The 144,179-nt window shown below is 36.9% G+C and overlaps 5 protein-coding genes across 8 annotated transcripts; 3 read left to right on the top strand and 2 right to left on the bottom strand.

The window, feature by feature from the left end:
• Positions 1-39,193: 39,193 nt before the first annotated feature.
• On the bottom strand, positions 39,194-45,265 carry LOC128019673 (uncharacterized). The gene is made up of 16 exons (XM_052605779.1): positions 45,079-45,265; positions 44,518-44,656; positions 44,353-44,433; positions 43,895-44,266; positions 43,634-43,729; positions 43,319-43,548; positions 42,937-43,115; positions 42,758-42,845; positions 42,280-42,627; positions 42,051-42,168; positions 41,664-41,755; positions 41,467-41,581; positions 41,248-41,337; positions 40,632-40,793; positions 40,159-40,338; positions 39,194-40,067 (listed from the first exon to the last, which is right to left on the bottom strand). Exons 1-16 carry the CDS (start codon positions 45,139-45,141, stop codon positions 39,862-39,864), a joined length of 2,559 nt encoding a protein of 852 aa, XP_052461739.1. The 5' UTR covers positions 45,142-45,265; the 3' UTR covers positions 39,194-39,861.
• A 14,553-nt stretch (positions 45,266-59,818) lies between these two features.
• Positions 59,819-61,775, top strand: LOC128019672 (C-X-C chemokine receptor type 4). The gene is made up of 2 exons (XM_052605778.1): positions 59,819-59,910; positions 60,188-61,775. Exons 1-2 carry the CDS (start codon positions 59,896-59,898, stop codon positions 61,232-61,234), a joined length of 1,062 nt encoding a protein of 353 aa, XP_052461738.1. The 5' UTR covers positions 59,819-59,895; the 3' UTR covers positions 61,235-61,775.
• A 2,086-nt stretch (positions 61,776-63,861) lies between these two features.
• Positions 63,862-92,889, top strand: LOC128019670 (aspartate--tRNA ligase, cytoplasmic-like). Its single transcript, XM_052605776.1, has 18 exons — positions 63,862-64,039; positions 66,100-66,202; positions 66,796-66,825; positions 67,767-67,824; positions 68,512-68,604; positions 73,147-73,249; positions 76,444-76,546; positions 76,967-77,047; positions 79,798-79,857; positions 84,427-84,538; positions 87,615-87,749; positions 88,821-88,968; positions 89,491-89,637; positions 89,744-89,786; positions 90,329-90,409; positions 90,503-90,614; positions 92,183-92,254; positions 92,556-92,889. Exons 1-18 carry the CDS (start codon positions 64,017-64,019, stop codon positions 92,645-92,647), a joined length of 1,596 nt encoding a protein of 531 aa, XP_052461736.1. The 5' UTR covers positions 63,862-64,016; the 3' UTR covers positions 92,648-92,889.
• Positions 92,890-93,003: 114 nt separating this feature from the next.
• Positions 93,004-99,209, bottom strand: LOC128019671 (protein lifeguard 1-like). Of its 3 annotated transcripts, XM_052605777.1 has the most exons (5): positions 99,121-99,203; positions 98,593-98,834; positions 96,852-96,901; positions 95,027-95,080; positions 93,004-94,056 (listed from the first exon to the last, which is right to left on the bottom strand). In XM_052605777.1, exons 2-5 carry the CDS (start codon positions 98,822-98,824, stop codon positions 93,907-93,909), a joined length of 486 nt encoding a protein of 161 aa, XP_052461737.1. In that variant the 5' UTR covers positions 98,825-98,834; positions 99,121-99,203; the 3' UTR covers positions 93,004-93,906. The 3 variants fall into 3 exon arrangements, 1 of the variants encoding a protein (XP_052461737.1); XR_008185234.1 differs by lacking the exons at positions 93,004-94,056; positions 95,027-95,080 and adding an exon at positions 96,368-96,646 and having other exon boundaries at positions 96,737-96,901; positions 99,121-99,209; XR_008185233.1 differs by lacking the exons at positions 96,852-96,901; positions 98,593-98,834; positions 99,121-99,203 and adding an exon at positions 95,989-96,324.
• Positions 99,210-100,821: 1,612 nt separating this feature from the next.
• LOC128019669 (mannose-1-phosphate guanyltransferase alpha-A) lies at positions 100,822-107,854 on the top strand. Of its 2 annotated transcripts, XM_052605774.1 has the most exons (13): positions 100,822-101,114; positions 101,575-101,672; positions 102,035-102,138; positions 102,262-102,454; positions 102,601-102,660; positions 102,744-102,874; positions 103,019-103,033; positions 104,168-104,302; positions 104,430-104,527; positions 104,927-104,973; positions 106,850-106,942; positions 107,054-107,222; positions 107,302-107,854. In XM_052605774.1, the coding sequence occupies exons 1-13, from the start codon at positions 101,075-101,077 to the stop codon at positions 107,400-107,402; spliced, it is 1,284 nt and encodes a 427-aa protein (XP_052461734.1). In that variant the 5' UTR covers positions 100,822-101,074; the 3' UTR covers positions 107,403-107,854. The 2 variants fall into 2 exon arrangements, with proteins under 2 accessions (XP_052461734.1, XP_052461735.1); XM_052605775.1 differs by lacking the exon at positions 103,019-103,033 and having other exon boundaries at positions 100,823-101,114.
• The last annotated feature ends 36,325 nt before the right edge of the window (positions 107,855-144,179 follow it).

The raw sequence follows: 144,179 nt of genomic DNA, 5'->3' as shown, positions 1-144,179 counted from the left end.
TTATTCATTGAGGATCTGTCGATACCAACCCCCATCTCCCCCAAACACACAAAGACTGGCCAGTAACAGTATTCTCTGCCCTTTAATGCAAAATTTAAAATGTAGAGTCTCCTGATAGGTGGATCTCAAAATCTTGGGTGAAAAAGGATGCATCTAAACAAACTAAATGGCTTTATGCTTTGTGGATATTTCGAGAACAGTTGTATAATATCATTTGTAAGAATTACTTTACTGAAGGCCAGCACAGGGACACAGTTTAATCTAAAGGTCAGAAATTGAACAACACACTGACAGCTGGCTCTTCAAAGCTTGTGTTTTTGACTAAGATCAACTGAAAAGAACAAAGAAAGTGGTTGTATTTTCCATCGGAACATTATGCATTTCAAAGCTGGGTGAATAGAAACTTGCAAAAACAGTTTAAATTAACAGGTCAATGACATAAAAGTGTCCACTAATAAAGAACACAAGGCTAGTTCTCAGAAATCTGCTCTCTGTATTCATATGGTTTCAAAAGACTTTTAGCTTCTGTCAATAAAAGTTTAAATTTAGTGACTCTAAAAATGCAAAGTGGTGTACATTAAACCAACAACTGGTGTACAACAACCAGGTGTACATGCAGCCATGTACAACAACAATATTTTCTAAAATGCAATTTATAAACTAGAATTTTAATTATCTTTAACCTTTATCTAATTAAATTATAAATAAATATTTATTATATTTTCATTGACCAATGTAATTGTATTTTGTAAATATAAACATGCTGATTTGATGGCAAATCATTGATTCTTGTACAAAATGTCCCAACTTATCTGAAGAAAACAGTAAAAATAATAATAATAATAATAATAATCCTTACATCTTAAATATATGTGATTCTTAATTGTTAAAAAAAAAAAAAAAAAAAAAACGCACTTTGTAAAAAGTATTTACAATTATATTGTCTTGTATGTTGTTGATGTTTCTTGAGCAGCAAATCAGCATATTAGAATGATGTAATACATTTGTCATAAATTTGTAATTCCTCTAGTTCTGTATGTGTTTACCCTTGCCATAAGAGTGCATAAACAAAAAGTTAAATTAGTTTTGCTTGTAAGGCCACCTGCTGTGAAAAACACCCCATGGTCCTGTCTCATCATTTTGGCATTTATATGACACTAAAGAGGCATTCAGGACCACATCAGACATTTGTGGTAAAATTGTAGCATTTCACACTGTTTCTGTCAGGAGTCATTTCCTCGATTCCTTCGTGTTTCGTTTCGTGTTTCGACAGTCATAAATTCTCAGGCAGGGCCATCCATCATTCTTCTCAGCAGCACGTTGATGGAACCTGTCTTGGATGGGCTGTTTTGCAAACTATCTATATTTAACCAGTATGAGGTAAATATTTAGTGAGTGGTGTGACGGTATGCCCCTAGAAAGCAGTGAAGTCGCTACAGGCGAAAGATGAGACAGGGAGCTGTCAGAACACATGGCCGGACAGAGCTCAAGATGATCTTGAGGTGGAGCATGATGCTCGAGACACTGGGACACTTCACGAGGGTTAGGCAATGAAGACAAATACCTCTGCTGGAGCAAATCCTACCTTGTCACCTACCACAGCATGGCTCAGGATTATTCTACTCCAGAGTCATTTGAAAATCACAAAGCAAAGGCTCTGAGCTCTGCCACAGCACTGATCTTCAATGGAAGTTCTTCAATAGAAAACTCTTTTACAATATTAAACTAAAGATGTTTTTGGTGCAAACCCAAATCTGGATGATATTAGCATTTGGTTTTATTTAGCTAATGTGAAGCATAGGCATAGAACACAACATTTTTCAAAACCAATGACTTCAAAATGAATAACGACCGTAATGTCAAACAAAATTAACTGATTTAACATTACATTGATTTCTGTTGCTGTTCATTTGTTTGTTCGACTGATCATCCATCAACTATAATGCAATATTTTGAAGGAACATATCTACATGTGTGTAAAGCAGTTATCAATGAAAATGCATTTTGTGTGTTTTCCATTTAAAATTGAATAGAATATTTTGTGTGTCTCTGAATACAAACTTATCAATAATAACATTAAACTACGATGTATCATTGTCACTGGCATGATCCAGTCACTGAACTTCTGTTAATTCACCACCAGAGGTCATCATCCACAACACAGACTCTCACACTACACAGTACACCCTGGACTATATTTCCCATGCTCCATTGCACCAATCACATTCACCTGAAAACAATCACAAACGCACACACACACAACACAATCATCAGATATGCTTTATAAGCATTGGACTTCCTTTAACACACTGCGAGTATTGTTCTGCACATATCCCTCCCCTAGCAATACCAAGCCATTCCATGTGAAAGTGACATGATGTGACGGAGTGACTGTGACGGGGCGGAACCAAAAATGAGGAAGATTAGTTCCGTAAACCATATATCGCAAACACTGCCGCTTCCGGGAACGCCGACGAACCCAAATCGGCGTGTTATTGGGAACAGGTGTCTTGTGAGCGTGACGATCACTGATTGGGCAATTCGGGGAAGAGGAGACACATAAATAGGGCATCAGAAACACAGGAAGTGTTGGTGATTCCCAGTAGTTATTGTGGGTGCAACGGAGCGGAGGAGAGAGTTGGAGGGAGAGAGAGAGTGTATGTGTACTGTTGAGCTTGGGCAAAGAGAGATACACACACAGGGCTGAGTATACGAATATCTTTATTGGAGCATTGTTTTCAGATGCATTGTGTGATGTGAAGTTAACACACATTGAAGATCTGCTAGGATTGCAGGAAGGAGATCGTGCTGCCAGTTGTGTCGGATGTCGGTTATCTGGAAGAGAAGTGGAAAGATCCAGTGTTAATGAAAGTGTGAGTACACTGAAATATTCATTGAGTCAACAGTAATTTTGCAAGTGTGGAATATCCATATACCTCTTGTGAGTTGCGACCAGTGTGAGCGGCCCCACCGTAATAGGATTGGTGGGTGAGCCGGAACTAGCGAAAAAGGAGTCTGGTGCCTTGTCGTGGCTGTGACGTTTCCTCTGGCCGTCTGCTGTATCGGTGCCCCCAACGTCCAGGAACTAATCCCCGGTCCTATGTGGTTTTGACCCTAATTCACTGTGAGTGTGTGGAGTGCAGTGGGTGAGTCATTTTCTTTGCTGTGTGTACACTTGAAGTCTGCAGTGTCGTGCTGTGTCATGTCGTCAGTAATCACCCTCTAGGCTGGGAGAGAAAACCCTGTGGAGAAGAACGTGCACCGGTGTTGTGGGGCGACCGTCTTTTATATACATGCCCGCTCGTGGCTTTGGACTCCTACTCCGCCGAGTGGTGACGTGTCAACAATAGCAAGTAAGGAACAGTGTGCATATTGTGGGGGACGATGACTGAGAGAAGTGTTGGCTGCTATATGAACATCCAGCTGTGTAGCCCTTGTGTATGAATACCTGTTTGTGGAGCGCTTTCAGAGGTTCGCCCCTGTCTAGATCTCTGGTCCGTTGTCTGGAAGAGAGGAGAGGGAAGCGTTCGAGTCATTCCTGAGGTACATACCCGGTGGCACAAATCTACTTGAAGTAACCCAGTGTGGTGGCACCAGCTGAGGCCGTGGAAGGCCCAACGTGCAGCAACTTCAATCTGTACTTCTATCCACTCTTGGTCAAATTCGAGAGGTGGTGTGTCTTTCTCCATATATTCACTGAAGCTAAGTAAATTCGAGAAGGAACTCTGTCTGTCTGTTACCAGTCCTACAGGTCTGAGCTTGAGGCTCTGAGTCGTCGTGGGAGAGTTTCCACGGTTGGAGGTGACCGTGTTGAGTGTTGGTCTGGGAAGTCTGCCCCTGTGAATAAGACCACAGTTGTCGTGACCTATACACCTTCTCTAGACTCCAGAGCTGAAAAGGGCTAAAGCCTGACGTCCACCTCTTCGAGGGTCTGTGAGTTGTATCCATTCAGTATTGTCATTGTATACCCACCTGCATGCCCAGAGCAAAGCTCCAGTTGCCCCTGTATACCCCTCTGTATGCCTAAAGCTAAGAGCCAGCGTATTGCCCTTGTATACTTACCTGTATGCCCAGAGTCAAGCTCTAGTTGCCCTTGTATACTCACCTGTACGTCCAAAGTAAAGACCCAGTTGTCCATCTGCATACCTACCTGTACGCCCCGAGTGAAATACCATTGTATCGCCCTTGCATACTCACCTGCAAACTCCATCCGTAGGGTTAAGAAGTTAAGTTAAGGATTGTGTATCTTTCTTGCATACTTACCTATACACCGAAGGCCAAGACCCCAATATATTCACCTGCATACTTACCTGTGGACCTTTCAGGCGTTTCCAACCGCGGACCCAGAATCTCGTGGCGAACGGCGTCAGGTACACACCTCACCCAATTCATCAGAATTACTTACCCTCTTTACTCTGCGTGCAGGGACTGGAAGGGCCCCACCGACGGTTCTCCTGCAGGAGAAACAGAAAGGCACTACTGAGAAAAACCCTGTTGAGCCACGTTACATTTTGATTAATTTGATATACATGAACCTTTTTTGTGTGTGTGTGTGTGTGGGGGGGGGGGGGGTGATAAAATTAGCAATTCAGCCAACTTAAACATACTAATTTTTTTTTTATTTTCACAACATCTTAAAGTCACATAACTGAACTAAAACTGTTCACACATGTGAAATGTGAAATGTTTTTCACACACCTCTATCTGTCTATATAATCAGAATATAATGCATGTTATCACAAGGTCGCAAGAGCCCTGTTAATTAGACACTGAACAGTGATTTATTTAACACCTGCCACACATTACGCTGACTATAAGAATGACTAGAAATAAACTGGAACAACAGGCATCAGAGATGTGTTCTCACCTCTCATGAGGAGGTAATTCTCTGTGCTATTTTAAAATATTAACATAGTTCAGGTTGTTCTTATATCTCATGGTATAAAATCTCCCACTAAAATTGGAAAGGGTCGTCTCTTCAATTCAATTATGTATTGTATTGGCAGTCCTGTTGTTTTGAGAAACTTTATTTGCTGAGACGTTTTTTTTTCTTAACACTTCAAATTTAATTTGGAAAACAGAAGTGTGATATGATGTGTGAAAGATGGCTGACAAGTCGACAATAGGGGGGGGGGGGGGGGTTGGGTTTGTGTCAAAGCGAAGCGTATCAGTGCCTATTTGGCAATATTGCTATGTTTAACATAAGCAAGTTTGTAATAGCCCTACTTTATTGTTTTTCATTGAGAATAATAATCATCCCACAATTATTTTTAAGCATTCATTTAATTCAAAGAAAGTGAAATGTGTCATTTTTAATGTCACTGAATATATATATATATATATATATATATATATATATATATATATATATATATTAGGGGTGTAACGAAACGCGTATTCGTATTGAACCGTTTGGTACGAGGCTTTCGGTTTGGTACGCGGTACGCATTATGTATACCAAACGGTTCGTTGAACTAATTAATTAAATTTAAAAAAAAAAGATAAATATAATGATATGCGTTCAACAAGGTAGCCCAATAACCCAAACGACGTAACAGGCAACACCCCTGACACCCCCGAAGAAGAAAAAACACCAACTTATGTTTATGTTAGGCTACTCAGTCAGGCGCTCGCTCACTCAGTACGCGCTGAAGGCTCGTTGCAAAATGGCCAATGCGTTTAACAAACCAGAAATAGAAGATCCTCCAATAACCAACAGGTCTGGTGTTTGGGTGCACTTTGGATTCCCTGTAAGCTATAATGGTGATGGCAAGAGAGTGGTGGATAAAAAAACATCGGTATGTCGCATCCGCTACATGACAATAGGGTACACCAGCGGGAATTCAAAAAAAAAAAAAAAAAAAACACCAGCGGGAATACTTGAAATTCATTCAACTCATTTACGCCGACATCACCTTAGTGTGTCAGTATCTGGGAAAAGACGAAAAAAAGGAGAAACATACACGCAACAAACTATCCCCGCAGCATTTAGACCGACATTTCCAACTGATTCAAACAGGGTAAAAGACATCACCGCGGCGATCGGTAGGCTTCATTTACGTTATAGCCGCGGATATGAGACCTTACTATTTACCATTCATTCTGTCATCGCCATTATAGCCTACAGGGAATCCAAAGTGCACTCAAACACCAGACCTGTTGGTTATTGGAGGATCTTCTATTTCTGGTCTGTTAAATGCATTAGACATTTTGCAACGAGCCTTCATCGTATACTGAATGAGCGAGCGCCTTATGGGCCGTTCACATATCGTGCCTAAAAACGTGTGGAAAACGCTAGTCACGCCGCTTTCTCCTCCTTTCCAAAGCGCTCATGAGGTGTCTGTCTTTGCTAAGCAACAATGGCATGCTCTCTCCATGAGACGCGGAAATTTCAGCAAAGGATAAACGGATTTGCAGCTCTAAAAATCGCTTGCAGTTGCTCTGCTACTAAATTTATTTCAAAATTGCAATCCATATACAACTATGATCAGCTGTTCCTTCATCTTGGCTGAGCTTTCAACGTTGTTACGGGAAAGGATGAAGCTGATTGGTTAGTTCTTGTCACATGACCCGCGGTGCGCTTGCAGCATTCTGAAAAGTTGAGATGTTTTTAAATTTTGCTGTATCTAAAACGTACCGAACCGAACCGTGACATCAGTGTATCGTATCGAACCGAACCGTGAATTTTGTGAACCGTTACACCCCTAATATATATATATATATATATATATGTGTGTGTGTGTGTGTGTGTGTGTGTGTAAATATCTAACATTAAAGTGGCCCTATTATGCTATTTGAAATGTTCATAATTTTGCCGAACAGAGACAGACAGTACCAGGACCAGTTTCAATAAGAAGGTTCAACAAAATCTGAGTTGACTAACCCTGAAATGGGAAATTCCAGTTTCAGAAGAGCTGAACTGAGTTAGTTCAATCGTCTCAAACATTATGATCAATGGAGCCCTGAAATTATGATTCACCATGGTAACAGCACCCGACAAAAATACTTAATTAACTTTAACTTTATTTAACTTTAATTCTAAATCAATGTTATAATATCAAAGATAAAAAGTGGCAGAATGGTAAATTAAATTATGGTAAAAAGTACTATTAATTTTCATGGTATCCTACAGGCAAAAGAAAAAAGCAGCTAAACATAAAGTATAAAAACATAATTCAATCAAGGTAAAGCTTTTAGCACAAAAGGTTCATGAGTGTAGGCTACATGACTTTAGAAGCATCTGACATATTAAATAAATATAATTCAGTGTCTATTTCAGTGCACTGCAGCTTTTCCACATAGTTTAATGCTCTTTTCACATAATTAAATGTTCTTTAATACAAAGTCATGAAAGTAAATAAAATAAATAAATGATAATAAATAAATAAAAGACAATAAATAAAAGAAAGAAATTAGATCATTTTAAACTGGTATACTTCTGGAAAGTTCAAGGATCCATTAAGTGAATGCGTAGTAATATGTTCAAACCAGCACTAATGCAGAGAAAACACAGATAATTTGATCAATCAATCCATCCTTTATCATGACTTCAAATACAACAGACATTCTATACAGGTGCTGGTCATATAATTAGAATATCATCAAAATGTTGATTCAAAGTCCATTCAAAAAGTGAAACTTGTATATTATATTCATTCATTACAAACAGACTGATATATTTCAAATGTTTATTTCATTTCATTTTGATGATTATAACTGACAACTAAGGATAATCCCAAATTCAGTATCTCAGAAAATTAGAATATTGTGAAAAGGTTCACAAGTGAAGACACCTGGTGCCACACTCTAATTAGATAACAAATTCAAAACACCTGCAAAGAGCTTTAAATGGTCTCTCTGTCTAGTTCTGTAGGCTACACAATCATGGGGAAGATTGCTGACTTGACAGTTGTCCAAAAATAGGCTGGCTGTTCACAGAGCTCTGTGTCCAAGCACATTAATAGAGAGGCGAAGGGAAAGGAAAAGATGTGGTATAAAAATGTTTACAAGCAATAGGGGTAATTGCACCCAGGAGAGGATTGTGAAATAATACCCTTTTAACCCTCTCAAGGCAGGCGTTGCAGATTTGCAACAGTAAAGTAACTGAAAACCTTATTACTAAAAACTTTACTAAAGGTTACTAAAGTTACTAAGTTACTAAAACTTAATTTGAGTCTGAGAGGGTTAAAAATGTGGGGGAGATCCACAAAGAGTGGACTGCAGCTGGAGTCAGTGCTTCAAGAACCACTACACACAGACGAATGCAAGACATGGGTTTCAGCTGTCGCAATCCTTGTGTCAAGCCACTCTTGAACAACAGACAGCGTCAGACAGCGTCAGACAGCATCAGACAGCATCAGACAGCGTCATTTAATAATATACTGATGACACATATATTATATAATATATTGTAAAATATGCAAATGATTGCCGCTTTCAATATATTGAAATATATTGGAAAAAATAAATATATATAAGAATATATGCCTAATATATTACATGATATTTTCCAATATACTGCAATATATTTTTGTTTCGTAAGGGGGTGTTGGTTCACTGTGTTTTCTGAGGTCCAAGGTCAACACAGCCGTATACCAGGAAGTTTTAGAGCACTTAATGCTTCTAAATTATCAATCCTATCAATCCTCTAACTGTAAATTTTCATGGCATATACTGAAACACTTTACAAAACATTATTGTTTTCACAAGAAGGTCTCAATGCAAGATGCAAGAGTAAACATACAGCTGTTACACATAGCCTAATTTCAGAGGGCACTATAAAACAAATAATTCAAGTTAATCAATAGAGCCATGAATTGGGGACATGACCATACCACATTGTCACTTGAATTTCTATTCTTGCTGACATTTTCATGCAGTCTGAACAATGGATCCAAAAATTTTGAAATGAGGAATAATTTAATTATAAAACTCGAGGCATTTACCCGTTCAACTTTTAAAAAATAGAGCATTAATATGTCATTGGCAGATGTTCTTCCAACTTCAAAGTTGATGGTAAGCAAACTACTCTTAAGCTGCTTTTACACTTGCAGCGACGTTGTTTTTGCAAAGTCTCTGCTTTGTTATTCATTTGCATAAATTGAAGGTTTTAACTTTGTCGCATTGCTGGACATGCCCCATCCATCACCAACGGCTACTGTCGCACTGTTAGTCAGAAATTGCCAGCTCTCCATTGAAATGTATTTCATTTATTTCAATGGAGAGCTGACAATTTCTGGCGACAGCCAGCAATAGTTAGCGACAGCTGTCGTTGGTGACCGGATGTTATGGTGTGTCCAGCAACACAACAAAGTTCAGAATATGCAAATGAAGAGCAAACGAGGAGCAACTTTCTGGAGCGACAACTAATAGGAAAGAAGATGGTAGAGCTCATTTGATCATTCTCCTTTCAGCACCGTGGATAAACATATGCAATGGAAGAAAAAAGGCTCTATTTCTCATTCATATTTGTTTGTATGCATTTAATTTAGATTTATATTATATTTTGTCTTTTGCATTCAAAATGATTGTACTTGGCAGCAAGAAACCGGATTCACACAAAAGTCGCTGCCAGTTTGAATGGGGCTTTAAGTGATATTCATTTCAGAAATTAAAATGGTAAAAATTACCAGTTCAAGTCATTTTAAATGGGCTTATTTCTTGCATTGGGAATTTAAAACATCTTTGCTAGCAAATTATGAGGTCATGGTACTGTTATTTAGTGTCACCATTGTTTTTTAGTTGTAAGTGCATTTGATGGAGAGCAGTTTCCTTTGAGCTTTCCCTTATCCCCTTAAACTGTAGATTTTTTTTTGCACTTAAATTCCCTTGTTGTGATTTCTGGGAATTTTTGCATATTACCTAAACCAGCGGTTCTCAATTGCAGTCCTTATGGAATTGAGAACCACATTAGGACCTAGACTTTATACGCCCCAAATAAAAAATAAAAATAAAAACATTCAGCTTGACCCACTTGGAGAGTCTGAGATCAAGAAGAAAAAGTGTTTGGAAACAGCAAGGTATTTAATTCACCACAATCTGATGTAGTGTTTTTGGGAAGTTGTGTATGATCGTTGTGTATGATGGTTTAGAAAGGAAATTCCAGTTTCACACTGGGTGTGTGAAAGTCAGCCTCACACACTTCAGATGGATACTACACCATGTGGTGTGTTCGCTTTGAAGGTGATTAACATAGCGCATATGAAATGTCCATTGAAATAGGAGCATTTGGGTTTAATTTGATTTTCTTTAAACGATTTACAGTTTGCAGAACATATTCTGCAAAATACCAACATTGACTTCTCCAGTGCGCCACAAGACATTTTAAAACCATGAATGTTACTGACATGCTTTTTGCTGTGCATCACATTCATTAGTGTTTAGAAGATTTGACCTTAAAAAATAAAAATAATACCCTATCCCTGTATAGTAAACTTTATTTATTTATATATTTATTCAAACTTGTGTAGAATCGCATAACTGTTGATAATGTTGCTAATACAGTGTGTATGTGTGTGTATATATATATATATATATATATATATATATATATATATATATATATATATATATATATATATATATATATATATAATTTATTGATTAGTTTATTTTCTCATTATTATTATTTTTACAGATTTCCTGTGACGACTGTTGGCAGTGATTCCATGTGGGTTGTGTTAATAATCCATCCACAGAAAAATAATACAAATGTTTTTCTTGCAATAAGTCAAATTGAATTTTGAAGCCATTGTCTTTGTAGTCTTTTTTTGTAAATTATTATACCTGCTGGAAAATGTGTCTCTGAAAACAAGTGTTAGGTTTATTGCACTCATAAAATTAAGTGACATTTAAAAACATCATGATAGACATTGTATTTCAAATAGGCCTGGGCTAGAGACTTATGCATAGAAACCAAAGCCTCAAATATTGTGCTGTTATCAGTTGTAAGTTGGGGAAACCTCGCTGCTCAGATCCATTTTCATGTTTCGGAGAAAAGATGATACATTTTTAACCATTTTGCTTCCCGTACATCCAGTTGTGCTTCATGAATATATTAGTTCTAATATTACATATGGTAACTCAGCAACTACACAAGACATGTTGTATGATTGCATACAGAGAAACAGACATTCTGAGGGAAACTGAATTGCCTGCTACACCGGAGAGCTGTTCTGACTTACTAATGTTAGTACAGATACCAATGTTTCAAAACTTGTAATACTGAGATAATAAATTTTAAAACACAAACCAACACATTCTCACCTGTGAAAGGTTATCCCGTTTTTTTGTTTTTACAACCATCGGCTGCAAAGGATTGCAGCAGAATCTTTGAATCTTCATTGATTATTCACCATATGAAGTCAAGTTGACCGTTAAAGATGGCAGATGTGTCTACATGCTTGGTGCAGACAAATGGGGCATCTACCTATACATATCTATGGTTGTCACTATGATGATCGCGTCAATGCCAAGCTTCAGACGCGCCCTTCATCAAGCGTTGATGAAGACGCCCCGTGTGAATGTACCATTATGAATCCTGCATGGTGCATTGAACTTTCAGAGATTGGATAAGCCGTTGTCAATGAAATGATGAGAAAGACACAGCAAAATGTTGTCATTATACAGCTGTAGTATCTTAGTAAACATTAATTTTAACCACTGATTCTTCACAGACTCATCCTTTGGTAGTGAAAATAAACCAAATTTACTTCCACAGTGAAGAGCACAGTGTCTTCTCAAGATTAAGTTATCCAAATGAATGAGTTACAGCATTTACAACTTTATTTATGTTGCACTTTCAGCTTTACAACTTTGCAGACTGTTTACATTCACATACAGCTACATCATACACTGCATGAAATGTAATTTTCAAAAGTCCATAATAGGGGCACTTCACAGACCAAAGTAAGCACTACAGATCCTGAGTGTTATTTACAAATATATTGTAAAATGTGTGATAACACTGTTTATTAATCAGTGGGAACATTTCCTCACCATGGCATCCCTATACTGGTGATACTACATGCTAAAACAAACAAAATGGCCTGTCAACACCAACTCTATTAGTACTATTAGAAGTAAAAAAAAAAACTCAAACTCAAGAGTCATTGGTTTAAATCAGCCTGATGAATCCTTTTGAATTAACTCGAAACTAACTGAATCCACAATGGCCTACCCAATGTAACAATATGACAATAAAAATAAAAATAAATTAAATTAAATAAATAAAAGAAAACAAAGTTTGTTTTCAAACTCATATTTCACAATAAATAAATAATAAAAAAAAAAAAATATATATATATATATATATATATATATATATATATATATATATATATATATATATATATATATATATATATATATATATATATATATATATATATATAACTTTTGGTCGATCTCAAGATTGATTCTACCTCGCTAGGTGGTTTCTAGAATAATAAATAAATAAATTGAGAAACACTTCTCTAAAAACAGCCAGAGTCAAGATTCTGAACACTTCAGAAAGATTGCGAGTTTCCTTTAGGCATAAATCATAAATTGTCTATACTACATATATATGTTTAAAAAGACAAAAGGGATCATAATGGCCAAATGGAAACTGGTCAAAAGACAGAACAACCAGTCTTATGCAGAAACATTCTAGCTTCTGAACTGTGTCTTTACACACTAACTTTTCTCATATCTCACAATATTTGTTTTGTGTTTGTCCTGTCAATTTGTTCTCTTTAAACATTTTTGGAGTCACTGCTTCCCTTGACACCTCAGAGAAAATGCTCCTGCTGCATATAGCACAGACCAGTGCTGTCTCCATTTATCTCTATCAATAGTTACAGTGATAATGGACTTGCAGAGAACAAGAGAACAAGCTTCATTCCAAGGGCAGTTATTGGAAATCACTCAAACAGACAAACTAGCAGGTATCATCAACATTCCACTCTGTAAAAATTATACAGGCACATTATAGTGATCCACAGACACATGAAAGCTGTAGGCTTCTCGTGAATGGAGAATCAGAGCGGTTTAGGATATGATCACTGCACTAAACTTGGTTGTTCATTAGAGACAGACACTTTACAATCTAAAAAAGTTACAATAAAAGACAATGCTTCAGCAGTCTTTTAAATTCCCCACAGGCAAGGCAAAGTAGAGGCAAAAATGTACTATGGACCTTGACAACAATCCAGTAGGCCTAATGGAGCATACACTCTAAATAACAAATATATTCTCTGCTAAGTGTATTTCTACTTGCCTAGCAATGCTTAGAGAGGAAAAAAAGTAAAATAAAATTATTAAAATAATTATTCACTCAGACACAATGCCAACATTTAACTTTGTAACCTCATTTATCTTGTGAATTGTGTGAGGTTCAGCGCCACATAAGGAGGGGCTGATTCACTGATTTAACACTTGGAAGGTGGTGACACACCAAAGCTACACTCTCTTCCACTCACACTCGCACGCCCACACACACAGACACACACATTTACTTAGCTTTCTAAATGGGGATATTTCAATAGACATCTTTTGCTTTTACATAGCATTCAGCTAGTAATAAATACCCACACTCTTACCTTGGCAAAACTTTCTACATTTTTTTAATTAAATTGCCTTTCTTTTTTTTTTCTTTTTTTTTTTATAGGTTTATATATTTTATCTAGTTTTACAAATTAGGATGTCCCCAAAATTAGGTTTAATCAGATTCTATACATTTAAGGCGGTTGTACTCCAGATGAGAATGGCAGCAGCATCATGGACAACTCACAGGTATCACACACTGGAGCATCACGTTTAGTTCACGACAGCAGTCCAAAACCTTTAATCTAATTAACAAACAGGCAAAAGTTCAAAAGTAGTGCTGATGGGTTTGAAGTTTGTGGGGTTTTTAAATTTATTTTTCTATTTTTATTTAATGATTTGTGATTTAATGGAAAACTAAATGAGTGGGGCTGTGTGGTTCGGCAAGATTTTGAACAGCCTCCTGAGCTGTAGCCGTTGACAGACAAAGAGTGGTGCACACTCATAAAAAACAATGTGTTCGAATTTTAAAGATGTAGCATATGTTGTGCTGCAATTCTCATCCAGTGTGCAACCCCATTTACAAATGTAAAAGTGATGTAACTGTGCCTCATTCAATAATTTCCTGTTCACAAAGACGTTAACTATAACTTTAAAGTCTTAAAGCTGCGATAGGGAACTTTTGACGCTCTAGCGGTTAATAAACAGAACTGCTTGCATCTTGCGGAAGAACATCGTAGCCGGAACTACTTCTCTCTGTTTATGTCAATGAAGAATCACAAAGGTACTGGGTTACTCCGCCGCGGTACCCCGAAGCAATCTAAAATAGTCAGAATATAAACACTTATTATAGGTGCACCCTAGTGATTCAGGACAGGCTAAAAACACGGTTTGGAAAATGTATTCATGGTGTACTCGCTTATTATGTTCATTTTTCTACATTTTGAACACAAACAAAGTTACGGACCGCAGCTCTGACTGGTTGTTTTTTACCGGGAGCGATGGAGTTTCTGCAAATGGCAATAGGACCACTGGGAGGAGCCAGAGGAGCTTGATTTTTTTCACAGATTATCTGTCTCATATTCTACTGTCAGGACATAATGACAGGTTTAATAAATATGTAAAAAATATTTTTTTACAAAAGTTCCCTACAGCACCCTGATCATTTTAATTCTATGAGAATAGAAAGTCCACATCACCTGGTTGTCCTCATCACCTTGATGACCATCGGCACAAGACCACGGCAACCAGACAAGTCCTCTAAACAATCTAATGTGTGTTGCAGCCTGGAATTAAACCATGCCATGCTGGTTTTGTCTGGCCTGAGGAGAACTGGTCCCCAAACTGACCCTGGTTTCTCACAAGGTATTTTTCTCCATTTCTGTCACCAGTGGAGTTTTGGTTCCTTGCCACTGTTGCCTTTGCCTTGCTTAGTTAGGGACACTTGACTGATTGCACAGACATTATTGTAAGAGAGCTGAATTAGATGATGACATCACCGAATCATCAATGAGCTGACAAAAAAATGACTCTTTGTTGTTGTCCTCTTGCATTATTGGCAAACTATTTTCCTGTTTGACACTGTAAAGCTGCTCTGACACAAACAGTTTTGTATAAAGCACTTTATAAATAAAGGAGACTTGACTTGATGCAACAACTATAATTATAACGACTGAATCATCTGAATCACTTTCAGAACTAAATTCTGCAAAAAAAAAAAGAAAAAAAAGCATCCTCTCAATTTCATTTATTTACAGCAAATATGTGTAAATATCATTATGAGCATAAAAAGATGTAACAGTTGAGACATAAACTGAATAAGTTCCACAGACTTTTGACAAACAAAAATAGTCCACGAACAAAGGTGGGGTCAATATCAAAAGTAGCAGTCAGAATGTGTGGTGCGGCCAGCAGCCGCTTTAAGTACTGCATTGCGTCTCATCCTCATTGGCTGAATCAGAGTTCTTGCTGTGAGATGTAACTCCACTCCACCACCATGGAATTCCTAGACATTACTGGAGGGACACATTACATGTGGTTTGTCACTGCAAAGACAATCAGCTGTCTATCCTTCCTCCCAATAGCACTATCTTAGGCGTCTTAACAGACATTGCAGATTACTGCTGAGGCCACATCTGCAGTCATGCCTCCCTGCAGCAGGACTATGGCATGTTCACGCAGATGATCAGGAACCCTGGACATCTTTCTTCTCTCGAGTCAGTAGAAAGGTCTCTTTTATGTCCTAAGCTACTGTAACTGTGACATTCATAGCCTACCACCTGTAAACTGTAAGTGCCTTAAGGACTGTCCTACTGGTACATGTCCAATAATTGTTTGTGATTCATTGAATAAGCATGGGAAACACCCCTTTCTAATAAAGACTTGAAAAGCTGATTTGGATTTTACAAACTTATCATTCAAATACAGTATCTGTTAAAAAAAGGGAAGTTTCTTTTTTTTTTTTTTTTTTTTTCAGCTGAATGATAAAAACATGGAAAGCCAATCAGATTTCAAAAGACTTTAAATCGTTTGAGCATGTAAAACAACAGACAGCTGGCACTATAATAAACAGAACAATATCGTCCATTGGTGTGGACACACTTGGTGTAAACAGGAGATTTTTAATTTGTAGAATTGCTAATTCTGTAATCTCTCCTTTTATGTAAATCAAAGATTACAGTAAAACAACTGTCAGCAGCATGATTTTGAAAAAAAAAAAAAAATAAGATCACAATGACTAGAAGTTGGCAATATTGTACCATAAAGCTTTTTTGAAACCAAATAAATCACCTAAAATTAAGAGTGTCATTCATAATATGTACAAATGAATCCTAATTCATTCATTATTAGGTGGCATATACGCTTTAATATGTGACACAGAGTATATTTTTAAATCTTAATTTCAGCTGTTTTCCGTGAGAAACTGTGCATGAGTGTAAGGTGCACTACCATTATGCCCAAATTACAAACAACAGAGGCGAGATAACTGACAGCTCCAACACAAACACAAACACCACAGGAGCTGGCTCATATACAGCCAAACTGGAAAACATGCATTCAAGAATACATAATCCTGTTTGATTTCTTTTAATATCTGTTTTTAACTTGGAGAAGTAGACACAAAATGCAGCCAACAGAATTTAACTTAACATTTTGATTTGTTAGCACACTAAAATGTATATGTGCAGGATTTCTGATTCCAGTCCAGTAGAAAACCATCGACCACCAGGAAAAATACAGCAGAACATGAGATGATATCACCAGCCACAGGAAAAGTGCAGCAAACACAAATGTTGCTCCGCTGGCATCCTATATTTGATCCCCCAGGGTGGAAACAGTCACAGAGGTAGTAAAAAATGTGGGAAAAGTGAGAAAAAGAATCCAACACCCTGGAGCAAGTCAGGAAAAACACCAATAACTAACATCACAAGTTGAATAATGAAACGGCATCATTTCTTTTGCTGTCTTTTATTACACAAGGAGGATGTTCTTTGGACCCATCTATCACACTTCTGTCTGTGTTTGAGCACTCTAGTGTGCACTTTTATAAAGAGCTTGAGTTTTTCCAGACAGAGTGAGAGGCTGTCAGTATAGCCATAGCCAAAGGATGCACTCTGGAGCGTGACAGGCTGACTAGGTGCTCTGAATTGTTGACAAGGAAAACGTTGTTTGCTTCTGGTATTGGACAGCATCAAATAAATGGAAGTATTTTGCGGCAGAGTAGAATTTTCGAGGCTGTCCGAATCAGGTGGATGAATGTGGTATGACTGAGGGACACTCAGCATACTACCCTTGGGTGGTGCACAATGTTCTCTTGTGACATTTTAAATGATACACACACTGAAACATTCGGACACTTATTGTTTCTTCACAGTCACTTTGAATGGCAAGAAATTTGCATTTTGTATTAGTTAAAAAAATTAAAGATGGGTCTTTTTGTTTGTTTGTTTCATGCTGTTTATTGAGCTTAAATGTATAGTTAACTCATGCAAGAAGATATTCAGCGAAATGTCTCTGTTTGTCACTGGGCTGTACACTTTCTAAATTATTGTACTTCTATAGTTAATTTAAATCAGCTCATATTCAGTGAATTATATGAGTATAATGTCAAGAATGTGAAGGTCTAATTGCAGGAAAAAAATGAATTTCTTTGATCTTAAACATACCTTTCATCAACAGGCACTGAAATTAAACACACTACCTTTAATGCAAGTTGATATTCTGCCATCTAGTGGCACAAGCATTATTTTAGTTGTTTAAAATGCCTCCAATAATCTCTCTAGACATAAATAAATATCACCGGAGGAGGTCCGGCTTTGAATTGATATTTTAATCTGATTAAATCCTTTAAAACCAAATTTATCCCACAGTATAAAAAACCCTAACCTCCATTATAATGAGAGGACAGTTAGAAAACGTGTTGCTCCCATAGACCTAAACATACTGAATGCTGGAGAGCAAATAATGAACTTTTGGGTTTTTATGTTTAAATTTACTCTCACCCCATCCACAGATTTCCCTTCACGTTGTTAAAAATGCCATTCTTAACTCAGTGTAATTCCAGTGTCTTATGTACCACTGTGTGCTAGTTAGAGTCTCAAATCACTCTGCTGGTCTGGAGCAGAGAAATGTAAATTCCAAACCTAATGCATGGTGGCACCTTCGTCTCTCCATCGAGGTGTGATTTACCCCATGTGAAAGCATCCTGACAGCCTCCTCCATCATCGCACCTCTGTGACCAAATATATAGGATGCTCAAATCTCCTGGTCCCCGACTCGTTCATTCTTTCCATCCCTCCATCCACAGGTGAAGCGGAAGACTGTATCACTCAGTCCTCTTGAGAATTACAGCCCTGAGAAGCAGAGGCAAACAAGCCCACTGGGACGTGTGTGTGTGTGTCTATAGAATATGTGTTTATGTTTGTTAGATCCTGGTGTTCATTAACTAGCATGGACTTCGAGCGTGAAATAGCACCTAACGCTGCTTTTAATTTAGATGAGATGTGCAAACACATCCAGGGCAAGTGGCACGTAGTTATTGCAGCTACACTGAAACATTTATTATTTTAGCAGATGCTTTTATCCACGTCAACTTGAAATAAAGCAGAGAGCATGAAAATGTAACGAAAGAGAGAAAACTAAAGCCAAAAGTATGGGTGCTATAGATATTACAGTTAATTTAAGAGTCTATCAATATGCCTTTTTAAGCAATTAGATCAATGCAATTCGGTAATGAAGTGCTCCAGATTGCATGAAATCCACTGACTCATGCTTGCCGCTATATAAATGCTGGGTAAAATACTGCAAGCATACTTAAGTATTTTCCTCGCCAATTCAAATTGCCTTTTGAAAACTTCTATTGAACCCTTTGTGAAGGGGGTGGAGCTGTTGATTTTATTTCAATACTGTGGATTTTTATTGCATCAATGAGCACAGAGCTGCAAATTACAAGTGACATGCATCTGCTGGTTTAACCAGGGGGGCAAAAATTATTACAGCTATTTATTCATTATAAAGTCTTTACTGCTAACATCAACTATAATTTCACAAAGTTTTGTTGTTTATACGTTTCTTTAAAAACATGTTTTGTCAAAAATACACAGATGTTTTGAATGTCTGTCAATAGACAAATTCTGGAAGGCAATCAATGTTTGGTGTCTGTGTTACAATGCCAGAATATACATATAACTAAAAAAAAAAAAAAACACAATGAAACAGACAGTTTTGCTTGTGGATATTTACTTTTTCATTACTATGTGGCTCAAACAAGATTTGATGTCACTATCCTGACATATTTGACAAATCCAGAAATGATTTCATCCTCAAAAACTACCACGGTTCCTGGCATATTAATAAATAATAAAGCTTGCATCAAAGTCAGTCTATGTGATTAAAACTTATCATTTTTTTGTCCAGCCAATGGAAAACAGGAGAGATTTCAAGGAGCCTATTTTGGAAACAGTCTTTATAGAGAAATCTAATAGCCATGAGCAAAGCAATAGGCACAAGTACAGCTGAAACTTCATACTACATCCATAAAATATATTGCAGACAACAAAGAACCAGCAAACAGCAGCACATCTCTACTCCTGAGATAAGATGATCCCTCTACCTTAGTGCAAGAATCCCGCCTGGGTAAAACTTCAACAGCTTCTACTGCCGTCATTAAAAGATTTTGCCTTGAAATTAATCCTCAAATTAAGATTACTGTGGCTCTGCTGGGGGGCTTAGATAACTCTATTAACAAAAGTAGAACATCTGATCAAGGTAATTACGCACTGTTAATTATGGTTCCTAATCACACCGCTAATTATGGGCACCCTTGCTGGTTCAATATTAAAATCAAATTGTGCTGCCTTGAAGGTGTTTCAATTTGTTTGGTGAATCTCCATCTAAAGTTGTTTTCCAGCACACTCAGCAATTCACCTAGTGAGGAAGAGAAAGGTGAGAGGAAATAAAAGTACAGAAGGCCGATTTTCATTATCTTGCTACTGTTGTCTAATGTGCATCATTTTACTTTCTGAGGAATCCTTGAATGTGTTGCCAGGCAACACGCACATGGTATGGGGCACATGCAGAGGTTCACTAGTTTGCCGTATATAATAATCTGAACAAGCTGAGCAGTCAACAGTGTGTGACACTTTCAGTACATGAAAAAATGTGGTGCTTTTAAATCGCTTCACTGTTAAACATGGATGTGGCTGCTAGATGGTCTTTCAGGAAGTATAATAAAATAATATAAAAATAAGTAAATCCTGTCATCATTTATTCCTCTTCGTGTTGTTCCCAACCCAGATTTTTCTTCTGCTGAACACAAAAGGACATATTTTGAAGTATTGTGCTGGTTGCTCTTTTTCCCCATGCAATTATTCCCCATGAGGATTGGGGGCTTTAAACAGGATGTAAAAGTCCCATAGAAATGGGCCATATGACGTGTTTGAAGCCATACAACAGGCTTGTGTGAAGAACAGACCCAAACTCCAGTCATTATTTCCCTGCTAGAAACCGGATCATTGAGTGAGGGAGCTGAACTTGAGAACAAGTCAGTCAGACTTGAGAATGAATCATATGAAACACAATGTGAACTGAATCAACCAAATCACCGAAATGATCAGATTCAAATAATGATATGCTCACAATAGAACTTGTTTCATGCATTAAGGAGGTGGATGGGTGGATGTCATTACTTGTAACTTTTTGAAGCTTGAAAATAAATCCTGGTTCACTGTAAATGCATAAAGAAAATAATAATTTATAAAAAAATATGCAGCACTGTTTAATAGACACTGCTGGTTTTTGAAGAATACATCAGTACTTTTATTCAGCAAGGACATATTTAATTGATCAAAAGTGACAGCAAAGACATTCATATTGTTACAAAGATCATCCTGGAAATGATGTACCTTTAAACTATTATTTCATCAAAACAATTATCCACAAAAATATAAAGCAGCCTAACCATTTACAACACTGATAGTAAATGTTTCTTGAGCACCAAATCAGCATATTACAATGATTTATCAAAGATCATGTGACTGGGGTAATAACTGCTGAAAATTCAACTTTACCATCACATTAATGAATTACATTTTAAAATACATTGAAATAGTAAACTGTTATTTTAAATTGAAATAACGTTTCACAATATTAATGTTTTTTTTACTGAATTTGTATTATTTTGAATAAATGCAGCCTGGCTGAGCAAAAGAGATCAAGAACATTAAAATAATAATAATAATAATAATAATAATAATAATAATAATAATAATAATAATAATAATAATAATAATAATAATAATAGTACAGATCCCTAACTTTTGAACAGAATCAAACAAACTTCAAATGATCAAAGATCACTCCACATGCTGCAAATGTGAAAAATGTTGTGTGAAAGCAAAATGACAAAATTACATTTCATGCACAATACACCCACGGTCTTGAATTATGAATCATATTTGAATTGTACAAGAATCACAATAGGATATAGAGAGCACAAATGTTTCCTCGTAAAAATTCAGTAAGAAATTCAGCTCAACCCTAAAGCGTCACACTCAGTTAAACAGCTGAAGTAGAAGAGAGACTGAAGGATGAACATAATGTTCAGCTTTTAACCACGTTCCACAAGGACTGACTCAAAGAGAGCTCAATTGTCTGCCATTTGCCTACATTTCCAAATGAACAGAGTTTTGTAAAAATTTGGCAGAGAGTCAAAGCGATGCATGGGGGTTAACGAACGCTCGTCTCTGAGAGCTCCCTGTTCACGCTGAGTGGCGACAATCTGGACACATCTCATCCGTCACTCTCTCGGGTAAGAAATGAACCAGCCTGGGACACTAGCAGATTGCTGGAAGCTGTCCAAATTAATTATAAGGCCTCTCAGAATAGAGAGAGCTGACTAGCCTCTGTGCATCTCTCCCTGTGGCAGGGACAATCGCTCTTGAAGTCGGCAGACACATTTATCGAATGATCTCAAGTAACAGAAGTGCTGCATTGCATGATTTATAGAAGATCATTTCAGATCTTACCTGCTGAATTTGTAAACATCATCAGTCAGTCCTTTCCAGGCTAACAAATAGCTGCCATTTAAAAATATGACAGACTATTAGCATAGAGGCATAGGCTAATACTGTGGATCATAGCCTGGAGAGAAGTGTGTAATCTGACTGTAATTGATGAAGTGGACTTGTCGAAGGTGTTTAAGTCTGTAACTGTCAATGGAACTGCAGACACCAACCTTAGTAAGGATAGACAGCTAATTTAATTTGATGCGAATTGCAATGAGGCTGTGAGGATTACAGGTTCAGTCTGTTCAATGAGCTGTACTGTTGTGTATCTTGGTGTAAGCAAACAAACATAAAACATAACAAATGTTCCAGTTGTTAAAAACTCTGGTTGGTAAAAACTGTTTGCAGAGCAGGGGGTTCAACTCGTCAAGACAATGAATGTTAAATAAAAGCCTGGACTGATGCATGCCATTCTTTGTATATGCTGCTCTGAGTCTTGTGAGTTTCTCTGCAAAGCGACACAAGCCATGTGAGCTGCAAGGAACTGCAGCTGAACATTGCTGAAGCAATTCAGGACAGATGAAAAGTAATTGACTCAGGAGCTAGAAATCAGACACAGTGGAGAAGGAGTTATCATTCTGAATACTGAGCAGCTTATGTGATTGACATCTAACAACAAAGAAAACAAAGCCCAAAGCACAGAGGGTTTCATCAGCAAGTGTGGAAACATCCAAATTGCTACAGACAGCTAGGATGTCTGCAGGTGAAAATGAGTTGGACATTGTGGTCCTCTCTTGGGACGTAACTCCCCCAAAAGAGAACTCCAGACAGAAGATAAATTCTTATCTGTGTGCATTTAATTTCTCTAGAGTCATCACATACAAAATAAAACAACAAAAACAGCAAAACAAACAAATGAAAGTGACTGATTCTGAAGGTTCTCTTCATAAGGGTTTCAAAAAGTTGGCCTACTTCTATTGCATTGATCAGCATGTAACAGATGTCAGGTCTTTTAATCATGATAACTCATATCTGGCCAATTTAGCTCTTCAAACAAGTTAGCTGATTTAATTAAAATATCTGGATTGTCACTTGTTTCTGTTAGTTTGGACTTTGTTTGCCTAATTTGGTTCTTTGACATAGTTTCTGTCTCCCCTCTGATTACATTAGTTCGTTCACCTGTGTCTTGTTATTATGTACAGGTATTATAACTGTATATATTTTGCATCATAAAAGCAATTAGAGATTTTGAGATTAGAGATTTTGAGATTAGAGATTTTCTCTTGCGATGCATCAAAGCTGCCACATAAAAGCTCACTGTTCGCATTAATACACAACTCTGAGAACCTGTATTGAATGTGCAGTTGATATCAACATGCAATGATGGCAGCAGTTACAATCTTCCACTGCTAATAAATCTCTGGTTAAGGTTAAGTCAGGCAAGTGTGTCAACGCAAGCAGGATGCATGCTTGATCTCTCCTGATGGAGTCTGGAGGAAATTAATGGAATTTTTACTTTGCAGAAACCACTCTACTGGAATTGTTTAAGGGAAACAATACACTGTTTTTTTATGATCATTCATAGTAAATTATGCAGTCTGTATGTTAAAATTACAGTATGTCTATGCTTAGTAAGTGTATTTTCTCACAGACTATCATCCATATTGTGTCAAGAACTAGTCATGTACATAAAACAGATTGTTTTGCTCAGTAAGCTGCCGACACAACCACAAAGAGACTTTGCATAGGGAGCGGAGAGAAAGCACTGATTTCTTGCATGCAGTTATAGAATTGGTCAGTTTCACCCTGGGCAGTGTTTACACCTCTCTTAACTGACATAGGAAAGAGGCTTATTAAAAGTAAGGAAACACTTAAAAGTGTTGTTTGTTTTTTTATGTGTGTGTTTTAACAAAACAGAGGACAATCAATGAATGGCATCTCCATGGCAGTGTCTGGTCATTACATTTGTACATATCAAAGATCGGCAAGGAAATAAGTTTCGGGTTTTCTACTATTATTATCATGCACATGCAAGTACACAATTATTCTACATCATTTAGATAAACTGTACTGACCTCTTGGGGTTCTAAGTGGGTCAAGAGGTAATGACCACTTATTTGAAAATTTCCAAATGTTGAAACAGTTGACTCAGCATTTCCTCAAACAATGAGGTAAATAAGATGTCAGCTCTGTGACAGAGGTCTCAGATCTGCCCGGCACACACCAGAGGGATTGTGGGAAAACACGGCCTCCATACACCTCTCCACATTCATCTGTCCTAGAGCAAATTGGCTGCCACCAGGGTTTGGCAAGGATCATCCCGCTGTAAATGAAGACAGAGCCAACATAAACGGGCCTGTCAATTTGGCCCCAGCATCTTGGGACCTTCCAGTCCCCAGACCTGCCCGCTCCAATCCTCACCACTATTAAAAGATTCGCAATTCAACTAAGGCCAAGGGAAATATTTAACCAGAGTGCATTTTTTTTTATGCTAGTATATAAAAATTAACCCCCAAATCATCTAGGGCCAAAGATGAGAAAGTTAAAGCCGTTTTACAGAAGTGGAAGCAGCAATGCACATTGCCTGGGAAACAGAGTGGTTTGTTTATTAGAAGAGTAGTGTGGGTCGACATACCTGTCAGTGCATTTTCCATCTCACTCAGATTAATGTTCCGCATGTGTGCCTGCATCTTCATCATTTTATTCTGCATTTAGCAGATTTATAGCTGTTTGCAAACACAAACAAAGAGCTATTTGATTTTCACAGTGAAGAAATGGTTGTCATCTCAAGTACTGATATAAAGAGTGCTGTAATAATTGAAGTGCTTTGTAGGCTTTGACTAAATAAACCACAAAGGGTACTGGCCGTTGAACATGCTGGCAGCAAGGGAACAATCTTCTATTCCCTTTGATTAAATCCATTACCCGACAAACCACCTGGACCAGTTGAGATCAATGGTTTAATCCAAATGCTAATTGTTCCTCTCTGTAAACACACATGTTAATAATTACGGCGGCGAGGTGTCATTAGATTCCTGTAAGGCATCTCAAGGGATCCGACTCCAAATTAGAAAGCTTTGTCTCAATTATGGGCATTTAAACAGGGGGTGTTCAAGATAAGGTGAAATAAAAATAACTCCAAAAATATAAAGACAAACTGCATAATATCAGTGGGTAATGTTTCAACAATCCTCTGAAAAGCCTGCCTCCCACAATGTTTAATTTTCATAACTGCGGGTAAAATGGTTTCACAGTCTCTGCGGATAATTTCCCATGCTTTTGTTTAAAATCTAATACGGTGTAAAATTACCTCCGGTACATTCATTTTTCCCCAATCCTGCCTGATAAATCGTGCCATTTGAGACGAGCAGAAACAGGTGGCTTTTAAACTGCAGCTTGCCTGAGATGACTAGTGCAAGTCATTTCCATTTTGAGAGGTTTCTTTATTGCTCTCAGTTTTGTTACATCTGTTTCCTGCCATGCTCCTTCACCTTTCCTTATGTTTCTTTGCAACATCAGCTTGTTCAATTTGTATTCCTAAATTACCGAGCGTACCATCACTGGCTTATGACTTTCTGAGGACTGCTACACACCTGCAGCCAAGCACAACATCTCATGCAGCGCAGCTAATTGTTTCATCTGCACTCAGTGGCGTTAAGATGTTACCCTGTTTCATGTTTGTTCACCTCTTTAACACTGAGCTCTAATTGTACTTCCGAATTAAGAGCACTCGAGAACATTTAGACAACAGTATAAATTACTCTCTGAAAGCCTTAATGTTTGTTTTTCCTGATTTACGCAAATGAAGCTCATCCGTCACAATTAAACTAACCAACAAAGAGGCAGGACTCACTGACAAGATGCTCAGTCTTCCAAATAAGATGGTATTTATGCTCTCCATTAAACTGATGGAGAATTTACGGAGCTCCAAAAGTGACAAAAAAGGGGGGTCTTATCACATATTTCATTACTAGTTGAAGTTGGTGACCATGTTGACAAGCTGTTTGCTTTGAGTTCTGTGTGAGCTGTGCGTCATATCGATACACTGTTGACAACAGAGGTACACTTCTTACCCCACTTCAGGGGCTCCATAGGAATCAAGACTGAAAATCTTTCAACCTTCAATTCAATTCAATTCAAGTTTATTTGTATAGCGCTTTTTACAAAACAAATCGTTACAAAGCAACTTTACAGAAAATGATGTTTCTACAATATTTAGTAGTAGCTAGTAGTTTGTGCACATTTGACAGGATTTTAGAAAAAATAAAAATAATAATAATAATACAAGACGTAGTCAGCTAGACGATGAACTATCAATATTATTAATTAAGTTATTATATGATTCAGTCACACATTTAGCTATAATTGTTAGTTCTGTTTGTTGATTCAGGGTTAGCATCATCTGGGGTCCTCTGAGGGGTCAGCATCATCTCTTCTCAGGTTTTCTGGATCCAGACTGGAGCTTGTGTTAATCCTAGTTACCACGGGATGTGAATCTCGTGGCGAAACATAGAAACAAAATACAGACATCATTAGCATAGCTGCTGATCCAACAAAGTAAAATTAGTTTAACCCAAGCTAATGAATAAAAATGCACCTTTGATCACCTTTGAACCTTCCTAAACCTTCAGTGCCAACAGAAAGTAACAGGGAGTACCTGTCTAAGTCTAATGTTAATAACTCTATTACATATCTAGCAGACTGACAGTAATTTCCAAAATAGTGTAACATGAGGAAACGATTCACCTGGCAATCATATGGCACTGTAATGTTTGACTAATTTTAGTAAGCAAATTAATTTAGACAGTTCAAAAGCTAATTCACTGAGTCTCCAGAATATCACCCTCTCCACTAGATGGCACCTACATCAAAGGAAAACAATGCTTGGCCTTTTGCCCTCAAAGGCTCTCACTTCTGTCACCGTACTTAAAATGAGCAAAGTACGCTGATATTGATTCAATGCAGTTCCGTTTTAATAGCTACATTGTTTTTACACAAGTTTTACTAACTGCATAGTACATGGCTGCCTATTGCATAATGTACAACAACCGTGTCTCTGAAGTAAATAAACAAACAAATACATTTAAAAAAAACACCACAAAACAGCATTAATAGGAAGTGCTCTAGATTATTCAGATAACAGCTGTTCAAAAGTTATACCATGAAGAATGTGCTAATCTGAAAAAAAAAAGGAAACTGAAAAAAAGAACACTGCAAAGTACTCATTGTTCTACCTTGCAACAGGAAGTGGTTTTAATCAACAGACCAAATCAAACTTGATCTCATCTCTGTCTGTATGTGAAACTCACTTGTAGTAACTTAAAACCCCCTAAAACTTCCTAAAAGATCACCATATCAAAGCTCACTTTTGGTTTCGACATGCCCACTAACAAAGGCGTGTTGTTCCACCACACTCCGGAGTAATAACAGAAAACAAAAATGTTTTAAAAATTCATTATTTTGTCATTCATTATTTAGAGGCAGCATCAGCATGATTGATTTGCAGGCTTTTGCTGCCTTTTTTCTGCCTAATTAGCCCACTGGGCACTCGGGTACAATAATACAAGCCATCTTTTGTTTCCTGTGGCAGCCTTTACTCTGGGACCCATATCCACGCACACATGGGAATACTGCTTGTCACTAGAGAGCAGCTCCCCATCATGGCTGTAGGGCAGGAGTGGAGCCGCCCAGCAGAACCTCCACCGTCCCTCTTACTGATTTATGATCTGGAGAGCAACAACAAAACAAGAAGGAGGCCCAATTATTCTTCAGAAAGAAACTGGGGAAAGTGTGTTAGCCTTGTCTGGAGGAGAAGTGGGCGTGGGAGAGAGGAAGATGAGAGTGGTCCTACACAAGAGGTTAATTCTCAACCAAGACCCAGCCATCTCTAACTAAAGTCTTGGAGTAACATATTTAGACCAAAAGTTGCTTTTGATCTGCACTTTCAGTTTTAAGTCAATAGCAAACACTTACAGTTTATCTGCTTATTATCAGTGGGTCTAAAAGTAAAGCTTTACATGTGTACATTCTTGCAGTGCTTGCAGTATAAGAAAGCTGCATATGAAATTTTAGACGCCCTGAGCATCTGAACACCCAGCGGAGAGAGCATACAACCGCTTAAAGGAAGGAAAAAGAGAGCAGTCTTCACATGAAACACTGTGATTCATCAAACTTTGATTAAAGCATGGCTATATGCCATCTCTAATATCACTCAACTAGACTGATCACAGACAACCCAGTCTCATATAAAAACGTACCCTGACTACGTTGGTCCAAAGTGCAAAACGTAGAGGGGTTACAATAATGGCCCTTGAATTGTATAACTGTTACGTTTTTTTTGCCAATTCTTTTCCTATTGTTTAGCGTCCAAGTCACGTGACTTTCAAGATTCCGACCGTGAGAACAAAAAAACATGGCGGACATTTCTCATTTTTAGTGAAAAAAATCAATATTTTGAGTTAGTCTCTGCATAAAAATAAGTTTTGATTACATTTCTAGCGAGAAATATATATTTTATTTTCAGAATATTCACTCAGTGAATGTACATAATCACTCGCTTGTTCGTTGTTGCGAAGATTTTTCTGATTTCGCCAGAATAACGTGAAACTGCAACGTTTTGGTTGCTATGGACGCTGCTATCGCCTAGCATAGCTGTGGCCCCAGATTCCACATACTCTTCCTTGCGATTTCGCTCCGTCTGACAGATCAAACCCCTGCCCACTATATGCGTTTCTTCCGAGCGGCAACCTCACGCTCTCTCTCGTGAAGCCAATAAAGAAGTGACTAAAACTGCAATTCATCGACCGGCCGCTTGAGGCTAGTTGCAGAAGGGAGTCATTCCCATAGACTCCTCGTGTTAAAATGCCCAACTTTACAGCAGAAAAAAACGTTTACGGCCTGGTTCAAAAAATGATTTTGGTCTACATTGCTAATTTTGCCCTTCATGACAACTGTGAGGGGGGTGATTTTTTTTATAACTCATCCGTTTAAATTATATTAAGCCTTAAAGTTCTGCATAATTAAGGGCGTGGCCACTTGAGTGACAGGTGGATTGCCGCTGCTGACAATGCCGTCGCGATAGGTGGGCGTGGCTTCAGCAATCAGCTCCCGCCTTTTTGCCCATTTTCGATTATCCGGGAGAGTCACGCGGTGACGCGCTGCCAAGATGGCAACGGCCCGCTCTGCACACTTTAGGCTTCAAAACCGAGGAGTCTATGGGTGACGTCACGGACACTACGTCCATATTTTTTTACAGTCTATGGTTTCGTCTGAGGTGGCAGCGGGAGAAACTAATGTTGACAAAGTGACGAGTTACAAAAAAGAAGTACTTTTTTTAGTTTGGAATCATTGTTAGTCCAAGAATATGGACTGGCGTGTTATTTGTGGTATTACTCCTCGAGCATAATATTTCAATAAATATCCAGGCAGTGTTCCACTGATGTGATGACGTTTCTTATGACATATTCAGTGATGCCACCACGTGTCTGGTCTTAGTAATAACCACTGATCTATATTAAAGATCAGTGGTAATAACTTATTTCTGGTGTATTATCAAGTTTTTCTCTGCATGGAGGTGAATAAATTTTATTTATATTATTTGAAGTATGCAATATCTATCTATCTATCATCTATGTGTGAAGGAGAGAGATGATCTGTCAAGCTTTTGTAAAAACAGCATGTGTTCTCTGGTTGCAACAAAGTGGGAGTCTTTCAGGCTTTTGAATTTTAATTTTTTTAATATACTGTAAACAACATACACATAGCTTATGGAACAAAACAATGGGATTGAACATTTCCTTAATTTGTGGTGTTCTCCTCCGTCACCCACTGTGGCGGCCAAGTTTCCCCACTGTAATAAAAAGAGATTGTTATTAATTTAGGTCTTTACATCAGCCATGAATTAAATTCAAAACAAACATGACAAGGTTAAGGGCAATGAGGAACAGCAAGCCACCCCTTCATTCAGTAGGTTTATAAACTTACAGTAACCTGATAACAGTAAATTCCCTGCCTATGGTAATATTTTGGTTAAGGTTTGAATATGCATTACCTACGGTGTAGCCGGTTATTTGAAATCATATACCTCTGCTCTGAAGGTATCCATTGTAAAAGACCTCTGCAATTTGCTGCACAATATTAGTCTTGAAAATTTGGTCATGAAAGACCTCCCCTTTTGCTCAGAATAAATTGGTTCTTATGTTCAACATATGTCTTTCAATTATGGCAGTCAGGTTTATCTGCCTTAAAGGTCCCATGGCATGGATTATTTCATTGACTGACATGCTTGCATGTGAAATAGCCAGCATTAGATGTGCAACTCTCTCGAAGAGTGCCCAAGGACACTTCGACACACTGAGCCACAGCCACCCACAAATACAAACTAAGGATATTACTTTAAGTTTTGAAGTGCTAAGAATTAGGTTATTCCAATCAAAACTATGATAAATTGTACATACCAGAGTGAACAGGGCTCCCATTCCACCAACTTCATTTGGATCCCCTGAAAAAACATCAAAGTTATGTGGTTAAGGGGTTTCCAGTTGGGGTGCTGCAATTCCACTGAGTACATCTAAGACTTTTAATTATTGTAAAGCTAACCTTCTGCATTTTGCAGCGGATCACCCTCTTCACTGGGTAGTAAGGTTCCCCTTCTAGGATACCATGGTTACATTCTAAAAGAGCAAAAAAAGTACATGAGTTTGACCTCATACATCTTCATCAATTAATTAAAAAAATATTTTGACAGGCAACACATGGTATATTTATGACTTACGTACATCTGGCTAGGGTAAAATAATCACTTTATTAGAAATCTGATTTGAAATGGTGAAATGTAAATCTAGGAAAGCTTAATAACCTTTGGGTGATTTTTTCCCCCTCAGTTTCTTCCTTGTAGACATGTCTGAGGCTGCAGAATTCTGCTGCTTCTTTTTATTGTTTGCAGACATATCTGTTGAGATTAAGGAAATGTAGCTGTTATTACAATGAATACTGGTCTAAATACCTTTATTCCAATAACAAATATATAATATCACATTACAATTGGAAAGATATAGATATAGATATAGGCACTCATTGAAATTCATGGAAATTGTTTAACCATATGCTGTATGGTCACTTCTTCGCTCTACCAAGGGTTATAGACTACAAGATGTACACACAGGTGACCAATTGAAGGAAAAGACAATGAATGTAGTTCCTCCTACACAAATTACCTTTATCCTATAACCTCAATATTGTCTGGAGATGTGTCTTCCAGACTTCAATTCACAGACCACAGTGTCTCACAGAATGAATTACTAAGTATGAAGATTTTGTCAATCTGATTCAATGGGTTTTACAAACCCCAGTTTCAATGAAGCTTGGTCAACTGTAAAACGAAAATAAAAACATAATACAACTATTTGCAAATCATTTTCAACCTATATTAAATTGAATACTCTACAAAGACAAGCTGAAAAACTTTATTGTTTTTTAGCTAATATTAACTCATTTTGAATTTGAGCCCTGCAACATACTCCTAAAAACCTGGGACAGAATCAAGACTGGGAATGTTTGGAACATTCCACAGGTGAACAGGTTCATTGGAAACACGTGAGTGTCATGATTAGGCATAAAAGGGGCATCCCCGGAATTCATTCACGAGCAAGTCATCCTTGGTTGTGAATGAATGAGCCTTCTGGGGATGTTATGTGATGGTGGGAATCACTACTGTAAAGGATATTAATGTGGGCTCAGGAACACTTTGGAAAACAATTGTCAGTTAACACAGTTTGTCACTACTACAAGTGCTATGAGTGCTGTCCGCATTTGAAATAGATTTTTGAAATCATGGACGTTGTGTACCTCGGGATAAAGAGGAAAAGGACCACCCAGATTGTTATCAGTGCTAAGTTCAAAAGCCATGGGGGTGTGTTAGTGTCCATGGCATACCCATGCCCCATGACATTCAAAATGAGAGAATCTTTGTAAACAAACAGTAAAGCTTTTCAGTTTGAACATTAAATATCTTGTCTTCATTGTAAATTCATTGAACATAGGAACTCCACTGGAATAGGGTTTTTTTATGATCATCAGGGGCCTAATTTATAAGTGTATAAACACATATAAACAAACTGAGAAATAAGAAATTGATTACGATGACATGAATCCACGCTCCCCACAGAATATGAAAGCTTGCTAAGTTACACATATTTTGAGTTGATTATCATTTATTATTACATGGTTTGGTTAAATTCTAATGTAGAATGTTATTTCTTGATAACAGACCACTGATAAGTATTACACACCGTTGCCATGGAAAAACAGAGCGTTCCCATGGACACGGTGTTCTTTAACGGAAGCAATACAATCGTTTTAAAATCAATAAACTCCTTTTTTAAATCAATATTTTGTGTAAAATTATTTCTTTATTTGGTAGGTAGCCATTTTGGTAGACCCGATCAGCCTGTCGTGGTTGTATTCGCTATAACAACCGCCTCGCTATACATTATCCCTTACTTAACAGAAACCAGCATAGGATGTTAATTGTTACAGCCATGTATTTTGATGTGTGTGTGTGTGCACATACTGAGCTTGTCCATATGCACAGTAGACTGAAGTGAATCCTATACAGCTAAAAATGAGTCACCAAACACCTACAGCAGACCTTGGATGTGCAACAGTGCTCTCCATCATCATCAGTTCCTATATAGATTGAAGCTGTTCTAGTGGCACATTGTGGCTGATACCACTTCAGTAATTCACTTGCCAAAAGTTTGTTTTTGCTTCAGCATCTGTCAATCTTCCTGGCAGAATTTTAAAAATGTTATATTTCCCTTTAGTAATATTTGAAAGGCAACTTATCCAGACCTACATATTACAGTAGTTACTGGTATAACACCTCAAAAGTCACCTCACACTAATCGGTCATTGGATTTTTTTCTTTTTTTCAAATTTAAATACATTTCCTTGTTTAGAGTATTGTTTCAGTTTAAGAAGGAGAGACAGATTAAATGTTTAACATGGTTATCATGTATACCGTGATTAAACAACATATGAAAAAAAAGATGACTAGCAATTGAATAATGATTTATATGCTATTTGAAAATATCAACATAACTTACTTCGTTTCTGCTGAGGTGGTTCTGTGAGGGGTAGGATGGGAGGACTGGTGGTGAGCTGGATGGTGGACTGGATTGGAGGAGGACTGGTGATGGACTGGATGGGAGGAGGACTGGTGATGGACTGGATGGGAGGAGGAGGAGGACTGGTGATGGGCTGGATGGGAGGAGGACTGGTGATGGGCTGGATGGGAGGAGGACTGGTGATGGGCTGGATGGGAGGAGGACTGGTGATGGACTGGATGGGAGGAGGAGGAGGACTGGTGATGGACTGGATGGAAGGAGGACTGGTGATGGACTGGATGGGAGGAGGACTGGTGATGGACTGGATGGGAGGAGGACTGGTGATGGACTGGATGGGAGGAGGACTGGTGATGGACTGGATGGAAGGAGGACTGGTGATGGACTGGATGGGAGGAGGACTGGTGATGGACTGGATGGGAGGAGGAGGAGGACTGGTGATGGACTGGATGGAAGGAGGACTGGTGATGGACTGGATGGGAGGAGGACTGGTGATGGACTGGATGGGAGGAGGAGGAGGACTGGTGGTGGACTGGATGGGAGGAGGACCGGTGGCGGGCTGCTGGTTAGTACAACCTAAATGGTACAAAAAGAGGAAATTATTCACCTCCTGTAATAAGAACAAAGGTCCCCTTTTTTCTAGCATGGACTGTGCTCCATAAGGAAATGTCCAGTACATTTGTCTTTTGTATTCTTCTGTCTATAAATGCTGCCCTATGGACTCTATGCTCTCTGTAGAACTGAGGTGAGGCTGATTTTGTACTCTGGTGCAAATTGTAGGATCTCATTATCTCATGTGAAGTGGAGATATGTGTTTATAGTTTTTTAAGTTGAATTGAGCAATGCCTCTTGCTGTTGACTATTTTGCTATGTATAGCAGACAAATCAGTGAGCTATGTGGCTCACTGACTAGTAAAAGAAACTAGGTCTGCAAACAACTGTTATTTTCATAATCTTTTCAATGAATCAATAAGTTGTTTGGTCCATAAACCATCAGAAAATTAAAAAAAGGCTGACCAGTGTTTCCCAAAGTCAAAGATGATATATATATTTATATATTAATATGTAAGACTCTGAAAGTAGAAACATTTTTTATTAAACAAAAGAAACTAAAAGAAACACCTATTGGATAAAGCAAAGACCAAATTTGATGAAGCAACAAATGAATAGCTATTTTTGGCCCACTGTGGTTTGCCCTGTGACAGCGGTACCAAGAAAATCCACAACTGTAATTGCTGTCACATTTATTTTTATGTTGACTATGGAGTAAGATTTTAAATAATCGCACACACTTACCATCAATTAACAGTTCATAAAGAGCCTTCATCCTGTCCAGGCATTTTGCAGAATGGTCTGACAGCTGCCATTTTGGCTGGAGGACTTGTGCGGACCAGGTTTTCTGTTTCTTTGTTTTCTTTCCAATGAAGACTATGGCCTTGTACCCCAATGTGTTTAACTTTTCGACCTGAAAATAAAGATATAATATTATATATATATATATATATATATATATATATATATATATATATATATATATATATATATATATATATATACACACACAGAAATATAGGCAATTATAAATGTCTTAAACATTGTGGGCTACAGACGTTAAACACATACCAAGACAGATGCCTCATCAATAACATGAGAGGTGGTTTGGTTTTTGGTTTGGTTTTTGAACCACTTCTCCTTTCTGTCCTCAAAATTCTTAAGTTTTTTTGCCAGTCTTTGCTTTCTTGGCTGTACAGACTGGCAATATTTGCAGGTCTTGGTGGCCACACCAATAGCTGCTTTGCAGCCCACACAGGTTGTTATTGTTGACCCTCGTGGCATCTTAAAACTAGAATATAAAACAATCAACATTTAATAACCAAAGAGACATAGGAACTGCCTTATTTAAGTGTTACATTACAAATATTTGTAATTTGGACTATTTCAGTATTATCAGTAGGCTAGTGTCAGATATCAACACTTCATGTGTGTTTCATATTTTCAAACGCGATACAGCACGAGATATCATTAATATCGATGTAGTTTATTTTGCGTTTAAATGACTATACATTTCTGCCCTTGAGCCGTTTTAATGACCTGTGTGTAAGCTATTGCAGTGCATTTTGGGATTTGTAGTTTGAGTGAGTGGTGGGAGTGCGATTTACCGCGGGCCATTAATAAAAGACGTATGAAATTATCCGGCCACGGAAAAAATATTGATGCAGTTGACTGTTCTGCTGCAGTGACATGAATTTGGAATCAATAAAGTTTTCAACTTATCATTCTGAACTCGATTAGCACATTGCCGCCAACTGCAGCTAACGTTAAATGGGTAGGCTAATATACGTTAATGCTGGATAAACCCCTATGTCCTTGGACACATCCCTATAAATTCATGGTGATAAATAATTAACGAATGATGGCTTAGACAGCGCTAACTAACTTTATTATTCCGGTTCAGTAAGCATATGTTGATATCACTACGTGTATTCATTACCTACCTTTGAGGATGTACAGTATGAATTAGTGATGGGTCATGCGCAAAAGATGCGGCTCTGAGAGCCGATGCTTTGTAGTGAATCAGAAGAGCCGGTTCGCTTCGATTGAGAGCCGGCTCCAAAAATGTTTTTCCTTTGGCTGCTTACCTCAAGGCAGAACTTTGTTGTGATTGGTCAGCAATCGCATCGAGGCCAATCAGATGTGAGTATATGGGATCATAACATTATGTAAAAACAGAGAGGGGGGTGAAGTGAAGCGGCATTCCACTGCAAGTTAACGAGTCGTAACAACGTTAATGGAGGGGAGACTGTGTGTATTGTGGCAACATCTGTTCCTTCAGAGAGAATCTAAAAAAACAGGGCAGATAATCACAGAAAAAAGAAATATGATCAGTCCATCAAAGCTGAGGCATCTGATTTTTTTTGAATGCCAATCTTCACTGAGGACATTAAAACTGTTTGCTTGAGTTTGGTTCTAGTTCTGTGGATTTATTTGCGGTTTTGTTGTTAATTTGTGCAATAAAATTTTTGTTTAAAATATTAAACAAAAGACTGGTTTTGTAACAAAATAAATGCACAAAACTTAAGCAATTATAATGATTCTCATAAAAAATACTGCACATGAAAGGGTTTTCAACACACAAACCATTAATATTTGCAAAATTATGGTAAAACAAAGCTCTGAAAAAATCCTAAATTAAGACCCATTCAGGAGTCGAAAGAGCCGGATCTTCTTTGGAAGCTGAGCCAAAAGAGCCGAACTTCCCATCACTGGTATGAATGCTGGGTGGCGGAAAGAGCGGACACCCCCCCCCCCCACTCACTTGTCAATCTGCTGACCTCTGTGCCTCTGTGATAGGGCAACCCACGTGTCAATCAATGACCTCTCAGAGCTACGTTGCCCACACTTAAAAACGTGATGCCACTTTTGTGACAGTTACATTTAACCATTGTATGGTGTTCGGGTCTGTTGGACCCGTTTTCATTTTTTATCAAAATAAAAATGATACGATTAATTATTTGTTCAAACTCAGACACTTTGGCCTTAGCTCATTTTCTGTGAAGAATATATATTTATTTAATCCTTTTGCAGATGCTTTTGTCCAAAGCGACTTACAAATAAATACAATATTTACAATAGAAAATATATTTGAACACATTTTCAATGGCCACACACTGAACACCACATTTATATTACACACAGGATGTTCGGGTCCACTGGACTAAAAGAAGACCGGGGGCTGATAAAAGTGTGGAAATTGTAGGTCCTGTGTACCTTTACTCTGTCCCCTCCTGTTAGGGCCTGCTGTTAGTGTGTGTGTGTGTGTGTTTTTGTATATGGTTTATGATGACACAAATTTGCATAATGACATGGGTATTACAACGAAAACATGGTTTGTGAGGACATCTGTGTCCTCATAAACCATAACGCTTTAAAAAACCATACTAAATGGTGTAAAAAAAAAAAAAATGGAGAGTCCCCGTAAACCACATATCCAAGTGTGTGTATGTGTGTGCGCGTGCGTGTGTGAGAGAGAGTTATATACTAGTGAACCATGCCATCCAATAAAGCACTGCAAACACTTTTCTTGTCTACTTAAATCTAACTATATCATTAGATGCATTGTGTAGCCTATTTGCTGTGGCATATATAAATGATTTGAATGACTGTGTTCATCCTGGCATAAAACCCTCCATAATCATAAAGATAAAAAAAAATCTCAAACAATCCTCATTTTGATCATAATTTCAACACACACACACACACAGGGGCGTTGCACAAGATCCCGGGCCCTATGCAGTCCTGATGGGCCTCCCTAAAAATATCCAGGTAAAATAAAATATATTCCAGACTTTTCAAGGACCCTCTCTTCCTTTGGGGCCCTTGTAATCAGTACTGGTTTTACCCCTAGTCTGATGCCCCTGCACACACGCACACACACACACACACACACACACACACACACACACACACTTGAAGCCCTCAAAGTGCTCTCTGAACCAGAGGCTGTTAGGGTACATGTCCAAAATGTGTTTTTTTTTTAACTTTGTCATAGAGCTTAACCAAATACATCTATGGAAAGGTCTTGACCTGGAGAGTAACATATATCAATCTAAAGGTTCTATATTATTCCTGCTTTGAGATATTGACCTTTGAACCTTAACCACAGGGCATATTTGAAGGCTTATAATTATGGGACAAAAAGGGTTACATACATGAGACAAACTGTAATAGAAAGATGTTGACATGGGTTATAAATTCAGCATAGTCACAAAGGGATGTGGTGGGGAGGGGGGTGTGCTATGGTGTAAAAATAAAAATCCCCAATTGAACAAGACAATATTTAAAGTCTGATGCCAAAAATTTGTTTGATATCCCCTAAAATCCCTGGAATGCCACCAATTAAGTATTTACAACTTCCAATTTTAAGAAAAACCCAGTGTTTTAAAAAAAACTACAACTCCCTAGACCCCTCTTCAGTAATTGTGTTGACATCAGCACCCCAGTTGTAGTTCTTCCGTTTTAGGGTTGTGCTAGGGTTGTAAAAACATATATCTACCCAATATATCAAATATCACAAACTGACTAATAAATAATTATACTGCATGTATATGATCTTTGCTAAAAGAGGACAAATGTTTGTTTAATGACGATAGTTTAACTAAAACATGAGACCAGCGCGCCAACTGCTCTGCTCACGTAACGCAAAGCGGACTGTCCTAATCTCCATAGTAACGGCCATGGACAATGTTGATACTTTCCTTATCAAAAATGTTAAAAAAAAGAACACACACACATTTATTTTTCATAACTGAAGGCGTGATTATTGAAACCGTTATTTGATGTCAATCTACTGTAACGTTAGTGCTGCGTTATAAAACACAAATATAATTAAGACAAGAGATATTTAATTTTCCACTTAATGTCCGCCGTTTTTGTTTTCCCGACAGGAACCTCGAGAGTCACATGATTGAGACACAAAACAAATTTTTTGGAAAGTTTAACAATCACACAGTTTGCGAAAGAATTGACATTTCCCCTCTGACATTTCCGCTTGACAGCTGTTATGTCTGCATAAAGCGCCTGCAGTCCTAGCCTGGATGTCAATCAGTTCGCTGTGATTGGCCGCCTCGTCCAGCTGCAGTCACCTTCCCCACGTGAGCAGTTGACAGCATCATGAATATGAAGCCTAAAATATCGTTTTCGCCCTAGTGGCTTGCTATCGTACAGGTAATATGAGTAAGTTAACACTGGCAAAGGCTAATTAATATATAATAATATAATATATAATAATATATGTCTAATAATATATTACTTATAAGATACAATATTCAGTTTAATTTTACAAGAGTGTCTGGCCCTGATAGTGTCTGCCGAGAAATGGTTTGGCCCTCGGACAAGTGTAGTTGATGACCCCTGCCTTAGAATATAGGCCTAATACTACTTACTTGAAAGGAACAACTCACACAATGGGATAAAACAGTAAACTGACTTAAATGAAAACTATTCATGAATCAAACAAAAGAGACATGACTATAGTTGAAACAACAGTTCATTTTACTGGGTGAAATTAATAAAGTAGGCTTTCTAGAGCTAAGAGACTATGCCCTGTACAAAATAAAGACTATATATATTTAGAAAGGTAGGGGTGTGTGTGTGTGTGTGTGTGCGCGTGTGTGAACGAGAGAGTGAGAGTGTGTGTGAGAGTGAGTGTATGTATGTATGTGTGTGTGAGTTTGTGTGTGAGCGAGTGAGTGTGTTTGTGTGTGTGGTTGTTTGAGCGAGTGAGTGTGTGAGAGTGAGTGAGTATTGATATACTATACTAACGTGGAAACATAAGCTGGAATAGCACACTGTTGGAGAGAGTAAGAATACAATAGGCTATGTAAACTACAGTAGGTACACTATATGCAAACTATAGTGAAGCTATGTAGGGATGCGCAATACATTTTGACCAAAAAAGTAATGCTATAAAAAACAAAGGTAATTTGTCATGTTTGACAGTTGTGAATCACCAGTGATTGGGTTGGGGGAGAGGGTGGGGACTAATGGGCTAACATTATGGGTTTTTACAGTATCAGAGGAATTTGCAGTACATGCTCTAAACACAAAGAAATATTACAACAGCAGTAAAATAACCTCAGGTTTCACATACAAGTTATTACAGCACTGACGTTTGGGTTCAACACAATGTAAACACATCATCTCCCTAATAACTACTCTCCCAGTTCCTCATCAGTTGAGGAAGTATTCTCTGAGTCTTCCTCTTCAGAAAAGTCATCTAAGGGCAATGTTTGCAGTCCAAGAATACATTTGTATGTTGTGCGTGCTTTAGCCAGTTGTGCTTCAACTTCACGCAATCTTCTCTTCAGCACACAGAGTAGTCCTTCACGTCCTTTCTCCATTAAGCCCTCTGTACTGCCTGAGAATGTGACATTAAAATATAAAGAAATGAGCCAATGGTTACCAGAGAAGCAAATAGAAGAAAGAGACTTCCTATGTGTTGTCCTTACATTTCCCAGTGGTGTCTTCAGTCAGCTGAAAGGTAAACTCTTCGATCAGTCCAGCAACACTCCTCATGTACTCCATGTGCTGCTTGACTTCGCGAACCACAATAAATTCTTCTTCTTTTAGTCTAGCCAGCAGCATTACCTTGTCAAAAACATTTTTTTTTCGCTCCATATCACCATGACCTGCAATACATTACATCAAAGTGTTATCTTACAACCTCCTATAAAAATATTGGGACAGAAGATGTTTTGCATGCTGTACTACTACAATAGAGAAATAAACCCTGACAGGATGAGATAGAACATCAGCGCTTCGCGAAGGGGTCTGATCACATCCATTTACAAATTACTGCATTCTTTTTTTTTGCATATTGCCCAAGTGTCTTAACATTTTTTTTTACATCGGATTCCATATTTACATCAAGATCTGTGAATCAAACAATTTGTATTCAGTGCATTTCAGGGGAAGTACTTACATTCCCATGGCCAGGAGTAGTTGTCCACAGCCAGGAGTTCATTGGGAGGAGGCAGTTTTTCAACTTCCCCCACAGTAGCATTGTGGTCATTGATGGCAACTTCCAAGGCTTTCTTCTCAACAGCAATCTTTCTTCTCAGTTGATGCCTTCGCTTGTTCCCACCTACAATGAGAAACACAAAATGAGTGTACATTCACACGATCACTACACAAAAGCACCATACAAAGTAAGACTTCACAATATGTGTGTATGTTTTATGATTATTGTGACAGATGTTGTGTGATAATTTTTGCTTAACAAGTTTCATAATCATTTGAAAAATTGTGAAAAAATTTTTTTTTTCAGAATCTACTTTTTTTTATTTTAAATAGAGTACAAAATTGGTAGGTCAGGATATCTCTGCACTATGCAGAAATATTGGAAATATTTGGATATTGCACTCAACCTTATTATGATTTTGACAGTTTTTCAGTATGCTGCCCTGACTTGTAGTAAACCTATTTCAAAAGATGTTTTTTTTTTTTAATAAAAGGCTTTGCTATTTTTACTATGTATAAATCAGTAGTGAATTCATTTTTCACAAATCTGCATTACTAGCGGCCTTTTCTGCCCTCACCAGACTGACGATACAGCTGAAATTTTCGCTGTTTGATGCCCAAATATAGCCCCTCGATGGTCCTCTGCAGGTCATTTTGGATTGTTGCTCCTTTGGACGACAACAAACAAATTGATTAATGCCAATTTCAGTTTACAATCAGCCTATTTTCAGATGCCCTGTACAAGAGCAGAGCCTATGATTCTTAAAATATCGCATCAAATAATTTTTTCAAAGTACCTGAGGTCCACTGCTGCACATCAGACAACCACTGCTGGACTGTGTCTTGCTGTAGAGATAACTCAGTTGTGAGTTTCTCCAGGTCCTTTGTTGCCTCTGCAATCCTTTGTACAGTCTATCCAAAAGAAATATCCTTGTTAACAAATGCTGAGAATTTAAAAACAAAAATGTTATTATACATATTTTCCTAGTTGTACCTTGATGTATCTTTTGGCCAGTGTCCGGTCAAGGTTTTCTGCCTTTCGCTTGTTCCAGCCACTTGCCTGGATAGTTAGCATGTCTGTGCGAACTTGACACACAATGTATGTGCAGTAATTTAGGTTCACAGTGAGGACCACAGGTCAGATACCACATTGATCATTCTCTAATATTGTCACATAAACCTGGAAATAATCATACAATTAATTAACGTGTCAGAAGTTAAATTATTATTAAGAGAATCCTGATCAGTGTAAAAGTGCTGACTAGACAGTTGTTTTCTAAGGGAGCACCTATGCATGGAACTCTAAAAAGCAAAGGCCGAGCATTAGTGTTAAAACCACTTGGTCTCAATTTGGACACAACTTTACATGAAAAATGCTTACCGGCTTTTGACATGTACTTGGAACATATGGCTGCTCGAGAGAGGAAGCTGTTAACCTGTTCAACCTCCTCCCCGATTGTTGTTCCAGCTCCTTCTTGATTGCGTCCCCCCCATTTTAACTGAAACACATTTAAATGTTATAATTTGGAAAACAACAAGTAGGGGCAGAGGAAAGACAATCATAATGTGTGTTGCAAATGGTAGGTAATACATCTAATTGTCATTATTACCTCACACATCCATGAATGCGCTTTTGCATGCATGATGGAGAGAAATGGGCGCATGTTCAGCAAGTCCTCCAACTCTGGACAGTGGCCCACAACTTTCTGCAGATATGGCCAATATTTGCAGACCACATCAGAGCAAAAAAACTGGACGGTCTGTGAAGCTAGCTGTTTCTGGAGATATAATGGGTATGCAAATATTTCTCCACGGAACATATTCAGTCCCTTGAGCAAAACCCCATGACGGCAGACAGCAACTTCAACACCTTCCTCGTCTAGTTTGCTTCCAGACTTGTTGGCAGACTCTCGTGCTGCGGTCCACTGACCCGCACCACATCTCCCTTTCCCTGGATTCTTAAAAAGATCATGGTATTATGGCATTTGATGCAAACCAAATAATGTTTAAATTTTGGGGAAAAAACTGGCAAGCATTCATAAAAATGTAAAATTGTGGTGTTACACATGAAATATAAATTTAGCTTACATGTCCAGTTGTTTCATGGATGTAATCAACAAAGGAGGACACATCAGCATCATTGGCCAAAAAGACTCCATCAAAAAACCCATCAGGTCTTGAAAGAAATATATAGATGTGGGTTAAATTTACTATATAAAAGTAATTTGTGGCTCACTAGCATTTCATTGTACATGAATGTTACACACCCTGGTTGGCTTTTGAAACGATATAATTTGCGGTTCCCATCCACTGCAACTGCCAACATGGATGGTGTGCATGCAGGGCACTGAAAATGCTGGACCTGAGACAGCTTGTCAACCTCAAATTTGGCATAGGCCCATTCGAGGAAGGCCCTCTGCATTGTGTCCCCACAAATCTTACCACTCTTAGAGCAAAAGTGAAAAACAAAAAAGTAAGTAACTGTGTCGAAGGTTGGCTTTAGACTGTGGTCATGATGAAGAAAGGGCTCTGTCAAGAAATATGTGCTGAAACTTTGGGGATTGTAACAACAAGTCCTAACAATGAATCTGTTCTATGAATCTCTAAAAGGTGATCCAAACAGGATAACTAAATGATGAGTCCACTCACTCGCCCGAAGAGTTTTGTACGACACTCGAGCATGCTGACAAAAGCTTGTCTGGACATCCCTGGGGCAGTGATTTTTAGATCCTCATACGTGGTGAACAAGTCCACCATGTACAAGGTCTCAAAATTGACAGTGGCTGGCCAGTAACCACTTTCAACCAGATCACTTATGGTCACTGGCAAGGTTTTTCCACAGGAGCAGTTTACTGATGGAAGGAAGAGGTTGTATCTTCCTGAAATTTCAGACAAAAACAATTATCTCTTGTTCACAAGAAACAAAAAACACAATATGAAGAAATAATAAAAAAAATTTTTTACCATTCATTCCAATTAAAATAACTGGCTTTCCCTTGGAAAAGCTTGTTTGCCCAGTGGAGCAGTCGCAGCAGGGAGGAACGATTGGTAACATGCAATCTAAAAAGCAGAATTAGTTTACATATTAGAGTAAATGGAACCCAAAACTCAACAGAGAGGGTGTTGTTTCTATCAAACACAACTTAATCCAGCATGTTTGTTGGAGTAAACCAGGATTTGTGTAAAATGTAAAACAGCCTATATAACCTGAGACTTAAAAACCACCTTTTTCATGATAGGAGAATTTCCCTCCCTCGTGCTGCTGAACAAAAGTGGATGGCTGCAGTTGTCTGAAGAACCCCTCCACCATGGATGCTCTGTTATGAAGCACCAGGGCCTCATGTGTGGAAAGGTCACAGGCTGTGCAGTAGAGTGATCGTGGTAAACAGTCCCTACACATCACTACTGCAGCCTTGTGTCCACAGTGATGGCAAACCCCCTCCTTGGGCTTCTCAGATGACAACATATTGTTCACCATGAAGGGCCTCATTACTGTCCAATTCTCCAGAGAGGTAGTTTGCCTGTTCCTCCACTCTGAGGGGAAAGACTGTTCATCACCACTTCCCAAGAGTTCTCGGACATCTTGAATGAGGGAGTCTGAAAATGAAAATGGAAGAAGGCATTGTTAAATCTGGGCAATTACCACATAACAAATGTGGAAAAAAGTATTAAGGGAAAAAAACCAAAATTTTCGATGATCACTGTGTCTTCAGTTGTGCTGGTAGACGGAGCACAGGACACGCTTTTAACGCTTGCTGAAGAAACTGCAAAAATATAAATATCAATTTAGAACTTGCTCAATAAATAATGAATGCAACTAATGATGAAAAAACAGACAAAAAACCAACCAGTAGCTGAATCTCGCTTTCGTTTCTCTCCAGCTCTACATCTTTTTGGCAGAGGTTGACCATCTTTGTCCTCATCAGGCCAAACACACAACTTTGTGGATTGTTTTGAACCTCCTTTAGTTTGTCCATGCTGATCCACCTAAATAAACAATTAAGCCACAGAATAAACCACCACCCACCAAGGTTATCACCACCTATAAACATCTCATTATAAAACCAATGTTATAATATTACATTGTAAAAATTCAGTCTAACGGTTGTGGCCCTGTCTAGAAAACCCGTTCTTCATTGAAAAATAGAAAAGAAAGTTAAACGTTTTGACAGAATATTGAATTAAACTCTCACTGGCTCTAACGTGTGAACTCAGCTCAGCTCAGCACTATAGCTTGCATTTGAATAAAGACATTTAACCTGGTACTGTATAGTTGCACTTTGTTTGGAGTGTTGCAATTTTGCACATTGATACTTCTTCCCTGCTATACCTCAGAGCCTATTATGGTCTTAGACATTGTAATTAGTATGTAATTCGTATACTTTTTCCACAACTGAGATGTTATTTACCTTGCACTCATCCAGGAATGCATCAACCAGGAATATGGCATCTTCGGGGTCAAGGTGATTCATTTTCAGCTTGGTCAAGTTAATTTTCCACGCTTCTTTTTCCTCCTTGTCTAACTTTCCCTGCTTATTTTCCCTCGTATTCTTCGTCTTCTTCTTCTTCTTCTTCTTCTTCTTCTTCTTCTTCTTCTTCTTCTTCTTCTTCTTCTTCTTCTTCTTCTTCGTGGGGCCTTGACGCGTCAACACCCAACACCCACCAATGAGATCGCACCACACAAATGCACGGAGGTTATTTTTTTTTATTTTTTTTATTATGCCATACATCAAAAAAAAAAAAAAAAAAAAAAAAAAAATACAAAGAGAAACATTAAAATGAGAAGGAAAATATGAACAACAATATTAAAACCATGCCAGAGGACAATAATAACCATAAAAAAATGCACGGAGGTTCCGGTGTTCCGGTAGATGTCAAAATTAAAAACAGCGGACAGATCGTAACTCGTCACTTTGTCAACATTAGTTTCTCCCGCTGCCACGGATTAATGTGTTGTTCAGCAAATCAACCTCAGACGAAACGCATATAGTGGGCAGGGGTTTGATCTGTCAGACGGAGCGAAATCGCAAGGAAGAGTATGTGGAATCTGGGGCCACAGCTATGCTAGGCGATAGCAGCGTCCATAGCAACCAAAACGTTGCAGTTTCACGTTATTCTGGCGAAATCAGAAAAATCTTCGCAACAACGAACAAGCGAGTGATTATGTACATCCACTGAGTGAATATTCTGAAAATAAAATATATATTTCTCGCTAGAAATGTAATCAAAACTTATTTTTATGCAGAGACTAACTCAAAATATTGATTTTTTTCACTAAAAATGAGAGAAATGTCCGCCATGTTTTTTTGTTCTCACGGTCGGAATCTTGAAAGTCACGTGACTTGGACGCTAAACAATAGGAAAAGAATTGGCAAAAAAACGTAACAGTCATACAATTCAAGGGCCATTATTGTAACCCCTCTACGTTTTGCACTTTGGACCAACGTAGTCAGGGTACGTTTTTATATGAGACTGGGTTGTCACAGATTAAATGTGAATCTGAAAGTCGCTTGACATATGCTTTGATTTAACTACAATCTAAAGAATAAAAGAAAGATTGAGGATCTTGAATTAAGGTGTATGGAGTGCCACCTGGTGACTGTTTAATATATTGGTTTAAATTGAATAGAAATCTTGACAGGGTCACTGTCAGATGAGGTTACTACTTAACCCTTGTTCTCTGTTTGGGGTATGTGAGACCCTAAGGTCATTGCAATAACTTAAAAAGCATACTAAACATTTAAATATTCACAACCTTTTATAATAATCTATTTACAATATTATATTAGGAATCATTAAGTACAACATTATTATAACTTTTTCCACAAAAATGTTATTCTGTATGTAAAATAATAAATGCAATTGATTTCCATATTCTTTTTTTTTCTGTTTGGAGCATTTCTATGAAATGATTTAAAATAACTATTGTTGTATTTACTGAAACATCATTGGGGTTTCTGAGATGTGAGTATTTATGAAGACAGTCTTAACAGAACATGAGAGTTATTTATGTATGACCTGAAGTAATTATGATTTTCATATCTGGAATAAGTTTTGAAAGAAATAAAAAAAAAGTACTGGTTCAACAAGCACCTAAAATGCTTCCATCAATATGAATTCAACCAACATAAGGATGAAAATGAACATCATGATCAGCTTTCTTTCACAGATGGCAGTGCACATGATGTTTTCTATCTGTGCATATTTGTTTATGTGATGTGTTTATTTTGGGAGAATTCAGTGACCCTCTGCTCTGTCTTTGTTAGCCATTGAGTTGAATTGATACTGACAGGACTAGGCAGATAGGGAGATTTATGACTAAAGTGGCATGACTTCTGAACCCTGTTCTGCCCCGAAGTGCTGTAATGAACATGTGACCCTGCCCTCGAAACACAGCTATAACAATTAGCATACAAACAGGAGCAAGATGTTACATAATTAACTTCTCAACCATGCTATGTTAAAAACTGCTGACATATGAGAACATAGATGTGGAAAACTGTGTTGCCTTATCTTTCTCCATGATAATGAGTTTGCCGGAACAGCATGTGACATAATCTTAGTTCTTGTATTTGCTGTGCTTGCTGAAGATGGTTGATCAGAGAACATGAGAGTCATGAAGACATTTTAAACAGGAAAATCGGTTTACCATACATCAGATTAAATACACCAGTTTTAGTATCAGACTGCAAACACTGAACAAATTTCTGACCTCTAATCTTCAACATAAACATAAGTTGTTGTTTTGTTTTGTTTTTCTTCATTAGAGTATATTCTAATAGATTTTAATTGTTGAATATGTATACAGTGCAACTTCTCAATTGTATCCTAACTAACAGTTAAAATAAAACAAGGTCATACATTTGTCAACCAGTCTTGACTGCATCTGTCAAGCTCAACAGTTCAACCATTCAACCCAAATTATTGTAAGAAAAAATAAATAATAATAATATAAAATCAGAGTATATGATAAAATAAGAGAAACTAATAGTTTTGTTTTATTTGTATAAAATATATATTTAGCAATAACTATAAATCAACAATTCGGCTTAGCCCCCACTGCTATTAGGTCAAATTTGCAGCCATGTTACCCATTCTGGAGCATTTTTCTTTAACATGAATACCTACACTATAATAATAATAATAATAATAAAAAATTGTACTTGTAAATAAAACAATAACATTTCATGTTTTGTTCAATGTTCTACTTGTCGTTTCTATATTTGTTTGTAAAATTTCGACACCATTTTTTTAAGTGTAAAAACATACATTACATATATATATATATATATATATATATATATATATATATATATATATATATATATATATATATATATATATATATATATATATATATATATATACTGTATGCATGTTTGTAATCTGAAGAAAAGAGTGTGTGTATGTGTGCATAAATAAAAATAAATAGAAATATATATATATATATATATATATATATATATATATATATATATATATATATATATATATATATATTTGTATTGTTTATGTGATGTTTCTTGCTGGAAAATGTAAAAAAAAAAAAAAAAAAAAAAAAAAACATAATTACAGGTAAAAGGAGTGTGTCATGCACTGTCGGAAGGAACACGGATCTGAGGATAATCAAAATAGTCTTTATTAACCCAACACAAGGTAGATCCAATATGGAGACCAGGAAGAAGACACACATTGCCAATGGTAGACCTGACGAAACTGAACTGAACTGAAAGGACATTGCTTATAAAGACGGGCAGAAACTGGATCACAGGGGAAAAAACACATACAAACAAGTACATTGTTCTAAAAGAGTGCAAATTTCCTATAAAATAAATCAGGCACAAATGCATAAAAAAAAAAAAAAAACAGATCATAAAATATTTATTTTTCTGAAGGTTAAATGCCGTTCATGGACCATTTTGTTGAAAAGAAAGAAAAAAATAACTACTTTCTAAGCGTTTCAGAGTGGCCATTGACTTTCCACCCATTGAGCAGATAATAGTGGAAAGAAGCCTGGTGGGAAGCCTTGAAACCCTGAGCTGAATGCAGTTCTGCTCCAGATCTATCACCCTGCCATTTTCCACAGCAACAAAGAACAATCTCCGTGCTCCGCTTATGTGTTTTCAGAATAGCCATGTCATGTCACTAATCTCGGTCACTTGCCTTTGTGTGTGGCTCCTTCAAGCCCGAGCTGGAGCTGTTCACTCTTTGCAGGCCACACTTCACATCTCCTGTCCTCCTACCCCCATCAATACAAGACAAGAAGCCATCTGCCTCTCTGACTGATCTCAGGAAGACAAGCGTGTCTCTTTAGATTTTTGAGATGAGTGGATTTTGCATGCAATCTAAAAAATATATATGTATTATTTGTATATTGTACATTATCTTTTAATTGTGGAAAAAAAGTTATTATTTCATTTAGGGTTTTCATTAAGTGAGCCAGCCACTCATTTATGCCACCTCAAAAAAAAAAAAAAAAATTAGTTGACTGCCATAAGAGCAGTGTTAAATATTGATTCATGTCTCTTTAGGAATAAACAGGAGGTTAACACGATCAGTATAGCACTTGATGGGTCTCTGCAGCCACTTTAGTTTTCCTTTTCATTGATTGGTTAAAATGTCATAGATCATGAGGTCATGCTTTAAAGTGGCTTTCTTGATGACGAATAAGCCTGAATAAACTCTCTTCTTACAGGTGACACGAAGTTGAACGTGCAGAACCCTGTCCGCATGACAGACCGCAGTGCAAAAACACACCAAAACAAGATCTTTTTTTCCGACAGCGGTGACCTCACTGTGCGTTGAGAAAGGGAAACAGGTCACAACTTCTTGTTTTTAATAGATGCTCTCACGCAATCTGTGCGCAAAAACAGGAAAATTATCAGATGTATAGTGTGACAGTGACTCATCAATGTCCTCGGCTGTTGATTTAATTTCAGACAGGCAGTTTTATCATGCATAAACAGGCTGTAGTGTTGGGGAAGTTTCAACATGGGAACCAGCAGCCATCAGCAGAAGACAGGCCAGGTTCACACAGAGTTTAGCCACACTGTTTTTGAAGCAACATGTTGAATGGCAGAAGTTTGGTAGGCAGTGAAAGGGAAAGCTGATTACCCCGCAGACATCAGCAGACGGCTTAACATTTTTACTGTGTGTTATTTCAAACTAAATGGCCTTGGTTAAACAGCTCTGCTGGAAAGGTGCTCAGGCATTTATGCTCAGACACTTCTTAATGCAGGTGATTTTGGAACACCTGCTTTCCAGAGTGTTCTTGTCATCATATCATTTAATAAAGAAGTCAGGAACGGTTTCATAGTTTAAAAGTTACTGTGGGTAAGAGGTGGGATTTATAAATTGACTCAAATTTTTGAGATGTTATTCATTGCTCTCTACATGTATTATGTATAAGTGTTATTTATATTTATTAATATAGATCAACAATTATTATACAACAAGATACAACAAATATGCTATGCTTTCAATGAATAAACTTGAGCGATGCACGCTTCAAAGTCAGGTGCGCTGCTTTGTTCTGCGGTTACCGGGGAAACTGGGGATTTCTGCAGTTCCGAAAGTGAAACTTGTTGGAAGAGAACAAATTAGCTTTTTCAATAAGCCCGTCTGCTATTTTTGCTACCTATTGTAAATGTGAATCAGTGATTCGAAAGTAAGATAATGCATTATTTTTATTAAGCTCTTTTTAACTGTCCTCTTATGTCGTTTTGACCAAACCATTTTGTTTGTTGCAAATTTACAGGCAATGAAATTGAGATGTCTATTTGTTGGGGCGATATTGCTGTCAACTGACAACAAAGTTTCCCTTCTCAGTTAGCTTAACTGCACAGGTTTTATAGTTAATAAAATCTTTTAAAACAAATTGCATTAATTATCCTTTAATTTCCTTCAATAAAAAGGAAATTGAGTAGGACGTGGTAAAAGGTGTGTGAACTCGGATTTGTAATCTGGCCCCTTGGTATAAAGGAGAAAAAAATGCTGGACCTCGTCTTTATAGCATCCCTGCTGTAGAGAATATAGCTTGTGAGCACTTTATTAAAATCCCAGGACACCCCTAGTCTGAACGTTCACTGCTATTTATTACTCCGCCTTGTCTGACATGAATATTCCATTCATTCATAAATAGACAGCAGTGATTCTACAATGGGTTACATTTGAGAGCTATTGAGTTTGAAAATAGAGTAAATGAAATCGCCTATAAGGTGAGAAGTCTGATTTACATGACACACACACAGAGAGAGAGAGAGAGAGAGAGAGAGAGAGAGAATACTCAAATTGAAGAATTCTGTTGTTTCAGGTTTCTAGGTTTATGCTTATTATTGTCATGCTATACATTTTGCATTCTGCTCTTTTTCTATAGAGTTTAAGTATTTTAGTTGATACAATAATACATTTATTTCAATCCCCTACTAAAATAAATACATAAATAGAAACCATCACATGGGTAAATTGTGTCTTTAAATTAATGCCACTTTGAGCACAAACCTTAAGAATAAGCAATATGAAGTAGCAGCCTAATGGCTGACAAGGTGAACCTAAACTGCACAATGCTGCATTAAACGTGTGATTTGAATAACAGACCTTTTTTGAATGATTTTATGGTTCGGTATTTTAGGCTTCCCTGTTAAATGTGAAATGAGTGATTTGGCCTTAGGAACACTAATCCATCTTCCACAAAGGAAAAGCAAGGAAATAGGATATTGGTGTCTGAGGGCAAAGACAAAGCCCTCAGAAGCTGGTTGAGCAATAATTTCTGGTGTCTGAATCTGAGGACAATAATAGGTGATTCAGTATGAGTAATGAAACGAGAGCACAGGTGTTGTCATCACTGATAACATTGATTCAATTAACATCAGCCGTGAACGCCAAAAAAATGTTAGCGCAAGAAATGCTTTTCCATTCTCGATAACAGAACATCTGTTAGGAAACAACAGTCAGAATGTGCAATAAGATGTGTAATTTCTGCAGTGTTTTTTTTTTTTTTTTTATATACCCATTTTCTAACGCTTGTATATTTATTTGAAACGCATAACAAAACCGTGCCAAGGAAATTAAGCTAAATAGTATCTCATTCTGCATCCTCTAGAGAGTTTAGTTCCCTTCTGGACTAGCGGCATCTGTTGATGTATCTTCAAGTCACTTCTTCTTGTCAGACACATATAAAACCAGATGGAAACCACCCCGGGGACGTGGCCCTGCTAATTCAATTAGACAGGCCTCAGCCGTAGCCCTACATATAAGCAGTCAGTGGACACCCTGAAAAATGGCAGATTGATCCCCACTGCCACCCCGAAGGCTCAGGGCCCATGATTGATCAGACATTGATTTGATTTGAAGTGAGAGTGAAAGAGCACTTTCCTGGGCACTAAGTAAGAAGTCTGAACAAGATTTCCCTTGTCAAATCATCTAGGTCTCGTGAAGTGACTTTGCCTGAACAATAGGGGCTTACAGTTGTATGCAATTCAAGCACGATTCAAAACACATTGCTGCGAGTGAGTCAGAACAGAAGAATGTGGCATTTTGAGAAATATTCAGCACCCAATATCTGTCTAGTTTAAACGTGCTCACTCAAAGCAAGAACTACAGTATGTACTAGGGGATTTTCATCAGTGGGTTGCATTTTCGTATCACGCAACCCACATGGTATTTTAAACAAAACGTGGACAATATATATTTGAGATTTCAACTGAGTGTGACAACAGACCACCTGGCTAACTTGTAATCTAACTTGTGTGCTTACTGGAAACAGTTCAGATGTATAATTAATGCTGATTAATGTTTTTAAGGCCCCCCACTTTTTGTTATGGCTGTCTTCCAGGGGTTTGAGTCTTAATTGACACTGTTTAATGTGAAGTAAACACACAATGCTTACACCAGGATTATATTTTGGCTACTTGTCAGCAATCCTCTCAGTTTCACTGTCTGGAACCTGTCAACAAATGGGTTTATCAGTGAAGACATCTCAGAATTAACAAGCCATGACAGAAAAAAAAAGAAGCAAAATTGTGGCGTGAAATGTAATACAAAATAGACTAAGGAGACATTACATACAAAGCTGGGAGTTATATTCCCAGTCTGTCCATTGAAAAAGCCAGGAGGCAGAAACTTTAGCCAGGGGGAAAGGGAAAGCCTCATGGGAATCTTTCAGTGTCAGACTGCACTGTAAAAAATTTCTTGTTGTTTTTACAAAAACTTTTTGGCAGCTGTGGTTGGCAGAATAATTTTGTAAAAATACAGAAAACTGTAAACACATTTACGTCAAAAACTGTTAATTTTACAATATAAAGCTGTAATTTACAAACAAGAAAATGTGAATATAAACCAGTAAATTCAACAACACACAAAATTAAATCTGTTTTGTACCTTGAAAATACTGACAACCACCATAATAATAAAGATGGTACTGTATAAGAGAAAGCCACATGAAGTATCAAAGCTCATCACAAGTAGCTTCACCACAAGCAGAAGTATATATTAACATATAGAAGGTGCACATTTATGGAAACACAAAACACCATCATGGTAACACACGTGATACTTAAATAATGCAAAAAACTTTCATTAAGCAACAGAAGATGTAACATAAAGCTCAAATGTACATAACTGATAACAGGAACTATTTAAAAACATGATTATTTAAACAAAATACTTTCAAACGTGGAGTGTCACGCAGGGAATTCTGGGAATATCAGTTTACAGTTTTAGACTGTAAATTATACATTGATTTGTTCTTTTTTTACTTCTAAAAGCTGTATAATTAACAGAATTTTACTGTAAATTTACATTAAATGCTTTGTTAGATCTTTTACAGTTTTTCCCTGTATATAGTACGGGAACTTACTGTTAACCTATTATCAGTTTTTTTCCGTAGCGTTTTTACAAAATTTTACAGTTAAAATTACACTTATTTTTTACAGTGTGTGATATATCTTAAACATACAAATAACAAGACAGTGTTATATGTCGACATGACAAATGTTTAACGAACTGTGTGTGAAATACTGAGTCATATACATATCAGTGTACATTGCATATAAAACTCAACAAGTAAAAAAAAAAAAAAAAAAAGTGTGTGTGCATCCCAATGAAACGTAAATAAAACTGTGCAATATACTGTATCTGTGAATACTTGGCATCATACAGCATGTCAGGCATCACAATGTGAAGTTCAGACAGTTGAAAAGCTTATAATTATGCCAAGACTTTCACTGTGTGGCCCATTATTACAGCTTACAGCCTGTGAAATTGAGGAACAAAAACAAGTCATGTTAACAGGTGCTTGTTTTTTCATCTTTCTCTCTCTTTCACCTCCAGACATGAGGCTCAGAAAAAAGAACCATTTGTTTTCAGCTTGCTGCAGGCCATTGCTCTGGTTTCCTTTTTCAGGCTTCAAGAAACCAGATCTTGGAGAAGACAAAGTGTTCCATTGTGTGACTGTGCTGGTTATGAGTTCTTTGTTTCAGTCTGGTGTTTAAGAAATATCTGCATGTCAGGGCTCTGATGCAGCACTAATGTTCTTGATGCTTCGTGTTGGTGAGTTTGCGTCTGGCCTCCAATGTGCCCATTCATTCTCTTGCTACATAAAAATGTCCACTGTATCTGCAGAAGTTATTCTGTGTTTGATATTTTTTTCTTCTAAAAATATTAAAAACAATTTTGAATTTTTAGTAGTTTATTTAGCAGTGTACGACTATTTTGTCTCAAAATTAAAAATATAGTAATATTTAAACTGTATTGAGAATATTTAGTGTTTTAAGACTCTTTGCCGACTATAAAACTAACATTACAACAAAAGTATTATTTTTAAGTATCATTTTTTAATGGTACAATATGCAGTATATTTCATATTTGTATTTTATTAAGTATATTTTGACTCAAAATTTATTCTTTTACCGCCATTAAAATATATTTTTTTAATATGTATTGAGAATACTAAGAATATTTAGCATCAAAACTAACATCATAAAAATATTTGGGATATGAATTATATATATTATTAATATTTAGTATTTTAGGCCGTTTTTGGCTCACAACGCTATAAAAAATATATTTAAAAATGCAGTTTCAACTAGTCAGTATGTTTAATATTTATTATTTTAGTATTTTAGATATTTTTTTTTTTTTTTTATAGAAGTCCTAGTACCTTAAGTGACCTTAAGTGGATGTGTGGCAACTTTACACTTCCTCCTGTCTTCCTATAGAAATTACAATATACAATATCTGATGTAATGTTTTTGTTTGTTTGCTTGTTTAGAAGTATCAGCACAGATGTTGAGTATTTTCTATATCTTGACTGTCTTTACCTCAAATCTAACTTGACAGAGACTAATCACACATCAGTCACCTAATAAATAATGAACAACTCTGAATTGCATTGGGGTGCACTGAAAGCTCATTAGCATTCCTATGACTCTTCCGTTCACCTAGTCCTGAGCAATTACGAGCTGTCATCTGGTGCACCATCTCTCTTATCCGAGTCAAGTGAAGCAGAATTGAACAGGCCATGTGTTTGATGTGCCATTTCTCCTCTACTTAAGCTACTCTGGCCATATGGGCAGATTAAGAGCAGGGGGCACTTGAAAGGGGGCAAAAGGAGTGGCTGGCCCTCAACCCTTCTGTCAAAGATAATCATAGTGCTTTCCTGCTGGATGCACACAAATGGCTCTATGGGAAAGTCAGACTCAGGTAGACTCTGTAACAAAAACAGCTGGCAAGTTGGTTGAAAATGTAGGTTACAATTGATTTTCTTTGTTATGGGGAGTATTTTTAGATCATTTCTTACTGATAGAATAACAGACAGAGAGAAGCTGCACCTAAGAGATCTATTACCAAAACATTTCTTGAAAATGTAACCATTTAAAGGATATTAACCCAGCATAACAGCTTAATAAAAGCAATAGCACTACATTTAACTATCAGGCCCATCCTAGGAAAAAGGCTTTTGATCTTTTGTAATCCGATGTGACATACTAACTCTAGTCCTCCATTGGTCACTTTACTCAGCTTCAGTATTGCACATTAAACCACAGTTTAGTCGTTAGTGAAGGAAGGTAGCAACTTATCATGGAGAAACAGCAAACACCCTTCCCTTCAGACTTCATCTCCTCCAATAAAGGCTTGTTTGAGACGCTGTTGTGGTTTATTTCGGGCTATGAGCCAATAAAGAATGTAAATGTCAAGCAACAACCCAGGGGAAGTTACACCATTTGAAATTTCATTTTACCCAACATATTTTTTCCTTTTTCATTACCCCTTCGTTTTCGAAAGTGAAGTCGTGTCAGGACGCGTGGGCACAGAAAATGTGTCAGTGAATTTATTTTATTTATTTTTTTTCTTATATGCAAACCGTGCTTCCTGTTGTAAGTCAACACCACAGATCGGGCACTCACACGTAACACATGGTACAACATGTGACTGCCTGTTTTACGTGTTTTCAGTTTTGCTCACGTGAGAACAGCGTGCAGCAAACCGCCAAAATGAAAGTCAACATTTCTGATTACAAACCACATGAATCTGAATAGTATAGTGTTTGAAATCCAAACTCTATGAAGGCACATCTCAGGCCTGTCCAACAAATTCTCCTGTGAATAAATGGCCCTCTCCTCTAATTTCAAAGCTCAAAGCCATGACCTAATGCCATAAGAGGAAGAGCTTTCAGAAAGTCAATAAGTCTGCCCCACACCCAAGTAGGAAGCATAAAAAGGTGCCTTTCGTAGATAAGGCAAACCTTTGTCCTTAAAAATTTCCATTGCTCAATCATAAGACGTTCTTTAAACAGTCCATTAATGAGTTTCCTAAATGTTTCTGTGATATGCTATAGGCTTAAAACTGTGGTTGTGTATCTAAATCTGCTGAACATCAATGTCACGAATGCATAAGAACTGGATTTTTTCCCTGACACACGCCTAAACTGAGAAATATGCTTTATGATATGCGAGTAACACTATCATTTAGTCATGAAAGATGAAAAATATTCCGAGCTGGAACATGAATGGGCAAATCTTATCATGTCATTGCCCTGGTTATGTTTCACTCGCTCTTGTTGAGGGGAGGTGGGTGAAAAATAAGCAAAAAACAACCACAAAGATGCTGGAGTTAACTAAGCAACAGCCCTCCAACATTATCTGCATGTACAGTTCATAAATATCCCGAAGCAGAATCATAAGTATGTTTTTCAGCTCACAAAAAGCCCTTCATCTATTTTGATCTAAATTATCTGCCAACACAGAGCAGACATATTAACCCTCACTTGATCTTTTAGAAATGTTAAGATTCTATTTTGCATAATTAAAATTATTTTTAAAGAGGATCTTTATCTGAGCTTTCTGTCATGCAAATGAATATTTTTGTACTGTGATCGTGTGATATTTACTATTACAAAGACTACATTTGACCTTATAATGTAAAAAAAAAATTAAAAAAGTTTTTTAATGTCAAAGCAGAAAAAAACCCTGTCTCTGAATTTTATGATGAATTATGTATTGCATATTTTGTTTCCAAAAAAACTAAAACACTATCTTATGAAGCAGAGCAGATGCTTAAACCCTCATATTATTATGAACGTGATCCTTTGCAAGCTTGCTGAAGGCCTAGAATGAGTTGTGGCTGCAAAACAAGCATTGTTTACTCTCTGGAGGCTTTACACATTACGTTCTTTATCTCTGCTGCATTCTTTAACATTATTTCCAGGCTCGTTCCCTGCTTCTTAACTCCCCTGCCACTCTTCACACTTTTTATTTGAATTCTAAGCAGCGCACGGATCCTTTGTATTCAGGGTGCTTACAGCATATACAGACAGATTGTGTTTAGTGCTCTTTTAGGCAGGGTATCTCATATTTCACAGGGGGGATTCTAGCCCTGGTTAGCGAAACACATCCCCCTGACCTGACCATAACTCATATGATTGAAAGAAAATAAAACATGGAGGCATTGCCAAGTTAATAATTCAGCCTGAAACGACCTGTCAAAACTTGTTTTAACTTTCGTCTGTGGAGTTTGAGTCTGAATCCACGTGTGAAAATGAGTACAGTTAGCATTTCTCTACATTACGATTTTTTAATTGAAAATTATAACATTTAATATTAGAGATTTATTAGATCATTGACCTAGAAATAACGGAGAAGCTTAAATATTTAATGTAATATAATTTCAATAATTTTCCAGTTAATAAGCATTATGCAGTGTCCAGTTACAACCATAAGCTTTGCCTTCCTGATCTATTATGAAATAATATAAAGAAATAATATAGAAACATAATCTAAAGATATACTGTAGAAAGGCATTTATTTGCTGAGTGATTTATATCATCAGGACAAATTAAGCTCTAGACTTTTAAGTGTCTGAACTCTAAGGTATATAGGATCAAGTGTTTATTGTTATTGGACACAGTTACATGATCCTTAAAAAAAAGTGCATAAAAATTATGTCATGTCTTCATCTGTCAGTGAACACTTTTACATCTACTTATATTTTTCCAGAGTCACTTTCATTCCGTATCCATTACTCACCAGAGGCCCATGCTGTTGATGCTCCACAGTAACACAATGGATGGAGGAATTCCATCTGTGCAGTCCACAGGGCTCTAACTAAGAGCACCATTAGGGATTGGCCTAATGAGAAGATAGACATCACAACAAACTCTATAAGAAACCTACAGTAGAAGTTGACTAGAAGGCAAAGATGTTGCTCAAAAAATTAATGAATAAATCACTTAAATGCATGTCTCATGTTTCAACGAAATTCGATTCTGTCATGGATGAGATTTAGTAGAGTAACAGAGAGTTTGTATCTGTCATGGAATGTTAGTCTATGCATTTGATGGAAGTGGCTGCTTGACCTTCTTCTGTCATCACTCACAGTTCCTTCAACAATCAGAGTTCTACACGAAACAAATTGCAAAGAGGACCAGAGGAGGCCCAGCCTGGGAGACCTGCCATCTAGTTAATCACAAAAAAGCCCTAAGCCACCAAAAGTAACAGCCTTCATGCTGTTCTTCACCCAAGAAACACAATGAGATCATAAACAAAACTGCTGGGATATCTGGGAGGACATTTTAGGGGGTGGGAAAGTTCACTTCAGCTTATCTAATTAAATATTTGAGAGATAATGTACAGTCAGATGCTCTTTAAAGGAATTTACCCAAAAATTAACATGTAAGCTGTAGATTAGTTTGTTTCCTCATCAGAAACAAATTGGAGAAATTTAGCATTACATTGTAGTCCAAAACAGTTCTAAATAAATGTGTCAGTGGATTTTGATGTGACCGGACACCAGGGGATGGACTTTTTCACTGGAGGAAAAAGTTTGAATTTAAAATCCCTTAATGATGGCTTTGACTACAGTCTACAGTCAGTCTTTTCACTTCACAAGACATTGATTGATGGAGTTGTGTGCAGCACTTGTGTATATTGTAATGTTTTTATCAGCTGTTTGGACTCTCATTCTGACGGCACCCATTCACTGCAGAGGATCCATTGCTAAGCAAGTGACATTACTACATTCCTACAAATCAGTTCTGATTAAGAAACAAACTCAACATCTTGGATGACCACAGTTTTTTGGGGTTGGTGGTGTGGGGCAGGGGCTCTTTCACACATAATAAATGATCAGGGTGACCAGGACGCCAACACAAAACAGAGTGACTTGTATTGTCCTTCGGAGAATTAATGACCTGCTGACTGCTTATTATCACCTTTGTTATACAGCTGCTTAGCAAATAAATAAAAATGACATCAACTATTAAGTTAAAATTATAATATAAAATATGTTTTCAACAACAAAAATCTATCTATCTATCTATCTATCTATCTATCTATCTATCTATCTATCTATCTATCTATCTATCTATCTATCTATCTATCTATCTATCTATCTATCTATCTATCTATCTATCTATCTATCTATCTATCTGAATTTGTAATAAAAACAGTGCCATTGATAGCAGCAAAAAGTCTCTGTACAAACGATTTTTGTAACAGGCACGAGTGAAAGATACAAATATAAAGGTTATGTCAATAACCATTAGAGGCAGCGTGCATTCATAATACTGCCCACGAGAGCGCTGCCCTGCTGAGCTCCGCCCACGTCATGGTCCCCCTCTAATGAATAAAAAGGGGCGTGTCAAACTATTTAAATACTGCTGCGGGAGATCCGTTGACTGAAGTGTGTGGAGACTTTTTTGCGCAGGTTCTGCGTTCATCTACTTTAAGGACATGGAATTTTACGATGTAAGTTGATTTAAGACAAATGTTAAATGCTCTGTAGTCTGATATTTAATTAATTACTTATTGTTTTTCTCATGCCTTGTAGACCGCATTTTTGGGTGTCACAGTTTACCATTTAGTTTTATTTATTTTTTTTCTAAAATGTTTTTTAGTTTTTAAAAACATATCGGTTTTAATGTTTTTAAATATATTTACAATTTTAAATGTTTGATTTAACTTTGCGATTTTTTTTAACATATTCTTCATGGGAAAGTAATCAATATGCTGATCTTTTCTGCAGCACATCATTTTAGACAACAGCTCAGACTCCGGGTCTGGAGACTATTACTCTGACGAATTTTGTGACCTATCAGTCAGCAATTACTTCCAAAAGATCTTCCTTCCTATTGTATACGGGATTATATTTGTCCTGGGAATCATTGGCAATGGACTTGTCGTGCTTGTGATGGGCTTCCAAAAGAAGTCGAAGAACATGACAGACAAGTACAGGTTGCACCTCTCCATCGCCGATCTCCTGTTTGTTCTCACTTTACCCTTTTGGGCTGTGGATGCGGTCAGCGGATGGCATTTTGGGGGATTTCTGTGCGTCGCTGTCAATATGATCTACACTCTGAATTTGTACAGCAGCGTGCTGATTCTGGCCTTCATCAGCCTGGATAGGTATCTGGCAGTTGTCCGTGCCACAAACAGCCAGAAGTTTAGGATTGTGCTTGCAGAAAAGGTGATCTACCTTGGAGTTTGGCTCCCGGCGACCCTACTCACCGTCCCCGATCTGGTGTTCGCTAAAGTCCACAATACGAGCATGAATACTATCTGCGAGCATACCTACCCGCTCCAAGGGAACACGGCGTGGAAGGCTGGGTTCCGCTTCCAGCACATCTTCGTCGGCTTTTTGCTGCCTGGTCTGATCATTCTGACCTGTTACTGCATCATCATCTCAAAACTGTCCAAGAACTCCAAAGGTCAGACCCTGAAGAAGAAGGCTCTGAAGACAACTGTCATCCTCATCCTCTGCTTCTTCATCTGCTGGTTGCCTTACTGTGTCGGCATCCTAGTGGACACTCTGGTGATGTTGAATGTCATTTCTCACAGCTGTTTCCTGGAGCAGGGTCTGGAGAAATGGATCTTCTTTACTGAGGCGCTTGCGTATTTCCACTGCTGTCTCAACCCCATCCTGTATGCTTTCCTGGGAGTCAGATTCAGTAAATCTGCGCGTAGCGCTCTGAGCATCAGCAGTAAATCAAGTCACAAAATGTTGACCAAGAAAAGAGGTCCTATATCATCAGTATCTACTGAGTCAGAGTCATCCACTGTCCTGTCCAGTTAATGGACACTTGTACATAAAACTTTCCTACGTGGATGACTAAGCTTTCATTTTATTTGTATTTTATTTTAAAAAGGACTTGACTACACTTTTTTTTTATATTGTAATGTTGTTGTGTTGATAATTGTTATTTTGTAACACTTATTTTTCTTTTGTTTTTATTCAACTGCAACTGCTACACCATCTTTCTTTTCTTTTTTTAATGATAGTACTTTGTTTTTTGAGGTACATTTATTGCAAAGTCTGTATACTTGCAGTTATTCTCAGGAAATTTTAGCAAACTGTTGCATAGTCTTTTGGCTGATTCAGAATGTGTAGTGTAAATTATTTGTACATAGTTCATTGTTTGGCATTGTGTGTGTGTGTGTGTGTGTGTGTGTGTGTGTGTGCACTTAACTGTTCCTATTTCCCCATAAGCTTTTTGATATTTATTAAAATGGTAGCCCACACTGTATTTTTTTTTTTTTTAGGGGTTGTTTAATCATGTCAATTGTTGCATTCTGACTCCTGTTTGATAATAAAACCTAAATATCACAGATTTTAATGAGGTGTGACAGTGTCGTCGTTACTTCGCTCAAGTGAGCAGACCCCCCTCCCAACCACACACACACATGCATACATACATACATATACACGCCCCTCAACCCCAATCTCTCAGTGGGGGTAGGGTAGAGCTGAAGTGGAATGGAGGTCTGTCAAATTACCAAAACAAAAGCTCCACCTGATCTCCCGCTGAACAGAATGGCTGAGGAGAGGGTCTGTAATTTTAAGAACATCTGTGTTCTTTAGCATTTTAAGCAACTGCTGATACAAGACACCCATCAAACTACACAGGGGCAGAACTGGCCTTCCTTCGGGACTTCTGTTGTTGTATCAGATAACAAGCAAAACAAGATAAAAGGCTAGTTTGAAGATGTAAAGTGTGACGTGATAAAATCTGCAGAATACATAATATAGTATATGTCCTCTTCTTGATGTCTTTGAAGTTTTAGTTTTATTAGATACATTATTTTCACTAACAATTCTCATAAATCCAATAAAGTGATTTATTATATAACAAATATAAAAAGTTTCATTAAAATTTAAATCAGCACAAATTAAAATCAATTGAACAATTATTACAAATAAGAAGGAATCATATACCTTTTAAACTTTTATATTTTATACTTCGCACTTATATATTGTCAGTTAGTTTTGACTGCTTTTATTGTCCTCATTTGTAAGTCACTTTGCATAAAAGCATCTGCTAAATGACTAAATCTAAATGTAAATAATAAAAATAACATATATAAGAATTTTACAGAATTACAGTTAATACACGCATGCATATTTGACATATGTTTGCAATGCAAAGATTTCAGTCATCACATCGTGGTCTAAGCAAGTTAGCAGCATTGAAGAAACTATACACCACTTTGTATAGCACTGTGAGGGTTAAAATTACCATTCTAAAGAGTCCAGTGAGGTGTGAAGTACCCTGCATCAGACTTTAAGGTTTCAGTGCTTCATTTTGTTCATTTGGAAATGTTCTGGAATGGTTCTGTCGTTCGCATGCAGAGTTGTTCTCAGAAGCCACGCCACACCATTAACACTCCATTGAGCTCAGCTGGACCATCTCTCCCATCTCTAAACTGCCATTTGAAAAGAGACCAGCCACAAGGAGCTTCTGGTAATCTGCTGCCGTGAAAACCCTATTTTATCAAACTCCACAACTCCGACAGACCGTAGCCAAGCACACCACAGGTCAAAAACAGATGTGAAGTTCATCCAAACACTCAAATCAAAGCCCTTTGATAATTCATGCCCTTTAATAATTAATGACTTAAAGAAAAGAATTATGTGAGAACAAAAGAACATGCACAGAAAGTATAATATTTAGAAACTAATAAAAAATAAGAATTAGTTAGGCTACTTTTTAAAGCAGCCTCCTCTGAAATATGGTAAGAAATATAATCAACCTGTTATTTAAATGTGTGAAGCTGTAAAGGGAGCTTTATTTCAGACTCTATTTCCTATTCTTGCCAATTTTTTTTTTTTTTTTACGTTTATATTGTTTCGGCTGAAGAATCAGGAAGGCAGTTTCCTTCATCAAGAGGACCTCACGTGATCATTAAATCCTGAAAGACTTTTTCTATTCCCCTACAACACAACTGAATAGAGCAAACAGAAATGGTGGTCTGAAACTCAAGAGAAAAGGGGTTTGGATGTTATTTATTTATTGGATGTTCTCTTTAATTATCCACTGACCCTGGTTATATTAAGCAATCATACCGATAAACATAAATAATATATACAGTATCCATGTAATATATACTGTGTATATTATGTGCTTCAGTATATGTTTCTCAGAAATTAATAATCATCAGTTTACAGAAGCAACTTAGCAGCCCGTAATTAACCAATGAACCATATCGACAAAACATAATCACAACATTTATATTGTAATGATTTAACTGATTTTTTATTATTATTATTCTTATGTAATGACAGTAGTATTGCACTGTTAATACATAATTATTTCATATCATTTTATTTAGACAAACTAAGCAGCTGAAAGACGAACTGCACTGCGAGCGTGTGCGGAACAAGCGGTCACTAGGAACCTTTAGACGTGGAGACTTGTCGTACACGGACTGGCGACGAAGTCGTGAATGTGCAACATCAAAACACTTCCATCTCTTCTCCACATGTCCCTTGTTCCGGGTGGCTGTCATTGCACACCAACACATCTAAAATCTTGAATATCTAGTGCTTTTGTTTCACTACATCCCTTTAGAGCTGAACTATGACTAAAGAAAATGTACAAGGGTGAGAATACAATCTCGTTGTTTTCTGCTGAAGTGTAATATTTGTGGTCAGGGCTTTGATTAGCTTGCCTTGGTGCTAGCTGTGTCTAATAGAGTTGCAGGTGATTGCATCAGTAGCTTAGAGACCTTTAACTATGACAGATGAACAGTGTCTTTATAAACTAACATTTGGAGTTGAACAGGTTTAGATCAGACGTGGTAGACAACCTTTTGCAGCAGTTTTAACTTGTAGGTGTGTATAATATTTTGTTAGTTGGGAATCAGTTTACTGACTTTCTATCGTGGGGCCGTTTAAAATGCCATACAGTCAATAAACCGAGTTAGTGTGGAGGAATTTTACGTTATAAAATAAAACATTTGACATTTGCAAGCAGTGTATATGATGTACTAGATGCAGGTAGTTACCCGTTTTTAATTTTCAAAGAAATGTCTGTTAATGTTAATTTACTACTAAAGAAACAATTATTAGCATTATGAATGTTGAAAACATTCTCAAAAGAACAGCATATCCAACAATCAAGGTGGAAAATCTCCTGTAAACTAATGAAAGTGAATCAATCAGTAGGTTTGGATCACATAAGAGAGAGTAGTGTAAAAAAAAAAAAAAAAAGGTGAGATTAAAATTTTAAACAAAAAGTGAAAGTAAGATTTGTTTTGATCACAGAAATGGAATTGACATTGTAAACTGCAAATACATTGATCTTTTCATTTGAATTATTAGCAGTTGAATAATTGATTATTTACATAATAATGCTATGCTGTGCCTAAAGCAGTGTTATGTGAACTAGGCTGTAATGTCTATGGTGTAATATATAAACCACAATTTGAAGAGTCACGTGATAACATCTGCTGTCTGACGTGGCAAGGACTCAGGTGTTAATGCCAAAAAGGAGAGTCATTTCAGAGGAATTTATCTTATTTTTTCCATTGCGAGACAAACAGTATGTAAACTAGTGCTTATATATATATATATATATATATATATATATATATATATATATATATATATATATATATGGGTCAAAGACGTTAAGATGTCCGCATCAAGAAGAATGTACAAAAGTGATTTTGTGTCAATAGAAAGCACATTAAATGTAAGTAAAATGTCTACTTTTAAGGTTTTAAATAAGTTTTTGGAGAATAAAATGTCAAAATTTGGTTGAAATAATGTTACATTGTCATTCAGTGTAACACAATATTTATGCAAAAATTCAAACAACATGCTTATTCTGACGTGTACATATTAAAATAACTAAATGAATAATGGACCATACTAAATTTGATTGTGTTTTAAATTAGTACAAAATTCTTACTGACAAATGGGCAAAACCTAGGAACTACAACAGTTCAAAGCAGTATTACACTTTTCTATTATGGTTAAACACTTTTTCGTCTTTGACCCATATATATGTGTGTGTGTGTTTGTGTGTATATATATATATATATATATATATATATATAAGCTTGGTTCCTGTCATATGATTATATAGAGGAAATAATCTGGTGTTTATGAGTTTTTTAATTGCCAGTTCTTATCTAGAGCAGAGTGGCCAGTGTCATGTAATTGAATAATACAGCATCTTTAATGTGTTGGTTCACATTATTAGAAGTGAAATAAAATAACACATTTCATTATTGACCATTATTACTGTCACTTTCATGCACTAGTTTCCGTTCTTAACTGTTAAATCAGTCTGTCGCTCGCTACAGTATGGGAGAACCATATTGCCTGAATGATATTTCATATGTGCTTCTGTAGACAGAGATAACTCCTCCTCTACTGCTAGAACTAGACTGCCTAGAACACAGGAGCACAAACGAGCAAACATTACTGATAAAGTCTAATTTAGCTTCTGTTGTTTTTTGGAAATGTTGAAACAATAGATGAAAGATGCAGCAACGTAAAAGCAAACGGGATGCTGTGCCTATGTGTGTAAGCCGAGGTTGGAATGCTTTTCCCCATCTTTTAGAAAAATTTCCCGGAAGGAAGTTTAAAAAAGGTAGATGGAAGTTTGACAGAACTTTTTGTTGTGTGGTGTGACTGGTGTCTTCCTGTTTTAGAGCCGGTGAGGAGGAGCAGCAGGCCCAGTCGAAGAAAGGCCTGAAGAAACAGCAGAAGGAAGCAGAGAAAGCTGCAAAGAAGGCAGAGAAGCAGGCCAAGCTGGTGAGTGTGCGCCAGGAGAAGCAAACCCTGCCCACTACGGGGCTCATGGCCCACCACTGCTATAAGGAGGAGTTTCCTTTGTTTTGCAATTCAAGTTCTTTGGAATTTGTGCATCCAGAAAATATTTACCCAATATTTTAAATGGCCAAAATGAGCATCTAGCTTATTTTGTTTGCTTAATAAAGGAGCTGTGAAGATTTTTTATTTATTTTTTATTTTATTGCCTGCTGGACATTTGCAAAACATTTTGTCAAATGATTGATTCAGATACAGGAAACATGAGAGGAGCAAATGTGGAAAATCATTCTTACTTAAATTTACGCAATGATTTGAATAATTTAGAAAAGTTAAATAAATAAACCTAGAAAAGTCATATCATCTTCCATGTTGGCACTCGGATGTACTTGCAGACGTGAGTAAGTGTTTGAATTTGTATCATTGCAGTTTGGTTGGATTTTAAAATGAACTTGCAATACTTGCTTTTCTCCAGAATAATCAGCATGTTTTTAATCTTCATATTAGTTCTTACTAAGGGTATGTTATTCCCTCTACTGTTGAAGTTTTATTGAAATCAGTTTTTCTGTTTGATTCAGGCTGCTGAGCAGCAGGAAGCTGATGAGGATGTAAGTATTGTTCATTTACTGTTCACTGCCAAATACACATTTCCTGTCTTTTTTTTAGCCAAATCAAGCGTTAAAGAAATAGTTCACCAAAAAAAAAGTAAATTATTTAATGTATTTACCTAGTGTTTCAAATACATTATGAATCTATTTTGGAAAAATAATTATTTTTTATTTTTTTACTTGGTGAATTACAATGAATAGGGTCTGGATCTTTTCTGAGTAAGTAAAAGCCTGTTGCCAATGCAGGAACTTTCCAGAAAATGGAAATCCAGAGGGAACAGAAAACGTAGGCAAAAAAAAAAAAGACTGACATTAGTAGCCCCTCTTGGACTGGGAGGAGCAGTCACACGCAGTCCTACGTCATCAGACTATTTGCCTAATCTTCACCGTACTTTGGTCCACGATGGAAATTCAGACAGCAACAGGTCTGGGGACAAAAAAAAGTTCCTGGGACAAATTGTTGTGATCATTCACTGAATATCTTGATATAATCCTTGCAATGTCTGTCATTGTCAGTCATTCTTTAGTTTATCAATGAATTGGTCGATGCAGTTCACAAAACCAGTCTGACGATTTGTTTATGAATTGAACTAATTCAGTTCTTACATTGAGCTCATTGATGATCCATGATCCTTTCACAAGGTTCTCAAATTAACATCTTACTGGAATGGATTATTATCAGTGATAACTTACTGAATTTTTAATGGGTGAACTAATTTAGGTTTCTTTGACTTGCTATGTATCACTCAAATGGGCTTCTTTTATGATGCTTTTGTGGTGGTTTACATCCTTCTTGAGGCTTGGATATTTACACAGAAAGAAAGTAATGTTTTAAATGACATGAGGGTGAATAAATGATAAAACAATTAATTGTTTATCTTTTTAATGAACTGTTCCTTTAAGTTTCATTGCCACCCCTTCTTCTTCTCTTCTTGTTCCAGGACTTTGCCAAGGATCGCTATGGGATCTGTCCTATGGTCCAATCCCAGCAGAAACTAGGTAAGTGTTCTTTTCAGTTTTTAAGTGGAGATATATGAGGTTATCTTGCTCCCACAGGATGAATATAGACCGGTTTCCTATAGCAAAATTAGCTGTAGAATGATAATTAGGAATGCCATTTAGCTTAATAGATAGTCTAATGCTGTCAGGATCTCCTTGATGACCCCTTTAGCTCTCCCCTATGTTCCTTCCCTCGCCGTCACACGTAATAGTCTAGATTAACACTACGAGATGAATCTCGGATGAGAAATTGGGATGACATTACTCCCAACTGTCCGGCTGCAAGTTTTTAAGCTCTGCTGCTTCAGAACAAAGTCGTCTCGCAGCAGCATTCCTCTCAGGCAGAGATAGACAAAGCTTTCATGTGGGTGGATTCCGGATCAGCCAAACGCCCTGAGCACCTTTACTGGGGTTGAACGGGGCCACCCATCTTTGCCGCCTCACAATAAAGTCATAATATGAGTCAGAGGAGGCAGGGTGACGCTGTATTTGTCAAAATGCAGAAGAATTCACATGATGGTCACCTTTCAGACGGGGCCTGTTATGTTTCATATTTATTAGCCCTCCTCCCAGTGGCTTTGTAATCCGAGTGAATGTCTTTGTGGGGGTCTGTGTACAGGGGGGGAGGCCTGTCGTCTTTGATATCTTCTCTCTGAGACTTTCTTTCTCTCTCCTGGATTGAGGCAGACAGGGCGCTGGTGCGTGTCCAGGACCTGACACCCGAGAAGGCAGAGCAGCAGATCTGGGTGCGCGCCAGAATTCACACCAGCAGAGCTAAAGGTAAACGCCTCCTCACTATTACACAAGCTCATCTGCTGTTGGAAGCGTTGCTCAGTTCATTTCAACACTTGGAAGCTGCTCTTACCAAAGCTCAAGGGTTTCCTAATTGACATGCAGGCTGTATTATTGCATTAATAAACACTAAAATTACAGTTCCTCTAGTCTAAACATTAGATAACGCAAGAACTGCTAGAAATGTTTATACCTTAAAATGGAATTTAAGTTGTTTAAAATGAAGAAAAAAAAATCTCTATTTATATTGAAAGGCTTCAATATGAATAACAGAAATTATGGGCATTATCATAATTAGGGAATTTTATGAAACATTGAGGTGAACTATTTTTCTCTGTGGATTTTGCATTCGATTGTTTTTTTTTTTTTTTACTTTAAAAAGTCAAATTTGTACTTCGATCAGGATAAAGCTGCTTAATTTGGAAGTGACCTTTGCTGCATTTGCCAAAATATGCATGTGAATAAGGTTTATAATATCTATAAGATATAATATAACATTTTTCCCACTTTTCAGTGCTGCAATTTTCTGTACTTGTGGTTAATGGAGGTGATTAGGGCCATGGGTGATATGGGTGCCGTCAATATGTGCCTTATCTGTGTCAAATTTTTATTTGGATGAATTGCAATGCTGTTGAAATTTTATTTAGGTAGTGGACATTTTCACTAGAGAACTGACATTAATAGAAACTATTTGGTTGAATCCTCAGCTTAAATGAAACTTTGTGGCTTCCCCTGTCTGTCCCACACAATCCAAGTCTGAGAGGTTCTCACTTAGACGACTGGTTTAAAAGTTCAGTAATGAATATACCATGTAATATGACTGTATAACTAAAGTTTCCTTCCACAACAACTTCCATGTCAATGATCATTTAACCTCCAGCTTCATTCCTTCTGTCAGTGTGCTCTGTGCTGAAGGATGTCCTTCAGCATGAAAACATCCTGTTTTTGTTCTGTGATGAAGGGTCTGTTTTAAACTACCACTCAGCTGTCTGTCTGACTGACTCTGAACACTGAGGGGGACTTCAAAGAGTCTGGGTGGTCTCTGATCTTGACCAGATCCGTGTCAGGTTTACACAAATCACAGTTTGTTCACTCTCAAGGTGTCTGATTAGCAATTTGGTGGTGACAAGTCAAAACTGCACGCATTAGCCGCGTTTCCACTGTTGTGCCAAAAGCAGGCGTGCTAGTGTATGCCAGGGCCAGTCGTGTTTCCACGGTCACTTCCGGTGCTCGGGCCAAAGCGGGTTAGCTGGGGCTAGAGGAGTGGTTATGAACAAAGGCGGAGTTTCTCTGCGTCTGGAGAGCATAAGCACTGCGCATTAGGGATGCACCGAAATTTCGGCCACCGAAAATTTTCGGCCGAAAATGGCCTTTTCGGTTTTCGGCCGATAGACTTTTATCACCGAAACAACACGGCCGAAATGTTGTGATGACGCAAAAAGAAACCGCGACCTGCACGTGCACCTGCAAAGCGCAGACCACGAGCTCCACGCGACATTCACTTAACACCAGTGAGAACATTCTCTCTCTTCTTATTCCTTTATTCGCAGCACTAAAGCGTCTCCTAACAAAGAGATTAAGACGGACCACGAAGTAAAAACAAAGAAAAGTACAGTCTTATAGAGTCTGTTAGCACACGTCTCACTGAGATCTTTTCGGATCCTCTGCACTTCATCGCGAATGTGCTTGATCCGCGTTATAAAGACAATTACTTGGATGCGGAAATAAGGCAGCGCGCACGAGAAATGATCCAGGCCGCGCTGGATGCGGAGAACCCGCGTGGAGATGGAGAAGCGCCAAGCGCAGGAGACAGATCAGAGCGCAGAAAAAAAGACTGGTCTCTGCACCAGATGAGGGGCATGCACCATCGGCTATTTTGTTCTTATACACACACATACATAATATCAAATTGTAGCCATATTTATGCTAGATTTTCTGCTAGATTTCTGCTTTAATTTGATAAAAAATGTTTATTTATGCCCTGGCCCTATTTAAATACACTCTCTCAAATATTTCTCAAATGTCAGGCAGATGACAAGCTCAACTGCTCAACAGCTAGATGGTTATCTGTCTGAAGTCCCCATCCCCAGAAGTGATAACAGTCTTGCCAACTGGAGAAGTGATGCACTTTCTAGTCCTACATAGAAAAAATTCAAATGCACTTGAAGAGAACTGTTCATTTTAAAACCTTTCTGCAGGCCAGTAGGCCTGTACATTATTATTAAATATACACATGAGTGGGATAAATTTTTAGTTTGAATTTTATTTTATACTGTGCATTGTTGCAATGTGCTTAATAAATATTTGCATCATTTGTAATTGTATTTTTCTTTTTTCTTTTTTTTTAAGTTATGTAATTGTAATTATCTTTGAAACTTTAATATTAATTTATGCGATTGCAATGTCTTAATTTTAGTAAAGTTAGTACAGGGTCATAGCAATAAATGCAATGATACTAATAATTGGCATAATTTCTTTCGGTGTTTCGGTTTCGGTTTTCGGCCTTGGTTTTCTCTTTTTCGGTTTTCGGTTTCGGCCAAGAATTTTCATTTCGGTGCATCCCTACTGCGCATCATTTCATAAAGTTAACAGCAACACCAACATTAAAATCTTTTTAAAATAAGTCAGCAGCTAGTGTTTGAAATACCTTAATTCTATGTGAATTATAATTGCCATATAAGGCAGAAATATTTATAAGCGATGAAAAAGACTATCCACGCCACGCATTAACGTTGCCTTAGTAAACATGGTAAATTGCGACCACTTGGAATTGGACTTCAGCTCTATCACATTCATCTATTTATTAAGTAACATATTTTATCTGTCATTAGTCTTGTTTCGAGAGTTTAGTTCCGCGTAGTCTATGTCATAAATATATGATAATGTTTTTTGTTTGGGAGCTTTTATAAAAATATAGTTGATCATTCTTTCTAAATGTGATGTAGCTATATAAGCTATTGTGACTACAAATAAACAGAAACAGACTTGACTGAATAAGCAGGATATGTTCGTAAATCTTTATTTCTGTGTGACTATAATTTTCAATCCTGATTAATTAATTAATTATGACCAATGTATCACTTAATATAGTAAAACATTGATGCTTTTGGTTTTAAATATTTAACAAAGCATGCAAACAAACGGCTGCTTTTATCGTGTTCATTTTGTCATTGCACTAGTTCCAGTGACTTATTTCTTATTAGTTTTCTGATAACTTGTCTTTGTTGGTGAAATTATAGGGTTGTGTGACGTTGTTCCTGAGAGATGTGTAAAGGGCATGTTTTAGTGAAGCACAGCGGAACTTCTGGCCCGACGGTGGAAACCCTGTGCTATTTTGGTCTCAGTGCTACAGGTTCAAGGCTAACCCAAACCACAGTTTGAAGCACTGATTTGTTAGAGGTTTAAATATGTTAATGCATCTAATAATAGTTTTATTTGTATTGATGATTTACTTATACTTTTAGTTCTGGTTTTGTAATCAGGTTAGTTTCTATAAAGATGACATGAAACGGTAATTACAATGCATATTCATTCAATTCAAGAATTCAATTCAAGTTTATTTGTATAGCACTTTTTACGATAGAAATCATTGCAAAGCAACTTTACAGAAAATTAAGTTTCTACAATATTTAGTAGTAGCTTATAAGTGGTGATGGTCAGTTTATGTGAATATGACAGGAATCTTCAGAAAAATGTATACAAGACAACACAAACATGAACACTGTTAACAGCAATTATTATATGATGCAATCACATTTGTAGCAATATTTGTTAGCTCTGTATGTTATATATATATATATATATATATATATATATATATATATATATATATTATAATGTGCTATATTTCAGATATTTCAGGTGTCTGTTTGATTTGTGAAAGTGGGCACATCATTATAGCACATTATTATTGTGTTTTAGTCGTGCTGTTGTTGTTCTCAGACTTTGAGAACCATAACTAGTAAAATTTATTCTACTACTTCTATTCTATTCTATCCTGTTACATATTCAAGTCGGTAAAATGTTATTACAATTGTTTGAATTGTCTAATATGCTCACCAAGCCTACATTTATTATAAACAGAAATATTGTGCATTTTACAGTTTAAAATAACTCTTTTCTATTTGTATATTTTAACATATTTTGGATGGCAAATGTTAATATACAGCTGCTGTTACTCCAGTCTTCAGTGTTACATGATCTTTCAGAAATCATTCTAATATAGTGGTTCAGTGCTCAAGAAAATTTTATATTTTCACTGTTGAAAATGGTTTTGCTGCTTAATGTGTTTTTAGGATTATTTAATGATCAAAATCAAAAAGAACAACATTTATTTAATATTGCATTTTTTGTAACATTAGAAATGTTGTTATACAGTCACTTTTGATCTGATTAATGCATCCTTGCAGAATTGAGTATTCATTTGTATTAAGTTATATTTGTGGACTCTTTGACTTGGGCAGTAAGTGCCTGCTCTGGTTTTAAGGTATGCTGAGATGTGTGTTCTGACAGGTTGTTTTTTTTCTTTAGGGAAACAGTGCTTCTTGGTCCTTCGTCACCAGCAGTTTACCGTGCAGGCCTTGCTCGCTGTGGGAGAACGTGCAAGCAAGCAGATGGTCAAGTTTGCAGCTAAGTGAGTATAGGCCACGCTTCCTGTCAAACAATGGTGGGAAAAGTGAAGCCATGGCAACTCATGCCATTTTAACGCTTAAGTGGCAATCAATGAAGTTTCACTTTGAACAACAGCTCTGTTTTTGGAGTCGGATACTGCTTTCCCTCAACACCATAATGGGTCATTCCCTTTAAAACAACAAACAGTAGATACATCAGAGAGACATGTCTACTTTAAAGTATAGCTTGAGTGAATGACTATGTGTTTGGGTCAAATAGAGGGTTGTGGGACAATAGGACAAACATTCACTCACAAATACAAAACTGAAACTTTTAAATTCCTACCATATTAGGTGCAATTTTTTTTTCTTAGTATCGTTTCAGTCTGGATGTATGGAAATGTTTGAACATTTGCATGGTTCATTCTGTTGCTTTCTTGCACTAAATGTTTCGTAAGATAGTACGCTTTCACAACTGTATGATAGACAAGGCTTGTTCGCTTGTTTTCAAGTCCACTTCTGTTCTTTTAAGAGGATCAGAGGGTTTGTATCTTGACTGGGCTAACATTCTCTGTTTGCTCATGCAGCATTGAATACTGGTTAAACTCTATTCACATTATGAGTCATGAATTAGGAAGGGTGTTGTAGTCTGGGTAGTTCCTTTCCCTTTCCTTACGCTGTTGATTTTTTAGCCATTGCTTGCAGATGAATGGGATTGTTCTTGACTCAAAGGGTCCTGGTTGATATCTGTGCACTTAATTATTTCTTTTCTAACTGAACGATTTCACTTCAGCAGAAATCTTAAATGAAGCTCACAGATCATTGAATCCAGTTTTGCAGAAAAACTTTCCCTATTTGTCTTACGTAAATGTTGGTGGAGTAACAAAACGGTTAAATTAAGAGCTTCAGTTAGAGGATGTGGCAGAAATAATCTGGTTGCCACATAATATGCCATTTTTTACTTTATTGTTGCAGCATGGTTAACACACCCAATTTATTTATACCAAATACATAATTAATATCAGTATAATATTTCCAAAGTTCCAGAATGATCAAAAATAATGCTATAATTTTCAAATAATGTATATCTCTGTTGGTGGCATTATTCTATTAGAAGCACATATTCCCTACAAACATGATTCATTCAAGGTTTTTTATTTTATTGCTGAAAAATATCATGCAGGTTTACTTTGAATACTTCAAGATGAAGATTGAAACGCATATGTTAGAGAATAATGTTCTGACTGAATTTTATTAGATGAGCTGTTTTTTTAATTTTATATATATATATATATATATATATATATAGCTTGTATTACTGAATTGAATGTTATATAATCCTTGGCAGAATATATATTTATGTATTTATCATTGTATGTTGGTTTCTTTTATCATATTACAAATGCTGCTATTTTTAAAAGTTATCGACCCATACATTATAGTAAGTTTTACTATGATTAATGCTTATTTTCACGTGTACTATGGTAAATCACTGTAACATTTAGCTTCTTAGTTTGAATATCACAGGGTCCTTTGCATTTATTGAAATTTATCTTAAAAGGATCCAAACCAAGCTTTAAAGCCACTCACTGCTGATGTGCACAGTAAATGTACGTTTTTTTTTTTTTTCACAATGTTTTTTTTACACCATGTCCTGTTCATGCCATATATTCATTCATAATAAGATTATTAAGCAGTGGTTCCTGAACAATGCTCCTGACCCTGATCACAGTTTCTTGCCTGGTGTTCCTTGCCACCTCAAACCTATACAGAGACGTTCCAGACGCACACCGTGTGCTTTGGGGCACAGCTCCCCCTAGCTGATGGTCAGTGGGTCAGTGGATGTATATTCCTCATCACTGAAGCTTGTTGAAAATCATTGCTGTGTGATAAAGAGCACACTCAGAGGGCAGGTCAAACACGCTCTCCCCCTGTATAATCCTCTCTTTATATCCATCGCTCCCTTCAGGCCAGTGTTCTTTCAATACACAAGCACTAATGCAGTGCCCATCATGGGTGGCTTAGCAGACTTAATCAGGATTTATGAAGAGCAGCGTGTCTGTATGGAGATTGTTAGAGAGGGCTGTGCGAGCAGAACCGATCCCAGAGCGATGTGGCCTCTCTCTGAGCAGCAGCTGGCAGGGACCGGCGCATCTCATTTTCTCTCTCTCTCTGGTCTCTCATTACTCCTTTGTAATGATTGGAGCTGAAGGTTGCAGTCTCAATTTGTGCCGTCTGTTTGTGAAGCAGACAGTTGGCCATTATCTTAACGTCTGACCTTAGAGAGGCGACAAAGCTCAGTCTTGCCAATCTTAAATTGTTCCACTAAAAGGAGTAGGTCATCCAAAATGAAAGATTCTGTCATCAGTTACTCGCCCTCATGTCATTTCAAACCCGGTTGGCTTGTTTTATTTCTTGACAGATTGTGAAGGATAGTTAGAAGTGACTCTGTTTGTCAAGCTTTAAAAAAATTGTATCTAAATATCCATCAAACGTTTCTAATTTTGTATTCCACTGAAAATTAATTTGGAAAAACTGGAGGTTAAGTAAATGAGCAGATTTCAATTTTAAGATGAACCATTTACTCAACTGCTAATATTTTAGCAGCATTTGTGGAGATGGGAAACCCATGGCCTTTGAAAGTTTTTTCTTTTTTCTTTTAAACTTAAAATCCACACAGATTTGAATGCAGTGTGGTTTGTCTTCACAGCAGCAATCTGTTTGTTTGAATTGTAAAAGCAGAACTACGCATACCATGTGACAAAGATTGAGTTGCAAAGAGACTGTTGCCTAACAAAATTATTTCATTAGTTTCCATAAAGTGGTTCTGCAGTTTCTATTTCATAGGTGCTGCTCTGAAAAAAACACCTAATTTCTGTTCTGAAATGATTCAGTTGTTTCGGATCATCATCACAAGACTTTCCACACATCTCACATTTCTGAACATTTTTGTTCTGTTCATTATTGATAATAAACTATTCTTGGTTACCAATCAGCATATTATAATTATTTCTGAATTGCATTGCCTTGGTGCGTGTAAAACAACAAACAAAAATCTTACCAATCCCAAACTTTTCCCATGTAATCTTTAAAACTCTATTAATACTTTGTGTAATGCTTATACAAGAATTTTACATTTTGAATATTCAGGATGTCATGTCAGCTGTCAAAAAGCATGTTTTCCCCTCATCCTCATGCTGTATTTTTCTGTTTACAGCCTCACGAAGGAGAGCATCATTGACGTGGAGGCCGTGGTGAAGAAGGTGGAGCAGAAGATCGAGAGCTGTTCCCAGCAGGATGTGGAGCTCCATGTGGAGAGGGTAGAGATCTGAGATTCATCTCCATTACTTGATTGAGGGAAAACCTCCGAATGTTTTCTGTAGATATTGAAACTTGAAAATTCATAAATTTCATTAAATATAGGCTATATCTTTTCTCACAAGAACTTGTTTTGGCCTCATGTTCTATAACCAATGATTGTTACCAAGAATCTGTTTGCAGGTACAGTTCACCTGTAGTAACTTGCTGTTAAATTGGTAATTCACTCCAAAATGAATATGTGGCCATCAGTTTCTGACACTTACTTTCTTATGTGGAACACAGAATGAGGTGTTTAGCAGAAGGTCTTTAGTTCATGCAGTGAAATTGGCTTGGACATTCTGCTAGGTTACTTATTTTATTGAGAACTCGTGTATCCAGTCATAACCTATACTCTCGTTCCCTTTCTGTGTCCATCTCAGATCTTTGTGATCAGCCAGTCTGAGGCCCGACTTCCCCTTCAGCTGGAAGATGCTGTCAGGCCAGAGGGAGAAGGAGACGAGGTGAGAATCAAAGGGCTGAGAAAGTTGAAATATTGTGGGTGATGAGAAAAGATCAGAACACAACTGAAAGCTTAAAGCATTAAACAGATCCCTCTGTGTTATAATAATCAAAGTTCAGTTAGACAAACAGAGTTAAAAGAGGGCGTCTCCTCTTCATTTCTGTTCGTTTGGAATGGAATGCAAGCATATGCCACAGTATACACACAGCTTAGTATTTTTCTGAAGTACAGTTTGCATTAAAGCATGGGTTCTCATTCCAGTCCTGGAAAACCACAGCTGTGCACATATTGTATGTCTCACTTATTTAACGCACCTGATTCAGATAAGGGAAAGAACTGAAGGCGTCAGGTAAGAGCACTGTTGGGAACGTTACTTAAAAAAAAGCAATTAGTTACAGTCACTCACTATTTGTTCAAAAAAGTAACTGAGTTAGTAACTGAATTACTCTATAATAAAAGTAACTCGTTACCAGGGAAAGTAACTATTTGCGTTACTGTAAAAAAAAAAAAAAAAAAAAAGTCAATTGTCAAAAATGTCAAAGAATATGTTTTTTTTTTTTTTTTAGCAGTTTTCACAAGTCAGTTGAAATGAGTAGAACAGACAGGTGTTCGTACATAACTTTCGATATTTATTGCACGTCAACAGACAGCAAGAGTTTTATCCTGCACATCTTAAGTGTTTTTGGCCGCTAACGTTAACTTTGTAGATGCGTGTATCACACATTACATGCACACATTACATGCACGTTCTTGCCTTTGACCACAATGAATTTGAAGTAGTGCTTATATCTCCACCTTGAAAATGCCAACTTTTCCTCAGATTGCTCCTGACTCGCCATTTCTGCTGCTGCAGCGAATCTCAGTTTAGCTCTTGCGTGTATGTGTGTGTGTTTGGCGCCACTGGCTTGTGTGCCGGCATGTGTGTAAAAACACTGGCTCTGATTGGCTACCATGAAACACATGACTCTGCCTTAGCCAATCATAATCGCTTATCTCCCTATTAACCCACCTCATCACTCGTTGTGTGAGCCAGGGGTCCGTTCGGATTGCATAGTTTATTAAAGCAATTGAATAGTAACGCACCGCATTTAACGTTCAGTAACGTTAACGGCGTTGTAACGACGGGAAAAGTAATTAGTTAGATTACCCCGTTACTGAAAAAATAACGTTGTTACCTAACGCCGTTCTTTTAAACGCCGTTATTCCAAACACTGGATAAGAGAGACATGCAAAATGTGCAGAGCAATGGTTCTCAAGGTCTGGAATTGAGAATAACTGCAGTTCAAGGGATAGTTCACCCGAAAAATGAAAATTGTCATAATTTACTCACCCTCAAGTGGTTCCGAGCATGTTTTTTTCTTCTTCTACTGAACACAAAAGAAGATATTTTGAATAGTGTGTGTATTCAAACTCATGGTGTTCCCCACTGACTTCCATTTTCTGGAAAAATAGAAATAAAATACTATGGAAGACAGTGGGAACAAGAAACTTTTCCTCAAAATATCTTTTTAATAGAAGAAAGAAATTCATACAGGTTTGGAACCATATGAGGGTGAGTAAATTAGATTTTCATGTTTGGGTGAGTTAAATGTGTTAAAGCAGCAGCATTCTTGTTGTGCTATACAAATAAAAATGACTATGACCTTAAAAATGAGTAAGCTACATTGTTGAGAGCATTACAAGATGGTGTATAGTATAATATGGTATAATCTGGTGTGGATTTCTCATAGCAAGTTCAGAAGGTCATCCAGACATACCATACATACAGAAGATTTGCATACTTTGCACAGTTTGCACACAGCACAGAAATGGCACTTGTCTCTGCTTGTCTTTCTTGACGTCAAACAGCTAATGGTGTTGCAGTGTTTATGTAGTAAGACGAAACCAGCTGCAGTTGCTGTCCAGGTGTTCTCTGCTGGGATTCCACAGTGTCAGTCAGACAGAGCATCTGCCGCCTCATTACGTCTGTGTTTTATCGGCCGGTCTGAGGATGAGCAGCCTGTTGATCAAACTTCAGCTCCGAAGGAAACATAATTCCCAGTGCTCAGGGGCCTTGGAGCCTCAGCAAGAGAAACTCTTAGAATCTAGATTCAGATTTATATCAAAACTGTGAATAATTACAATTTTAGAATATTATTGTGAAGTGTCTTATCACCAAGGCTGGATTTATATTAAAAAAGCAATAATGTGAAATTACATTACATTTATATAAAGCAATAATGTGAAATATTTTATATATATATATATATATATATATATATAAATATATTTGAGAATGCAATTTTTTCCTGTGATGGAAAAGCTAAATTTTCAGCAACCATTACTATAGTCCTCACATAGTGTCACATGATCCTTCAGAAATCATTCTAATTTGATGATTTCTTGTTTTTTGCGTAAACCTTTTCTTAAGGATTCTTTGAATAAAAAAAAAAAAAAAAAAAAAAAAAAAAATATATATATATATATATATATATATATATATATATATATATATATATATATATATATATAACTGACTCCAAATCAAGCATTTGAACAGCAGTGTACAGTGTACTATGTCTGTATAATTTCCAGCTTGTTGCAAGCTTTCATTTTGTAAACGATCTTTTGCTGGCAAAAAAAAAAGTCTTTATTGTTAAGCCATAATAAAAGAATATGATTTTGAACAAACAGATCTATTTGTTAGTCTTCAACAGATTTTCAAAGAAATTAATTTTTGATTAATCATGACCTTTTCTGTTTTTCTTTCAGGAGGGAAGAGCCACTGTCAATCAGGACACCAGACTGGACAACAGAGTTATCGATCTGAGGGTAAGCCTGTATCCATCTCTCGTTGATTTCCTTTAAGACGAATTGTCCGAAGGTTGGTTAGCATTGTCCTGTAAATAGTCACATGACATTAATGTCTCAGATGATTGGCCTTGCACCAGTAAAGCAAATGCCAGTAGACTGAAGTCAGGTTAGACGCCATATCGAATTTAACACTGATAAAAATGAGACTGTGAGGAATAGACTTGCAGTATTTGCAGGACATCACAGGATATTCCATCATGATTCAAGTTCTAAGGAAGTATTTTTTACATGTTATGTGACACTTCACAATTCTCTAGTAAGTTTCGTGAAGAGACTGCAAGCAGAGCTCTCTTCTTGTATACGGAAGGTTTTTTTTTCTTTGCAAAGACGTTTCGTCAGCTGAACAATCCACCAAATTCACTGTACTTCTGTCCTTTACAACAGATTTAATTCCTTGCAAAAATTGAATATGTCACTAAACTGAATAATGTCTGTAAGTATGTTTGACTTCAGCTGCAGCTAAGGAGTTTCAGATGTTTTTATGTAGTGACAGAAACTATATTCAGGGCTCCAAACTGTCACATTTGCAATCATAAATATTAAATTGCGAGTGACATTTTTGCTGAGGTTGCCACCGGCACCGCCTATGTATTATCACTTAAAAATAGCATACAGTGCCTTTTTTTCCACATCTTTTATGTCCACGCTTAAACTGAGACGATGCGCATCAAAGTTTTAGCAGAAAAAAAAAAAAGTTTATTTAAACTTTCTCTTTAATACTATTTTTACTATATATTTTTTTACTATGATTCAGTTCCTTCTATAAAATTGCATTTTACGAATGAAGAAAAACAGACTGAAAGTGTGAAAGACATACACTCTTAAAGATAAAGTTTTTTCACCGAACCATTTTTGGTTCCACAAAGAACCATTCAGTTAAAGGTTCTTATATAACCTTTTTATAATCTAAAGAACCTTCTTTCGCCACAGTGAACCTTTTGTGAAACGTAAAAGTTCTTTAGATGTTAAAGGTTCTTTATGAAACCATTTAGACAAAAAAGGTTCTTCTATGGCTTCATGAAGCACCATTATTTTTTTTAAGAGTATGACAACGTTTACAGGATGCATTGAGCAGGAGCCCAAACTACACTCAGTGGCCAAGTGATGCTTATGGTCCACGATATTGGTACAGATAATGAACATTTCTTTGTGACTGTATATTTCAAGTCGGAAAAGTCATTTTGTTTCCACTTTAAGCAAACATTTACTCTGTGGCACCTAAGTTTTTTTTTTTCTTACAGGAGCCAATGGCTCCTTACTCGATAATTTTTTTTGTTGTTTGGACCCCTCTATTCATTTAATTTTTTTTTTACTACTTAATATAGTGCCTGTATGTACAAGAATAGTTCATCATAAGCATATACCATTTAAATACCAATAAAGTGGGGTCTATATATTTTACCAGTTTTATTTTGATAACATGAAATGTTACATGAACAGATTTGTAAGCCTTAGATGACATTTCAGAATAAACAAGAAACATATGTGATCGTTGTCCTTTGTGAATCCAGCCAATTTAACAACTGTGTGGTCATTAGAGCTTATGCAGCCACTACAGAGATACTGCTCAGAATGAGGTAGCTGGCTGCTCTAAAATCACTTTTCCAGTATTTTGTTGGCATACGTCACAGTGACGTGGCGTTGGCACCATCTCAATTGAGACACCATTTCTAAATGGCATGCAGTGCTTCAAGTCAGATGCCACCCAGCCTGCACAGCACCACATGCTTATGGATGGCTTTCTTCAATATCTACTGTATAGACCTCCTTGATTTGTCCTCCCTGACTTCCTGATATTGTGCAGCATGAAAAAAGCGATAAGATTCTGAAATAAAGGAGAATCCCAAATGAGTGTATTGTTCAGATTTATGAAGCCGTGATGTGGTTGTGGTACTCAAGCGCTGTGCTTTGTGAGAGCACCTGTTTCTGAGACATTGTTTCTGTGTGAACCGACCTGGCCTGCCTTCACACTTTCATTTTAGTGAACAGCAAAACAATTAACAGTTTCCAGCGGTTACAGGCTTATCTTTGCCATAATGGAAGGCCTCCGTGTCACGCAGCCACACATATACACACCTTGTGTTTTTTTATTTTCACACACCATGTGAGATTGAAATCTAGCAGCGCTATAGGACTGCCACAGCGCACCTTGCTCCGAGAAAGCTTCCAGAAAGTGAGCGTAGAAATCTGAGAGTGTGAGGCAGGGGAGACAAACCACAGGACAACAGCTTTTTTTCACCTCTTCGGTTCTCACTTAAGCCTTGCGAAAACAAGAGTGACGCATGCAGCTCCTTTCTACACATCCCCAGTGAGAGATGTGTGAAGATGCCAACTGAAACCTGCGTGTTTACACACTCTGCTGATAACAGCTTTGCATATTAACTGTACAACCACTCACTTCACAGACTTATCACTTAATGTCGTTTATATATATATATATATATATATATATCATGTATATGTATATGATATTTATTAGCAGGATAATAAGAGGAAGTCATGTTTATATTATATTTACTGTATGACTTTAAAGTCAGACATTATTGCACAATTACTGTTATTTAAAAAAAAATTAAAAATGAAATTGAATAATACAATTGTTTTTATTTGTCCATGTTTATATGAAGTATACATTTCTGTTGCTTTCAGCTTTATTTTATCAATAGGAAGTTGCTGTTGGTGAATGAAGTCTCTATTTTAGATTTATAAAACTCCTTAAATTCATTAGTCGAAAGTTGTAGGAACACATCTCAAATTTGTAAGCCACTAATGATAATTTTGACTTTTTTGGGGTGGGCTGTATACCTAGACTTGGAAGTTTTCCAAAAGGAAAGGCAGATATTTTGTTTTGACTTAAATCTAAAGCAGAATAACTTGTATGTTTTGCAAAGAGGGCAATACCAGAATGCAGTGTGACTGGGAAAACAGGTTTAAAAGTTTGGCGTCAGTAAGTTTATTTAGTAAGTGCTTTTATTCAGCAAGGGAGCAATGAATTGATGAAAACTAATGACATTAAAGAAAAAAAAATGCTGTTCTTTTGAATTTTGGTATAATATTTCCAAGAAGTATCATGGTTACCACAAAAATATTAAACCGCACAACTGTTTTCAACATTGGTGATCATAAGTATTGTTTCTTCAGCATCAAATCAGCATATTTGAATGTTTTCTGAAGGATCACATGACACTGAAAACTGGTGTAGTGATGCTGAAAATTCATATTTGTCATCAGAATCATTTCTATTGTAAAATACTTATAAATGTAAAATAAATATATATTAAAATATAAATATTTATTATTTAAATAATTTAAAAAGAAAATTGTAATATGTCACAATATTACTATTTTTACTGTACTTTTGATCAAATAAATGCAGTCCTAAGGAAAAAATGTTATCGACCCCAAAGTTATAAATAAATGAAAACTAATAATAGTCATAATAGGTCAATCTAATTAATAATGACCTATTTTACTTTAAATGTATACCTATTTTACTGTTTTATTTTTCAGTAAGTACAACTCTTTATCTGTGTCAGCTAGTTATTTTTAGTAGTTATTTTAAGTTCAAACCAGACACTTAATTCGGTAGCTATCTTGGTTAACACCCTTTTACAGTAAGTACAACTCTTATCTGCTTGAAGACCAGAAACTCTAAACTGTTTGTCAGGACTGCATGTCAATAATAGATTTAAAAGCAGCAATAAAATCTTACAATAATGGCATCATAAATGTATCCCCTCTATCTCAAATCATGCAAAAACAGCTGTTTTAATACCAGTCCACTTTATGCACACGTGTTACAGAGCTGTCTGCAGAATTGATGTGTATCAAATCAAATTAATATGTTATTTACACATCTGACATCCCCCTTAGGTAGTTTTGGACGTTTATAATGTGGTTATAAAACTCTCTAAACATGGATCCAGAGTAGATCTAATTATCTTAAATCTCCACAGAAATCTTAATGTTATTCTATTACAGTTAGTTCTTGTCCTAGAAAGCGAGTCTATCCTAACTGAATCAAATCTAATAAACAAGGTCCTTGAAATATTGAAATAGAAGCTGATTGTTTCTCTGGGATTTATGCGAGCTCTCTAGAAAGAGGAAACATGGCCAGTATCATGGGTCATCAGGGAGTCATCTGATTCATGGGAAATGCAAGCTGAGAAAGCTTTTTAGTTTGAGACCAGAGCATTCAGGCGGTCTGATTGTTGCTGAAGATGGATTTTCCAAGTACTCTGTCCCTTTGGTCCTATAAAGAGGGCCTGATTTATTTGTATCTCTGACAGTTATGACCAGAATATATTTTGTTTCCAGAGAGACATTATTAGAACATAATAATACGAGCTGTTTACATAAAAACATAAAAAGATGTTTTCTCCGGAACTCTTACAGTGATATTTACACAACCTTCACCGTGCACGGTGGTAAACTGCATGAAGAGAGAAGTGCTGACATCAGTCTCTAGCACACCCAAACAAACAGGTTACATAACTTGTTTACTAACCCATGCATCGTCCTTCACAGACCACGACCAGCCAGGCCATCTTCAGGCTGCAGTCAGGCGTATGCCAGCTCTTCAGAGACACGCTTATCAACAAGGGTTTTGTGGAGATCCAGACCCCCAAAATCATCTCTGGTACGGACATCTCCAAGTGCACTTCTTCTCTTTCCTTTTGTTCACATATTAATCAGTGTCAGAGATATCAGAGGAATAGTTCACTAGTTATTTACTTGCATTTCAGCATAACAAAAAAGGAGAATTTTGCCGAATAGGTTTTGAAAATGGCCATGTAGTGACTAGATCAAGCAACAAGCAAAAATAATAGCACAACATATGTAGTCCATACGACTTTAGTAGTCCATATGCACTTTATTACAAGCATGTGAGGAACAGATGGAGATGTAGATGTTATTTCCACAACCACTCGATCTCTGAGTCAGTGAGTTGAATCTTTTGAGCCACTGTGCAATTCGTTTACAGACTGGTTCTCACTGAATTCACTGGTTACTCATGATCTGTTTTCATCATGTCTTATCAAAAGTTCATCCACCTCTGAAACTACATTTTCACTGATGAAATGAAGGCCAGTCTGAATATTCAGTTTTGTTCAGGAATATGCCACATTATGGCAGTCAAATGTGTTTTGAATGCCACAATTCAGATAGAATGGTTAAGCAAATTAATTAATGTATACAAGAAGTATTAAAAGGATTGCTTTTATAGTATTAGTAATAGAAAGGCAAACATTATAATACTTTCTTGTTTGCCGTCGGCATTAAGCAAAAACCCATTTACCGTATTTTCCGGACAATAAGACGCTATTTTTTTTTCGTAGTTTGGCTGGTCCTGCGACTTATAGTCAAGTATGACTTATCAAAATTAATTTGACATGAATTAAGAGAAAACATTACCATCTCCAGCCACGAGAGGGCTGGACTTAATGTGACTTATAGTCTAGAGCAACTTATATATGTTATTTTCCTCGTCATGACGTATTTTTGGATTGATGTGACTTATAGTCTGAAAAATACGGTATCATTTAAACAAATCTTTGAATGGCTAATGAACATTTCATTTCACAAACCTTGCTGTGAGATCTTGTGAAGTGTGCAGTTTTATCCAGCATGATCGCGTGTTCTCTGTGTGGCGGTCGGTCTGTGTGAATTGAATGTTTGAAACTTTAAACTCGCGATTTCAAATTATGCTGCGTTTTATGCATTTGCCCACTGCCATATTCAGGCCATTTTCACTGTGTGTTGTATGTAAATGAGTGTTACCCTGGCTTTATTTGAAAAATATGATTCCCAGTGCACACAAACTTTCCAGGATACCGAGTGCCATGTTGGTTACAGTGTTTACTTCCTTTTTTTTATTATATTTGTATTAAATATTTATGTATTTGTGAAAAATACTTCGTCATCTAAAGTATAAATATGTTTATTTTATACATGTATTTTTTAATCCATTGTCAAATGATTTCAAATTTCTTAAATATTAATAATAATAACAATTATATCGGCTATCGGCCCCCCTGCTTTCCAAGATATCGGCACCGGCTGTCAAAAAACAATATCGGTTCACCACTACTCTGGAGTATCTGTATTCATGACGGCAGAGACAGAGGAGCACAGGTCTTATCTCTCTCCTTACACACGAGCCTTCTGAATGATTTGCTGCTCGCACTGTCCAACTTAGTTTATTGTTCCTTCTCTGCACCTTCAGTCTCTAAAAATTTCAATTTCAAGGATTGATGCTTTTTCATTTTCTGAGGTAAAAAAAAAAAAGAGGCAGCGACACTGTCAAAACACTGGCTGAAGAAAAAGTGGTGTTTATTAAGGAGATATGTCTCCAGTCACTGATAGGAAGCCATGTTAGCACTCTTGAGATGGTGGCTGCACCAAGAGCTATCAGATCTGCTGGGAGTCATGAGCACAGCGGCCTCTGCTAAGAATTCAAGGCCTGCTCCTGTTCACTCCACTCAAAACTGTGCAGATTGATTGATTTGTCAGCTCTTTCTATTCATCCAAATATACTGGAAAAAATATATATCCAATTTTCCACACATATATTAAGGAGCACAACTGATTTCAGCATTAATAATAGGTAATACTTAGAATGATTTCTGAAAGATCATGCAAGACTGAAGTAATCACTGGAATAAATTACATTTCAAAATGTATTCAAATAGAAAACCGTTTAAAAACTGCAATAATCGTTCACGATATAACTGTTTTATTGTATGTTTGATCAAATAAATGTAGCCTTTGTGAACACTGGAGACTTCTTTCAGAAACATTTACAAAATATTGATTCACGCTTGATAGTATAAATCATAATTAATTTCAAAACATTAAAAAAATAAGTTGCATTGTGAGGTGTAAGGTCACAGTTACATTTTTCTTTATTTAGTTTTACCTTGAGGCAGAAAAGAGCTTCCGTTTTAGTGTTATCATGAAATTTTATTGGAATAATTAAAGAATAATGACTTGAAACGACTGGAGGAAATGTGAAAGAAATTATTTATTCATTTATATAAAAAAAGAATTTCTTTAAAAAAATCTATTAAAAACAAATACCCCCTATGTACACACAAAAACAACTTGTATTCCATTTAATTAATGTATTTGTTATCTGTGTTCCTACTTTTATTTGCCTAATACTTGAACTTTTTTATTGAATGATTCATTGCTTGTTGAACAGGATGCTGTCCTTAGAGGCGATAGAAGTCGAGCGCCAAAATAATGTAGCTCAACTACTTCAACCAACACTTAAATATGCTCCTTTTTTAGTCCACCAATGATTTTAAAGATGAGATATTTCGTCAGTAAAGGTCTTGGTGGAGTTACAACACTTTCCCTCAGCAAAACCCCCCGTTGTGTTTATGTGGTTTTCGCTGTTAAGGAAAACAGTTACATTCATTTCCTCTGCAGACCGATCAGCCAATCAGAAAACGGCTCTGTGACACATTTCAAATTTAAACTTTGCCGCCTTTGGTGTGATCTGCCACCCGCAACAGATCAACACTGTGTTCTTTCAGTAAAACCGCATGACATCCGGTGCCCACACCCAGCTATACGCTCCCTGAAGAACATCACGTTCTCATAATGACCAAATTTACCATGAGAATTATTAGCATTTCTCTGTCTCACTCATTTATGGTCAGAACAATACCCATGAACACAGTGCATATGTCTTTGTGTGTTTTTCTCAGCTGCTAGTGAGGGTGGGGCAAATGTCTTCACCGTCTCCTACTTTAAAACCAGTGCGTACCTGGCCCAGTCTCCTCAGCTCTACAAGCAGATGTGCATTTGTGCTGACTTCGACAAAGTCTTCTGTGTCGGACCAGGTAAAGCATGAAAATACACCCTCCTGTCACTTTTTCCCCCTCTTCTATATGCTGTTCCCGTCCTCAGGTCATCCCTAAAGTGGACAGCAAGAAATCTGAATATCTGCTCAACGCCCAGAGAGAATCATATACTCTACACTGTGGCCTAAAAAGCTTCTGGTCACTGAATTTATATGTCTGTCTGTAGAGAGGTCACCTTCACCAGTATATACTCTCTGCCAGTATGCAGATCAGGACATACTGCAGAAAAAATAGACAGAGTGCACTCTTGGTGCTTTTGTGGGCACAGAAATCCCCACACTGAATAGAGCGAGAATATCGAACACTTTCAGCAGAGCCATGGGACAGAAGACTTCAGAAAAATACAGCTCATCGGGGACCTCCGCTGATGGAAAGTCACATTGTAGAAACAGCTTTTCTTTTATTTTCTTTCTTTTACCGGGAAATGTTCAAAACAAGTGCAATGGTCTGATTCTGGGCCAGATGTTATTAATAATCTCACTTACTGGATGATACTGAAATTTGATCATAGCAGCGTTTTAGACATTTAGCTACAACTGACATTACTAACAAAGCACTGTTGTTTTAGAATTATGGATATGCTATTATAGCATTCATATTTTAGCTAAGCTTTTAATTTTATATTTACATTTTTTATTTCGAATTAAGTTTCGGTTTAGTTATTTAGGTATGTGCTTTTTTTAAATTTCCATTTAAATCTCTATTTTTAGTTTATACTCATTTTAAGTACTTAGATTTATTTCAGTAATTGTCAAAGCAGGTTTTTATTTTCATTTACGTTTTTTTTTGACGTGAAAATTTTTAATATAATATTTATATTTGTTTTATTTAAACTACATTTAAATTAACAAAAACATCGTTTTTGATTTGGTTAACTATAATAGCATTTTAACAAAGCAATTTGTATTTTGAAAATGACAACTTGAAAATGGAAATTGTATTCGGCTGTGAACGATAGTAATGCATTTAAAATGATTCACCCGGTGATTTAATTGAAATACTGAGGCTAAATGTAAATCTCACAGTTAACTATGCTAATGTTTCTCCTAGTGTTCAGAGCTGAGGACTCCAACACTCATCGTCATCTGACCGAATTTGTGGGTCTGGATATTGAAATGGCTTTCAATTACCATTACCATGAGGTCATTGACTCCATTACTGACACCATGGTTCAGATCTTTAAGGGACTCCGTGACCGGTAAGGGACGGGACTCCTTCAACTTCCCTTGAAATTTGCAAAACATTTTAGTGAAGTTCTATTTCCTTTTATTAAGAAGCAAAACACATGAGTGACAAGTGACAGGAATTTCACTTGAATTTAAAAAAAAAAAAAAAAAAAAAAACAGTCATGTGGATAATAATAACAAGGATACACTGCCATCTAGTGCTCAGGATAACACTGCAAGTCTTATACTTGATACCTGAAGTCTTTAACTGTCATTGTGTGGCAAATGTTACTTTCAGATGGAAATCCAACCCAGCAGTCTCTTAATGTGGAATTCATAAACATTCACAAACAACCTGAACAGCATTGAGAAATAAAACATTTGCCTACTAATGTGGAAGATGACACTGAGATGTTTTAATGGAAGCCTTGAGAATCACTATAGAAACTTTATTTGAAGCCTTTAATTGAATTGTGGGCCCACATTTCATGCAAATCTCTGTTCTACCTACTTATTCCCTCTCATCGTGTGTCTGTGATGTGGATGAACTCCAGGTTCCAGACAGAGATCCAGACGGTGAATAAGCAGTACCCCAGTGAGCCGTTCAAGTTCCTGGAGCCCACGCTCAGACTGGAGTATAAGGAGGCAGTGGCCATGCTCAAGGCTGCTGGGGTGGAAATGGGGGATGAAGAAGATTTGAGGTCAGTGTGGCTTTCTCTGCTAGAATGTTCCACATTGCACACACAGGGAATCTGTAACACGTTATATAACAGATCTGTAATCTTATTTATTTATTTATTTTTTCAGTACACCTAATGAAAAGCTGCTCGGTCGACTAGTGAAGGAAAAGGTGAAAATACATCTTTTAAACACCATAAATAGTATCATATAATATATATGGTCAGTAAAAAAAATAATTTTGTTCATGTTTTTGAAAGAAGTCTCTTATGTTCAAAATATCACATTGTCACAATATCCTTCAGAAATCAATGTAATATGCTGGTTTGCTGCACAAGAAACATTTATTATTTGCAATGCTGAAAATAGTTGTACTGCTTAATAGTTTTGTGGGAATTCTGACGCATTTTATAAAAAATAATAAAATGTCATGCATTTTGTTAAAAAAAAAATCAATTAATAAAAAATCTTACTGAACCCCATTTTAAGATTCTTCTTGAAATAAAAGAACAGACTTACTTTAATGTCCATCTTCGGCCACTCAGATAATTATAGAAACTACAAATAATGGGTCATTTGAAGACTGTTTGTGACACCTTTGTTTACTTTGTTTGCTTGTTACTCTAGAAATCTTGAAACCAGGATAAAATATGTTTGTGCAAATGAGTGGAATGTGGTGCATGTACATTTAACACACCTTTGTGTTTATTTCAGTATGACACTGACTTCTATGTGCTAGACAAATATCCCTTGGCGGTAAGGCCGTTCTACACCATGCCTGACCCTAACAACCCTGTAAGTATTTTAAAGACTAATAGATCTAAATCCATCGCTTTTTATTTCAAAGCTGCGTGGTTCATAACAAACCCCCACATGCTATTCCTGCAGAAATACTCAAACTCGTATGACATGTTCATGAGAGGAGAGGAGATCCTGTCTGGAGCTCAGAGAGTCCACGATGCCCAACTGCTGACAGAAAGAGCAATGCACCACAACATCGGTAACTACAGCAATGGAACAGCTGTGTTAGTTGTTATCAGTTGCTTAAAACATGATGCTATAACGAACAAGATTATACAGAACATCTACATGTGGAGTGACAGTAATGCATTTGAATTTAAACACTCTATACTAGGGATGCACCGAAATTTCGGCCACCGAAAATTTTCGGCCGAAAATGGCCTTTTCGGTTTTCGGCCGATAGACTTTTATCACCGAAACAACACGGCCGAAATGTTGTGATGACACAAACAGAAACCGCGACCTGCACGTGCACCTGCATAGCAAAGACCATGAGCTCCACGCGACATTCACTTAACAACAGTGAGAACACTCTCTCTTCTTATTCCTTTATTCGCAGCACTAAAGCGTCCAGTAACAAAGAGATTAAGACGGACCACGAAGTAAAAACAAAGAAAAGTACAGTCTTATAGAGTCTGTTAGCACACGTCTCACTGAGATATTTTCGGATCCTCTGCACTTCATCGCGAATGTGCTTGATCCGCGTTATAAAGACCATTACTTGTATGCGGAAATAAGGCAGCGCGCACGAGAAATGATCCAGGCTGCGCTGGATGCGGAGAACCCGTGTGGAGACGGAGAAGCGCCAAGCGCAGGAAACAGATCAGAGCGCAGAAAAGACTCGTCTCTGCACCAGATGAGGGGCATGCACCCTCGTTGTCTGATATGTTCAGTGGAATTCTGCAAGAAAGTGCCTCAAATAATAATAATACGTTGGCTATTTTGTTCTTAGGAGACTATACACACACACACACACACACACACACACACACACACACACAAACATATATACATACATAATATCAGATTGTAGCCATATTTATGCTAGATGTTCTGCTAGATTTCTGCTTTAATTTGATAAAAAATTTTATTTATGCCCTGGCCCTATTTAAACACACTCTCTCAAATATTTCTCAAATGTCAGGCAGATGACAAGCTCAACTGCTCAACAGCTAGATGGTTATCTGTCTGAAGTCCTCATCCCCAGAAGTGATAACAGTCTTGCCAACTGGAGAAGTAATGCACTTTCTAGTCCTAAATAGAAAATTTCAAATGCACTTCACCTAAATGCATAAATGTTTTTATGAGAGAACAGTTCATTTTAAAACCTTTCTGCAGGCCAGTAGGCCTGTACATTATTATTAAATATACACATGAGTGGGATAAATTATTTGTTTGAATTTTATTTTATACTGTGCATTGTTGCAATGTGCTTAATAAATATTTGCATCATTTGTAATTGTTTTTTTTATGTTTTTTTTTTTTTAAATAAGTTATGTAATTGTAATTATCTTTGAAACTTTAATATTAATTTATGCGATTGCAATGTCTTAATTTTAGTAAAGTTAGTACACGGTCATAGCAATAAATGCAATGATACTAATAATTGGCATAATTTCTTTCGGGGTTTCGGTTTTCGGCCTTGGTTTTCTCTTTTTCGGTTTTCGGTTTCGGCCAAGAATTTTCATTTCGGTGCATCCCTACTCTATACTTTTCCTTTAAAGGCTGTTTTGTAGTAGATGATACATTTTGTTCTCTGTGTTACAGACTTGGAGAAGATCAAGGCTTACATTGACTCGTTCCGCTATGGCGCTCCTCCTCATGCCGGCGGTGGCATAGGTAACATATTTTTACAGACTTATTGTTGTTCAAATATTTGGGGTCATTTAAGATTTTTTTTTTTTTTTTTTTTTTTTTTGAAAGAAGTTAATACTTTTATTCAGCAAGGATGTATTAAAGGGACAGAAAAGACATGAATAATGTAACAAAAGATCGCTATGTCGAATAATATTGTATTTTTGAACTTTCTAGTCATTAAAATATTAAGTGGCAAAATGTTTATTGAGCTGCTAATCATCATATTAGACTGATTTCTGAAGAATCGTGTGAATCATGATGATAAATGGCTGCCATCTCTTAGGTCTGGAGAGAGTGACCATGCTTTATCTCGGCCTACATAATGTACGTCAGACATCCATGTTCCCCCGTGACCCCAAACGCCTGACCCCGTAAAGATTAAGATTCTTGCCTCTCACTCCGTCTGAAGCAGTAGAACCGCCAGCCAGCCATCAGGGATCTGGACGTGCCAGGATGCAGAAGTGCCATCATGATCAACGACACAAATTAAGCCTCTTTTATAATACTTATTACCAGGATGTTAGATAAAACTAATGTACTTTGAAGGGAATCAATGTTAACTGTTAAATAATAACTGTTAAAAATGTTAATAATAGCAATAAATGAACTAAATGATACGTTTTGGAGTATTTTTCTTTTGAAAGTTTGTAAATGATTGTTAACGTTTTACTCTTATTCTTGACTGAGCAATTATTTGCACAGCGGTGAATATTTCAAATCATCAGCACTTCCTAGGTGATTCCCCAACTTTACTTTCTGTTGTGTAATTCCAGTGTAGTGCTTTTGGTACATTTTCTGTCATCGTTTACTCACCCTTCTATTCTTGTAAACCTGTATGATTTTATTCTGTGGAACATAGAATATGTTTTTAAGAATTTTGGTGACCATTGACTTCCATTGTATGAAAAACAAAAACAAAAAAAAACCCTACAGATGTTTGGTCCAAAAACAAAATGGTCCACAGTCTTAATTACAGTGAAGTGACATTCAGCCAAGTATGGTTACCCATAGAATTTGTGCTCTGCATTTAACCCAAACAAAGTTCACACACACGGCACAGTGTTCAGCCATTTATGCTGCGGCACCCAGAGAGCAGTGCAGGGTTTGGTGCCTTGCTCAAGGACACCTAAGTCATGGTATTGCCGGCCCGAGACTCAAACCCACAACCCTAGGGTTAGGAGTCATACTCTCTAACCACTAGGCCATGACTTCCCCTTAAGTAACCTTAATCTAGTGCACCACCCTTCAAACATTTTCCTGTTTTATGGCCAATAGTCATCATGAATTTGTTTACTGTTTCTCTTAATTTTATTTCCCTTTAGGTTATAGACTAAATATTTATATCATCAAATCACAGTGCAGCTGTTTTAGATCTTTTACAGCAGGTTCTTCAAAATGCAAATAAACAGGTGGAAAGTAAAAATAAATGAATATAGTGCTTATTAAAAATAAAGTAACAATCAACTTAGTAAAAGAATGAGCAACCTCCGTAGAACAAAATAAAGTAACATAACAAAATCATGTTTATAACAGTGTTGGAGATGATATTTGAGATGCGTGTGATTGAAGAAGTCCAGATAAGCTCAAAGAGAGATCGGTGATTGAGACAGAAATGCTCATCCGCATTAGTCTGTTTACTCTGAAGAGCCTCCTGTGATGTGCAAGAGGAAGATGAAGATCTGGACGATATCAACATAGAGAGAAAGGGCTCCGAAGACATATTCGTCAGGGCTGATGGTGTTCGCTCGGTTTCCAATGAGCAACTGAGTGTGGTAAGCCAAAAACTATAGAAAGAAAAGCAATCATGAGTGTTCCCTTGTGAAAAACTGATCTTAATTGTATTGAATGTGTACTTTAAGCCTTAGAAGTATATATATATATATATATATATATATATATATATATATATATATATATATATATATATATATATATATATATATATATATATAAACTACTTGCAGATGATATAATATTAATTAAATAAAAGGCCACTAAGGTGCACTTTAAGAAAGTAAACTTTCACAACTGTGTTCCTTAAAAAAGTGCACTTTGTAATGTCAAAAGTTTTAAAGTATATATATATATATATATATATATATAATGTATGTGTGTGTATATATATATATATATATATATATATATAATGTATATATATATATATATATATATATATATATATATATATATATATATATATATATATATAATGTATGTATATATATATATATATATATATATATTGTCATGCTCAATGTACCCTCCATTTAAATTGTTGACTTACAAACTTTTTACTGTAGTGTAATTTCATATTACTTATAGTAAATATATTTTAAATGTACTAAATTGCAAATCATCATCATACATTTGTGTTTACAATGATGTGTAAATACATGGCATACAAGTTTCATAGAAATGCTATTTAAAGTAAATTAGTAACTATGAGTGCATAATTATGATCATGTAATTATGACATTTCATTTAAAGATGTACTTTAGTCCTACTTACCCCAGTGGGTCAAAAACATCAGTTAATTGCATTGAATATTTATGTCATTTATTGTGAATAGCGTGTATATAACATTACATTCAGTTCACACCTACATATATTCTTTTAAAGTATGTCTTTTCTCCATAAGTACTTTTTGGAAAAAAAAAGTGTACTTTCTTTTTTTTTTTCACATGAGTTAGGATTTATTTTCAAGAGTTAAGGCGAATAACTTAAACAACATAAAATAGTGTTTAATTAACTCACCAAGGTAAAGACTATTGCTCCACAAGCACCATACAGCATATGCAGCCACGGCACCTGAGACATTGATAATATGTGTCACAGGTATATTACCGGTTAATCATTCATAAGACTTTCCAAACACATGGCTGGTATGCAATTCTGGTACCTCAATCTCATGTTAATATGTGTGATGTTTGAAAAATGTGCAGCCATCAGACTCCACTGTCCTCAACAATTTTCCCCCTAGACTGATTTTAAACTATTTTCTCCCGGTTGAGAAACACTGCCTTAAAAAAACAATTTATACATTATAATTTAATCATCCTCATCTACCCATATTCTGATATTTAATAACTTTCAGTCTGTTCCACACACAATGCAACTGTATGTTTTCAGAAGACTTGGAAGACAATGAATGGGGTTTATAGACAAGTTTAAAGATTTGTTGCTATTTTATTGTTATTTTGATTGTTGTTGAATGGTAAAAGTGTAATGATTCATTTTCAAACTATCACTTTAAATGTCATGGATAAACTTTTGTGGCTGTTTCCTTATAGTGCTGCCCACTTGTTTCCATTGTAAATGTGTTACTGCAATCTGTTTTCTGTTGTTTTTAACAAACAAAGGTACAAGTAAAAATTATTATCGGTGATAATTCAGAGCATGCCAAAAATCTAGGCACCGAAAATAACAGTATTCTTTTTAAATCAGAGGTTCACCAATCCCATTGTCCAACACTCATATATTATTAACCATAACATTTCTTCCAGCATGTTCTGCTTTAATCATGATAATGCTGCTTGTTTTCAAACATTTTTATCAGCTGGGAGTGTCAATATATTACATTAATCAATTAAGATACTGTATTTTCTTTATAATAATATAAAAATCTCCTTTACAAGTTTGCTAAGGCCCCTTGAGAACCACTGCTTTAAACTTTCCAATCATTTGCAATGACTGAAATAATAACACAATGGCTTCACTTAGTGAAAGGAGAGTACAATGGATGTGATGATGCCGATCACCAGAAGAACCACACAAAGGGCACAGAGCAGACCTGTACAAGAGGTGAAGTCAACCTGATCAAATGCAGAAGACAAAAATATCCTCAGCAGTCGCAAACTGTAATATGTGCTGAATGTAAAAAAAAAAAAAAAGTAGATTTAACAAGTACAATGGGGAGAATATATTCCACAAAAGCAAAAATTTATTTATAAAAAAACAGAGGACACACAAAAAATTGTTGGGTTTTTGTCTCAATTAAGCATGAAACATCTATCAGTATGCCATAAATGTTTAAAAAGAGACAGTCGATCATTGTAATCGAATACAATGGGGTTATTTTACACCGGGAACAAAGTGGCATTCACCAGCGACCGGTCGATCAGAGCCGTGGGTTCTGCCACTGCAGGGCTTACCTTGGTTTGAAAACAGAAGATTGTGACGATAATACACACTATTGCTGTGATCCCCAGGGCTAGGAACACAGCTTTGGTGTCAAAATAACTGTAAATAATGCCAGACGGGGGAAAAAACATGAACTTATCTGATATTTAAAACCATTCACGTGCAGTGTGTGAAACTGATGAAACGCTAGGCTAACCTTGATATTGTTCCTGTCATGTAAGATAATGTAAGGGTCTATGGAGGACAAAAAAACATGTTGGGTCAATTATAATAATTCAATGTGGATGTCATTGAGAGCATAGTCTAAATGCAATCGTCACTTACAAAAACGAACAGGAGTATTAAATTCCAAGGATGACGTCTCCTAAAAACCAAGTCAGGATTTCCATTATTAAATAGATATTCTAGTGTTAAAGAGTGACAAACTGACTAAACTCACCTCGCCCCTCACAGCAAACCAGCATGAGGTACGTAACAAGATACACCGGGCTGTTAAAAAAAAAAAAAAAAAATCCACTGTTACTTCAATGTAATATACATATTCAAAAGTTTGGGGTCAGTGAGTTTTTTTAAAGAGATGCTTTTATTCAGCAGGGAACCATTCAGTTGATCAAAAGTAACGGTAAAGACATTTAAAATGTTACAAAAGATTTATATTTCAAATAAATGCTGTTATTTTTTACTTTCTGTTACTGTTCATCAATGAATGTTAAAAATATATAATAATATTTTCAGAATATAATCTAAAAACATTTAAAAAAAAAATTGATTCTGAATTAAACATAGTTCCAATCTTGAAAAAGCTGCTTCGGAAATGTAATAGGTTACAGCTTAATAAGTTACCCGATTTAAAATCTAATAAGCAGTGTAACTATTTCAGTTACTTTATCAAAGTAATGTAACTTCTTAAGTACTGATTTGATTACTTTTTGATTACGTCTCTAAATTTCTAATGAAAGTTTTCAAATGTTAAGCATTGTCAAACATTTTAGGGTTAACCTACAGTAATGCTCAACACTGATTCCTGTCAGACTTTCAGAATCCTCAAAAAGCCACTTGAATTTAGATCACAAAAATGTTATTTCAAAGCACAGCCACCAAAAAAAATAAAAAAATAAAAATAAAAATTTGTTTTACTTTGAGATCGTTCTGAGTTTAAATACAGATTAAGCAAGATAGTTTAATAGGTGTGATACTGTTTTTGAAATTTAATCTACTATCAGGAAACACTGACATCTAACAATGCCTTGTGGGGAAAAAAACAGTTAATCTTAAAAAAATAATAAAGCATATAGATCAACCTACGTAGAAAAAAATAAAATAAAATAAATACAAATAAAACAGTTTTCGAATAAGTGTGTCAATAACTCCTGAAACATTGATAACTCATATTTTACAGTAGAGCAGTCAATGCGTTTTGGGAAAGAAATCAGTTAAATCTTAGCTCTTCAGTGATGTCTTTAATGCCAAGCAGTGTTTGATGATCGTATGTTGAATGTGATGAAACATTTTGTATATATGGCATAAAACATATTAAAACAACCAAACGCCTACAACAGGAAGGCCATACACTTGGAGTGCATGTCAAATCGATCCAACTATACGTGTGAGGAACAAATGTCCTCACTTACATAGTGAAAAATCATGACAACCCACTACTGAGGACATTTTACTTGTCCTCACTAGTTAAAAAGACTTACAAAACTATTTATTTTTATTTAAATCTAGTGTTTTGCACATGTTTCTGTGAGGGGTATAGGTTGGGTTAGCATAAAAAAAATATAATTAACCTGATATAAAATCAATGGAAGTCTATGCAATGAGAAAGCAAAAAAAAAAAAAAAAAAAAAAAAAAAAAGATGTGTGTTTGAAAATATTCAGATGTAACCCCCTTTGTACCCCCTTTTCATTAACATTACAATAAGTTAATGTATTACACATTTTTCTCAGTAACTGTAACAGATTGCAGTTACACTTATTTTGTAATTACATTATGTAACTTCATTTAATGTAACTAGTTACTCCACAACACTGCACACTTCATAAAGCAAAGAAATATATCTTAAGAGAGAGAAAGGAATATGAATGTGTTTGCTGCAATGAAAATCGATTTTTTACAAAACAAATAAATAAAGTAAAGAAGTAATAGATTACGCTTTATAATTGACATGAGAAATTACTTAGGTTGGAGGAAAATATCCCTGGTGTTATAAAGGACGGCATCATAGATGGCATTGCTGAAGGGTAGTATCCAGGGCCCTGCCAAAGCCCTGCCTGGGGGTGTATGCCAGGCTGTCCCGGGCCGGTGTACACCCCTGGCTGGGCTGCATATCCGTAGGGAGGGAATGGATAGTTTCCATGCTGCTGTTCTCTTGACTCTTCATAACTTGGAGGGGGATCTGACTTTGACATTGTGATAACCCTGAAACCAAGTGACATAATTAAATATTTTTAAGAATTTCATTCTCATGTTACTAAATGTATTGCTTTCTCTCTATTTATAAAAAAATACAGAATAATATTGCATTACCAAGTATCTAGTGCATTTCAACTAGTATACTAAATGAGTACAGTTTTAAAAATATACTTTATTTTAACTTTAAATACGTTTCTAAAACATCAAAAGCGATCTGTTCTCGAATGTTTCGCCAGTGTGACATCAACATAATTATAATTATTGTAAATGAATGGAGTAATGTTTCGCTTACCACGTTTGCTGTGACTTCAGCAACGGGACTGCGTGAACTTGTTCTGCTCTACGTAAAGAACTCGGCGCGTGATGCAGTGAAGAGCGAGAGGTGCGCATTGGAGTGCTCTGATTGGCTGCAACCGGGCATCACTACTGTGAGGAGCTGCGCATCTCCAGTTTCCAGAGTTCTGTTCTCAATGGATTGCGCTCAGTATCTATTTTCCGAGATGGGCTAGTAATCTTACCAAAATACCGTATAGTGTGACCACTGTTTAGTATTTGAAATGATATGAACTATTCCTTATTTTTTGGTGACCTGAACATATGCATATGTAGGCTACATTATCCTCATATGCGCATGTTCTCTTATTCATAACTCTTTGTATTCAACAAGTGCAGGGTCTGTTTAATGTTAGATATTTGTTGTGGTCATTATTAATTAATGATCTTGTAGTAAAATCTCTCTACCAACAGATGGCGCTACAGCACAACTCATGCTCGTGCTACAACACATTGTTTGACACAGAGACTTATATAGAGTTTGTTGTGTAGAAAAAGTTTTTTTTTCGGTGTGCTCTTTATCTTTGTTTTTTATACAGTTTAAATCATTCTTATTAATGAAGACATTCTCAGACTTTTCTCCATTCAAACGTTGCTGACAGCAATGACATTGCACTTTGAACTGCGGCAGTTCATCTTAGGTTTATTTTAACTGAATTGTGAATGGTCCTTTAAGTCTTAAATATATATACATAAAGGTTTCATTAATTTATCTTCTTTAATAAATGCAATTTCACTCTTTTGTAATCCTTACATTACTCTAAATAAAAAATGCCATGGGTTGCAGAGATTAGGAAAATTTATGATTTGAACCTTCTCATAATTATGTGTAATGCTTCTGTTACCACGTTTATGATATGGTGACAGTGTCAGAGTAGTTATTTTCTGAACTGAACTGAACTGAATTTAAACTGAACATTGCCATGTAAGTATCTGAATGAAAAATAACTCCCTGGAGGTTTTGGCAGACGGATAATGCATGGTTGTCTGTTTATTCAGGCTGCAAAACATGTCCAGGCCTTCCCTTCTCCTTTACTGATTTCAGCCTAAACAGCTTTAACACACAAATCGCAACACAATGAATTATTCAATCAGCTTTTCACTTGCAGAAGTATAACTGATTGTATATTGTATGATATTGTATGGTATACAATCCTCAGAGCAATAAAAATCAAGTGCTACTATAGAAATATCACATTTTCTTAACATATATTTTCAATATAAGATAATAAATGAGCAGGGACTCAGAAAGGGGAGAAAGTACACAGAACACAACCATTAACAAAGATCAAAAAAAAAAAAAAAGGAAAAATGTCACTGTACTTGCGTACTGTGGATTAATAGTATTTATCATGTGCAGTAATGTAAAAAACAAAACAAAAACAAAAAAACACCAGAGGTATAACAATAACAAGCAATAAAATGTATTATATAATTAAATAATAATAATAATAATAATAATAATAATAATAATAATAATAATAATAATAATAATAATAATTATTATTATTATTATTATTATTATTATTATTATTATTATTATTATTATTCAAATAGCAAACCATTTAATTAAGATGTCTTGTTTATCTGACCCTATTAGTATTGCCCCCAAGTAAATAGGACAGTGATTTGGGGGACTTTTATTTTTGGAAAAATGATCCTCCTGGTACTTCCGGAACTGCCGCTTTGAGCTCTTTCGTTTTTACGCTCCTGTCATGTTGATTTCCTTGGAATTGGATACATAAACAGTTTTTTTTTTTTTTTTCTTTATTGCACGTTGAATGGTATAGAATGACATTTATACATCAGATCGATTCACTGAAGGAGCTTGAGCACTTCCTGCTCGACCATCTCAGCAGTATTTAGAGAGCTTATTGATTTTTACACATATATGCATACATAAGAAAGTAATCATGCTGAAGGCTGTTATTCTTATTGGAGGTCCTCAGAAAGGTGAGTAAATATCCCATAGCCTCGTAACAGTGGTGCAGATTGACACACCATCAAAATTGTGTCTGTTTTGAATGCACAGTGATTGTTTTAAAATAATAGTAATAATCATATTTTGTGATATTCCCAGCATTGTCACTAAGGACATGACTTAAAAATACTCATAAATATGCCTTAAAATATAATTTTGGCAGTTTTATTCAAATTTTATAAATTTGGTAGTATTTTGCATAGCATGGTAATATGCAAAACGCCAACCTGTGTTGTTGATGTACCCTTAAAGGACATGAGAAGCAGCATTTTGACTATTTAATAAATAAAATGTATGATATTATAAAAATATTTTCTTCAGTGATTTACTTTTGTGAAGGAAATTGTTAGGAAAATAAAATATTCGTCAATGGACATGAAATGTACCCTAAATGATAGAAAGTCTAATTCTGTGTTCCTGCTGTCCATACAGGCACCCGGTTTCGCCCGCTGTCTTTTGAAGTGCCCAAACCTCTGTTTCCAGTGGCTGGAGTGCCAATGCTACAGCATCACATTGAGGCCTGTTCTAAGGTACATATTTTCAGTTCATATAGAGATGAATAGATTAAGTCGTGGCCTAGTGATTAGAGATTTTGACTCCTAACCCTAGGGTTGTGGGTTCGAATCTCGGGCTGGCAGTAACACGACGTAGCTGCCCTTGAGCAAAGCATCGAACCCCCAACTGCTCCCTGGGTGCTGCTCCGTGTGTGTGTGTTTTCACTGCTCTGTGTGTGTGCACTTTGGATGGGTTAAATGCAGAGCACGGATTCTGAGTATGGGTCTCCATACTTGGCTGAATGTCACGTCACTTTCACTTTATATTGTGTTAATTTCCCCTAAAGGGAAAAGTAATGTACTTGTTTAATAATTTTCATGATTTCTTTTTTCTTTAGCTTCCGAATATGAAGGAGATCTTACTTATTGGCTTTTATCAGCCCAATGAAGAACTCAACAGATTTTTATCATGCGCCCAACAAGATTTCAAAATCTCAATAAGGTATGTTACTCTATAATATTTATATTATATAACATTTGTATTTATTGTTTTTAAAATGGAAAAAAAGTCTCTTCAATCAAGGCTTTGTTTTGTTTACATGGGACTGTCTGAAATCCCTCTCAGATACCTTCAGGAGTATGCTGCTCTGGGCACTGGAGGAGGCATCTACCACTTCAGAGATCAGATCCTGTCTGGTGGTCCAGAGGCATTTTTTGTCCTGAATGCTGATGTGTGCTCAGAGTTTCCTCTGCCAGAGATGACAGACTTCCAGAAGGAGCACGGAGACGCTTACAGTTTTGTCATCCTCGGTACCACGGTTAGGAGAAATGTTTATGTATTAAACCATAGGTGTATTATAATCAAAGACACGAGTCACGCTGCTTATAAAACAGGATTCTCAATTGATTACTAGCATGTTTCTAATTTGAGTTTTGTTATGATGTTCAAATCTGATTGTTTCAGGCCAACAGAAAACAGTCCCTGAACTACGGCTGCATTGTTGAGAATGAACAAACTGATGAGGTAATCAGGACTTTTTTCCTTCTTATTTTAAAAACGTGAAGCAATAACAAATAAATTCATAATTGCCCTATCATATCTTCCAGGTCTTGCATTATGTCGAGAAGCCCAGCACATTTGTGAGTGACATAATCAACTGTGGGATATACCTGTTCACTCCGGAGATATTCCAGCACATCGGAGCAGTTTTCCAAAAGAACCAACAGGACATGATGTTGTGAGTGGGACAGATCCTGTAGGGTTCCTGAGTGGAAGTGCATGCATACTTAATCCGTTTCTTGTTCTTGGGTCTCTTCATTTTGTCTTTTCCCCTCTAACACCTTCACGTCTGCCATCATTCTGTTTCCTGTTCCATCATCAGATATTACGATGAGGGGTAAGTTTGAAGGTTTGGTTTGGATGTAGAATGAGATGGAGCAAGTGTAGTGAGCTTGCCTGCTTGTGTGATCTGTCAGCTAGATTCATGCTAGCATGTTATAGTGTGACGATAACAACACGCCACACATGTTGTGGGACTATCATGAATAGTTTTTCAGATTTGATCTTTGAAAGCCACTCAGGAGTTAATATAACCTAACCTCTTCCTGATAATATTGCTATAACTCAAAGTTATACCGTTTCATTAACATCTTACAGTTAAAGACTACATAAATTCAGAATTAATATTAACTTTCCTAGTGTTTCTAATCTTATTATGCATAACTTACAACTCTTCAGCGTGTGTTATACTATTATCAAAATGTAATGATTTATAACTAATAATATTTTAGCCTCAATCACTCACCAACCAAAGTGTCCCAACCTACATTAGTTCCTATAGAGTGCAACAGTGCCTGTCCACAATATCTATATTTTTTTGTCAGTCTTGGTTCCAAAAGTTTTTTCCCCCATTATTTGTTCCTATAGTATTTTTAAAAAGTGTTTGTTAAAGATATAAGCCATGAACCAATCCAACTAGCAATGAGGTGAATCCCAGCATCACAAACTTTGATCTGAAGCAAAAAAAGTGTCTTTCAAAAAGACAAGAATGTGTCCTTAAAAGCTTTAATGAGGGAAAGAACTACAATCCCTTTGTTTATTTTGATTCTCTGATTGATGGTGATTTCTGAAGAATCATAGGTAATGTAGGAATTCCTGTTAAACACGATTATATAAAATATAAGCTGAAATAATGTGCATTGATGGTTTGAAAAAAGACTTTTTCCCCTATGGGAAATATTAATTATTGTTTTTTGCAGAACCTGACCGTCGCATTTTACTAAGCATTCCGGTTTACTAATAAATACAATACGTTTCGAAAGTTAAATACATTACAAATCCATTTTCATGTTGTTTTTAACCCCCTGCATCTTCAGCATTTAACTTTCATTTTCAAATTACCTAACTATATGTTTGCCCATCATAGTGTCATTTTATGTCGTCCTCTGTCCTGGGTCGTAGAAAATTCTCCTGACATCACTAGAGGGTGAAATGAAGACTTTATTTGCTACTATGTTGTTGTGTGCTGTAGAGAGGAGCAGTCCAACGGCTGGCATCGGGCAGAGGTGATCCGTCTGGAGCAGGACATCTTCACGGCGCTGGCAGGCCAGGGCAAATTATATGTGTACAAAACAGACCGCTTCTGGAGCCAGATCAAATCTGCAGGGTTAGTTGTTGACACATGCTGTTTTATTACAGTTGATTTTGAGTGGCTGCATTTTCTTTATAACTATATTTGATAGTATGTGTGTGTGTGTGATTATAGTTAATGTTATGCTCCCCTCTTCTTTCAGATCTGCAATCTATGCAAGCCGTTTGTATCTTAACCAGTATCACAAGACACATCCAGAGAGGTTAGCTACTAATAGAGAAGGAGGGCCAAAGACCAGAGGTAAAAGCTTAGTGAATGTTAGGGTTGTTCCGATCGTTATGCGCATCTCGTCAGTAAAGCCGGTTCTCTAATCAGCGGTTAATTCCATCAGGTGCGTGATTTCACATAGAGTAGCTGTTACTACACAGAGCCGTTGTTAACTGAGAAGATGCGCCAATAAACGCTGAAAATGAAGTGGATTTGCGCATCTTCTCTATTAACAACGGCTCTGTGTAGTAGCAGCTGCTCTATGTGAAATCACGCACCTGATGGAATTAACCGCTGATAAGAAAACCGGCTTTACTGACGAGATGCGCATAACGATCGGCCGATCGTGATCGGAGCACCCCTAGTGAAAGTGTGAATTTGATTTGTCCGAAAGAGCAATCCCTCTAAAGGTTTTTTTTTTTTTTTTTTTAGGAAATGTTTATATACATCCAACTGCCAACATTGATCCAACTGCTGTGGTAAGTGCTTCTCTTCTACAGTAAATCGATTCTTAGAGTTTCTCGATATAATTTGCAATGTGACACTTCTGCGTGTAACAGTATGTCCAGCAGAAGATTTAGGGAATGTCAGCCATCAGGATTTGATTTGAGCAGAATTATGTTTGGTTAGGATATTAACGTTAGCATTATTTAACTTGTGTAGTCTTGGTTATGTCAAAGTAAAACAAAAAGCCACCAGTCTACTAATTGCGTAATTATTACATTTTCATTCTTTAGAACAGAGGTGCCTAAACTTTTCAATTTAGATCAATCTAACATGGCTGAGGGCTGTAGGCCAAAACTAAATTGCATTATATGTTGCGTTATATCCAACTATATTATGTTAACATTTCAGTTTTCAATATCGAATTACCTATATTTTCTACATTTAAATGTAAAATTGAACACAAAATCGAGAAAAAAAAGAGATAATTTAGATATTAAATTGATATGTATTATATACTATATCTATTTATACAGATATAACTAGATAAATTAATTACGAAGTTATTACATGCAGGTATTTTTGTACACAATATAAGTGCATTGTAACAAAATATCAGGACTTAAAGTTCTCCGGCACTGTGCCAGATTTCCGGCGTGTGAATTCTGTGAATTTGAATAAACGTTCATCTGGAAAAACAGTGGGCATTATCTCACTAGATTTGTAACGGAAATCATTTATTTACCTTTGCCAACACAGGAGAATACATCAACCTATGTCTCAATATGCCATGTATTGTACATCGCGATTTCAAAATAAAAGTTTCTCCATGTGGCCAAATATTAAAATTTAATGGATTTCTACATTGTTTAATCATGCTTTAAAGTGAAATTTCACCAGGCCATTGGCGCCCTCTGCAGGTATTTGTTTAAATACATAATGTGCTTAAGTTGGTTATATTCATGTTATGTATTTTAACAGTGTTGTTCAATACAAACGTGTAATTTCTTGGTTTTGATATTTTATTTGAGCCAGTTATTATTGCCTCATTGTTAGTTTATATATAAATAGTCATACTAAAGCCTGCTTTTTACTTAGGTCTGTTTGTGTTACTAAAACATATCAGATTACTCAGAAAATAATCAGAAGAAAACTTGATTACCAAATTAATCATTAGTTACAGCCCTAGATTAGTTAAAAAAATTCTAAATACAACTGCGATGTTTAACTTTTTGTAATTAAAAGACAAACATTTTGTCATTGAACATTTCTTTAAAATAGTATTAAACCATTGTCACATTCTAATGAACCAAGTATCTGTATTTTGTCTCATCTCGTGAGCTAAGTGTATTGTCACACCCTTAGTGTCGATAAGCAGTGATATATTTTAGTGTATGATACAGCTTTCATTCTTCGGGTCAATAATATATTCATGAAAAAGAAAACCAATGAAAAAAGAATGCAATAACTTTGCCATAGTATCATTTCAAAAGTTGCCACAGTCATTGCATGTTTTACATCAGGCTCAGGATTTTTATTTTATTTTTGCTTTAACCCCTGTATTAATTTGAATGTTATTACTTAATAGTTAAAAACACCCATTTCTCCCACTATTGTACCCATCGTCTTGTGATATGCCACCAAATCAAAAGTCATTACAGGTTTGGTTTGGGCATCTCTGCTTTATAATAACATGCACTGAGCAACTGAACACAATAGGACTTGGTTCATTATTACTAAAGTTAAAAGGGTCTATTTTGAGAAGCAACAGAAGGAAACACATTTGTACAATTTCAGCTGTTGATGCCAGTGGCACAGATTGTTGCATGCTTTTATTCACTTCAATGCAACTTACTTACACTTCACCTTAGTTTAGTTCATGCTATACTGGTGTTTCTTTTCTTTTTTTAGTTAGGTCCAAACGTGTCCATAGGTACAGGCGTAACGATCGGTGCAGGAGTTCGTGTGAGGGAGTCCATCATCCTCCATGGTGCTACATTACAGGTGAGTTCATGTCTCTTACAAACTTTCTTTCCCTATTGCATTGTCTGGCATTTACAACCGATTACTCAACACAATATAAAACAGTATATATGCTGACTGTGTATTCTGTAGGATCACAGTTGTGTGTTGAACAGTATTGTGGGCTGGGGTAGCACCATTGGCAAATGGGCCAGAGTGGAAGGGACCCCCAGTGACCCAAATCCTAATGACCCATATGCCAAAATTGACAGCGAGACACTCTTCAGAGATGGAAAACTAACACCCTCTATAACCATTCTAGGTAATTTTATAGGACATCATCATGGATATATTATGTATTTGAGAGTGACATTTATTTGCTTCTCTTTCTCTCCAATCAGGCTGTAATGTAAATATCCCATCTGAGGTCATCATACTCAACTCCATTGTCCTGCCACACAAAGACCTCAACAGAAGCTTCAAAAACCAGATCATACTGTAGTTGCAGTTTCGTTTGTACTTATAGTATGGCATTTGCATACAAATGAAACAGGTATTTGAAATGGAAATGATGGATGAATCATCTGAAGATTCTGAGTGTGATTATGGATAAATATGGATTTTACCATTGTACAGTATTATCACGTCAAAACTGGACAAAACAAATGCAAAAATGCTTATTCTAAAGATCTCTTCTCTGTTAAACTGTTTCTAAAATGACTTGAAATTCATTTAATTTACAACTTGTTGGCTCCTTGTCATTGAAATGTGTCCTGTTTCGTTCCAGCATTTTAAATGTCATGTAAAACAAAACAAAAACTGCTAAGACAAATGGTAAAATCTTGTAATTGGATGATGTAATTGATGTTTCTGTGACTGCTCCCTGTATGAAAGCCGAGCGGAGTGTAAGAGTCCGACGCCTGCAATAAATTATATTTTGATTAAGTCACAAAAGGTAATAAAGCAATTTACTTCTGCCCTGGTAGAAAATCACAGCATCTGTATTTATGGTTAAAGAGCTATACGACCATCAGTTACTAAAGACAAAATTATTCAATTGAAGACTTCACATTTGGCAACAAAATGCTTATATATTATATATATATATAAATGTATAATACTGCTTGACTTTTGAGGGCACTAGTGCAGATACTGCCCTTATTTTTATTAAAAAGACAGAACATGAAGTCATATAGTTTGTTTCAAATCTTTATGTCATTTACCCTGGGTTTATACCATCTCTAGATATTTCCAGGACATTTCCTACAGAAAATATAAAGAGTGTAGTCTCATATCTCAGTTTCTTCTTCTTCTTTCTGGACATACTTACATTAACAGGAAAGGTTATTTTCCAAGGTAGGATATTGCTGAAATGCAACACAAATACACGTTTATACACATACTGGGGGATGAGAAGAATTTATTTTCCCTGGTTCAGTTTTTTGGTTTGTTTCTATAAAAGAAAATAATGGTTATAAAATGATGCAATACTAACATGCTCAAGACCAGTACAATGATAGATAATAGTTTACTGGTTTTTGGAATCAGAATCTCAATCAGAATCAAGTATTCCACAGAGCCCTGTTAAAAATTGTTGTATATAATATATTATGTTGGATATAATTATCATTCTTGGTGTGAATGAGCCTTAAAACATGGTGGATACCACATACGTCTGCTAGTGCTTTCTTGGTTAGAAGACCTTCCCAGAGGAAGGACAGAAACCGAGCTAATACCTGTTGCAAATAAATAAGAAGAGGTTTATTTCTTGAAACATAAAGGCTAAATATACAGGTAATGCATCACAATGAGATTTTTTGCAACTTACCTTGGGTTGGGTGTTTGTGTCTCTCATAATGGTCATAGGAGAAGGTTCTGGCATCCCATGACCAATAACAGTGGGCCCAAACACTCTGATCCACCTGGCACATTGTACTATTCATTACCCAAAGAAACAACATGAATGTGTCTGCAAAACGACTAAGTATGCTTTAAGAAACAGGTAAACAAAGGCAGCACTGCAGAAATGTATAAATTAGAGCAATTTGCCTCTGCAAATGCAGCATCAGGAAGGCCAGGTCTTGGTGGTCTTTATTAACGTTTCTATGCTCTTGTCTTCATCAGCCATCTCTGTGAGTGAAAAATTTACTACTTTTATCAAAGCCAGCCACAGTATCAGATTCAATTATTCTTCAATGCCAGAGCATTGTATCAGGCGAATGAGTCACTTTATCAACTTTTCTGCCTTCATAGAACAGGTACAATAACACCTGTAGCACCAATGCATTATGAAGGACTTTCTCTCATTTACATGCTACAGCCATTCTTGGCCAAGGAAATTAGACAATATGGCTCTCCCCATGACATCCAATCCAATTTATAATTTAAAAGGGAGGTACTTTACCCCGGAGTCATCCTGGATATATGAGGGCTAGAAAAAAAAAGATATAATAATAATAACATAAAACTCCACAATAATAGCAGAAGCACCCTGACTGCTCCTAAATCTGCCACTTACCCTCCATTCAGCAGCGGCGACTGAAATTAAAATGCTGAAAAAGACAAGGGCTGGTTTGGGAGATAACGTTCGTGATTGATTGTTCCCGAGTCATCAGGGACTTGTCAACTATATCACAAGTAATGGGAAATAACCATCCGCCCTAAATGAATGAGGGTAGCATACGTCCTCCTGCCTCCGGCATACACAAGTGCCAGATGCTTGTTATAGAATCCACCCTCTGCAAAATTGCCACCATTTTGTATAATAAGTCAGTCTCCTCAAAGAATACCAAATTTTGGAAGTCAAACTGGACAAGATGGGTCTTTTGATTGACTTGATATGATGGGGGGTGTGGGGGGGGGGGGGGGGGTATGGGGGCAGTTTTAAGGAGTAAGGACAAGACATTCAGAACATACAGCATTCAAAAAACCAATTCACTGACTCTGTCCCATTATCACTTGGTGCTGTAGCTCATTTGAGTTTGAGTCCAGGTTAAGACCCGAGTATAGGCTGAGTCAGTCCAGAAGGCAGTCAAGACTATTTCTATTTCTACAAATCAGCATATTAGAATGATTTCTGAAAGCTCATGTGACACTGAATACTGGAGTAATGATACTGACAATTCAGCTTTGCATAACAGGAATAAACTACAATTTAAAATTAAAATAGAACATAAGGGTTATTTTACTTTGTAACAATATTTCACAATATTACTGTTTTTACTGTATTTTTGATCAAATAGACACAGCCATGTTGAGTATAAGAGATTTCTTTAGATAAACAAAAGTTGAACATTAGTGTATTTAAAATTAAAACCAAATAACCTATCAGAACCTTCCATAAATGTTCTGTGAAGCTTAAATGTTACGAAAGGCTCTTCGAGTTTCCTCTTCTACTCTGTGGAGCATCGGTGGGTCTTTCCTGGACACGTATTTCTCCCTCAGTTCCTTCACCAGCCGCTCTCCTCCAGGCTCTCTGTAAAAACCCTTACATACCCCACTCAGCCATAAAACAAATGAGATAGAGAGAAATTTCATACATCAACTCTATACACTGTAACTGGATGTTGTAATGTACTGCAATATGACAGAAAAGATTTGTTTCTTAAATTCAAATTAAGCTCAATTATACAGCTCTGGGTTTCAAGCACTGAAATTATACTTTCAGATTGAGAGACTATCCCAGTGTTGGTGTATTATTGAGTAAAAACACCTCTTCAAGTCCACTTCTCTCAATTTCATGAACACACTGAACAATCCGAGAGGGAATCCTTGGACGTGTTTAGGGGGCAAAGCTCTCTAAAGTCTCCTATAAGAGGGAAATAAACAGAACTTGAACATGGCATCTTTACATAAGGATGTGTATGTGCACTGTGCACTATGAAGGATGAATACCTCATTGAGCTGGGCTGAACCATGAGCATTAGGACTGCGCCTCTCCAGACATAGCTGTTTACACTCAGGATTGCTCACCACTCGACAGTCTCTGCATTGTAAAGCCAACTTCCCAAATGAATCCTCTACCCACATGGCATGCATGTCACTGGATGAAACACCTAGAAAATATAAACTGCTGATTAGACAGTCATACAGACCCATCATCTAGGTTACTATATGTTTGTGTGTGTGTGTGTGTGTGTGTGTGTGTATGTATATATATATATATATATATATATATATATATATATATATATATATATATATATATATATATATATATATATATATATATATATATATATAGATATAGATATAGATATATATATAGATAGATAGATATATATATAGATATATATAGATATGTATATGTATATGGTCAGACTGATATTATCAGGCACCTTATTAAATATTAAAACTTTGACCAATAATTAACACTTATAAAGCGGGAAAGCATATTTGCGAGACTTTCCTTATATCCTTTATTATAAAAAAAATTTTCACTTCATTATATACCAGAATAATAGCATGATGCACACTGATTAGGCTGGGGAGGTTCTGAAACAGTTATGTATTACAGTATACAGTACTTGGGACTACATTTTATAAATAACTATACATAAATATTTATATTGCATGGATCCTTGGTATAAAATTACAGAACACTGGTCATCAGTGCTGCATGAGTGCTTCTAATATTATGGCTAAAGGAATTAACACATATTTAATATCTTTCTCTTTTAACTAATGTAATCAATCGATCGCTCTCTCTTTTTTCCCTTTTCTTTTGTAAAGTAAATGCTATCAATGACTGTTTCAGCCTCTGTGACTTCAATGTGTGCCCACACTGACGTTTGTTCTGCATGAAGGACTCCGGTTAGTTTGAGATGGTTAGAATGTGTCATTGAAAGTGGCACCTTTGAGTCTTATTTACCATCAACAGACGGAAAATGTTCATTTCTGAGAGTCCTGGACTAAAATTCTGGAGTCTCCTGGGTGATGTCTATCACCACGTGAATCTGACCTCTAGTCTCTGGGGTAGGGACAGACGCCTTCACAACTGCTTTCGTGATTTCCTAAGCACATACACAGACAAACACACACTAAAAAAATCCATTTGATGCCAATCATTCTTTCTGCCAAAATGCAATAATAATACTCTAATACCCTTAGAGTAGCATAGCAACTGGTTATCTAGCTCATGTCCACGTTCCTGGCAACAAGAAAGAAAAAGTAGTTTCTCAAAGTGTCAAATTGCTTTGCTCCTCTCTTTGTGATCAGTGCCAGCTGAGTGGGAGTGACATGAGTCCCATGGAGGGAGACAGACAGGACATGGTCCACTGCTGTCCTGATCCAAGCAGTGTGGCGGTGGGTGTGGGCAATATGGCAAGCAGTCGGATGTGGGACTGATGAACAAATTAACTGATGAGAAATGACACCAGATACCCTTACCTAAAAAGATAATTAGATCCACTACTAATAGAAAGAAAGGAAAAACGAATGAGTCTGTACATTACACAGCATATACCTCACATTTTCTACCATTTCTGTGGTACACTCCTCACTGGTATCTTAGCTAGGAGAAGCTGTTTGATTAAATGGTAAGTGAGAATTTATGATTACTGAAGATTTTAAACACTTAACTGACTGTAAAATAAACATGTGCCTTAACTCAAAAGGATACATGGCGGAATCAAATATTCAAGATTCAGATCATTTCTGCTTAAAATGTTTCACTCTTAGATTTGTTTTCACTGAGTTAAAGCAATTGAGAAAATACAAATTTATAGTAGCATTAATAAACTTCTACCAACCTTTTCTAATGGTCTAGCCCCCAGTAGATCTCCAGAACGCCCGCTTACTCTTCCTCGTTTTTGAATGGGTGGACCAACACTTGGGCCCACTGATGAAAGTTAAAAACAAACAGTGATGAAGTGAGACACATTAAAGGGAAGCTCCACCCAAAACTGAACATTTTGTCATAAATCACTTACCCCCATATCGTTCCAAACCTGTAAAATCTTCGGTCATATACAGAACACAATTTAAAATATTTTGGATGAAAACTGGCAGGCTTGTGACTGTCCCATAGATTGACACTGTCAAAGTCTGTACTTATTTAAACAGTAATACCTTAAATATGTGCATGCTTTCTAAAATAGGTATTTAATTTTTTTATATTTTTTTATAAATGTAGCACAAAGTTATGAATCTGTTACAGAAAGTTTATCAATAAAAAGTGGGTAATTTGTTGTTATCAAATATTTTTAACAAATATTTCCCTTTCCACTTTCCCTTTTTTCCTCGGAAGTAAAATGTAACAAATGTATTCTTGGCTTTCAAAAGCTCTGCTGAAACAATGCACTCTACATTTTTCAAATGTCTAAATTATCCCTTTTGTTATACCTTAAATTGATTTGACTTCCCTTCTTTTCGACATTCATATGAAAATAACAGTCATTTCAAATGACTCTATTTTACCTTCAGTGATTTTGGACATCCACCCCATTCAGACATAATATTTAAAGTTCAAGCATCTGTGGGCATACAGTTTTCAGATGGGTGATTGCTATCCAGAATAGTGATGTTATTTGGGTTTGAGTCAAGCTGGAGATTAATTTAACTTCCGCAAAACTTTTAAAGTGTGTATGCAAACTATAAACTACACCGTTCTTTAATTTTATTCAGCACTGACATATTAGATTGATGAAAAGTGACAGACATTTATAATGATACAAAATATGTATATTTCAAATAAATGCTGTTCTTTTGAGCTTTCTATTTAATCAAATAATCCTAAAACATGTGTCATGATTTCCACAAACATATAATGCAGTAGAACTGTTTTCAACATTGAAAATAATAAGAAATTATTGTTTCTTGACCACCAAATCAGCACTTTAGAATGATTTCTGAAGGAGTATTGATGCTGAAAATTTAGCTGTGAGGTCACAATAACATTACATTTTTTAAAAACAAATTATTAAGATAGGAACCATTTGTTCTACAACTGTTAATATTTCACAATATTATATTTTTATATTTTATTTTATATTTTACATTTTTTGATTAGCTAAATTCAGCCTTGGTCAGCATAAGAGAAATCTTTAAAGAGGAACTGTCTGTTCGCACCTGATCCGTTGTAGCCAGTAGAGGGCAGTCGAGGCATTTTGAGTTGAGCATCAAGGATTGTTGTACCTTCACCATATGGGGCTGTGTGAGTTTGCCAGTGATTATAGTTGTGTTTGAGTAAAGCTCTGTTGTGTTTGCTTGACTCTACGCTGTTCACAAGAAAATAAGCTTTTCTGTGATATCATGCTCTGAGTCTCCACTGCAAATGCTCCATTACACAAATAATGGGTTCTGCTGCTACTGGAGTCACTTTAATTTAGCACCCAAAAATCTTATTACAGTCATTTTTAACATGGCTGCTTTGAGCATAGGAGATCAAGAGCCGCGGTGTTTGGAGAGACTGAATTCAATTTTGTAGGAAATAAAAGACTTGCAATGCCAGGTCTTTCTCATTGTTGAAAGCTTAACTGGCTTCCGAGACCTTGGTCAATGTGGAATATTGCATTTAAATTTTTGTGCTATCTTTAGTGCTGTCATTTGTTTCAAATGTCATCCTTTGCATAGCAATTAGATGCAACGGTGCTGCTCTGTCCACTCCTGATGGTAAACATTTGGGACTAGATTGATCTGCTTCGTTGTTCTTATCTAATATTTATTTTGTAAGAAATATACATAATGTATGATATTCCTGTGGTTCTTATCGTACTTACACCAATATTGTTACAATTTTGGTTATTATTTTTTTCATGAGCTGTTTTTATTTATTGGACAGCCACTTGTTTTTTTACATTAAATTTAGGGTTAATATTAAGGGATTACATAAAATAATGGGTAATATTTAAATCACAACAGCATATATGTTTTAAAATGTCTACCAATAAGGGCAAAGGCACCTCATTCTGGAATATAGTCATGTATGCACTCTGTAAACCACGGTTTGCAGTGAGTTTAGAAATGGAGTTTTTCACCCTAAATTAAAGCCCCTTCTTACGGCGACATTGATAAAAACATAATTGTGATCATGTGTGCTGTGTGGAATGCAAAAGCTGTTTTTCTCTGAGGGGGCTGGGATATTTGCATTGTTTAGAATCCACAAAATAATCAGTTTCTGATGGCAAATGCACATTTGCTTTAGCAAGCGAGTATTGTGTTAATCTGGGGAAAACATACATTTATAAAAGAACCTAATTTGTTTCACAAATTGACATGACATTGTTCTCTGATTATATTAATCTGACATCATTGTATAAAAAACAAGATATCCTGAACGTGTAGCTTAATTCATTCCTTTATTTTTTATTTTTTTGTGAATATTTTATTACAGATTAGTTTTTAATTAACGATTTGTCATGAATTAATCACCCGAGTTTAATTAATAACCCAAAATCTTTTAAATACACCTTTTCCTACACCTTTTCTTTTTTTTCTGAAAGATTTAAGTTATGTTTATCCGACTGGGACTCTACAGCATATAACAAATAGATTTCAGGAGCTTTGTACATAAACATTAAAAAAGCAATTAATTGTCTGTTGCTTAATATTAATGTTTGCTTTACAGTGCATTGGCTCATTAACGTATTGCCTTTGGCTGAGTATACACAGCTCAGCAGATGAGATGCTAATCTGAGAACCAGAGATGAATGTGTTTGATACTAGTCCCTATTTAGTCAACAAGGTTTTACTGAATGAGCCATTTATCTCTTTAAGTATTTACCCAAAACCCAGAGAAGCGTTCATTCTGAGATCAAGTCACGATCTGTTCATCCTTTTTATGTGAGATCTGCATTCTGTGAATATAAAAGTGAAGATGAAGGAAGCGTGGTGCTTCACAGACTGTCACATCAAAGCTGTTGAGACATTGTATACCTCCCATGAGCGTGCTGGGTCATATCTGATCTGCTTACATCTGCTTATTTATTCGTATTATTAGTATTATTAGGAGCAGTAGTAGCAGCAGCAGCAGCAACTGTAACAAGACAGAAACATACAAATATATATCCAATTAATTTATGTAATGTTGGTATATGTATGTGTATATTAATTAATTGGTTTAGTTCACACCTATTGCGTTGAAATGAACAAATTGTAAATTATGAAGTCACCCATTTTCTGGTACTTAAAAGACCAGATATACTTCCATTGTGATAGTTTGCACTTAGCTGCTGACAGAACCTGAAATTATGCTCCTAGGGAAAGAAAAATAACAACCTCTGGGGACGCAGATATGTATAAATAAATAAATAAGTAAGTGCGCCTCATCCAAAGCTGTTACTGAAACTGTCAAACCAAAAAGCCTCAAACTAATACACATAGCTGAAGTAGCTAGTTGTATTCTCATAATCATCTGTTTGTGAAATTGTTCCCTGAATGCATTCTAATACCCGTGTGAGCATTGATTTCTGTGCCAGGTACAGTGCATCTGTGAAGTTCTTATGAGCTGAGCATGTAATAAACAAGGAATATGCATGCATGACTTCCCCAACTCCACCGGGACCTATTATCAGCACCGCTGATGCAGGAAATAGATTGAATGCTGAAAATAATACCCTTGAATAATTAATCAGATGGCTTTTAAATGTGCAACAAACACACTGGCTTCTCTCTATGGCAAAGAGAATGTGTGATTTTACAAGTGCAAGTTTAAAAGCCGAACTCAGAGAAGCCGATAAGTAGGTGGAGGAATTAGATTAAACCTGTGTTTGCGGTGGAAAGCCCTCAATGTCGGTGTGTGTTTGCCCTGCGCTTCGATAAGGCAGGAACAGGCTATGGTATCCAACCCACACTGTAGAAAAGGTCAAAGTGTCGACCATCCTCCTTGATTGGGTTTGTTTTGGTAAGTGCTTTATTCAATAGAGCAAATCATGCTTTATCTCCATATCTTCTGATTGTAAAGTTGGGTACCGTTTGATGCACATAAGCAGAACTAAGTAAATATTGGATTTCCAAGTGCACTTGACCATTTGTGATCACTTATCAGTTTATGAGATAATGTCTCTCTGACTCATTAGTCTTAGCAGGGCTTAGAGAGGATAAAACCAGTGCACTTTGAAAGTGCACGGAGGAGAAATGTCAACATTTAACAGTATATTGGGTTCAGACTGCGTTCCATTTCTTGCACATTTAGATTCGCTTTATTGTGTTGGTTGTTTAAGACATTACAAATGTCAGTGGATGACCTTTCAAGTGACATTCCAGTTTCAGATAATATCATAGCAACTAGTTGCATTCAAAGAGGCAGAAGCACTGCTAGCTTTACTTTGAAGAGACAGGTCGCTGTAAAGTAAAGCTAATTCAGAATATCAATAAATACCATAGTAGTGTGTGTGTGTGTGTGTGTGTGTGTGTGTGTGTGTGCTATATATATATATATATATATATATATATATATATATATATATATATATATATATATATATATACTAACATTTAATTATTTTTGTCAGAAATAGTAATAATTATTTAGTTGACTTATGTGTGTAATTACAAATATATTTTATTGTATTAATAATATATTATTAGCTTTTAAATAACTATTAACTTTTGATCATCTAATTAAGTTCTAAAGTAGAAATGGAGGCATTTTAAAAGACAAATATTAAGTGCTTCTGATTAAGTCATGTTGTGTCCAGTGTCTCACTAATCATTAGAACAATTTCTTTATTTGCCATTTCTTACTTTAATATGGATTATGAAAAGACCATCATTTGAAGTTAAACTTCTCTAATTGTATATGCAGGTGTGGGCTTTACTGCAGATGAAAGGAGACAAGAAAGACATGAATGATTTTCAAGCAAAGCTATTCCATTACTAACAATCACTCTAATGTATCCTAAAGGTAAAGGTTTAATCCTGGATCTGTTTTGTATAATAGCATTTTTGGCAGAGCACTGCATGTTTTGAGTTATTTGACAATGATGTGGTTCCCTATGTTTTGCCACTTGAACACAGCCACCCTTTGCCCCATTCACTTAGACTGTCAAATGACTTTCAAGGATAACATTAATCTCACTAGAGATTTTATTAGACAAATTCTTTGCATTATTATTGTTGTTGTTGTTGCTGTTATAGAGTTCCCACGACTTAAAAAATAAAAATAAAAATAAAAATTCAATTGCTCCAAAGTTTTGACTGAAAAAGACATTTTGTTACATTTAATTCAGAATACTGTATCAGCAGTTCGTGCAGTATCTTCATAGGGTTGAAATTATGACAGAAAAGGCAGATGTATAATATAAATCGCATAATATACACAGTGGCATTAGATCCAGAAGACTTAAAGTCAGCAACTAGATAAATACTAGAGCAGATGTTTACAATTCTGTTCAAATTGTTGTGGATTTTTTTTTTTATTAATTATTATTATTTTTTTAAATAATATATTGATTTGATTAAAAGTGACAGTAAAGACATTTATACTGTTGCACAATATTTGTATTTCAAATAAATGCAGTTCTTTTGAACTTTGTGTTCTTCAAAAAGAATGCTGAAAAAAAGTAGCATGTTTCCACAAAAAAAAAAAAAAAAAAAAAAAAAAAAAAAAAATATATATATATATATATATATATATATATATATATATATATATATATATATAGCAGCACAATTGTTTTCAACCTCAAATCCAGTAGTCGGAACAGTTGTATCCATTTTCTTCAGCAATTTTTTTTTTTTCATCATTAATAGCCACCGTTCATGCTGCATAGAAACATTTGCTGAAGCTCTTCAAATCCACTGAAGTTTTATTTCAATTCACAAACAGAAGATGGGAAGTGCAGGAGAAAACAACACAGCTAAACGACTTATACAAGACTATGCAGTTTAACTCAAGACTAATACCGGACAGGGAGCAAACTGAAACTGAGAGCTTATACACAGAAGACAATGAACCTAATTAAAAAGACACACCTGAATAGAATACTAAAATCATTCTGAAGCCTAGGTAACAAACAAGCATGGGGCGAGGATGAATGAAATAATTAATGCTGCATTCACGCTTGTAATTACCTTAATTTTGACATCACATGATGTTCTACATGGAGCTGTTCATACCATTGGACTTGGAACTATTGCACTATCAACATAGTGCCTAATGAATCTGAGGTGGTTAGGTGGTAGTGGTACAAGTCTAGCTCTCAAAAAATTCCCAATTCACAAGTTGTAGTTACGAGTTCTATGAGGACTTGCATGCTTTTTAAAGGTGGTATCTGGTAATCATGGTAATTCCGCTATGGCGTTACAAACTATAAATCTAACTTATACACACACATATAACACACAGAATACCATAATTTACATTTATTTATGTCTGTGCATGTCTAAGTGAAGTATAATCATTCTGAAGTTAAAGGGTCATGAAACTACTTTTTCTGAGATTTCAGCAGAGGTGTGCATTTATTTGTGTTTTTAACTCAAGGGGGCAAAATGAAACTGTCTGAAACAAACCAGTGCTTTGTGTTGCCCATCTCCCCTCTTCCCCCTCTTCTCTGAACCGCACCACGGCCACTTTTGTAGCATTTTTTTTTTTTTAATTGTTGTGAAAACTAACTAGTGATGAGACGGGGTTTCATGCCCCTTGTTGTGAAATGTCAAACGTTCGTTTTGCAGTGAGGATATAATAAGGAGATTGCATTTTTACACACTAATAGATATTAATATAAATCAGTTTTGTTTTATGCAGATATTTCAACAAAGTGTTGAATTTGTTCAAACAAAAATTTGTTTTGTTAAATTACCGTGCATAATGAGCAAAAAATACAGCAAAATAAATTCCAACAGTTGTCTTTTTTGTAGAATGATTTGCATGGTCATTAATGTAAACACAGTGAGTTTAAACTGAATGTACAGTCGTTATTATAGAATAACTGGTCTTAGGATTTCACAACTGACCAATCAGATCCGCATTTCAGAAAGCTGTTTAATAAAATACATGTCTCCGAAATTGAGTTATTTATAAAAATTTATGCCAGATTGCTTTCACACCTATTACAGATCGCATGCATGGTACTCCAGTGCAGTTCCTGCTGCTTACTTACCAAACTGGATCCTAAGCTCTAGTGTGAACACACAAAACCTGGAGTTTGGCTCTGCCAGCATTGTGGTTATTAGTCTGGATGTGCCGCAGTGCTGTACTTAACTGAATGCATTATTTTCCAGCATCCTTTGTGTTCTCGCCTATCACATACTGCGGATGGCAGCAATGTAGTGCTGTCAAAGGTAAAACATAATTTTGGCATTGAAGACTGACAAAGGCCTATTAATTAGTGGAGTTTCATTAATCCAGGCAGCTAATTACCCCAGGAGGATGATTTGTGAGCTTATCTGGAGAGATAAGGAGTTAAATATGATGATAGTTCTGCTTATCCCTGCTCTGGGTAATTGTAATTACTACAGTATTGTGTAAAGTTACTGTAGCATTGGCAAATTGTCTCAGATAAAAAAAAAAAAAAAAAAAAAATGTATGTGTGTGTGTATATATATATCATAATCATTCTCCAATGAACAGGCAGTCTGGTCTCCTGATTTATTATATAAACAATGTAGCATTTTGGCATAAACCGAGACAGCAGATTATAGCTGGCAATTAAGATTAATTCTTTTACGACAGCTTTTATTTGTAACTGGCATAATGTCATGGGCTGTCAACAACCTGACAAGGGCTTCTCGTGAATCTGACACAGGTATAAATGACTCTGTATCCTGGCTCTTTACTGGGTAAAAACTCAAATTAATGTCCTTTAATTCCTGCACTGATTCAAACATACGGCCTACGTTATTCTTTCTCCTCTTTCCGTGGACTAATTCATGGCTCTTGCTATGATCTTTCAAATATTAGTACCATGCTGGCCTCATTCCTCTCTTTCCATTATATGTATATTTTTGGATTTTATTTGATTGTATGCAAAGTAGAAAGTAGAAATTAATCTCAATGGATTGGCCACACTGCAGAATCCATTGCAACGAAGCTAGAGTTTGTCTAAGAATGAAAGTGGTTTGGTGGAGAACCAATTAGAATCAGCTCTGATTTTCTTTCAGGCTACATGATGAAAGCTGGCACTTTTACACAGTCATATCTCAAAACCGTTTCTAAGGTCCATGATCTACTACTCATGCCACTGATGCAGTTACTGTAATTCAAACAAATGTGAAGCAGTTTTAGGGTAAACATACACTTTTATGTTCCGTGTCATCTTTTTGTTCTTACTTTTTTTTAGCATTTGGCTTTAGTGCTTAAAGTTCATTTGTTGGCCCCTTTCAGACTTTTTTTTATACTTAATATGCTACTAAAAATATATAATTTGGGGTTAAGGTTGTAATATGCCAGTTCTTGCAACTCTCCAAAATATTGATATTATTATCAATATTAATATATTGATATATCATATTGATATATATTTATACAACAGTTCTTTCTGGTTCTCGAATCTGATTAGCTGAAAGCCTTTTATAGGCGTGCTATATCCTAGTGATAACCACTCCAATGTTTCACAATTTGTATCACACCACATGCGTATTTTTTCACAGGGAGTGTCACAGCTGACGCTCAAATCCACTAAGACTGTATCATTTTATTAATATTGTTTTTGTAACGGTCACGGAATGTAGTTTTAAGAGTTTTTAGTGATAATGTAGTTGTTTACACTTCAACAATGTGTGTGTTTTTTTCTTATAAAGATAACTTCTGTTTGAAAATTAGCTTTGATGTTTTTGTAGATGTGAGCTCCAGGGAGTCAGCAGTCTTTCAGCGTTCATGAACCCGCTGAGAGCAGCCTCACCTCAGCCAGTTCTTCTGGAATTTGCAGATGACTCTGATGTCTCATGGTTAACATGAGATATAGTTTGTTTTGTTTAAAGGGGGGGGGGGTGAAATGCTCGTTTTCACTCAATATCCTGTTAATCTTGAGTACCTATAGAGTAGTACTGCATCCTTCATAACTCCAAAAAGTCTTTAGTTTTATTATATTCATAAGAGAAAGATAGTCTGTACCGATTTTTCCCGGAAAAACACGACCGGCTGGAGGCGTGACGTGTGGGCAGAGCTAAAGAATCACGAGCACGAGTAGGCTTTTGCGTTGAGAGCGTTTGGAAGCTGTGACATTAACGTGAGGGAAAAACCATCATCCAAAACAAACCATGGCTAACAGTCTGATTCAGCCGTTTATTTATGATCCAGAATCAGATCCAGAGGCTGAGGCTGAAACTGAACGAGAGCAACAGCAGCAACGACTCGCTCCGAGCGGGGCTCGAACCCGGGTCTCTGTCATGGGAGGGGACGCACTAACAAGGAGGCAGAGATATTTGAAGCAGTTTTACTCACCGCCTGTGGTTCCAACACACGATCGTGACCCTTTTTCGCTGGGATTGCATCATCCTTAAGAAATAAACGATACGCAAATCCGTCGTCAAACTGGGCCTTGTTTGTAAAACAAGCATCTTCGAAATGCAGGGAACAAACAAAAACACTTGCACAACTCCGTTGATGCTCTGTAAAAATAAACTCCATCCACTGGTCCCTTAATGCGGTGTTTTTTTTTTTGGTAATCTGTGCAGGGTTGTCTTGCCCTGGCAACCAAAAACACGACACAACGCGACGCTCTCGCTCTGATCAGTGAATCGCTCTGATCAGCTCTGATCAGTCTATGCCCAGCCTCTCAGTGCTCTGCTATACGGGAGCGCGTGCTCTTCCGGCAGAAGTGCCCTTAGGACCCATATAAGGAAATTGGTCACACAGAGCCATACTCGAAAAAAAACTTTCCGAAACTTGTGACAAACCGGAAGGAGTATTTTGGGAACAAAAATACTCCTTCAAACGTACAAATTAATTTTTGAAACTTTGTCCATGTTTAGCATGGGAATCCAACTCTTTAACAGTGTAAAAAACTCAGTATGCATGAAATAGCATTTCATGCCCCCCCCCCTTTGTTTAAAATTAATGAGCAGTCTTTGGTCTAATTCTATTTTTTGTTCCAGAGTAAATCATTTTGGCTGAGGGCAAAATCTCATAATGTTATATTTTAAATAACTTTAATGCAGCACTGCATTTTATCACCCTATACCTAACTTGTGATGACTGCTGTTTATTGAATAGTATTATTCAATAAAGAATATTTTATATAAATTATGGTAGTATTTTATAATATTTGATATTGAGAAACGGTGAAACGGTGTGATGGTGATTTTAGTTACATAATGTGCCATGGCAACAAGAGACTATTGAAAGCGACTGAAACAGGGTTGTGCACAAGGAAGTTATTTTAACTTTCATCAACACCTTGTAAGATGCAGAATACAAATGCACTGAACAGCGATGTCATCGGAAAAAATCCTTAACAGATAAAAGGACAGTACGACTTGACATCTCAGATCCCTTCTATAGGGAACAAGGGTTACAAATGTTCCTTTCAGTCGGTCACTATGGATCCCTACCTTCCAGTGTCCTACCCTTCCTACCTACTGTGTGAACCTCCTGCGCCTCTTTTTTGGTGTAGGTTGGGGTTCGCAACAAGAAGACCAGTCACCGTTGTCATAGCACTACCCACTCCATGAGATTGGATAACATTGGGAAAACGTACCCCTTCCACTTGCAACAGGAACGCTGCTGAAGCCCCATACTTCCTGAAGGAGGTTTTGGAAGCACTTTACATATATGAATAACCGTTTAGGTGCATATGGAACAGTAGAGGTGATTATAACCCTCTTGGAAATGGCGGAAGTCTGCCGGGGAAACACTGGCTCTGAGGCTATACAATGGACTTTACACATATGTGATCCACTTAGTTCTCTACATATGGAACCCAGCCCTCTACCAGTTCTCGCGGATTCATTGAGTGAGGGCCTAGTGCCAGACATTCTACCATGTCTGCCTGCCGAGGGGATGGAGTAGCTAAGACTGGGTCTACAATACTCCCTAGAGCGTTTTTTAACTGACAGTAAACGGTCTTTCAGTACTTCTACCTGTTTGAGGTGAGAATACAGGAGGATACCGGCTCCTTATCATGGCTATAGAATCTAACGAATGAGTTGGGGGTCGCCCAACCTGCAGCTCTACAAATATCTGTCACCAAGGTGCCACAAGCCAGTGACCAGGAGGATGCAACACTTCTAGTAGAGTGAGATGGCATTCCCCTTCTGCCGGCCTCCGTAACTAACAAAGAGCTGGTCTGAGATCCTAAAGATTTGGGTCCAGTCTACATACCATCTCAAGGCTCGGATGGGACCAAGCAAAGCTCACCACCTGATCCCTGAAGGGAATAGTAGGAACCTAGGTCACATAGCCAGGCCGGGGCCTCAGGATTAGTCACCTGAAACGGTCTTCCAACAGTCTTGAAGGAGTTCCCCGAGAGATGCTTAGCACTTGTTGGCCCTTTTGCCTTCTGTCTGCGGTCCAGCTCACCCCTAAACCATCTGGATTGGGTTCAGGTCCGGTGACTGTGGAGGCCAGGTCATCTGGCGCAGCACCCCATCACTCTCCTTTTTGGTCAAATAGCCCTTGATGCCTTCAGTGTGACTCTACAATTTTCATAGTCATGAAAATAAAGAAAACTCTTTGAATGAGAAGGTGTGTCCAAACTTTTGGTCTGTACTGTAACTTTGATGTTCTGTAAAACTACAAACTTTAAAAACTTTGTTCTTACTGGTGAAAATCAGATGGTCATCTCTGTTTTCTCTCAGGTACATCACAGTGTAAGCTTCACAGTTAATATCACTCTCATCAGCGTAGTCCATATCAACAACAAAAATATATCTTGACTTCATATAGTGGTTATTTAGGTTTGTTGTAGTGATTAGGAATTTGTTCCAGTACATACATGCAGCCCCTGAGGTTTATTTCAATGTAGGTAAGTCACCAAATAAACAGCAAATTTTAATTGATAGCTTTTTTTTCTTATCTTTTTTTTTCTTCCCAAAAGTTTAACTTGACTGTGTGTGTGTGTGTGTTTGTGTGTGTGTGTGTATATATATATATATATATATATATATATATATATATAGATATATATATATATATATATATATATATATATATATATATATATATATATATATAGATATGTGTGTGTGTGTGTATATATTATATTTGTAGATTAGGCTATTAAGATCACCTCTGAGATCTATAAAAGTCTCATGACCATTTCTTCTTAATTTTCTAGTTTTCCAACAGATATGTTTTTACAATGGTAGCTGTGTCATACAGGTGGTGAGACGAAGCTCTCCAACAATCACACTCACAAAAGCTGGCAGAACTCGCACTTCATATCTGAGAGTGCTAGGGGAACAAACATTTCTTCACAGAATCCAAAACCTCCTCCAGCCAAACATGGGCTCCATCAAATACTCTCTCTGGCTGCTGGCCATCTTGGGATCACTGAGCGTCCTCCTACACTATTTCTTCAGCTCTATTACTTTTTATTTCCAGTACCACCATCTAGTCACACAACTAGATGAAGAGAGAAGTGAGATAAATTTTCCAGCTGTGTAACACCAACCCGGGCCGACTGTCCGCTCTCACAGACTGTGATGTGCCGCACATTGGAAAGATTTGGGGCCTCCATGTGGACAGAGTCCTAACTAAATGCACCAGCCATACGGGTGATGTGCATGTGCCACAACTCAACATCATACAGCACAACCTGTGCAAGTTTGACTGGCAGGAGTTGCATGTTCAAGCCGCTCACCGCCTCTGGCACATGGTGAAATCCTGTCGTTTTCAGGGACTGCACTGCACTCTTGAAGACTTTGAATCTATGAGTAATCCCTGGCTCTTGCCTTTGAACTTTAATCCATTCAGCTCCCTGTAGCCTCGGGCCGGTGTTGTGAGCGAGAGGTGTCTAGGAACCTCCTTATATGCATATAAACTTCCCTTCACTGAAAAATCTAACTTAGTAAAATAGGTTATGATGAGTATAGATTCAGGTGAGTGTTTTTTTTTTTTTTTTTTGTAGGTAGTTCCTCTGACATCTTCCAAGGCCTCTGCACAAGTACTGTGAAATAAGAATATAACCACTGCTAGAACATCTTGTCTTTTTTGCTCTATGCTCTATGACTAACTAGACTTCAAAGCTTGAAACAGATTCTGTTTGAAGTTCTTTTTAGGTACACTAAAGATTTTGGACCACCTGTCTTTTAGCTTAGTAAAACGGGGAGTTGAAAAACCAGAGAACAATGCTTGAAATTTGAGATGAGTAAAGCATCTGTCATTGTTTTTATTTTAATGTTTATTTTTTTAATAGACTTTATTTAATTGTAGAATTGTGTTGATCCAGTCACACACTGATATCCTGTTAGGGATTTTAAGGAAATTAAGGGAACTCTTGAAGACCAAACAGTCAGATCATTCCTGTTCATTAGCCAAAAGTAGCAGTCTAGCTCATTAAAAAAAAAAAAATAATAATAATAATAAATTCTACACTTTTGGGGGGGGAGTGATGTGTTTATTACAATGAGATCTCTGATATCTAATTGACAGCATATGATCTACTGGAGAAAATGTAATTGTGCAATTATAGACAGACATTAAATGAAGAGTTTAATACACAGATTACCAAAAAAAAAAAAAAAAAAACGGCATTAAGGGACCAGTGGATGGAGTTTATTTTTACAGAGCATCAACGGAGTTCCCTGTTCCCTGCATTGCGAAGATGCTTGTTCACAAGGCCCAGTTTGACGACGGATTTGCGTATCGTTTATTTCTTAAGGGTGATGCAATCCCAGCGAAAAAGGGTCACGATCGTGTGTTGGAACCGCAGGCGGTGAGTAAAACTGCTTCAAATATCTCTGCCTCCTTGTTAGTGCGTCCCCTCCCATGACAGAGACCCGGGTTCGAGCCCCTCTCGGAGCGAGTCGTTGCTGTTGCTGCTTTCGTTCAGTTTCAGCCTCTGGATATGATTCTGGATCATAAATAAACAGCTGAATCTGACTGTAAGCCATGGTTTGTTTTGGATGATGGGTTTTCCCTCACGGTAATGTCACAGCTTCCACATCCTCTCAACGCAAAAGCCTACTCGCGCTCGCGATTCTTTAGCCCGGCCAACACGTCACGCCTCCAGCCGCTCGTGTTTTTCCGGGAAAAATCGGTACAGACTATCTTTCTCTTATGAATATAATAAAACTAAAGACTTTTTGGATTTATGAAGGATGCAGTACTACTCTATAGGTACTCAAGATTAACAGGATATTGAGTGAAAACGAGCATTTCACCCCCCCTTTAAAATGTCGCAAACATCAGGACATTCCTATTAGTGATGTGTCGTTCTTGAACGATTCGTTCATTTTGAACGAATCTTTAATGTGACTCGGGAAGAACGAGTCGTCTCGGGGAGTGATTCGTTCAGTCGCGCATGCGCATTATTCTATGGGTTCTGTTCTAGTAGTAGTAATTCACCTGTCAGTCAATGCAGTCTTGAGCCGGAAAGAGAATTGATTAGTTCATAGTTCGAGTCTATCGGGTTTTTGACTCGTTCCTCAATCACGTGACAGCCCAATACGTTAAACCCAATGCAGCATGAGCCGGAAAGAGAATTGATTAGTTCATAGTTCGAGTCTATCGGGTTTTTGACTCGTTCCTCAATCACGTGACAGCCCAATACGTTAAACCCAATGCAATATGAGCCGGAAAGAGAATTGATTCTCATGAGTCTTCGGGTCGAGTCGTTCCTTAATCACATGACAGACCCATACGCTAAAACCATAGACACTGACAGTAAAAGAATGCAGATAATTGAATAGTTCATCTTTCGGTTCTTCGGGTTTTTCGTTCTTTTGTACTGTGTGACAACATTGGCTAGAGTAATTAGTTCATTTACAACTTTCCTTACAAAATGGGTGCGTAGTACTTATTTATTATTAGTATTATTTACTCTTACAGTAACGTGATGCATTTCTGGTTTCAAATTGTTGTTTTTAATTTCTGTCATGGTGGTACTTTTCCATAACACTGAATGTGGAAATAAAGAGTTGGTTATGCTTAAAATGTTGATCTTTTTTTCTGTCTGTTTGTTTGTTTTTGTTTAGTTGTGCAGTTATTAAATCAGATTGTCTGTGTAAACCATACTTTTGTAACATATGACACTTTATAAAGATTAAAAACACTGTACATACTTTTGAATAGTTGTTTATTGTTTATTACAGAAAAGCTTTGTAACAAAGAGGACAACTATTCCATAATAAATTAAAATAATAAAAATGTAAATAATTAAAAATGAAATTAAAATTAAAAGATAATAAAGCCACAGGGTCTAATAACCTTAACAAATGAACTTTAAAAGTACAATATAAAAAAAAGAAAAACTAAATATTGCACAACAAGCTATTCCCAAAATAATTTTAAACCATTTGAATAAAAAATAAATGAAAATTAAGAGATACTAAAGCTATGGAGCCTTATAACAATAACAAATTACCTTTTAAAATCACAACAACAAAAATATTGCACAACAAGCTAGTCTTTTTCTAAATAAATAAAAATAAATAAGCTTTAAAATAAATAACACACTGTGGCTATATTTTTAGGACTTGCTTTAAGGCATGTTTACATTATTAAAAAAAAAATAAGCTCCCTGACCTTGGATGGGCTGAGTCTGTGAGTTCTTCTATCTGAGATAATCTGCCCAGTTTTAGAAAAAAAAAATTCAGATGGCACGGATGTGGCCACAATGCAAAGTCTTGTCTTTGTGACTTCAGAAAGGCTTGTGTATACTGGTGAACATCTCCTCCACCAGGCCAGAGGGTCTGATGTGCGGGGTAAGAGTGGCTCTGCAAGGTTGGCCATCATAGCATGAGGTCTTAGAAGAGGTAGCAGAAGGCCTCAAGCTTGCTACCCTCTCGTCAAAGTCTTCCCAAAACATGGCCCCTGCACTGGCAGTGAACCAGGATCTGAAACACCTCACTCTGAGCTGGGTTAAAACTGTTAAAGCTGAAGTTATCATAACCTTAATGTCTTTAACATTTGTCTTTAACATTAATAATTCAAATTCAAAATGTTATTTGTTTTTAATGTATGTCATTATGTCCTTTTTTGAGCAATCTTCTTATACATATATTACACCAATATGTCAAGTCTGCCTAGGAAAAGCAATTATTATACCAGCAAACTCAAAATTGGAGTAAAAATGAACAAACTAGTCCATAAATACTTTTTATTGTAAGCTTGGATTATTATATTATTATATAGCCTAGTGTTTATTTACCGATAGACAGTCAAGAAGACAAATTAATCAAAATTTTATTTATAACAGGGTTTTATTTATTTATAAAATAATAACAAACCACAGATCCTCAACAAACAGTAACAAAAACACGGTGACAGAAATGTCAGAAATAGCGCATGGGGCTGTCACGTGATTAAGGAACGAGTCAAACTCGACCCGAAAGACTCATGAGATGAACTAATCAATTCTCTTTCCGGCTCGAGACCGCATTGGTTTCGCGTATGGGGCTGTCACGTGATTAAGGAAAGAGTCAAACTCGACCCGAAAGACTCATGAGATGAACTAATCAATTCTCTTTCCGGCTCGAGACCGCATTGGTTTCGCGTATGGGGCTGTCACGTGATTAAGGAACGAGTCAAACTCGACCCGAAAGACTCATGAGATGAACTAATCAATTCTCTTTCCGGCTCAAGACCGCGTTAGTTTTGCGTATGGGGCTGTCACGTGATCAGAGGTGGGTAGTAACGAGTTACATTTACTTCGTTACATTTACTTGAGTAATTTTTCGGGGTAACGAATACTTTTCGGAGTATATTTAAAGATGGGTACTTTATACTCTTACTTGAGTACATTTTTTGGGAAAAATCTGTACTTTTACTTCGTTACTGTGGGCGACGCCCCTCTCGTTACTTTATCTTAATGCAATAAATGCTTCAGTTTATTCCAAACGCGCCGTCTACTTTTCTCTGGACAATGAGCGATGCCCATTCGCGAATGATTAATTCTTTTGAGTCAACTCTGTTCAAAGGCTTGATCAAACCAGTCGGCAAACGAGTGAATTGGTTCATGAATCAGTTTGAATGAGTCGTTCAGTTCCATGCTGCACGCGCTGAGTGTCTGAAGTGGTTCACTCAGAGTTGTAACGTTTAAGAATATTAGCAGCGTTGAAAACGTGGCTATGGAACTGCACTGAATGAAAGCTAATCTGCAAAGGCTATTATTTGCTTGCGGTGGATATCCTTATTAGATGAACGCGTGTGCGGTCTACTGTTTAACAGGTAATAACTTGGGCTACATTCGATTACAGTACACGATAGCACTGTGACATTAGTTTGTTGTACGTGTGTGGCTTATAACAGGTTGAATGCAGCTTCCAAAAGACAAAGAATAGCCGATTAAGATTTTATTAATTTTAATACAATCACACCAGTGCGAGTACGTTCAGCAAGTCATATCATCAGCTGCTAAATTCAGATCTGTGATCGCTTGCTGGCGCTGAGCCAGAGACAGACGCGTTTTTACAGCGCTGCGCATTAACCAATCACACACGGTTCTGTTGAGCTTTTGAATGCAATGGCCAATCAGAGGTGTTCCGATGAGTCATCGCTGAAATGCCGGTGCTTCCTTCACTCGCTCACTTACTGAATACCTCTTTCTGCCGAATTCTCTCGTCAGAAACAACAAAGTGCAGATGTGTGTACGAATCTATAATTAAGATATTGATTTCACAGTGTTAACAGTTTCAGTGATTTTAATGGTAGTTTCTGAGAGTGAATGAAATCTAGACTGTCAGTGAAAATTATGTTTAATGTAAATGTTATTTGCTCTCTTTCTGAACAATGAAAGATTAGTAGCAATATTTATATCACATTAACTTTCAATGTTAAATTCACATTTAAAATAAAGTCAGTCGTATTAAAAATATGTTATGGCATGATACCTATATTTGTTACTTAAATAAACAGACAGGGTTTTATAATAAATTACATAAATTGGATTAAAGGCTGATGAAATATATACATTTATACACACACACATACATTACTTACATTTTTTGTCTATATATCTATATAAAAAAAGGCTCCGTATATATGACCCAAAGTAACTAGTAACTAACTACTTGAGTAGATTTTTTATCCGATACTCTTTTACTCTTACTCAAGTAACTATTCAAGACTAGTACTTTTACTTTTACTTGAGTAAATATTTCTAGAATTACTTTTACTTTTACTTGAGTAAAGTTTTTGGGTACTCTACCCACCTCTGCACGTGATTAAGGAATGACTTAAACCCGAAGACTTCTTGTCAGATAAGAGGTGAGATGAGCTAATCACAGACTGAAGACCCAGGTAAAGAGTGAGTATTTTTTTCTTTATCTCATAGCATTTTATTTTTGTATTGTTTGTAGTGTGATCAACGTTTGCGTAAGTACTAGATGTGTTGGGGAGGTAGCACTTAATATTTTAATAACATTTTGCTAAAATGAACGAAATGAACGAAATGACTCGAAAAAAGATTCGTTCATTTTGCTGAACGAGACTCAAAAGTCCGAGTCGGTAAAATGATCCGAACTTCCCATCACTAATTCCTATGAGCTGCACAGACTAAATAAAAATATAACATGCTAACTTCTCAATCACTGGGATAAATGACACTAAACACACAAGGGGAACTCGCTGAGAGTGATAATGCCATTTAGCTTGTGTGATTTCCTAAAGGAATTATGAGTATGTATGTATGATTTGGTTTGATTATTTCATCATCCTTTGAATAATAATTGCTACTATTGATCAATATAAAAAGTACAAAGACATCTCTTGTCATTTTTCTTTTTTAAATGCTGGAATAATACAAAACGTTGTGAAAGTTTAGTGAAATTGCTTCTCTCTATATAGTGCAGTTAAACTAATGAGCATTTTTTACAACCTGTAACAACCTCTCATACATTTATAGTATTATACAGGAAGATTTCATTCCATTTTAGAGGACAGACTTCCATGAAAAGAATATAAAGTAAATTAAAAACCACCTTGACATTTTGCTGAACTGTGTAAGTGTTGCGTGAGATTTTATTTTTATCCATTTACAGGGGGAAATTGGAAATAAACAAGCAGCTTCGAGAGTAGTCTGATGAAATGTAAGTTGGGGAATAGAGCATACATTTAAAAACAGAGAATTCAATCATATGGCTAAAATCAAATCAGTCATAGTGGTGAGACAGTGGTTCACGATCAAGTCAAAGCCCATCATTTTGTCACACCTGGACTCATTTAGTGTGTTTTTGCCCGTGACCCAGTTTCTCTCTTTCCGTGTTTTGGTTTGATTAGTTCCCAGGTGTGTCTATTCTCTTCCTCATGTGTGTTAATTTAGTGATTCCATCCACCTGTGTTTCCCCATTATCCACTGTACATAAGCCTTGTCCTTTCAGTTCTGTTTTGTCGGGTCTCTTCATTTGCTACTAACGTGTGCCTCCCTCTTTGCTCCATGTTGGATATCTCCTGTGTTGGATATAATAAAAGCCTTATTTTAAAAGCGTTTATCCTCGGCTCCGTGTTCCTTCAGGCAGCGAAGACTGTGACAGAAGACCCGACCATAAAAAAAAGAAAGTTTAAAACTGCGTCTTTCCCTCCGTTTTGCTTTCGTTTTTTCTCAGTCTTTTTGTTTTGTAGTGTCTATGGATCCCCTCTATCGTCCCGAATTCCTCATCCTCCTGCTGAAGCAGGAAGGACGTTCTCTCGAGGACCATACCAGACAGTTTCTTCTATTAGCTAATGCCACCAGCTACCCGGACGACGCGCTCTGCACCTTCTACAACACCAGCCTGAACTCCAAGTGCAGAGCGTTGTCGCCCGAAGATGGTCCTCGGGAGGATTTCGCCGCATTGGTGGAGTGGACTCTGGCCAGAAATGGCTCACCTTTCACCGTCTGCCCGATAGAGGATCTCGCCAGTCCCACTCCCGACCCAGAGACCAGCCAGCCACCACCCCGCCACACGGAGCCAGAGCCCACCGCAGCCGCAGAGCCCGAGCCATTCACCGACAGGGAGCCGGATCTCGAGAGCGCGACTGACCAGGTGTGTGAGCCGGCCACACCGTGCATCGTGGGAGTCCTCGTGGAGATCGAGGGCGTGGAGGAAAGCTCTGCCCACACTCCTGCGACTGAGGGTGAGCCGTATACAGTCTCTGAAAGTCATATGGAGCAAGTTCTGGATCTGATGGACTGGTCTATGGAGGAAACCCCTAATTTCTCTGTCTCTCCGCTGGTTCCGCCCAGCCCTGAGTTTCCTGTGTCTCCGCTGGTTCCGCCCAGCTCTGAATCTTCTGTGTATCCGCTGGTTCCGCCCAGCTCTGAATCTTCTGTGTCTCCGCTGGTTCCGCCCAGCCCAGAGTTTTCTGTTTCTCCGCTGGTTCCGCCCAGCCCTGAGTTTCCTGTGTCTCCGCTGGTTCCGCCCAGCTCTGAATCTTCTGTGTCTCCGCTGGTTCCGCCCAGCTCTGAATCTTCTGTGTCTCCGCTGGTTCCGCCCAGCCATGAATTTTCTGTGTCTCCGCTGGTTCCGCCCAGCCATGATTTTTCTGTTTCACCGCTGGTTCCGCCCAGCCCTGAATCTTCTGTTTCTCCTGTATTCCCTCCCAGCCTCCCTCTCCCACCTCCTCCCAAACCTGCTGGTCCCTCTGCTCCACTTCCGCTGGTTCCGTCCAGCCCTGATCCTCCTGTCCTTCCGCCCATCCTTCTCCTCTCTCCTCCTCCTAGACCAGCCAGTTCCTCGTCATCCCTGCTGGTGCCAGTCAGTCCCGCAGCTCACCCTCAGTCCGCGCCATCGGGGTGCGGTGGTTCGCCGCTGGACTGCCAGTCTCCAGCTCCGCCTTGGCGTGTTAAGGCCCTGTCTCCGCCTCCAGCCTCCGAGCCCTGGACTCCTCCTCGGTCCTTCGACCCAGCGGCTCCGCCTTGGCTCTTAGCTCCCTCGTCTCCACCGTGGCCTGTCATCCCACCTGCTCCACCGGGCTCCCTCGTCCCTCCGGCTCCACCTTGGTCAGTCGTCGACCATCCGCCGCCTCGGGACTCAACTCCTCTGGTTCCACCTCGTCACTCCATCCCTCCGGCTCTGTCAGGCTCCTCCTTCCCTCCGGTTCCACCTCCATCCTCGGTCGCTCCGGCTCCACAGCGGTCTGCCAGGACCCCGCCTCCACCTTGGTCGCCTGAGCCTTCAGCTCCACCTAGGCCCTCCGGATCCTCGTCGTCACCCTGGCTCTGCGGCTGTGCTGCTCCATCTTGGGCTCCTCACCCACCGGTGCAGTCTCCGCCTGTCGGCCCCCTGGTGTCGTCGACCCTTCCTTCACCATGGCTCCTCCCGCCGTCGACTCCACCTTGGATCTCCGTCCTGGCTGGTCTCTAGTGGACCATCTGGCTCCTCCTGCTCCTGTCTCCTCCCTGGCTCCTCCTTCTGTGGTCCCTGTCTGCTGGCCCCCTCCTGGGAGTCCGTCCTCCACCGGAACCTCCTCCCAAGTTCCCACCCACGCCTCCCCCTGTTGTTTCTACGGTGCGAGGACGCACCTACCGGGAGGGGGGAGTACTGTCACACCTGGACTCATTTAGTGTGTTTTTGCCCGTGACCCAGTTTCTGCCTTTCCGTGTTTTGGTTTGATTAGTTCCCAGGTGTGTCTATTCTCTTCCTCATGTGTGTTAATTTAGTGATTCCATCCACCTGTGTTTCCCCATTATCCGCTGTACATAAGCCTTGTCCTTTCAGTTCTGTTTTGTTGGGTCTCTTCATTTGCTACTAACGTGTGCCTCCCTCTGTGCTCCATGTTGGATATCTCCTGTGTTGGATATAATAAAAGCCTTATTTCGTTTATCCTCGGCTCCGTGTTCCTTCAGGCAGCGAAGACCATGACACATTTCAGAACTGAATAGTGGTGACTTGTCAGCAAAAGTTTACAAGATCTTCTTGATGTTTTTATCTTTTGAACAAGGCACTTAACCTCAGACTACTGTTGGGGTCTTTACGCAGTGTGTACTTTAAGTGGTTTTGAAGTGTCAGTTAAAGCAAAGTAACAAATAAAGGACTGCACTTCCAGAGAAGTGTGTTTTATTAATAATGCCAAACATATTTGGAAACTTCATCCACTTGGTTAAAATTGCATTTTTTTTTTTTTTTTTATTAAATTCTTCTGGCTTTAACATCACATCTCTGGTTAGTCGCTTGTTGATGTGTTTGGAATGTGCATTTAAGTGGTGAATCCAGAGTGCTCCATTTCCTAGAACTGAAAAACTTATCTCGATACGTCAGCAGCATATTTATCTTAATATACTAATTAAGCTCCTTTTATAGTTAAGATAAGTTAATAGATAATACATTTTCATATTTGAATAACCAGTTTGCTTTAAACCTTATAGAATTTCTTTTCATTTCATAGCAAGCTGGTAGCAAACAATACATGAAACCAGCCTTTGAAAAGCAATTTCTGGTTTGTAAGGTTCACATTCCTGTTCCTACTGAAAAGCAAATATGAATAAATACACACATAAAAAAAACACTGATAGTCTACACATCTCAAAAGAGTTAAAGTTTCAAAAATGTAGTAGTAAATGTCTGTGTGTAAATTTGTCATCTCTCTGTAGTGTAGTTTCAAGTACTCCCATTCACTGAACATCAGCTGTGAACAAACCACTTACTTCACATCCTCTTGGAGTTCTCTGTGTTTTGCCCAGGAGGAACAGATGAGGCAAAACATGTTGATTTGGATACGTCTTATGTTCTTTGTTCTGTGGGGATACATTTGCTTTGTCTGACCCATGGCCTCATACACAAGTAATTGGTCTCTAGATTATTAATTGTCATGCTGCACTACATCTGGCAAGTCTGTTTGGCACATGAGGCTTTTGTGTGTGTGTGTGTGCAGAGATGTTCAAATAGCATATAAAACAATATTCAAACAACTTTTATTAATACCTTATTTTCTGGACACAGCTGTAAACTCAAGATCTCTGCAAAGGCAAAGGTCATCTCTGGGTCTCTGTAACTAATTTATCTGTACCAAGCACCAAAAAAGTATGTAGATATTAAATATATTACTTGCATCTGTTTGGTTTTATATTTTTGAAACTTTTTACTAGTTACTGTTGGAATGAGACACAACAGTACTACAAAAGGTGCAGTCAATTTACTGTTAATTGGCAAGATTTTGTGGATGAAATCCCCTCATTTCCGTAGGAATCGGCATGCTTGGGAGATTTGTGTAAGAACTAAAAAGATAAAGCCAGTCATACGAATTCGCTGTGTTATTTGCTTGGCTGCTTGGTATGAACGTGACTTCTGTGTGAGTGGTGCTTAATGCATTGCTATTGACAATGGACCTTTTTTTTCTCCAAACTTTCACTCAAAGTGTGGTCACATTAGCAACATTTGTGGGCAAAAAAGCCCATTGCAGCCAATTTGTGTGACCAGTTTAAACAAGACAAAATCTGCATGGTGAACTTTTCCTCATGACCAGTCATTTGGACCAGTTTCTGATCCGATTATCTGACTCAAAAGATCAATTGAAAGAATGCTAAGGTGGTCAGAATCTTCATAGAAAAATGATACATTTCTAGTAAATTGTTTCATTATTTATTCACCCATATGTTTACATTGGTTTACCAGCAGCAATATCCAAGCCAGTAATAGACCACCATTACTAATCTGAAATTAGTTTATTTTAGATGTTTTTTTTTTTTTATATTATTATAATAAATTTATTATACAAAAAAAAAAAAAAAAAAATCAGCAGAGCAAAACAGTTTTTTTCCTTGAACAACCATTTTTAAAAGTTTTAAATTTAAGAGTGCAGTTTAATTGCCTGACCTGAGCTGTTATGTTATGTTTGCAAACATATCCATGCAGAAATCAGAAGTGGATCCCCTTTCAATGTGCCGCTCAGTTGCAATATCAATTTCAGTGCAACGTCACATCCTGTCATTATGCCTTTGTGTCTCCTGGATGTATAGCGGAGAGAGATATCGAGGTTACGTGGTCACAGCTATTCAGAATGTTGAAGAGATAACTGATAATGCATTCATCAGCGTAACACAGGCCAGGTCTGCTATCTCGCTTTAAAAGCCTCAATGTTTTTTTTTTTTTTTTTTTTTTTTTTTTTTTGTGTATTTCAAACTGGTAAATAAAAGGAAGATGAATAAATTTGAGATGTTGTCATGCAGGGAAACATTCCTATTACTTGCTCCGCAGGTATCCATGGCAACCCTAATTTTGCAGGTACCGACCAATCGTGGCTGGTAATTGCTTCAAACGGATGCATACTTTTACCAAATTAACCTTTATCAAAACCTTGAGACGTATTAATCTTCTGTTTTGTCTCCATTAGTGTGACTCTGCAAAGTCATTCTGATTTATGGAGGTGTCAGGCGGGTGGCTCCAGACATCATCTCACGAAACGGGCCCCTGAATGTCATCATTTCATCCTCCCAGTTCCAGAACAAATGCCCCTCTGTGACAGCTCCTGAGCTATTGATGTGAGATCACTTTAGAATCCCCTGACGTGGCGCCCGTTTTGTTTTATTTTCAGGACATTTGTTTTTCTTTGTGTCAAGCTAAAAATAAGTCTCCGTCATTGGAAATTAAACCACTGAGATGGGCTTTATCAAAGAGATTGAGCTGGGCTTGATCTGTCTTTCCGTAATCTGTGTCTTGTTTGTGTTACTCGCGTTCTGTTGTTTTGTGCTTTTTTTCCATGCAGTTCCGGATTTAAAGCCATAGTTCACCCATAAAATTGACAATTACCTGAAAACGTACTCATCCTCAGGCCATCCAAGAAGTAGATGTGTTTATTTATTCATTATATTTGTAGAAGTTTAGCATTGCATCATATGCTCACCAGTGGATCCTCTGCAGTGAATGGGTGCTGTCATAATCCCAGCCAGCAATGACATGTGGGGCCCAGATGAGGGCTTCCTGGGCGGCAAATGTGGGTCCCATTATGGGCTTGCACCCGGGATCCATATTGGGGCAAGCCGTGGAAGCCCAGACGTACTAAAAGTGGAACCTGTAAGGGTACTGCATGGGTCTTATTGGGCAATTCATGTCAGACTCATTTGGGCCCCAAATGGGTCTAAACTGGGTTTGCACCCAGGATCCATCTGTGGATAACCAGATGGGCTTTAATAGGGATCTATAAGGGTGTTATGTGGGATCTTAACTGGGCAAATCATGACAGACCCATTTGGGCCCCACCTGCCTAAAGGGGTTTACATTTATTCATTTAGCTGACGCTTTTATTCAAAGCAACTGACAATTGTTATTTATGTCAGAGGTCGAACGCCTCTGCAGTGTCTTGCTCAGGCACACATTGGTGTCTCACGGTGGATTCGAACCCGGGTCTCCAACACCAGAGGCATGTGTCTTATCCATTGCGCCAGCACCACCCCAAAGTTTAAAGTAGTTTAAAGTGGTTTAAAGTGGGCTTGCACCAGGATTCAACCATGAATGCCCCTATGAGCTTAACCCTCTGGAGTCTAAGGGTATTTTTGGGGCCTTGAGAAGTTTTGTCATGCCCTGACATTTGTGCTTTTTTCAGTTTCTTATAAATATCTAAATGGGTAAAGTCTAATATCACTGTAATCAGCACAAACTGGGCTATAATAATATGTGAAATGCATGCATGTACATGATTGTATTTTTGAGAAAAAAATTTTTATGCATGGTTAGTGAAAAACTAAAAATGTTAAATCACTTGAATAAGGCAATAAAACACATACATAAAATTGGTTGCCGGAAAAAGTTGAGAACTGGAGCTTGTAGCCTAGAATTTTTCTTTCTGAATGATGTGAAAATCATCTTGTTTACTCACTCACAGAAAACAATATATTGATTTAAATTTTCTAAAACACTTTTTGTTGGTAAAAGTCATATGCGAGTAGGCGTCAACTATCATGAATATCATTGTGATTTACACCTGAGAAGACAAAGCCCTGCATAATGAGCTGCATAATGAGCCTCTCATTCAACTGTGCCACTCTGAGGGAGGACTTACAAGAAAGAATGTGAGAACAAAATAAAAGTATATAATTTTATGTTTGTAGTTTATTAAGCATATATTTAATTATCCCATAATTTAATATCCACTTGCGGGAGCAGTTAAACGGTTTATAAGGAACAATCAAAGCTTACTTTCAAACAAATTTTTTGGCATCCTTTCTCTAGTCACACAATCCTTCAGAAATCCTTTTAACAATCTTATTTTCTACCAAATAAACCCCATTTATTATCATCATCATTATTATTATTATTATTATTAATGTTGAAAAGAGCTGATAATATTTTTCAGGTTTTTTTAGGGGGAATAAATCGAAAGAACTGCATTGTTTTTACATTTGTTAGAGTTATTTCTATTTGTCACATTTATATTATTTACATCAAGCTTTTGAATGGTATAGTATTGTATATTGTTATTGAAACTTCATAATGTTTCACTTGATTATACATTTAGTCAGGAATTATAGTTTGGAAAAAGTATTTGGAAAAAGTCTAACTAGTAAAATGTTTACACGTTATGTGAAAACTAGTACAAATAAATAAAAAGAGACTTACTCATGTTTATGATCTCTGCTGAATAAAGTGCTTCATTCTTTTTTCTGAGGAAATCCATTTCTCAAATCCTCAACCACATCACATCTTTTTGGGGTGAATTATGTCTTAGTCCTCTCATCGCGAAGCAAACAGTAAAATAAAATAAAAACTTGAAGAATAGTCTGGCTGCTTTTTCTTCTGTGTGGGCGTATGCAAGCCGCGCGCTTCAGTTTGAATCTGAATAGCGCGTTAAGCGCGGGGGCGTGGTCACATTAGATATAATGAGCGGAGATATGAAAAATAGACATCGCGTTGTTTTCATATGGATTACTTTATCTCAGAATATTTGTTTTCGGCAGCACTTGTTTAGTTTAAAAGTAGACATTCCAGGCTTTCTATAGATATCTCTCTCATGTCTCTTCGTTGCGTATTCACGGAGTTACACTTCATTTTAATGACATGTTTGTACATGACGATCAGCGGAGACAAAGACTGTAGACAGCGCACCTTGTTTGTTATCTTTATTTTATAAGTGCACAAAGGTCTTTTGTTATTATGTCTGTATCCAAAAAAAACTAGACCCTTTACAGATTCGATTGATGTATTGCTCTTATCTGTACGATTAAAACTGAGAGTGTAATTTAAGTTCTTTTCGGGGTTATCAGGTGAAAATGACTCAAAACGCATATATGCGTTAATCGACTCGAAAGGGTTTAAGGGTTTTAAAGTGAGCTCTGTAAGGATCTTTAAACCGATACCAATATTTACCGACATTGAATTTTAAAGCCAATATCGGCCAATAATATCGAGCATCCCTAGTTGTCTAAATATGTGTTTCTGCCCCAAGGGACAGGCGTCTGGTACTGGACTATTATTAGAAGTGTTACGGTAGGCCTGCAACCTTTCTGAGAGTCCACTAATCAGCATAATTCAACACAGTGTAAACTTTGACCTATTTTGATGGGGTTTTTTTTACATTTTTGGGAAGTTCCTTTTTTCATTTTCTGCACGACTAACACAAATGACTGATGGATTGTTTTGGCAAAAGAACTTCATGTATGTTATGTTTGTTCTTTTGTGACTAGCGTGACTTGATATCTATTGAGTTACAATTACTCAGTCTCAGCATGCTTGATTAACCTACATGTAGAGTTGCTACAAGTTACTAAAACTTGTACAGTAAGTAATTGCATAACTCAATAGGCCTACATAGATACTTTGCGCCTATGCCACACAGGACCCATGTGTTCCCAGTTCAAACCCAACTTAGCACATAAATATGCCATGCAGGACCCATATATGTGTTCCTAACTCAAACCCATGGCCACTTGGCCCATACAAATTATATGCAGGACCCTTATATGCATTCCCAGTTCAAACCCATGCCCACTTGGCGCATAAATATGCCATTCAAGACCCATATATGTGTTCCCAGATCAAACCCATGCCCACTTGGCACATTAATATGCTATGCAGGAACCATATATGTGTTCTCAGTTCAAACCCATGCCCAATTGGCCCATGCCTGTCCCTTATGGGGCTCATGTAATCAGCTCATATGGGCTTCCTATGTAGGACTCATACTACAAAACCTACATGGGACCCGCTGATTTCACCCAGCCAAAGCCCATGCCCACACAGTAACCATGGAACCCGCAGTTAACCCATTTGGGCACCACATGTCATTGCTGGCTGGGATGAGAGTCCAAACAGCTAATAAAAACATCACAATAATTCACAAGTAATCCACATGACTCCAGCCCATCAATTAATCTCTTGTGAAGTGAAAAGTGGTAAGTTTTTAAGAAACAAATCCATAAATGAAGCATTTTAACTTTTACCTTTCACTTCTGGCCAAAACACTGTCCACAATCATGCTTCCTCTAGTGAAAGTCTGAAGAAGATTCAGAAAAGTTGTCTTTTTCACTTGAATAAGCAATATTATAGAAAGAGGACTCGCATTTTAGCCATAATTAATAAAGTAAATAATTAAAAATAAATTATTTTTGGGTTGACTATTCATTTAAAGAAATTCTCACATTGTTGATGTTACAAAAATTGTTTTAATTCTTCAGAGAAACACAAAAGATGTTTTGATAATGTGATTGCTTCCATGCAATCACAATATATGGGAACTGGAGCCCTCAAGCTTCAAAAAGATTGAGCAGTTTTTATGGTACTTGCTTCACAGCAACAGTCCTAATTCACTTTCATTATTTTAAAAAGAGTGGCTAGGATAATCTTCAGAAATGTAATGCTTGTGGTTCATGGAGAAAGAAAAGTCATATGGGTTTGGAACGATATGGGGGGTGAGTAAATGATAATTAATTACATTAGCAGTTCCAGCTATGGTAAGCCATTAAATTGTCACTGAGGTTTGACAATTATTTTTGACAAACAGAAAAAAAGAAAGAAAGAAATGAACACATTTCAGTATATCAATATTAAAATGTTCATCAATAATTAGTTCTTCATAACTGAGGTTGAATTAGAAATGGTGAATAGTCCTGTAGACAGGGTTCAAAACCCTGAGACCGCTAGTAAAAACTCCCCTACAAAATAACATCATTAACATAACAGTTTAATTTGGAAAGTTACCATAAATTGAAAACCTAATCTTTTTTATTACCAGTTTCCCAAAACTCATTTACAATATCATGTTGCCAATCATTTGTTCCTATTCGTATATCTTGTAATGTTCCTCTCTTTGAAGACCAGACCAGCAGACTTCAGTTTTAATCCCAGTTTAACCCACCCATCTGTACTATAGGCAAGTAATTCCAAACACCTTATTTAATTTGTTCAGGTGTATTTAGTTAAGATTTCAAGCTAAACTCAGCAACACAAGCAAGAGCCATGACCTATACAGTTACAAGTATTCCCTTAGAATATATTGAAATTTTTTTGCTATATTTGTATGAATATCAATCATGCATGAATACATTTCTATTTTTGTCCTGACAGTTCCATAAAGCATCTTGTGCTTGAATGAAAGCAAGACAATCTGACCTTTTATACAAAGGTCACATGCTTAATGTCACGATTATTTGTAAATAATGCAGCACTTTTCTTATTCTTCAGAATAGCTAATTTAACATCATCATGTTTCTTAGTTTTATTTTTTTCCAGGACTAAGTTTTTTTATGTGGACTCATTTGGTAGATGTATTTTTCCCCATGTGTTTTCCCAAATACCAGTAATCTTTAAACATACAATTTAGTAATACATCTATGTAATATGCATTCTGTTTTGCAGACTGATTTGGAAAGCTTTGCAAATGCACATGACATTGTATTTGTGCTGAGGATTAATTGTGGAAAATGTCTGTTCCCTGACTGGTGAAACAGCTGGGTCAGCCTTCTGTGCTCCTTCCTGACTTTAGATGTCAATGATATTGGCAGTCACTTTAGAAAGCATTTCCTCTAACTGCCGGTGCTGGAACTGTAGGCACCGCTAAAGCTCTGAATCCTCAGATTATCTGTATGTGCAAGCTGTATGCAGAGAAAGTTTCAGCTGCCAGTTTTGCTGTATCAAAACACCATTTTGTCAGCTTCTGATGTGCAATTACTTCTTTCTGTGCACATGACATTCTCTCCTTCTCTTCCCCTCACCCTCTCTCTCTCTCTCTCTGTCTCTCTCTTAATTTTCTCCCTACTGTCAGATATTCGCTGGCCTTTACGCCACTCAAAAAGATCCCCCTCTGTGACTGCTGTTTTATTTAAATTACAACATTGATTAGACAATTGCAAAGGAACAATTGTAAATTGATCTTAATTCCCAAGACCTTTGTTAATGAAAAAGCCATTAAGGTGTTTGATATGTAAAATAGTGTACCATCAGCGGGTCATTATTGCAATATAACCTGTTGATTGAGTGATCTGAATGGGTTTATTTTGCAATAATGTCAGGCTGACTGTACATTTATCTTGCTTTTTACATGACCACTCACTGAATATATGAATGAATAAGTAAATACATGGGCATGAAATCTTGATCTGAGTTGAAATTCTACTATTGTTAAAAAGTTTTAACAGACTAAGGACTTAATCGCTGTGAGATGTTTACATAACACACAAAAAAACCCTCTTTTCTCCAGTTTACATGCAATTTTCATTATTCTGATTATTTGCTAAGAATTGTGGCTAGTTTTACTAAACCTTAGTGTACTGCTTGAATTCGATGTGTTGTAATAACATTTCACAGTATTACTGTTTTTACCGTTTTCGATCAATTAAATGCAGCATTAGTTTTTTTTTTTTTTTTCTTTTTTTTTGTTACGTTCCCTGTTTTTAATCTAAGGCCCGAAAAGAAGCGTAACAAAAAAAAAAAAAAAAAAAAGTTGCAGGAAGAGAGTGAGAGAACTCCCGTCTCCAGGTCCCAGGACAAACACGAATTGTCACACAAGTTTTTAATATAAAAATACATACAAGGTTTATTTTAAATGAATCAGTGGAACACAAACATATGACTTCAGGAGGGGGAATAGCCAAAACAACAAACAAAAAGAACTCTAACTGAGGATTTGTTAAACTACCTTACCTAGCACTAAAATAAGTGAAATAAAAAGACAAACACTTCCCTCAATCCCTCTCTAATCAAACACAGGAGAAAACAGATTCTCAAATTAAAGGGACATCCTCCTCCCTACAAATATCTCACAATACCAATAGGACAAAGCTGACAAACATAATCTTAAGAGTAAATCTGGCCACACAGGCCGAAGTAGCACAACTGCGTACAACTAGGGGTTACTGTAACACTCCAACTATTAATGCCAGCTATTCACACG

This window comes from Carassius gibelio, chromosome A9, assembly GCF_023724105.1.
Source record: "Carassius gibelio isolate Cgi1373 ecotype wild population from Czech Republic chromosome A9, carGib1.2-hapl.c, whole genome shotgun sequence".
NCBI lineage: Eukaryota > Metazoa > Chordata > Actinopteri > Cypriniformes > Cyprinidae > Carassius > Carassius gibelio.
The sequence above is the reverse complement of the archived record's forward strand: the minus strand, read 5'-3'. Positions and strand labels throughout refer to the sequence as shown.

Excerpts from the sequence above, each read along its gene's own strand:
- LOC128019673 (XM_052605779.1), bottom strand. The coding sequence starts at position 45,141 with ATGAATCACCTTGACCCCGAAGATGCCATATTCCTGGTTGATGCATTC. Across the intron at positions 44,657-45,078 it reads CATTCCTGGATGAGTGCAAG|GTGGATCAGCATGGACAAAC; the intron begins GTAAATAACATC and ends TTGTTTATTTAG. Across the intron at positions 40,339-40,631 it reads CTACTCCTGGCCATGGGAAT|GTCATGGTGATATGGAGCGA; the intron begins GTAAGTACTTCC and ends AATGTATTGCAG.
- LOC128019670 (XM_052605776.1), top strand. The coding sequence starts at position 64,017 with ATGACTAAAGAAAATGTACAAGG. Across the intron at positions 89,787-90,328 it reads GTCGACTAGTGAAGGAAAAG|TATGACACTGACTTCTATGT; the intron begins GTGAAAATACAT and ends TGTTTATTTCAG. Across the intron at positions 90,615-92,182 it reads AGCAATGCACCACAACATCG|ACTTGGAGAAGATCAAGGCT; the intron begins GTAACTACAGCA and ends TCTGTGTTACAG.
- LOC128019671 (XM_052605777.1), bottom strand. The coding sequence starts at position 98,824 with ATGTCAAAGTCAGATCCCCCTCCAAGTTATGAAGAGTCAAGAGAACAG. Across the intron at positions 96,902-98,592 it reads GATATTTTCCTCCAACCTAA|CCCGGTGTATCTTGTTACGT; the intron begins GTAATTTCTCAT and ends TTTTTTTAACAG. Across the intron at positions 95,081-96,851 it reads GGTTTGCTGTGAGGGGCGAG|GTGCCGTGGCTGCATATGCT; the intron begins GTGAGTTTAGTC and ends TCAATGTCTCAG.
- LOC128019669 (XM_052605774.1), top strand. The coding sequence starts at position 101,075 with ATGCTGAAGGCTGTTATTCTTATTGGAGGTCCTCAGAAAG. Across the intron at positions 101,115-101,574 it reads TATTGGAGGTCCTCAGAAAG|GCACCCGGTTTCGCCCGCTG; the intron begins GTGAGTAAATAT and ends CTGTCCATACAG. Across the intron at positions 101,673-102,034 it reads ACATTGAGGCCTGTTCTAAG|CTTCCGAATATGAAGGAGAT; the intron begins GTACATATTTTC and ends TTTTTTCTTTAG.